Raw genomic sequence first — 144,179 nt, forward strand, 5'->3', positions numbered from 1 at the left:
ATGCTTTGAAAAGACAATCTAGATTACGGTCTGAGGTGACAGTTGAAGAGCTACTTATAAACGAGCAGTTAAAGTTAGGAAAAGGGCACTTCAGCAAGAGTCTTGGGACCATTTACAGTATGCTAGTAGCTTAATAAATGTAACCTTATTTGGGAAATTGTCAAATGCCCCCTTTTTTAATTGATTTAGAAAAGCATCCTGTGCACTCATATTCCTGCAGATAAATGGGTTAGACACCTTGCACGGATATGTGATCTTTATGGATGTGTGTTATCGAGCTATGTCCCTCTTAGTGCATCCATAGATTCCTGTTTGCAGGTTACGGTTGAGGAGGTAACAGAGGCAATTTATGGTGCCTCTAAAAATGAAACCCCTGGTCCAGGGGGTGTGCCAGTTGATATGTTTCAAACAGAAGTCTTGCTTTGGGCTGCATTCCTTACTAATAGCATTAACTCTGCAGAGATACATGTTCTCACTAATTGCTGGTCTCAATCTCTGATAGTACCTTTTTTTCAAAAGGGTGAACATGCTGATCCCTGTTCTTTTAGGCCAATCTCCCTGATTGATTCAACTGTTAAGATCCTGGGGTGCATAGTTTTGAATAGATTGATCATGTGGGTTTTGAAGAACCAGGTACTTTCGACATTCTATATGATTTTAGATCAGGCTTAGGGACAGTCAATCAGTGCTTAAATATGTATTTATTCATTAACAAGAAGGGATCCTTATCAGATTTTTACCCTCCTAAATCAATCAACTAGAAAGTATTATTGTGGAGGTTGGTCTCGATGTGCCCTATGTCGGACGCAGTCCGATTCCTGCAGTATTGTATGCAGATGATGCAGTCCTAATAGCCAGAATGGCATTGGGTCTTCAGCGATTATTACATTTATTTGTGATTTTTATATATTCTTTGGATTTAAGCACAAATTGTAAAAAAATCACATGCAATTGTGTATGATACTGGATGCACCAAATCTCATTTATTTTTTGAGAAACAATATTATTGATTTTAGCACAATATAAATGGTCATATTCAGTTACAGTAGTATGTTGCAGTCACTATCACCAGTACTTAATATAGCATAAATCTCAAGCTTTTAAGGCGAAAAATAATGTTGTTAGTAAGATTAACTTGAATCCATATCTCAGATTGTTATGTGATTCTGCTGGATCCTGGTCTTTTCTTTTATAATCTAGATCAATGATTTTTATGAGATTGATTTCTTATATTTTTTATTTTTTTCCAGATTTATCAATAGATTATTAGCAGCTATCTTAAAGATCTACGAGCCAAAATGTCTCTCTATTGCTACCTATGATAGTGATATCTGGGGATATTCTGATGTTTCTCCCCTTCAAACTGTGGAAAACCAATTTTTGAAGGAACTTTCAATTCTTCCAAACAGTTCTGCCTCTTTCGTAGTTCATGAAGAGTTGGGTGTTGGTTTCTTTATTGATCATGTGAAATGGTGGCCCTTATTACTGTGGACCTTGGTTTGTCTTAAGCCAGAAGATGAGTTAAAGTGCTTGATAATAAGGGACTGTCTTGCTCTGAATGGATCTAAAATAATTCATTGACTCTTTGATACTTTGGCAGGAGATCTTTTACTGCATTAGGGCGACCAGAAATTTTCAATAACCCAGATGAACTTGCTTTGGATGTAGAAAGGTTTTATGGATTTATCCAAGTCCATAAAGGAAAGTTCAGAGTTGGCTAAACCACATGTTGGATCTCACATCATGTTGATAACCTCACCAACTCTCAAACCTGATTTAAAACTAGGACTGTCTTCTCATCGTTGTTTTTTATTGACTAGGTTTAGACTTAACATGGTACATCACCAGTTGGCAGTCTCTCAAAGCTGGCACAAGGATTGTTAAATAAACTTAGTAATTGTGATCTGGTTTCAAAACAAGCCACTGTGCACCCACCTTGATGTGCTTACAAATGCTTTTAGATCAGCGTACTTCTTTCCATGTGGCATTATTTTAGCTAGCACTGTTAAATTGAGGAACTTGAAGGATCTGCTATGATTAACTGTAGATTTTATTTTTGTTATAATAGTGTTTGGAAAAGTATTAGTTTATTGGTAATTTTACAGATGTTGTATTTTATTGGTATGATTTTTTTTATCGTTTATGGTTTAATCAAAAAAACAAATAAAGAGAGCTGACGGTGGTTTGGTAGACTGAGGTTCATGGTGACAGGAGCTGGAGAGATTGATCAGAAATTTCACAATTGGAGAGATGCTAAAAACTCCCAAAATCACAATCTGTGAGCCGTGATATTTTAGAAACTCTGCATGGATCCCAAAGGTCAATTTTCAAAAACATGACAAAGGCCCAAGTATGTTCCTTCAAACCCAGCACAGTCTGCACAGATAAAACTTAAAACGCATCCAGGGCAGGCCTAATTTGGACAACCTTCACAGTGCAGGATCACCAGCCCCTTGTCAGTCTTTAGAAATAGTCTTGCTTTGATGGGGCATAACAACAAAACAACAAACAGGGGAGTATAGAGGTAGTGGATAGAATCCGCCTCCAGTACAAAGTTCATAAACACAAAGGGGGTCATTAGGATGGCGGGCGGACTTTGCCCACCCGCCATCCTCGTGGGAATAGGGACCGCCCGTCATAAGGGGGGGGTCCCTTGGGGGATATTAGGATGTGCCCGCCACAGTGGCGGGCACATCCTGTATTTTTAGCATTGTGGTGGGCGGTGCTCTCTGCCCCGCCCGCCACAATGCTAAAAATGCATTACATCATTTGCATTTGCAAAGCGGCATGCACCGCGCGGTGCCTGCCGCTTTGTAAATGCAAATGATGGGGGGGGGACCACAGGTACCCCCCGTGTGCACCCCCCCTACTTTCCTTCACTCTGGGAGCCCGCACAGGGCCCCCAGAGTGAAGTCCGCCTGCCTTTCCGTGCGGCAATGCCGCCACGGAAAGGCATTGCCAAAAGCCCATCATAATATGGCTGGCGGTGTCTGATAGACACCGCCACCATATTATTCCTTTTCCGCCCCGGCCGCAAGGCGACCGGGACGGAAAAGCGGCACACGGTCTTTCCGTCCGCCGAGGTCCCCCCGCCATACTAATATGGCGGGGGGGAAACGAGAGTGGATGGCGGGCGGATTGCCCCCGCCAGGCTGGCGGTGCCCACCGCCAGCCTGGCGGGGGCAATCCGCCCGCCATCATAATGGGCCCCAAAGATTCTATCCTTATAAATTTTAATATTTTTAATAATTATAATTGCTCATGTTATGTGCACAGAGGTGGGTGCTGTTAATCTGGGAGGAGTCCAGGAGGAGCACTAAGTGTTTTTAAAATACCCCTCACACACTATGAATCCCATAGTGTCATGCTTCATCATGGGTGTCTTCCCGTCCCGCTATGGGGCGGGGCGTGCTGCGACCGATGAATACGTGGGAGAACTATTTATTGTGATAGGCTATGTGTGGTGTGGATAGTGGGAGTGGTAGGGAGTGTGATGACTAGTGAAATAAACTTTACAAAATGTCTTGGCTAGTAGAAAAAATATATTTTATTCGCTTCTCCAGCTGGAAATGTTAAAAAGGGGTTAGGTAGGGTGTAATAATATGCCCTCCCTGGTCGACATGTTTCGTAAGCAGTCCCCCCTGCATTACTCATCAGGACCATATGCGATCCCTACTACACTCAGAAAAATCTAATTATATGTAATATGCCTATTGTCCTAAAAACAGATTGCAAAAATAGGCTAATCTGTTTTACAAGGGGTTGATAATTCGTCCCTACAAAAATTGGCAACTAGGCCATATAGTTCCTTATTTAAACTGACACACTGGCCTCTGTGCCGGAGCAGCACGGAGGCCAGTGTGTAGGAGAGGACAGATCTCAGGTCATTGTTTACCATTGGAGATACTCTCCCCTCCGAGCCGAGGCCAGCTCATGAGGCCAGTTTAAATAAGGAACTATGTGGCCTATATGGCCTAGTTGCCTATTTTTGTTGGGGCGAGTAACAGCACCCACCTTTGTGCACATAATGTGAGCAATTATAATTAATAAAAATATAAAAATATCTAAGGATAGAATCTTTGTGTTTGATGGGGCATGTGCAGCCCATAATACCGGGATATAACGTAGGGTCCTTCACCCTTGAAGTAACTGGTCCTCCATATACCCTGGGGGAAATATGAGGGATGTGTCAGAACCATTCCAGTCAAGACTAGTCACTCCCAGTTCTCCCACAATATTGCCCTAAGCCTTCATCTGAGAAAACCCTGTTATATGGTTCCCACTTAAAAGGTAGGACTGAGTATTAGGATGACAGAACTTTAGAATGTAGGGACTGAGAGAGTCCATCTACACCATCAGAGGATGTCAGCCCAATTCCTAGCCAGCTCACAGTGCCTCACCCACACACCTAACCATCCTGGGGTCCTCAAGAGAATCGTGGAAACAGCCAATTCCCCTTTCGTTGTTTACCTATGCATGCCAAGGGTAAACACAAGAAAGATATGAATAAAGTGTTCAATACATTTATTGAAACAATCATAGCCTTGCATAGGATAAAGGAGCTGTGATTATTAGGCAGATAAGCAAAGTAACCAGCCTTATGAGCATGGTCAAAAGAATGAACAGGTCATCCGTGGCTGTTTGGTTTCTATTTAGTTCTACCTATTACTGACCCTACTCTGAGAGCATAGTGGGTGTACCCTCTGTCTGATTTCTAAGGTTAGCCTGACCCCCGTACCTGGATAACTGAGCCAGAAAATAGGATTGTCAATCCTTCTCTGCAGGATGGAAGATCAGCATCATCAGAGCTGCATGTCGAACACCAGATTTGTTCCAAGACAGTCATGACTGAAGTGCTTCGCTGACACGTAGAAGGGCACTGCACCATTTCTGTAATAACCATACTGAGTTGGAGGTACAGCTCTAATGCAATGATATGCCTAGATGTTAGAAGCTGTCTCAAATGGGCATCATGATCACTAGAATATCTGTGTTCCTAGCCTTGAAAAGAGTGTACAGATTACATAGCAAGAAAGGTTTTCTGAAAGCAAGCAGCATGTACACCATCTTCTAAGAATAATATTGTGCAAGCATAAACCTATAAAATAACGTTGCCAAAGTGATGTCAGCCTAAAATGTGTAAAATGTAAAACTAAAATGAAGAAACAAAGTGGTCCATAGAAGGCCTCACGACAACCCCTTCCTTAGGTTTGGACCCCGCGTCTTCCATGCAGCATTTTGTGTATGCGTACCCCATATCATCCACCTTGTAGATCTGAGGGAGGGCATCCCAGGATTTAGTAAGTAGTGTATTGAGGCCCGATACAAGACCCTATTGTACCTATGTAAGTCACCAACCCAACTGTGGAAGCCATTATCCCTGAGAGCTGTTTCGCACATCGACTTGCTTATGCTCTAGGGAAATCCCTTTTGGTAATTGTTAGATTTGGCATCTTTTGGCTTGTTTCCCCAGTCTTTTTGTTTTCTGACCTCCCGGTTTCGACTCTGTTTTTTCTGGTTTAGTGTCTCTGCGCACTTTCTCACTGCTGTTCAATGTTAAATTGCAAGTGCTCCTGTTGTAAATTGTTATTATGGATTGGTGTTTCCAAGATTGGGTATTTGATTTACTAGTCAGTCCCTAGTATAGTGCACTGTGTGTGCCCAGGGCCTGGACATCAAATGCTACTAGTGAGCTTGCAGCACTGGTTGTGCCACCCACACAAGCAGCCCTTCAAAGGTAACTCAGACCTGCCACTGCAGTGTCTGTGTGCAGTCTAGTACTGCCATGTTGACTTTGCAAGTACACCCACTTGCCAGGCCCTAACCTTCCCTTTACTTACATGTGAGTCACCTCCAAGGTAGGTCTAAGGTACCCCTGTGGGCAGGGTGCAGTGTATGTGAAAGGTAAGGCATGCCCTGATGTGTGTGGCATGTCCTGATAGTGAAATACTGCCGATTTCATTTTTCACTATTGAAAGGCTATCTGGCCCATAGGAAAGCATGGGAGTTATTTTATAAAGAAAAAACAAAGATGGTGATGGACGGAGCGTTGACAATACAAACACTCACCCCCAGTCAACTGATCTGGGTTTAATCCATCACCGTTCTTTAGCTCACTCCGCCACACCAGTTCAGACATGGCCATATGCAAATCAGTCTGACCCTGTGCCTCATGGGAACAGTCCAGCCCGAACTGCCAAGCCATGTCTTCCCTGGACCGGAATCAAGCTTCCCAGGACCGGTTTCTGGCATTACAGCCGTCTTCAGCCGGGCTTGCTTGACTCCAGTGGCAAAGTGAGCAAGGGACTCACGTCTGAATATACCCTGCCAACTTAGGGCGAACAAAGAAAAATCAAAGGTGGTGATGGACGGAGCGTTGATAATACAAACACTCACCCCCAGTCAACTGTCTTATAAATATAACCTCACATTGGGACCAGATAGGAAAATAAAGATTAGTATGCCTGAACTCAGAATCTAAACATGCATCTTTAAGTAAAGGGGATTTTTACATTCTGTGTTTGTAGATACCACTTTTAGGAAGTAGGTATTTTCTTGCTTGGCCATCCTGTGCGCCTCTGCTAGGATGTGTATTGACTGTCTGGCTTTGGAGTGACAGGGGCTGGGGATGTGCAGTGGCCCCAGAGAGTCTGGATGAGTCAGGGCTGGGCTGACTAGACCTGGGCTGCATTTAGAGTAGTGAGAGGAGATTTCCTTGTACCTGAATGGGCCTGGTCTGCTATAGATAATGCTATCTCCTCCTCCTACCGGTAAGCTGGGCCAGAGAGGACCAAGCTGGTGTGGACACTCTCAAACGTCATTTGGAGTACAAATATTGGGGCCTAGACCACGAAGAAGAGCTGGAGAAGCTGTGAGGAGGACCTGTCACTTTGCTGAGTGCTTTGCAGTGTGGCCTGCAGTGGCTGCTTCTGTCTTGGGCAGAGAAAGAACTGGACTGAACTTTCTGCAACTTCTTTATTGAGTTTCTCCAAGGGATTGAGGTAGAGCTTGCCCCCTGTTCAAGAAGTCGCATGAACAGCAAAGACTTCAAGTTCTTCTTCCATCAGCTTTGGGAACTGTGTGTTTTGTGCTGCAACAGAAGAAAAAGCAACCCGATGCCATCTACGATGCCGCTGCTGCATCCGTGTCCTGAAGGCACCACAGAGGGTACCATTGCATGCAACTCCACAACCCTGGTCTTACCGAGGACGCGACCCGACACCGTCAATGAGCTGCTACTTGCACCGTGACCTGTGGGCACCTCACTTCGCACCGGCTCTCTTCACGCAGCCGCCTTGGTAGCCCTGATAACATTGTTCCACGCTGATATCGACGCCGCTGTTTGCACCGTGGTTCAATGGCACCGCTCGTAAGTTACACAATGCACCATCCTCATCCCACACCGCAGCCTTGGCCCACGACGGCGGCACCATTGACTCCAGTTCGTCAGCCGACAACAGCGCTTCAGCAACAACAACGCCACTGCTTGCGCCATGACCTGCCAACACCACGACGAGAACGGCATCACTTCGCACCACAGCCCTGGTCTCACCGACGCCGCTGGACAACCACCACTGTGTTACAGCAAACAAATGATGGACGCAGTGCTGACAATGCAAACATTCTCCCCCAGTCAAAAGATCTAGGTTAAATCCATGGGGCCGTATTTATGAAGGCCTTGCACTGCCGGTGCGTCACTTTTAAAATGGGAAAAAGTGACGCACCCGCGGCGCAAGGCCTTCATAAATACGGCCCATTGTTCTTTTGCCCACTCCGCCACCCCAGTTCGGACCCAGCCATACGCAAATCAGTCTTGACCCCGTGCCCCAGTCCAGACCAAACTGCCAGGCCAGGTCCTCCCTGGACCAGAAAAAAGCATCCTGGGACCGGTTTCAGGGTATGTCACCGATCTTCAGCCAGGCTAGCTTGAATCCAGTGGCACAGTGAGCAAGGGACCCACGTCTGGGGGTTACACATCCCACTTAGGGCGAAAAGTGTTACAGGAAACAAATGATGGACGGAATGCTGACAAAGCAAACATTCTCCCCAGTCAAAAGATCTGGGTTAAATCCATTGCTCTTTTGCCCACTATGTCACCCCAGTTTGGACCCAGCCATATGCAAATCAGTCTTGACCCTGTGCCCAATGGGAACAGTCCAGACTGAATTGCCAGCTTGAAAAACCTTTCAAAATACTAGAGAAAGAGCAAACACACATATCTTAAGGTACTTCAGATCTGTGCACTGAATTCAATATTTTCAATCCCTGTGAATGACATGGTTTATTTTTCAAATAATTTTCACTCAGAAATCTGAATTTAAATAGGAGGTTTAAAGGAAAACACTTGCCAATGCTTAAGTTACTTTTCATAGGACTCAAAACTAAAATGTAATACAGCCAAGTTATTCCCTGCAGTAGCCAGGTGGCAGATTTATGGGCACTGGCAGAATGTAACCCTTTGACAATTTCCCAAAAAGGGTTACATTTCGGTCTTCCTATATGCACCTCCAGCCTCAAATGACAGTTGAGTGAGTGTAGCAGCCAACCTCACCCACAGTACCATAAAAACCTCTGAGTACCAAGGTCTCAGCTTTTGTGCAATATATGAAATGAAAGAGATTAAAAGAAAACAATCTTAAAATCTGCTCTTTAGACAAAAATATCCCAGCTGCTGTACGTTTTACAGACAATTTGAGAGACGTGAGAAGCAACACAAAGCATGGAATAAGGCTTAGTACAAAGCATGTATAAGCTGTGGAAAAAATGCTTGCATGAGTGAAAATTGTATCAGATATGCTTGTCAGATAAAGGCTGAGATGAGATACCTTGTGGGTTGAAGAGAGGGAACAATTTTTCTTTACAGCAGACCGCCAAGGATGTGTGTTTGTAATCTATAGACTCATCTTTGTTCTACTTTGGTACTCTACTGGTGATACTCTTTGATGACCTGCCAATTTACAGTTTTTCAATAATCACCCAATCAACATCATTTTGACGTTATTGGTTATTTGTACCCTTCCTGCATTTATGTTACTCCATTGTTCACTTATAGTAGTCGGAACTAAGCTATTTGTCATGGGTAAGTGATCATATGTATATTACATAATCTGAAATGCAGTTGGTGTTTGCTTTCGGCTACCCTGGGGTCAGTGGTCAAAGTGGGGGGAAAAAAGTAGGGGAACTGTGGGCGGGGAAGTGGGCAGGAATAACCAGTGGATTGGGTAAGTAGGCGGAGTCAAAGGTGCGGCAGAATGAGTAAAATATCCCAATTTTTAGTATGTGTTTCTCATTTCACTAACCGGTTATAGCGTATTTAATTTAACCAATGGATACACATGTTTTCTACCCAAAGGAACACTTTTTTGCAACATTAGGATAATCAAAGACTGGGAAAAAAAACATAACGCTTTAATTTATACCTTGCTGTTTGCATGCACCTCTTACATGACAGTTGATAGCTGACTGTTCCATGTTAGGATTTTAACTTACTAACTGAAGTAACAATAGGGTCTCTCTGACAAAAGCAGTAACCCACTGATCTATTTACATTATGTGCACTTTGTGATCTACATGTGACATGTTACATGTTCTTAGCAGTAGGCACATTAATCCTCTGCGCTTCCTTTCCATGAGTAAAAACTTCCACTAGACAAAACACCATCTCTCTCTCTACTAAGAACATTAATCACTGGAGTTATCATGACATTGACATGATATTTTTTTTGTTGCCAAAAATTGTTGGAGGCCAGGAAGGAGGCAGCAAGTGCTTTTAAAATCATATTATACTTGCAAACACGACGCCCCCACCTGAAGTCAACACCCGGTGCAGTCGCACTGCCCTAGAGCCACCCTGCTCAAGGGTCCTGTGACCTCAGTGACAGAGTCACTGTCACTCTATGGTGTGCTGCTTCATAGGCCTGCCTGCAAGACTGGATGTGAATTTCAGAATAAATTGTGGGGGACAGGCCTTCAAGGTTAACCCACACGTGTCACTGCTATGGTCCACCTGCTGGAGCTAACACACCAGGGCTTTTAAGATCTTGCCGGGCCTTCTAAGGTCTAGTATGGGAATGTGCTCCCTCGGAGGGAGTGGTCTGGTGGATGGTCATGAAGGCTGAACCTAATTCCCCAGTTTCAAATTCAGCAGCTCTGACCATAGTGCCACATCCTCTACCCCACTGAATACCATAATGCCCTACTGAGAGAAACTTGCACTGCAATGACCCGCTATAAACACCTCAATGTGACTCAATTCAAATTGCACACCAGACAAGAGTAATATTCTGCCTAAAAGAAACAAATTAACATCCTAGAAAAAGCAAACACTCATAGGGAATGCAAGATTAAGTAAAGCATGTGAAATGTAAGCAGGAACACGGTTACCTTTTTCCTTTTACACTCATTATTCAGAAATTAGTGAGTGCTTTTGCCTGAAAAGTTGAAGCCATGACTACAGGGCCCGGGAGGGACGTGTTTCAATATCCATTGCTTATATCCTTACAAAACGTAATCAGTATGGTTTATAAAGACTACATTCGTGAACGCAGAGCGGTGTACATATTTTGTTTTCCAATTCACCCATCAAGCAGGTATTTCAGTACCTCCAGGAATGGTGCACTTTCCCACCCAGGGAAAACAATGTTGTTCAAAGAGAGACAAGAAAACAAAAGGAGCGCTTTGCTGGCAAACACTGTAAAATGGCGCTAATGTGTTTAGGTGTGAATGAATCAGTCTGGCCATCTTGCAACCACTCTGTCTTGCTTTAGTTAGTTAGTTAGTTATTTTTCATATTTTGAATGTTTTATTTCTCTCCACCCTGAGGCTGCACTTAGAAATTGAAAAATGTCAGAAAATGAGGATGTTTCCAGCAAAAGTGTTTTTCTTTTTTGGATCCATTTCACAGGGGAACAAATAAACGAAAGGAGGAAAGAGAGGGTAATACCCATTTCTTGAAGTCTCGGTTTTCACTAAATGAGGAGGAGTGAGACAGAAAGAGAGGGGAGAAGGGGAACAAAGAGAGGGGGGCAGCTGCCAGCCATAGGAGAACTGGACACTCTCCTTGTCTTCTCTGGGCACAAAGGAAAAGACATAGTCCTTTTCCTTCTCTGCCTTCAGCCCATCCCCAAAAGCTGCCCCTTAACTATAGGCCTTGGCAATGTTTGCTACCTGGAGTGCATCTTTAAAATAAGAAAGTAGTGGAACGGAATCTATGAAATTAAAGAAGTAGGGGCACGCTGTGCCCTGCCGATCCCACCCACTTCGACCACTGCATGGGGTATGCGAATCCCGCTCCAGACACTTTGTGGATTTGTGAAGAGGCATACACTGATCCACTACACTTACACTGTCTCGGCTCGCTGTTTAGATTGAATGGCGACTATCAAAGTCAGTTGTTAAATATAGTTCCTGCAGCCAAATCTATCAAAAATGATCCTGCAACGGTCAGCTGCACTGCAGGAGCAGTAGAACCCACCTTTACTTTTAATCCTTGCAATGCCTGTTCTGAGTCTAGTCACAGTATTAAAAGCTTGAAACTGGGTGCAAAGGCAATGGGACATTGTAAGAAAGTAGAGTATTATGTGGTGATGTTGGGTAGGCTTCACCATGTAATACTGTCACAAACCCCAAAGATGGTCCTTGGATTCATACTAATAAACCCTTAGCTCAGTCCTGGTAGCGTGACAAAGAGCAGTCATGCTTTACTAGAGAGAACATGTGTTAAGCATTTCAGTGTACCAACATGGGAGACACATAAATGGCATGACTCAAGAGAAATCCAACATCAATTTATAAAAATAAAGTGAATGTTTATCTTAATTCAGACACCAAAACTAACGGAATAGCATGAATATAGTTGGAGTTATAGGTTTTTGAAGCAATATAAAATCAAGATCAAAATAATGCAGAGAAACCTTATCATTGCAGTCAATGGGAAATGCGACTAGTGTCAATTGGTCACTTGAAGGTCAGGTTGTGTGGTACCCTTACAGGGTAGAGGTGATGCAGGTCCCATGACCATAGCACGAAAATCAGTTCAATTTTACCTGACCCATAGAGCCCAGGTGCAGAGTTGTCCTGGCTGCCCCTGGTGTTGAACAGGAGCCGAAAAATATTCAAAAACACAATGAGGTGGTTGCTGCCATCGGTCTAAGGTCAGGTTGAGTTCCCTCTAGGTGCTGCATAGAGTGAAGGTGTTGGTTGCCGGACTGGTGACCAACAAGCCTTGGTAGCAGTAAGTGGGGCAGATCTTTACTGAGATGTATGGTTGTACTGGGGAAAGTGGTAGCTGCCTATAACTTTGTGGAAGGCAGGACTACAGTTCCCATATTGCACTAGACTATCTGGGTTTGGACAATCCCTCTGAGGTACTTATGGCCGGCAATTCTTCGAATATGCAGCATTGTTTTACCTGTATTTTGCAGGGGAACAGTGCCTCTAGTCTGAAGGTGCTTCAGGCTCCCACAGTGGTCCACCTGTCTGGGGGAACTGTGAGATAGCCTAGGACAAGTCTTGATCTGGCAGTTCCAGGAGCATTGTTTAAAGACACAGGTCTCTTCTGTACTCTTTGATGCGGGTTGTTCAGAACTAAGGTTCTGGTGTCAGGGGTGTCCCTTAAATCCTAGATTTAGGGGTGTGGGAGCAAGTAGCCAATTGGCTGCTAGTCTCTACAGCTAGTCGGCCCCTGAGATGACTACATCTGGGAGTGTGAGTCATCTTTTCTACCCAGAACATTCCATTCTTTCACTTTTAAAAATGGAAGAATCCTCCTTCTTGTTTGCAGACTGGGTTGCTCAATCTGGATGTGTGGCTAGCTTTCCGGGGGTATACACCTCCTATACTATCTAATTTCCTCCGCCTGTGTGAAAATGTGCCCGGGCAGGGGAGACCTGTTTCCTCCTCTGGGAGTCAGCTATGATGCATATCAGAGTCAGGGCAGCCTTTGAAGCGCTCCACCTTGATCTGCCATATAACTAGCCTGTCTGGGAGGGAGGAGAAGCAACCTGCTTCCCACCCAGGCCTCTGTTCCTGGCTCCTTGGAGTAATCACACTGCCTGGCAGGAGGTCAGAATCCTATCTTCGTGGCAACAAGGGTGGGAAGTGCGGGTTTGCCAGCCACAGCACAGAGAAGCTGGGGCATACAGATGGGCAACAGTTAAGGAAGCCACCTGTGTGCATGCCACATCATCCTCAGCACAAGATTCGTGTCAGGGGTAAGGAGGTACGTTGTTTGATAATAAACATGACATATTTAGGCGGTACCATATTGGAGCTGCCAACCTCGGGTTTGCCCGGGTGCCAGCCATGTTATCCTATGGACTGTCTATTACTTATAGTGTCCTTGTTGCATGCTGGAATATTATGTGGTGTGGCTGGGAGGCCTTACCATGCAATATTCTCACAATATGCAGAGATGATCCTTGGATTCAACAACAATAATGCTTAGCTCAGTCCTGGGAATATGGCAAAGAGCAGCCAGGGATTATTGGAGGAACATGTGTAAAACATTTTACAGTACCATTATAGTGCATAGGTAGTTGAGACGACTCGAAAGAAATCTGACACCAATTTATAAAAATGGAGCTTATTTTTATATGAATATAGACACCAACACAAACTTTGTATCATACATACAACCGGAGATTTTTAAAGAAATAAAAGCAGTTAATTTGTGAAACTGGTCCCATTGAAGTCAAAGGGGGAAAACACAGGTCACAGTTAGAGCCAGATGTACAACCATTGGAAATTTCGACTCGCAAATTGTGCCAAATTGCGAGTCGCAATTTGCGAGTTTCAATTTCCAATGTACAACAGTGTCTGAGACACTGCGATTCCCAGTGGGGGTTGCAAAATGCATGCCTCATGCTTATTAATGAGGCTGTCGCAATTTGCGACCCCATTGGGAATGGCTGGTACTCCCAGGCATGGTGGCCAGTTGGGGTCAGCAGACCTCGTTGTCTGGGACTGCTTTTAAATAAAGCAGTTTTTTTTAAATGCACCATGTTTTTCTTAAAGAAAAACGAGATGCATTTAAAAAAAAAAAACTTTTTTGTTTCAGTTTTTTAAGGGCAGGTAGTGATTCCTGGGACTACTGCCTGCTCCGAAAAAATGTTTGCACACCCATTCACAAAGGGGAAGGGGTCCCCTTCCCGTTTGCGAATGGTTTACCACCCTCTTGTAGGGTGGTAAACTGCGAGTGTTTCGCAACTGTAATTGCGGTCGCAAAACATTCTTACATAGGTGTTGGACTCGCTATTAGGAAGGGACGCCCTTGGAATGCCCCTTCCTAATAATGAGTCTCTAACCCTATTTTGCGAGTTGCTATTTAATTAGCGACTAGCAAAATAGGGTTAGTACATGCGCCACAGGTTTTTTGCATGTGCAAACGGGTCTAAAACCCATTTGCGCATGCAAAAAAACATTGTACATCTGGCCCTTAGTCATTTGCAGGGTGAGTTGAAACAAACCCTCTTGTGGATAAGGTCCTTCAGGTCCTTTGACCAAGTCCCAACAGTTGTTACTTTATTACCTTGCCCAGGGGGTCTGGGTGCAGAGGTGACTTGGCTGTTCTTGGTACTGAACGAGATCCACAGGAGCTGTCAAACTTGCAGCACTTGACAAAACCACACTTGAAGATGGAGTTCCACTCTTCCCACAGAGAGTAGACGCCTTTGGGGTTCTTGGACCTGGTTTCAACAGCTGGATTTGTTCAACCTTGCTCTGCGGCTCCAGGCGCAGAGATAGCTCGCAGCTGTCAATCAGCAGGGCAGGAACACCAAAGATGCTTTACAACACACTCGACAACTCTACCTTCAGGATGCAGGGACACAGCAGCAGGATTGTTGCCAATATCGGTTGATGGTGCTGTGTGTTGCTGTGAGGTGCTCCCAGGCTGGCGATTATATTCAAGGGGTCGATCACCCGACTGGCGATCACCAAGTCTTGGTTGCGTCAAATGTAGTCCACTGTTACTTTGGCGACTGGAGGACAACAGGAGTGGAGTACGGGCTTGGTGAAAGCTTAGCTACCACTCCGTACTTTCAGAAAACCAATTCTATTCAAGCCAACGCTCGACAGAACCAGCGGGTCGCAATTCTTGTTAGGCAGCAAGTCGATTTTCCAGCAGCTTGCAGGGGACTGGTCCCACCAATCCAAGTTTCTGGCATCCACTAGAGACCCTCTTGCTGGGAGCAATGAGCTTTTGCCAAGGGCACATGTCGAACACAGGGTTCCAGTATATGTTCACTTCAGGGCACTTAACTGCGCAGACTCCAAAGTCCTGTTGTCAGTGACGGCATCTTCTTTGTGCCTCATCTTGGACTCAAAGTCAGAACTGAAGTTCTGGGACCAGGGGCTCCCCTTAAATCCTTTTTTAGGAGTCATTAAGGGCATGAGGGACAGTGGCCTAGGGGCTGTTGGTCTATGCGGCTAACCCGTCCCAGTAGTGCCAACATCCTGTGGGTGTACATAACTGTGCTACCCAGAATACTCTATTTTTGGGTCTTTAAAATTGGCAGAACACTTCCTTGGCTGTTTAGACCTCCTAGCCCACCCTGAAGGCTTGGCTAGCTTTTGGAGGGTTATGCTTCCCGACTACCTAATTTTGCCACCTGTGTGCATGGACAGGGCGGAGAGGACTTTGTCCTCAAATAGAGGACAATTAATTACGCATCAAGGGCAGTGAAAGCCTTTGAGGCTCACCGCCTTGGTGACTGTACACACTAGCCGTCCTGGGAGGGAGAAGGTGTAACCTCATTCCTGCCTTGGCCACTTACTCTGTCCAGTGGAAGTGCTAGCACATCCCACTAGGAGGGCAGACTCTTGTTTTGGTGGCAAATGGCTTTGGGTAGCCCACCAAGGCACTGGATCATTGTGTTTTTAGAGGGTAACCATGCAGGGTGGCACCCCTGTGCATGTTAGCTCACCCTCGATACAAGTATCGGCTTGTAAGTGAAAGAAACTACTAAGGATCATTCCTCTCTTTCAGCACTACCCTAAACTGTATGGCCATTGTCCTGGTGATGACCTGCAATCATTCAGGTTGAAACGCCGTTGACTACCAGCCTAGAACTCAGGCGCTGTTGTGGTCAATCTATTTACCTGAATACCTTGTAAAAAAAACACTGAATATAACGTGCAATTCTGACCACTTTAACTTTATTGTAATTTTTTGCCGTTCAGGCTGTACTTCACACCCCTGTGTCACTGCCCCGCCCCACTCTCTCACTTACACCCCCAGTGCTTACCCTGTGTGTTATGGTCATTATGTATTTATGTACTGTAGTGCTTCTTAACTACTTATGAAATTATAGTTTATTTTCACTTACCCTACCATTACATTGTGGTTTCACTCCCCAATTGTGATTGACATCACTGTTCTGAGTTGTCTTGGTTTTAAATATGGTCCAGTTGAGACATTGTGTTTTGCTATAAATTGCGCTTGGTCTCAACTGGGTTAACGGGCCTTACTCTTGTTATTGATTCGTTGTGCTCCAACGCAGGCACCTTTTCCCACGGTGCAAGGGTGCCTGCATTGCGGGGATGATTGATTTTGTGCAGGAAGGGACCCTTCCTGCACAAAATCAATCCATTCAGGCGCTTTCCTGAAAGCATGAGGAGAAATGTTTTCATTTCTCTTTGTTGCCCCTCCCTAACACCACCCCTGGAGTGGAGTTAGGTTCCGACTCATTCCCAGGTTTACAATGCCTCGTAAATCCGGTACATGTCAGGTTTTATGGGTGTTGCGTGGAACACCCACAGCAACACCCATGGAATGCCCATTTCATGCAGTTTTCTGCATGAAAGGGTCGCATATTTATAAGGCCATGGAAAGCCACATAAAGTGGCTTTAAGCTGCCCTATAAATATGCGGTCACTGTACCAGAGCAAACAGACACACACTGTTCTGCCCCATGTGAACATTGAAACAGGCTCCAGCCAATTGATTCTGCAAAAGAGGTAAGCGGGCACACGCTCTAACCGTTGTATGCTTGTTGCACTAAGCGCTTTAATTAACAACAGACCCACCCGGCACTCGTTTTTCGTATACAATTTTACCTGGTTTTAGACTCTGCATTGGAAGACTATTTCCTCTCCATAAGAGATACCCAGAGCCCACGGGCCTCATGTTTCCATCGTGATTGACGCAACAAAGAAGCTTGCTTCCACAAGGCGCTAAGACTCCATATTGGGTAAGCGCAAGAGATTAACTATAGAACCTCATTGTTATAGCAATCATGTGATAGATACCAACACACATGCTCCCCCTCTCCCCAGACTACATGCCTGGACAGCACATTGACCATGTCTTCCTCAAAAGCACGTGGAATTTTCCAGTTGTGCCCATTCAAAATTTGCCAGCTCCCCACATACCTTACATGGGGTAAGTTCTTGACCAGTGTGTGTTGTGTAATATAGTCATGCCTTCCAATCACCATACTATATGGCTGGTTGCTAATAACCCGTTCCATTATCCTTCGTCTTCTCATAGGTGTCCCTACAATCATAGGTCCTGAAGAGAACCTACACTGCACACAGGGTCGAAACGCCGTTGACAGATCTCAAAAACGAACCATTCTACACCAGCACTGATCATTGTATTAAGCGCTGTTCACAAAATATATATCTGCTAATGGTCGTTTTTATGAAGCATAGGAAACATTGAACATATGTCACATATATGTCACTCATTTTTTAGGTTCCATTTTTTCACTTGGACACCACCCACCAAGAATTAAATGGTTAATGTATTACCATGTATGAATTGTTTGTTTCAAGGATTATATAAATATTTGTGAGTTAAGGTTAAACTCGAGGTGTATTCGATTCCTTCTCTATCCAACATTACCATAACACACTGCATTGCCATTGTGCATTTATAAATGAGATTATTCCATTAAGTGTCCACTGGAGCCATTGTTTTTTGAGAATATATATAAATATGCGTTGGCACATTGCGCCACCGGAAGGTCAAAAAAGTGACGTTCCGGGGGCACAAAAGTGCCTATAGAGCCTCATAATGAGGCCCCCAGACTTTATGAGCTAACTTGCTATATTATTGGAACATGCATTTCCCTGAGGGAATTTTCCATTGTGATGCTATCTCAGGTGTTGCTGCTTGAACTTTGCAAACTATTAAAGTCTTTGGTGATTGAGGTTTTTTAAGGAGCACTGATTCGATCCAGCTGTGTCAATACTCTAAGGATTAGGAGAGCAGCAGCAACCTAGATGTGTACTCTAACATTTATGGGCTAATCACACTAATTCAGTGATCATTAATGTTCACGGCAGCCAAGATATTTAAGTTCAAACTAGAGTTACTCAGACGTTCTTAGACGATATCCAGTGTTTCAAGTTTTGTCCTATTACTGTCTAACCAATTATCTCATTTGAAATCCACAAACTCTATGACGAGATGCAGCATTAAAGAACTATCTTACTACTTGGATAAACCCACCCAGCATGAGGTAGTGTGATGGCAGAATGACCAGGCAGCCTGGTATAAAGAAGTTCAGAGGATCACCATAAGCTGTAGATTAAAATCTCTGAGGGATGCCACAAGAGGTCCAGTAGCTGTTGCTTGCTTCTTCCTGATCTTTGTTCCTGCCCATGATCTTACTAGTAGACTAGAGATGGGAGGACATTTAGTGTACAGGTATGATTAGGTGCCCATCCTGCTCCAATGCAAAGTGGTGCTGTATGTTGCAGTTCAACACACAAATCACAGAACTCAGTAAGGAATAACAGATTTCCTTTTATGGTATTTGTGGACATATATAGCACAGTCCGATGCTGGCAAGGAGCATCCCAATACCACATACCTGGCTGCTGTCTAACTATGCAAACCTCTGGATTGTTTCAGAATGTGCAGCAACACCAGTACCGATGAAGATGTCCACACTATGCCATATGCCATCCACAGGTGAAGATCATAATTCAATATGTGCAATATTGGTGATTGCCCGAACGATGGCATTGGCACCATGAAACCAATATTTACCATTCTTCCTTTTAACCTTCAGCACACATCGCTAGATTTTCGAACACATTATTTCATAATAAACATTAATAGTTTACACAATGAATGCATGTTGCCAGTTTCCACCATCGTTAAGTACGCACACGTTGTTCAATTTCAGAATGCCGACACATAAAAGATGATGGGAGGAATGCTTGGAATAAGTCTAACCACTATCAATCACTTTGAGTAGTATTCCAAACCATCGTTCTTTTGCACATCTTGCCACTTCAGTCTAAACCCAGCCATGTGCAAATCAGTCTTGATCCTGATCCAATAGGAACAGTCCATTCCGATCTGCACAGCCAGGTCCTCACTGAACCCAAGTCTAGTTTTGTCCTGAATGGGGCTTTTTATTCAAGTTCCAGTGGCACTGTGATCACGGGACCCACATCTGGGAGTGCCCATGGCCACGTAGGGCAGTACATCAAACACACAAAAGTTGGTGGGAGGAATGCTTGTAAAAAATCAAACCACTGGCAAAGGGCTAGACTAGCGTTGGAATGCTACTTCGAGCAATTGCACATTGAGTGATATCTCAGCAGCTGTACACGGTGTGACTAAGTTCACCCTTTTCCAATATACGCCAGTATGTTGAGCACTTCACTCAAATCTTAATTGAGTATCTTACTCATTGTCCAGGTTACACTATGTAAGGTTTAGAATTACAATCGCACAATGTTAGAAGTTATCTCACGATGAAAAGGAGAGACACAAACCTTATCCCTGATCATTGTCAGCAAGACGAACTGAGGGGCATATTTACAATAAAGTGGCGAAGCGTTTCGTTAAGCCAAGAAGGCTAACGACGCGCTTCGTCACTTTGGAAACACAAGGCTGCACCTTATTTACCAGAATATGGTGAAGTACTGTGTTTTACCCTGTGCTGGCGATTACTTTAGCTGACTAGCGCCAACGCAGGCACCCTTGTACCATAGTGCAAGGGTGCCTGTGTTGAGGGGAAGATTGTTTATGTGCAGGAAGGCCCCCCTTCCTGCACATAAACAATCTTGAAATGCTGTTTTGTAGCTTCTGTGTTTGATACTTAATGCAGCACACATAGAAGTTGCAAAATAGCCTTTTTTTAAATGATTGTTTATGTGCAGGAAGGGGGACCTTTCTGCACTTAAACAATCATAGGCAAATTGCTGTTTCTATGTGTGCTGCACAAGGCAGCGCACATGGAAACAGCAAAAACGAGGAGAAACAAAGCAACAAAGCATTTCGCCTCGTTTCGCCTATTTACACGGCCCTTGTAAATAGGGGGCAATGTCAAAATACAAACCGTAACACCCATTGCCCACCCCTTTCCCGCTAAGTATAGCGGGAAAGGGGGCCGTATTTACAAAACAGCGTTAAGCCCCGTTAAGTGGCTTACGCTGCATTGTAAATAAGGCGAGGCCCCTATCGCCATCACAAGGTCACTGAAAGTGATGTTGTAGTGGTGATAGGAGCTTGTAAATATGCCCCTGAGGGTCATTAGATAAGGCACCAGGCCAGTTTGCTGTGTCCCTGGCCTTTGACAGTAAGGTGCTCACCAACATGAATATTGATTACAATGTTCTACTTCATGTACTTTGAAGCTGATGTCGCCAGGTAATTGTTATAAACGGAATTGGCTTGAGCAACTCTTAGGAGGCTTACATGCAAGCCTCCGCAGGTGCGTCAATTTTTATCACATGAAAAGTAAAGCTCCGGCAGCGCAAGGGACTGGTAAATAAGCCCCTTACTAGGAGACTTCATCATGCTTTCCTTAATATGGCAGTAGTACAGTGCTGAACAACAAGGTTCCATCTCACCTGGGAACAATCCAGTGTTGCTGTATTGCCGTGGGTAGTAATTATCAGCACGTCTTACCCTTCCTCGGTTGAACATTTGGCATTTATTATTCTAAACAGCTTTTTTTTTGCAATTAAGAGGATAGAGTGGGATAAAGTGGAGGATATGGGGAATAAAACCACTGTATCCATTACGTTACTAATAAAAAGTGTTTTTTTTTTATCTCTCAATAACTAAGAAATGTTTTCTGTGATATAATGCTGCAATTGTCATAACACTGCATTGCCTTCAGTTCCTTATTCAAACATAAATGTAATTAACTGACCATATTTCTATAATATGCCTGTGCTGCAGCTTTGGTACATAATCACTGGCGCCTGTCACAGCTACTAAACCATGTGAAACAGCCGGCTTCACATCAAAGATAGCTAACTGGGGCATGTTCATCTGAACATATAAGAGGGCTGGCATCAATTGTTTCAACATTTAAGCTGCATCTGTCCAGTCTTTCAAGTTGCTGTAAGCACTTATGAATGAATGAGGTTTTGCAGCCTGTGTAAGTTATAATGCCTGCCATTCCATGTCTTTGAATTCTGTTTTTAACATGCTTTCTAATCTTTAGCAGTTGAAGTTGCCAAGAGATCTGAACATTCTGATTATGAAAACACACAACATATTTCTGCTAGAATATTATGATCTCATGTTTACTGTTAATACCAGACCCCACACAAAGCATTCTCATCCTACCCCTTTGCAGCCATTTCCATGCAAACCCAGGGCCTTCCTTTTGCCGTTTCGACAGTGAAACACTGTCTTGATCGCATATATATATATGGCGGCACAGCGCACTAACAAATAAAGAAAAAATTGCACAAAGGGAGTGGCGTCCGTTCCTAAGGTTCGTGAAGATACGTCCACAGCGGAAAAAGGTACAAAGTGAAAGTAAATTAATTTCCCATTAACTAATTTAGACATTTTCGCCAAAAGATGAAGCAAACAAACACTGCCAAATGGATTTACACCAAACTTGACACGAAAGTAGAACTTTAATCAGATGGTGTGATTTCTAGGTGTAAATCTGTCAAATAGTTTTGAGATGTTTAAAAAGGGTGCCAGGTTATTTAGAGGGGTATTACTTCCGTATAGCTTGCCTGTCAAAATCTCTCATTTGTTAATGTACTTATAACTTTGGCACCGTTAGGCGAATATGCCTGAAATTTGGCAGGCACTTAGTACATTCAGATGACAATTGGTATTCATTTATCCACGGGGCCATTTTTCCTGCTGGCACTTAGGCCCCTGGCACCATTGCTATGCCACTGCTTGTTATGCCACTGCTCAGGACTGGCCTGCTGACACACTGGCCTGTCTCAATTGTTTACATTTCCATATCCACCCTAAACTGACCCACACCCCAGCAGATTGTGAAATACTCCCTCCCTCCTTCCCTTCCTCCAATCCTTACAGACTCAACTTCAGATCTACATCCGAAACCTTGTACTACAACCTACAAGCCACCCCCAGGCCAGAATTTTCACGTTAAAAGTTTTCACCACTCTCTCTATCTCTGTAATATTTGCATTTCTTAAACCCTAATTTTCCAACTACTCCATCTGTGTACTTCTCTTTCTCATGCTCAGTCTCCTATCACATTAGTTTTCTTTACTTTAATCTTTTTCATTCTTCTCAAGCATCGTCCAGTTTCCTGATTTCCTCTTACTTTTATCATTCCCAATTATCTTTTCAGCTCACATAACCTGCCGATTCCTCCCTCGCGCCTCACACTTTTTAATTCTACATTTTACATTTGTGTTGTCTCTTCCTCATTCCATTGCTGCACTCATCCTGTTGCATTCATGAGATTACTTCTGAGCTCCTTATCCACTTTGTAAAGTATATAATGTGTATATATATATAGTGTGTGTGTATATATATATGTATCACTGAAAAAACCATAGGTTTGACACCAGTTATAGTTAGCTGGAAATTTTACTGATATAAAACCAATGAAATTCCACGTTATAGTTAGTTGGACTCACTATAACTTGCGTGTGTAATGCACTGCTGATGACGTCACATATTACATCACTCATGACATCACTGATGACACCATCCAGTGAATGTGTGTCTTTCTGAAAAATAAATATGTGTTATATATGTATATATTATTGAATATCTTAGTGAATACATATATTAGTGAGTAATGCTTAAATATTTAAATATATGTATTAGTGTTTCACTTTGTGCATAAGTGGCTGCATGGGTTGATGAAAAGGTACATGTGTATGTATATAGGATATTAGATGTTTTTCTTAGTATCAGTATGAGTGTTTGCATGCTTTGGTGGGGGTATTACTTAGTACATAGATGCAAGAATGACTGAGTCTCTGTTTGTATGTGTTTTGAAGACAGCATATGTGCAGGACTGTACGGGTGGATGAGTGTGTATATGTCTGTGTTAGTGAGTGAATGACTGTCTTATTAGTGTCTTTATCAGTAACTACATATGTTTTAATCTAGTATATGTGAATATTGATGTATATAAGTGAGTATATGTGAGAGTGAGGGATTGTAAGAGTTCCTGTTTAAATTAGTATGTGTTTCTATAAGTGATGTTTTAAGAGAGTAAGTATGTGTAAGTTTCCTTAGAAGTAAAGTGGTAGTGTGTGTATAGCTGTTTATGCAAATAAATGGATGTTCAATAGTTTATTTGCATGTGTGAGTATGTGTGTGAATAACTTTTGGATGACTGTCGGTGTGTAACAGGATGTGTAGGTGTATCACTACATATGATTAGTGAATATATGTATGAGTGACTATATAGAACTGTTGGTGAATTAGTGCATGTGTATATAGATGGTGGAATTATTGAATTGGTTGTTGTAACTGGTATGGGTATCTCCATTTTTTTGAAAATTTTTGTTTCTATTTTTGAATATGTGTTTCAAGGGTTAGATTACAGTGAAAGGAGGTCTGTCACTGTGTCACAAGGATGGTGTCATCAGTGATGTCATGAGTGATGTAATATGTGACGTCATCAGCAGTGCATTACACGCGCAAGTTATAGTGAGTCCAACTAACTATAACGTGGAATTTCATTGGTTTTATATCAGTATAATTTCCAGCTAACTATAACTGGTGTCAAACCTATGGTTTTTTTAGTGAATTTCATAGGTTTTGTAAATGCTACTTCCTAACTATAACGTGTGTAAAACCTATGGTTTTTTTCAGTGAATTTCATTGGTTTTTAAAATGCTAATTCAGAAATATCTCGTGTATGCAACCTATACTTTTGTCAATAAAGTTCTGGCAATTTTTTTTCGGAAACAAGCCGTTTTCTTCACTGTTCAAGTTGCATAGAGACTCCTTGTAAAGCGATACAGAATTAGAAAGTCTGTACCTTGCCTTTTTTTGAACGCATTAAAATTTGTCTGTAAATAAAAATAACCTTTCTAAACATTCGTGCGCGACCCGGTGTGCGGACTCTCGGCAACACTTCTCAATAAAATGGATAGCGCATTTCCAGGCTTTCGTGCGCGACCGACTGCGCGCACCCGCCTATATATTTCGTGAAAACTTTGCAATTTGAACTTATTGAATTTCTTCATAGACCCATCAAAGAACTTATAGTACGTCAAAGAGACTAAACCTAGGCTTCTTTTTTAATATTATGAAAATTTACATTGAATGGAGCCGAATGTCTTTTTAAACTTTCGTGCGTGACCGAATGTACACACCTTGGTATTTTAAAAAAAAATATAAAAGGTTTTATACTTTAACAATTGTATGCTTGAATCGAGCTCAAAAGATATATTAAATCCGGATATGTTTGGATTTACTCCTTTTCACGTTTTGAAACGTCGCTGAATTAGACCGCTACTTCCAAAGGACGTACGTGACCAGATACTGTCACCGCGTACACGTCCTGAGACGCGCATGTGAAGTCATGTGACTTGAAAACAACACTTCCAATTGGTTCTTAGTAGTTTCTATTCTGCAATTTACACAGAGCACTCCACCCACTTCCCTCACTATCTTTTGTACTCTCAAAAGAGAACAACGTTCAACATCTTTCGGAAGACTTTGCTGAAATGGCTGCCGTTCCGCATTCATCTTCCAATTCTGAAGGAAATGAGCGACTACCTTTAAAAAGAAAAAAGGAATCTTTTATTTGGCAATTTTTCACTTATCCTGAAGAAGAAAAGAAAGTGAATGCGCCAAAAGTTACCTGCACGATATGCAAATCGGTTCTCTCAAGAGGAAATCCAACAAAAAAATATTCCTTTTCCATACATACCATGGTGCGGCATGTCAAACAAGTGCACCCTGTGGAATTTGCAAAGGCATCGACAAGAGCCCTGGCCACGCTATTACCATCAGAGGTGGCCAGCACATCTTCTGGTGGACGACCTGTATCTTCATCGAGTGCTGTGATGGACTTGAGACCATATCTTGCAAAGGTGCACATGAAATGCAACGAGTGTGGAGAAATTCTTCTGTACGGAGAGCAGAGCCTCATTCTTACTAAACTAAAAATTGAGAGTCATAAATGCCCCAAGAAAAGATACATTTCTTCATTTCATTTTGATCCTGTGTCACACATGAAAATGTTGTTGCAAGTTTAAAAAATCAAAAACAACATACCACTTGTTTTAAAAAATAAATAAAAATAAAATAAAATAAAAAGTTCTTTTCAGAACTAACTCATTGTACCAAAAAGAGCTCCAGGAGCATATTATAAACGGGGTTTATCTCCGCTTTTTTGGCTTTCGTTCGTGCGCGACCGTGTGCGCGCACCCGCCTATATATTTCGTGAAAACATTGCACTTGCAACTTATTAAATTTCTTCATAGACCCATCAAAGAACTTATACTACGTCAAAGACACTAAACCTAGGCTTCTTTTTTATTATTATGAAAATTTACATTAAATGGAGCCGAATGTCTTTTTAAACTTTCGTGCGTGACCGAATGTACACACCTTGGTATTTTAAAAAAATATATAAAAGGTTTTATACTTTAACAATTGTATGCTTGAATCGAGCTCAGAAGATATATTAAATCCGGATATGTTTGGATTTACTCCTTTTCACGTTTTGAAACGTCGCTGAATTAGACCGCTACTTCCAAAGGACGTACGTGACCAGATACTGTCACCGCGTACACGTCCTGAGACGCGCATGTGAAGTCATGTGACTTGAAAACAACACTTCCAATTGGTTCTTAGTAGTTTCTATTCTGCAATTTACACAGAGCACTCCACCCACTTCCCTCACTATCTTTTGTACTCTCAAAAGAGAACAACGTTCAACATCTTTCGGAAGACTTTGCTGAAATGGCTGCCGTTCCGCATTCATCTTCCGATTCTGAAGGAAATGAGCGACTACCTTTAAAAAGAAAAAAGGAATCTTTTATTTGGCGATTTTTCACTTATCCTGAAGAAGAAAAGAAAGTGAATGCGCCAAAAGTTACCTGCACGATATGCAAATCGGTTCTCTCAAGAGGAAATCCAACAAAAAAATATTCCTTTTCCATACATACCATGGTGCGGCATGTCAAACAAGTGCACCCTGTGGAATTTGCAAAGGCATCGACAAGAGCCCTGGCCACGCTATTACCATCAGAGGTGGCCAGCACATCTTCTGGTGGACGACCTGTATCTCCATCGAGTGCTGTGATGGACTTGAGACCATATCTTGCAAAGGTGCACATGAAATGCAACGAGTGTGGAGAAATTCTTCTGTACGGAGAGCAGAGCCTCATTCTTACTAAACTAAAAATTGAGAGTCATAAATGCCCCAAGAAAAGATACATTTCTTCATTTCATTTTGATCCTGTGTCACACATGAAAATGTTGTTGCAAGTTTAAAAAATCAAAAACAACATACCACTTGTTTTAAAAAATAAATAAAAATAAAATAAAATAAAAAGTTCTTTTCAGAACTAACTCATTGTACCAAAAAGAGCTCCGGGAGCATATTATAAACGGGGTTTATCTCCACTTTTTTGGCTTTCGTTCGTGCGCGACCGTGTGCGCGCACCCGCCTATATATTTCGTGAAAACATTGCACTTGCAACTTATTAAATTTCTTCATAGACCCATCAAAGAACCTATACTACGTCAAAGACACTAAACCTAGGCTTCTTTTTTATTATTATGAAAATTTACATTAAATGGAGCCGAATGTCTTTTTAAACTTTTGTGCGTGACCGAATGTACACACCTTGGTATTTTTAAAAAAAATATAAAAGGTTTTATACTTTAACAATTGTATGCTTGAATCGAGCTCAGAAGATATATTAAATCCGGATATGTTTGGATTTACTCCTTTTCATGTTTTGAAACGTCGCTGAATTAGACCGCTACTTCCAAATGACGTACGTGACCAGATACTGTCACCGCGTACACGTCCTGAGACGCGCATGTGAAGTCATGTGACTTGAAAACAACACTTCCAATTGGTTCTTAGTAGTTTGTATTCTGCAATTTACACGGAGCACTCCACCCACTTCCCTCACTATCTTTTGTACTCTCAAAAGAGAACAACGTTCAACATCTTTCGGAAGACTTTGCTGAAATGGCTGCCGTTCCGCATTCATCTTCCGATTCTGAAGGAAATGAGCGACTACCTTTAAAAAGAAAAAAGGAATCTTTTATTTGGCAATTTTTCACTTATCCTGAAGAAGAAAAGAAAGTGGATGCGCCAAAAGTTACCTGCATGATATGCAAATCGGTTCTCTCAAGAGGAAATCCAACAAAAAAATATTCCTTTTCCATACATACCATGGTGCGGCATGTCAAACAAGTGCACCCTGTGGAATTTGCAAAGGCATCGACAAGAGCCCTGGCCACGCTATTACCATCAGAGGTGGCCAGCACATCTTCTGGTGGTTGCAAGTTTAAAAAATCAAAAACAACATACCACTTGTTTAAAAAAAAAAAAAAAAAAAAAAGTTCTTTTCAGAACTAACTCATTGTACCAAAAAGAGCTCCAGGAGCATATTATAAACGGGGTTTATCTCTGCTTTTTTGGCTTTCGTTCGTGCGCGACCGTGTGCGCGCACCCGCCTATATATTTCGTGAAAACTTTGCACTTGCAACTTATTAAATTTCTTCATAGACCCATTAAAGAACTTATACTACGTCAAAGACACTAAACCTAGGCTTCTTTTTTATTATTATGAAAATTTACATTAAATGGAGCCGAATGTCTTTTTAAACTTTCGTGCGTGACCGAATGTACACACCTTGGTATTTTTAAAAAAAATATAAAAGGTTTTATACTTTAACAATTGTATGCTTGAATCGAGCTCAGAAGATATATTAAATCCGGATATGTTTGGATTTACTCCTTTTCACGTTTTGAAACGTCGCTGAATTAGACCGCTACTTCCAAATGACGTACGTGACCAGATACTGTCACCGCGTACACGTCCTGAGACGCGCATGTGAAGTCATGTGACTTGAAAACAACACTTCCAATTGGTTCTTAGTAGTTTCTATTCTGCAATTTACACGGAGCACTCCACCCACTTCCCTCACTATCTTTTGTACTCAAAAGAGAACAACGTTCAACATCTTTCGGGAGACTTTCTTTTCACGCGATAATGTGAAATACTGAGATTGTTACAGGATTTTCTATCAGATATGTGTTCCCATTGCTGTTGAAGCACTAACACCGTGGAAAATTCCACCGATAGCAGTGATATTTTTAACGCCAGGCACCGGCGATTTTTATCACTTAGAAGCCTACCTATTATGAAGGTTTATCTCCTAAGTCTCTGATTCTCAAACTGTGCAACGCGGCTCCCCTGTGTGCCGTAATGAGGTGCTAGGGGCGACGCGCACACTCTAGTGTGACTAACCATCCATAAATTCCACGGACATCTATACCCTGTTATCTGCAATTGTGAACATCAAAAGGAGCTGTGCTACGCCCCTGTGAGAGGCCTCACTCCCACTGCTGCAACGGCTTGGCAGTCCTCCAGATGCACAGGAACAGCCCCTCCGATCCATTGAAGTTCTGTGTCGTGAGAGGCCTCACTCCCACTGCTGCAACGGCGTGGCAGTCCTCCAGATGCACAGGAACAGCCCCTCCGATCCATTGAAGTTCTGTGTCGGTCTCAATACCACTTACGAAATGAAAATAAGCACTGAAGAATATTCAAGCATGTAGTACTCCTCCTGCTACAGCATACAGAATGCATTCTATTACCTATAAAAAAGTGAAACACCCACGCTACAATCATATAGAATACTTCCTCTAAAGAAGCCTGTGAATAACTTTAAAACATCAGGTTAACCTTTTTTTACTCTCTCATCATTGTTAAAGATAAGTATTTACAATACTATATTAAACAATGCCATGGTTGTTGCTTTTTAATTTTAAAAATCTTGCAATCTTTCACAAACCCAATACTCATGGCTTCTTTTTCGTGATAAAAATCTTGCAATATTACATACCTACATAGAATAACAGAAAAAACATAACACTACAAAGGCCGAACACTCTACTAAACGCGGATTTGTAACCTATGGGGCAGATTTATGTTAACTACTTCATACCCAGATATGCACCAGTTAATGTGCACCACAGTATGCTAGTGCTCCGTTACCCATGGTGTGCCACATTTGAAATGTGGCGCACCATGGTACAAAAACACCATACATGCGTAACACATCTGTGCTGAAAAAGTAATACATTGCTAGAGTTGCATCGCAAGTGTGATGCAGCTCCAGCAAGGCTCACCAATGCACTATATTCACAATGCTGCGTCAATACCTACGCCTGCTTCAACCACATGCACAGTTTTGAAACAGCATGGGCCTGAAAGTCACTGAGTGAAATATCATGCATTACAGTCAGCCACTTTCAAGACGCATTCCTTCAGAGGAACACTTACCGTTTATTAGAGGTAGATCGTCCGACTCCACCGGAGGACACCCCTAATAAAAAAGACATATATATAAAATGCGGACTAGCCGCTATATCGTGCTAGCAAACTTTAACTTAAAAATCGTTAGAAAAAACAAAAGGAATCGAGCAAAATCAGTAGGCCACTGATAGGATCTCTTTTTGACCTCGCTAAAATAGAAACATTAGGAACAACCCCTCATGATAAATATGAAACTAGTGAGAGAAACCGAGCTCAACGCCATGATGGCTGCAAGACAGCTCGGCTCCGCCGCCCACCCCACCCAAAATAACGACAAACCCTATGCAAATATTATAAATAAATACAACACACCAGCAAAGTAACAGGGTAAAACGTTTTATTAAATAACTATTTACATGGCAGCCAGCTGCAACATGAAAACAACACTTCCAATTGGTTCTTACTAGTTTCTATTCTGGAATTTACACGCAGCACTCCACCCACTTCCCTCACTATCTTTTGTACTCTCAAGAGAGAACAACGTCCTACATTTTTCGGAAGACTTTGGTGAAATGGCTACCGTATCTCATTCATCTTCCGAATCTGAACAAAATGATCGACTACCTTTAAGAAGAAAAAAAAAATCTTTCATCTGGCAATTTTTCACTTATCCTGAAGATCAAAAGAAAGTAAATGCACCAAAAGTAACCTGCACGATATGTGACTCGTTTCTCTCAAGAGGAAATCCAACAAAAAAATATTCCTTTTCCATACATACCATGGTGCGGCATGTCAAACAAGTGCACCCTGTGCACTTTGCAGAGGCATCGACAAAAGCCCTGGCCACGCTATTACCATTAGAGGTGGCCAGCACATCTTCTGATCGACGACCTGTATCTCCATCGAGTGCAGAGATGGACTTGAGATATTTAACTATATATGGTCTATAACCTATGGTTTTTTCAGTGAATTTTCAAGGTTTTGTAAATGCTAATTCCTAACTACATATGGTCTATATCCTATGGTTTTTTCAGTGAATTTCAATGGTTTTTTAATAGAAAATATCAAAAGCTTTTTTGTGGAAAATGACTAAAATTAAGTATACATAAGCGGCGTTCATTTATGTTCACCACAGCCACTGTTGAAAGTAAAGTGAAAGTCGCGAAACAGTGGCCACGCCATCTAGTCCCTTTTAGGCCCCATCATGCACGTAAGTAACAGCCATTTTGTGTGTCATGCCCTCTCTGCCCACTGCCAATAGCCTATGATTGTTCGAAATTGGTTCTCTTTGGGTGATTCCCTATTCACAAATAAGCACAGAGTCGCAATACTCTGTTTAGTTTTTGCAGATAGTGAAGGATAGGTAGTGCAGACTTTTGTCCCCTTTGTAACCCGTCATGCCTATCTCTGCCCCGTTTGTTGGTAGTTGGTTCAACCCGGACCGTTTATTAGAGGTAGATCGTCCGACTCCACCGGAGGACACCCCTAATAAAAAGGACATATATATAAAATGCGGACTAGCCGCTGTATCGTGCTAGCAAACTATAACATAAAAATCGTTAGAAAAAACAAAAGGAATCGAGCAAAATTAGTAGGCCACTGATGGGATCTCTTTTTGACCTCGCTAAAATAGAAACATTAGCAACAACCCCTCATGAGAAATATGAAACTAGTGAGAGGAACCGAGCTCTACGCCATGATGGCTGCAAGACAGCTCAACTCCGCCGCCCACCCCGCCCAAAATAACGACAAACCCTATGCAAATATTATAAATATATACAACACACCAACAAAGTAACAGGGTAAAACGTTTCATTAAATAACTATTTACATGGCAGCCTGCTGCAACATCGATCCAAATGCATGACGCTGTTCCTGTCGAGGTAGCATAGCTGGCGGCCTAGGGGTGGAGGACCGTTGTGCAAATACCCCGGGGAGGACTCTGGATATGCTTGGTCCCTGAGATGCTTCGATGTCACTGCCTTGCACAAATGGCATAAGTCCTGAATGTTGGGTGCCATAGTTGAGTGTTTGACCTAAAGACACGTCCTGCGGTGCCCTGGTCCAACCATCACATATACCTGCGCCAGGAGACGGCGTGGGGTGCACTGGAAGGGAGAGGCGGCGCGTACGAGCCTCCCCCACCTCCCCAGGTGGAGGTTTCTCAGCTACACCCCTAAAGACACGTCCTGCAGTGCCCTGGTCCAACCATCACATATACCTGTGCCAGGAGACGGCGTGGGGTGCACTGGAAGGGAGAGGCGGCGCGAACGAGCCTCCCCCACCTCCCCATGGTGGAGGTTTCTCAGCTACACCCCAGCGCTTCACTGATCTCCTTGTCCTCAGTCAAGCATCAATAGTAAGATTTTCATAGGTGAGTGTATGTTCATAGTTTTCCATCCACAGACTAAAAGCCTGGAGTGGGAGTGAAAAAACCATAACTAGGTAAGAAGGAACGCAGAGGCTGTAGGAAGGACTCTGGATATGCTTGGTCCCTGAGATGCTTCGATGTCACTGCCTTGCACAAATGGCATAAGTCCTGAATGTTGGGTGCCATAGTTGAGGGTTTGACCTAAAGACACGTCCTGCGGTGCCCTGGTCCAACCATCCCATATACCTGCGCCAGGAGACGGCGTGGGGTGCACTGGAAGGGAGAGGCGGCGCGAACGAGCCTCCCCCACCTCCCCAGGTGGAGGTTTCTCAGCTGCACCCCAGCGCTTCACTCGACATAGGCGGCCGGCTCCCGGGGTCCGGCGGAACTTTTAGCCTTTCGGTGACTCTTCCATTCTGGACCTTGTCCCACAATCCGTTTGACCTGAAGACACGTCCTGTGGTGCCCTGGTCCAACCATCACATATACCTGCGCCAGGAGACGGCGTGGGGTGCACTGGAAGGGAGAGGCGGCGCGAACGAGCCTCCCCCACCTTCCCAGGTGGAGGTTTCTCAGCTACACCCCAGCGCTTCACTCGACAAGCTGAGTTGCGCCCGCTCCTGCGGCACATTGCCTCGCTCGGCCAGCTGAATACGCCTGCTCTTGCTATTACAGCGTCTCACCCGCCATCCGGCTGAATTGCACCCACTCTTGCGGTACAGCGACAGGCGGCTGCCACGGAGCTCAGGAAATGGCAGTCGGCTCCACAGACTTGGGCCTGGCCTGCAAGGATGGCTCTGGACAACCCTGGAACTCGGACGCTTGACTGCTACGGCATGGGCCCCATTCCCAAAAGTGTCCCATCAGCCTTGAAGATTCTACAAGAGTCACCGGGGCCCCCGACTCCCGCAGACTTCCGGTGGGGAGCGACTGCCATGATTCCTCGCGGAATGGCCACGACGTAGCCACGGGGTGCTCTCATGCTGACGCCAGCTTCAGTCTGAAACTTCCAGAAACACTGTAGACTACCAATTCGATCAGTTCCGGTGGAGCCCCAACGACGTATCGCATTGTTGCATAATGCGTCATATGACACGCCGCGTTAGCGCACCCGGAAGTGCTCCGGTGCGCGAGGCGCGAAGCGCAGCTTCCCGGAAGCAATCCGGGGCGCGGCGCGGAGCGCGTAACGTAAGTATAACAGGTCATGTGACTTGTTAATAAAACTTTTCATTGGTTTAGAACTATTTTTTGTCCCAAATGATGAAAACCCCTCCTTGTTTCCTCTTGGCTCCTGCCCCCTCCCCAACTCTTGCTCGGCCAGCTGAGTTTCGCCCACTCTTGCGGCCTACGACATGGATACGCCGGGGCGTTATGGATCAGTATGGGCAAATATACACTTGGGGATTCACAAGCAACAACAAGCCTTTGTATTTGGGGCTCTAAATCAACAACAGTGACAGAGAACAGAACCGAACTAAGCACTCAGGGGCTACGTTTAAACGTAACATCATCTCCCCAGAGGTACATCACCTTACACAGACATGCACTCTGATCTCCTTGGCCTCAGTCAAGCATCAATAGTATGATTTTCATAGGTGAGTCTAGGTTCATGGTTTTCCATCCACAGACCAAAAGCCTGGAGTGGGAGTGAAAAAACCATAACTAAGTAAGAAGGAAGGCAGAAACAGAATCTTCCTCTGCAACATCCGGCTCTGCATCGCTACTTACTTATAAATGCAGAAAAAACTCAATTAACACAAGGGCTCTTTTCAGAGCCACCTTATATCAAAGCACTCAAACTTCTGATTTATCTCCATTTTCACACTCTTGTAAATAGGTGTGCGCGCCCGAGTGCGTGCACCCCGTTTCAAAAAATATATATATATATTTTCACCTTTAAGGGCCTTACTGCACACCCTGAGAAAACCTACGCAGCAAAACAATCTCTACCTTCTCCCCTTTCCATGTTCCAACGCTTTGAAATGAACAATATATTTACTCGCAGTGACAAAATGGCGTTCAACACTTCCCGATTTCCTTCGAATCGAACGTTAACAGACGTCACGCAGCAAAAAAAAATTCCGCTCGCGCGCAGCCGCTTGAGTGCGCACACCCGTGCGCGCGTATAGATATATAATTGACTTTAACTTTAATTTTCTCAGCAACTACTGAACGGATTTACACCATTCCAAAAAAAGCGTAATCTGCGAGCCGGACTCTACAGTTTTGCCAAATTTCTTATAAATCCATTCAGCCGTTCGACCTGTAGCCGTGTCTAAACGTCCTATGGAAAATAACATGGAGAAAACACGTTTTGGGACCCCCCTTTTATCTCAGCCCCCACTTCACCAATCCCCCCCAAACTTTCAGGGAAGGAGCGCCGCGGACCGAGCCATCTTCTTTGAGAAATTCGCAAAGATTCATCCACCAGGGCCAAAGTTAATCCAAATAGAATGTTGAGGATTTCCTATGGAAACTAGGTCCTAACTATAACTACCTACTGGCGACCGCCAGTAGGTAATATATATATATAGATATATATATATATATATGTGTGTACACATTATATACTTTACAAAGTGGATAAGGAGCTCAGAAGTTATATCATGGATGCAACAGGATGAGGGCATATATATATCGTGATTCTCGTTCCGTGTTCTTGCTGAAAATAAGCTGGCAACAGATCCAAAGTTGCTGGCGCAATTGTGTTTATTCGCTAGACACCGTAGCCTTGCTCACATTTACCTACCTATGAAATTGCCATTTTTTCTGAGAATCCTATATGAAGAGATCTAAAAAGTAGTGGTTTATGTACAATCATGAACCAGTCAATAATACCTATTTAAAAAACTTTTCACTGTACATATGATTGAACATATTATTTGGTATGATAGTGATTTATTATGGAGCCAAAGACATTCACAATTCATTGGGATGGTTATGTAACAGAGAACATCTGTTGTCATTTTGTTATGTATATTATTCCAATGTTTAGGCAAAGCATAAACATTGACTCAGACTGCTAAATCTTCCTATGAGACCCTAATTTTCACCTAGACAACCTCACTGACTCCAACTCCAGCGACCTCCTTGAGCGACTACTCAACATCGCCCTCAAAGGGATCATCATATACCCCACACAAGGAGCAAGACACACTCTCGACCCTATCTTCACAACTAGCAATAAAATCAAGTATAGCCACACATCCAAACTCACCCGTACAGACCATGCCATCGTACACTTTAACCTCATTGGTCCACCACGCCTCTCTCCCAGTTACAACAAAACACCCTATCGTAAGTGGACTAGCGTAAACCAGTAACAGTGACGAACGGCCTCAACTCGACCAAACCAGTCACCTCCCCCAACATGGATCAACCAGTACAGAATTACAACAACTGGATCAGCAACGCAGCCAAGCAAGTTGCTCCCACCAAACCCCCAAGGCTTTGAGTGGCTTCAGAAATCTGGAGTAATGCAACACAGCTCCAAACGCGGCATTGCGTTAGCCTGCCATGGAAAGGATTTTCCACACAACCACAGGTTTTGATGCCAAAGGCAAGCCTGTCTGTGCCCGACCGCGCCCAGCAACAGGACCTCTGACCCCTTTGGAATGCTGAAGCTACTCCTCTGCCAAACTCCACACCTGGATTCCTACGCGCAGCAACAACGACTGCCTCGCATCACCACTCACTCAGCGCATTGGAGCCTGCGCCAACTGAGCCAATGAAATCCTCACTATTGTTAAAGAATTCTCCTTCCCTCAGGCCACAGAGAACACGGTCCCTCCTTCTAAACAGCTCTGCAACAAACTCCCCAACCACTTCCACAACAAGATTGCAGCTATCTACAAAAAATTTGACTTCAAGCCAGCCACCTCTCACAACCCTCCACCCAACAGAGACGACAACCAACAACTCTCCATATGGGACTAACTCATCATGCCCTCCACTACAGCTCTGGTGAAATCCATCCACTCATGAGCACCTGACGACCCCTGCCCGCACCGAATCTTGAACCTTAAAAACAGCTAAATCAGCCTCAAACACACCACCATACCAACCACCTCAATCAACATCAGCACCTTCCCGGAAGCTCAAGAAGCCGTCAGAAGACTCCACAGATCTCTAAAACTACTGTCCGATCTCCCTCCATCCCTTCCTAGCCAAAGTCCTAAAGAAAGCCAACAACACTCAACTGATCAGCCGCCTGAAAAGACACTACCTACTCAACACCTCCCAGTCAGGCTACAGCACAAAGAGAGCCTTGATCACAGTCACAAATTACATATGAGCACTATTCGACAGAGGCAAGACAACCATCCTCATCGTCCTAGATCTCTCCACAGTGTTCAATGCCGTCTCCCACCACATCCTCATCCATAGACTCCACCAGATCAGAATCACCAGAAATGCACTCAAGGGAATAGAGTAATTCCTCATAGGGCGCACCCAGAAAGTTTGCCTCTCTTGTTCACTTAGCCCCCCAAATAGATAATCTGCAGAGTACCTCAAGGCTCTTCACTGAGGCCCACACTCTTCAACATCTACATGACCCCGCTTGTGGACATCATCAGCACACACCACATGAACATCGTCTACTATGCTGACGACACCCAGCTCATCCTCACACTATCAGCAAACCCCACTCAGACAAAAGACAACTTCCACTAATTTATTTATTTTATTTATTTTGTATATTTGTAAAGCGCGTTACTGTCACCCCAAGGGCATCCTGGCGCTTGCGATCACTGCCAGCAACAAAACAACATCTTACACTGCCCTAGGGAACAGGTGGGTCTTCAACGCTTTTTTAAATGGTAAAAGGTCCCTTTGACCTCGTAAAGAAAGTGGCAGAGAATTCCAGAGTTTAGCCGCTGCGACACTAAACGAGCGTCCGCCCATCCTCACTCTCTGGAATCTCGGTACCACCACCAGCCACGCAGAAGAAGAGCGCAGACAGCGCGTGGACAAGTACCAGGAAAACATATTCTGCAGAGGGACCGGGCCCTGTCCATGCAAGGCCTTGAACACCAAGCAGACAGCTTTATACTGAACACGTAGATGGACCGGCAACCAATGTAAATCCCGCAGAGCAGCGGTGGAGGAGCTGAAATTAGGGCGGGAGAGGGCCAGCTTAGCCGCCATATTCTGCACCCGTTGTAGTTTACCTAGCAGCGTTTTAGGGGCTTCCAGGAGTAGAGCGTTACAATAGTCTAGACGACTTAGGATGGTCCCACGCACTACTTCTGGTCTAGACTGTTCAGGTAGAAGGGGCAAAACTTTGCGAAGCATACGCAGCAGCATCATGCACGTAGCCGTGGTCTTATTTACATGCATGTCCAGCTGCAAGTTAGGCCCAAAAATAACCCCTAAGTTGCGTGCAGACTCAGCGGCAGATACTGTCTCAGGAAAAGTCGAGGGCCAGAAATTGTCGGGGAGTGAACGCGGTATCTTATCCGAAGAGCAGTAAAGCACCTCTGTTTTTTTGCTGTTAAACTGAAGGGAGTTGGATTGAAGCCAGTCAGCCGTGGCTGACATACAGCGGTGGAACGTTTCCAACGGGACCGAGTTGTTTCCTTCCAGGGAAAAGACCAATTGGGTATCATCAGCATAATTAAATGCTGAGATACCGAAAGATTTGATCAGCTGGACCAGGGGGCGAAGGTAAAGGTTGAAGAGTATGGGGCTGATGGCCGTGCCCTGTGGTACCCCCTGTCCCACATTCCTCACCTCCGATCTAAATGGGGGCAGCGCCACCACCTGCCGTCGGTTGTTCAGATAAGAGACCAACCAGTCCCTTGCCAATCCGGTGACCCCGCACTCCTCCAGTCGCCTGATGAGGGTGGAGTGGCAGACCGTATCGAACGCGGCCGACATGTCGAGCAGCACTAAAAAGGCTGCCCGACCCATGTCGACCCGCGAACGAAGGTTGTCCAGCACGGCCACCAGCACAGATTCAGTCCCATGCGCTGGACGAAAGCCAAACTGTGCCTCATCGAGCCAGGTGTTTTCTTCCAGGAAACCGGTCAGGGCGCGGGATACTAACTTCTCCATGATTTTAATAGGGAACGGCAGCAAGGAGATAGGTCTGTAATTGGACAGGCAGGCAGGGTCCAGTGTGGGTTTCTTTAGAAGAAGTGACACCACTGCGAGCTTCCAGCACTCAGGAACAATTGCAGTGTCAAAGGACTGGAGGCAGATGGAATGCAAAGGCTGGAAGAGTTCATCTTGGAACACCTTCCAGAATTTCGGCGGCAGTGGGTCCAACGGGGAACCCGATGACACAGTTAGTGCCAATTTGCAGAACTCCTCATAGGACGGACTGGGGAAGCAACAGAGCTGGGGTCGACTGGAGTGATCCACCCCGGTTTCCATACTGGGGGAGCAGCAGCTCGACTGGAGTCGACTAAGCGCAGGGTCCGGAGCTCCCGGACTAAGAGAGGGACTACCCAGCTGGGGTCGACTGGGCGCAGCGTCTGGAGCTCCCAGACTGAGAGAGGAGCTACCCAGCTGGGGTCGACTGGACGCAGCATCCGGAGCTCCCAAGCCGAGAGAGGGGCCACCCGGCTGGGGTAGACTGGACGCAGCGTCCGGAGCTCCCTGACTGATAGAGGGATCTCCCGGCTGGGGTCGACTGGACACAGCGTCCGGAGCTCCCAGACTGAGAGAAGGGCTGTCCAACTGTGATCGACTGGGCGAAGCATCCGGAGCACCCAAACAAAGAATTGTGTGACTCTGCTGGGGTCGCCCAGGTGAAGCGTCCGGAGCTCCCAAACCAGAGAAGGACGGTGCTGGGCGCTTTAGTCCCTCCAAGATCATGGAAATCTTCTCTTCAAAGGCGCTTGCCAAAGACTCACATAAAGCCTGTGATGTGGGGACATTATTTGCCGCGCAGGTAGGGTGCGACAAGTCGTTGACGATTTTAAACAGCACCTGAGATTTATTAGGGGCCTGGTGCAAGGTGGATTCCAAGTAGGCCGCTTTTGCACATTTAATCTGTGCTTTATATTCCTGGAGAGACTGTCTGAAGGAGGCCTTTGCTATATCCGAATAGTCCTTCCTCCAGGCTCTCTCAGCTCGTCTACAGCACAGCTTCAGCTGCCTCAGATCATTCGTATACCAAAGGCACGCCCGATTCAATCTTTCCCTGGACCTCCAAAGGGGGGCCACCTTATCCAAAGAGTGCGAGATATGCCGGCACATCAAAGTGTAACTCTCCTCCATATTATCCCCCAGGATAAACTTCCCTGGTAATAAAGTAGGCAGAACTGAAGATTTAAACAGTCGTGACCAAGGTCTGCCCATTTTAGCACGTATGGAACCGGAGGCCGCCGAAGAATTAGTGCCCAGACACAAGGAGAGGCAACTAGAGCGTGATCCGTTCAATACTGGCAAAGGATATCGTTCACCGTCACATGTTGTGCATCGGCAAACACTAAATCCAGGACATGGCCCTGTCGGTGCGTAGCCGAAAGGACGAGTTGCTGCAACTGAATATCGTTACATGCTTGGCACAAGGTGTTAAAGGCACTGTCCTGCGGTCCGCCTGGCCACAAATTAAAGTCCCCAAGGACCAGCAGCCGAGCATGAGTATTAGAAAGATCATGCAGCAGATCGATAAGATCAGGGAGGGTAGGGGCGTTGCCCGGCGGTCGATAGCACAAGACACCAGAGCATAGAGTCCCCTCATGTCCTTTAAAAGAGAACCTCATCAGCTCGAAGCCCGGTACCTCTGTTATGTTATGTTATTTAATCTTTTGTATAGCGCAGGCCGACTCAAAAAGAGTGTCCCGGCGCTTTTAGTAAGGAGGGCTGCATCCTAATAACATAACAGGGTTAAAATGAAAAAAAAAAAAAAAAAAGACAGAGGCCAAGCGAGCACACAAAAAGCGGGCTACTGAGTAAACAGCCAGGTTTTAATGCCTTTTCTAAAGGCAAGTAGGCTGGTAGCTCCCCGCAAAGTGAGCGGCAGAGAGTTCCACAACTGTGGCGCTAGTAGTCCAAAGGAGCGGCCTCCCAAGCGAGCTCTCCTCACTCGCGGGACAACCGCCAGGAACAGGGATTCCGACCTCAAAGAACGAGTCGGATGATAAAAGGCCAGTCTCCTATGGAGATACTTTGCTCCCACTGCATGGAGGGCCTTATAGGCCAGAGTCAAAGCCTTAAAGGCAATCCGTTTCCGGATTGGAAGCCAGTGCAAGTTCTTCAACAGACCCGCTGCACTGGCCCGTCTATTTAAACCAAAAATAGCTCTCGCGGCAGCGTTCTGCACCACTTGGAGCCGCTGCAGCAAATACTCTGGCAGGCCCAGGTAAAGAATGTTCGAGTAATCTAACCTGGACCCGATTAGAGCCTGCACCGTCAGCTTCCTGTGCTCCTCAGACAACAGGGGAAGGAACCTCCGCAGCATCCTCAGGAGGCCAAAGCAGGTACCCGACACCCCGAGGATCTGGGATTTCAGAGTTAGCCCATTATCCATCTTGACCCCCAAGTTCTTAGCAATTTTGGAAGAACAAGACGGAGGAAACATATTAATGGGCCACCAAGCCTGCCAGTCTGGCTCTACCTCACACCCAAAGAAGAGTACCTCGGACTTATCGGAATTGCACTTGAGGCTGTTCAGTTGGAACCATTGGAAAACAGCCCCAAGGCAATCCCGGATACTCTCCCCGTCAAAATCTCCTCCTCTCTTACACGAGAAGAGGAGCTGGGTGTCGTCAGCGTAGGATACGATCTGGGCCCCATACGACTCCGCCAACGCCGCCAAAGGAGTCATGAAGATGTTAAATAGGGTCGGGCTCAAAATAGAGCCCTGTGGGACCCCGACTCCCAAAGGCGGCATCACGGCGGAATCTGGCGAGGCCCAGACCGTTTGCCGGCGGCCAGCTAGAAAGGAGGAAAACCAGCCGAGCACCGTCCCCCGCAGACCAATCTCATAAAGTCTAACGAGAAGGCCGTCATGGGGGACGGTGTCGAAAGCCGCCGACAAGTCCAACATCACCAGCATGGCTTTGCCCCCCGAGTCCAGAACACCTTTAATGGTTTCTGAAACCTCAAGGAGCGCAGTCTCTGTACTGAGATGGGGACGAAAACCCGACTGGGTGGCGTGCAGGATCTCATTGGTCTCAAGAAAATTGGAGAGCACCACCTGAACGTGTTTTTCCACAACTTTCGTGAGAGCCGGCAGCAAAGAAATAGGCCTATAGTTGACAGGGGCCTTCGGGTCTAGGCCTGGCTTCTTGAGCAGCGGAATCACCATCGCCTGCTTCCAGGCCTACGGGACCACTCCCTGGCTCAACGAAAGATTCATTAGCGGGTTCGCCAGCGGATTGATCACCTCTGCGACTTTCGCCAGAAATTTAGCGGGGCATGGGTCCAGGGGCGAGCCCGATTTAAGATTGCCCATGAGAGCTAAAGAGGCAAGGGCAGAGATCGGAGGAAACACGCCCAGCGGGGCGAAACCAACGGAGACAGGATGGCCTCAGAATTAATCAGGCCCGTGGGTACAGCCGATGGAAAAGAATCCTGTATAAGTTGGATCTTGCTCGTAAAAAAAACAGCAAGATCCGAAGCCCAGGAATCAGAAGGCCTTTCATCCGAGGTATTGGACCGTGGGGAAATAAATTCTCTCACAATGGAGAAAATCTCCTTACAGGAGTTGGAAGCGGCATCTATTCTCCCTGCCAGGTAGGCTTTTTTTCCCAGGCGAATGTCCCGGTGATAGGCCTTAACCACCGTCTTATAGGTCAGCTTGGCTGCAGTATCGTATTGTGCCCGCCAAGCTCTTTCGGCCACCTTGCACTGCTGCCGCGTAGCCGACAGTGCTGCGGTGAACCAAGGTGCAGAGACCCGTTTCGGTGTCAGGCGAGGTGTCACTTCCGGGGCAAGATCATTTAGCCTGTCTAAAAGCCAAGCCTGCAGGGCCTCCAGATCCCTCTCCAGATCGCCTGAGAGGGAGCAGGGGTGATCCACGGCAGCCTGGGCCAGCATTGCTGGGGTCACTCGGTGGTATGCCCTATGGACTCGACCCTGCTGCTGCGACAAAGCAGCAACCGGCTTAACTGTGCCTGTGATCGAAAATTTGGCAAGCAAATGGTCTGACCATAGTACCGGGATAATCTCAATCACCTCAAGAGGGGATGACGAGAATACCTGGTCGAGAGTATGCCCCTTGTCATGCGTAGGCCCCTGCAGATGAGGGATCAGTCCCAGGGGGCCATAACCTCAGAAAGTTTAATAGCGGCAGGGTCCGATGGATCATCCATCCGAAAGTTGAAATCCCCCGCCACGATGCAGTGTTCCGCTTTCAGGGCCAGCCCCAACAACACGGAGTCAAGATCTTCAAAGAACGTTCCGGGTGGACCAGGCGGTCTATATACCAGTAATCCCTTAACTGATTGATGCGGAGACAAAGTGATGGAAAAGGCAAGGGTCTCCGAGCCGCGGATATCCTCCACTGACAGGATGGCACAGGGCGTGCCCTTCTTCACCACCAGCGCCACTCCACCACCCCTTCCCTTAGCTCTATCCTTCCTGAAGATGTTATAATCAGGCGGGATTGCCGTGGCGACATCAGGGTTGGAAAATTCACCCCACCACGTCTCAGTAAGCATAAGACAAAGTGGCTTCGCCGTATCTAGAAGCTCAAATATGTCTTGTGCATGTCTACACGCCGATCTGGTGTTTAATAGCATGCAAAGATATCCAACACTGACGATGTAATTGTTGGAAAGCGATACCTGAGCGAGGTTGGGGCGCCAGCCACAGCCAGGGCAGATGGACTTACCTCGGTGACGTCCGGGGAAAACAGTTCAACAGCCAATGGCTGGGTTGTCGAGAGAGCGAAGCTCCCCAGGAGTATATTGCAGCACTGGTGACCCAGAAGGACACATACCTGATGTCAGAGCCCCACCCGCCGCCCCGATCGCCTCCGGGACGCTGACGGGCGCAGACGGGCAGGACTCTGGCTTGACTCAGGCGCGAGTCAGGCGCCACCGCTGCGCGTCTCCGCTGCGCGGAGGGAAGCGAGCTTTAAATGCAGCCTCACCTGCTCTCCAAACGGAGCACTAGAGCGCTGGATCCGGTGGAGCGCTGGAACAACAGCAGCCCCAATATGGCGGCCAGGCGCCACGAGTAAACGACCAAAAACCTATTAACTCCGCTCTAAAAGCGGTGGGGGGCCCAATTATGATGCAAGTGTGTGGGCGCGGCGGCGACAATAAAAACAGGGGGTAAATAAAATAAAATAACAGAAATAGAAAAACGGTGATTTTAAAATACAAAGCGCAGCGCGCCTGCAGCAATATTATGCACAGAGTGCAGCACGATGAAAAATGCCAAGTCTCCTTACTAAAGGTCGAGCTGCACTCTGATCTTGAGCTGAGATAGGGCTAGCGTTTCCCTGTATATGAATCCAATTCCACCGCCCCTGTTCAATAGACGAGGAATATGGTTGATTTTAAATCCCGGAGGACAGGCCAAACCTAATTCAACCTCACAGTCCGCCTGAGTCCAGGTTTCCGTTAGGAACAGCACGTCAAGCCTCATTGACTCAATAAGAAAGGCGATCTCCGTGTGGTGCCTACAGAGCGACCGAACGTTAAGCAAACCGCAAGAGAGCTTTCTGAGTGTAGGCGGACAGCTGGCCTGCTGACTAGGGGGCAACTGAGGCGCTCTCAAAGCTAGTAAGTCAGTTCGAGAATAGACTCTACGGGAAGAGCATGGAGTGCCAGAGGAAGCGGCCCTGAGCGCGCCCATTGCGCGAACGGGCACAAACAGGCTTACCTCTGGCGCACCTCCAGCGCGCCTACGTCGCGCCCGCTGCGCGCGACCGCTGCGCGCCTGCTCGTCCATCTTTATATGGTATTACACTGAGCGGAAGTCCGCCTCCTGCGCCCCTTGCCCTAAGCAAGATGGCGCCCGAAGTGCCCTTGGCCTCACAACCCACCCAAGATGGCGGTCGGACCCGCTAATGCTGGCTATATCCCGCCAAATGCGGGTGAGAGACAATTATAGTGCCAGTAAGCCTAGCTGAACCCCGGCCTAAGGAAGAGCGTCAGTAAGGTAGGCAAGAATTAATAACAACAGTAAGCGAGCAAATTATGCAGCGCAGTACAGCAGCGCGAATTTCAAAGGAATCACGAATTAAAATTAGAGCAGCAGCAGTAGCGCGCTGACAGTAAATCTGAGCCAAACCTGACCCTGTGGCTTAAATAAGCTCACCAAGTGCGGAAGTCCGCCTCCTGCGCCCCTTGCCCTAAGCAAGATGGCGCCCGAAGTGCCCCATGCCTCACAACCCACCCAAGATGGCGGTCGGACCCGCTAATGCTGGCTATATCCCGCCAAATGCGGGTGAGAGACAATTATAGTGCCAGTAAGCCTAGCTGAACCCCGGCCTAAGGAAGAGCGTCAATAAGGTAGGCAAGAATTAATAACAACAGTAAGCGAGCAAATTATGCAGCGCAGTACAGCAGCGCGAAGCTAAAAGGAATCACGAATTAAAATTAGAACAGCAGCAGTACCGCGCTGACAGCAAATCTGAGCCAAACCTGACCCTGTGGCTTAAATAAGCTCACCAAGTGCGGAAGTCCGCCTCCTGCGCCCCTTGCCCTAAGCAAGATGGCACCCGAAGTGCCCCTGGCCTCACAACCCACCCAAGATGGCGGTCGGACCCGCTAATGCTGGCTATATCCCGCCAAATGCGGGTGAGAGACAATTATAGTGCCAGTAAGCCTAGCTGAACCCCGGCCTAAGGAAGAGCGTCAGTAAGGTAGGCAAGAATTAATAACAACAGTAAGCGAGCAAATTATGCAGCGCAGTACAGCAGCGCGAAGTTAAAAGGAATCACGAATTAAAATTAGAGCAGCAGCAGTAGCGCGCTGACAGCAAATCTGAGCCAAACCTGACCTTGTGGCTTAAATAAGCTCACCAAGTGCGGAAGTCCGCCTCCTGCGCCCCTTGCCCTAAGCAAGATGGCGCCCGAAGTGCCCCTGGCCTCACAACCCACCCAAGATGGCGGTCGGACCCGCTAATGCTGGCTATATCCCGCCAAATGCAGGTGAGAGACAATTATAGTGCCAGTAAGCCTAGCTGAACCCCGGCCTAAGGAAGAGCATCAGTAAGGTAGGCAAGAATTAATAACAACAGTAAGCGAGCAAATTATGCAGCGCAGTACAGCAGCGCGAAGTTAAAAGGAATCACGAATTAAAATTAGAGCAGCAGCAGTAGCGCGCTGACAGCAAATCTGAGCCAAACCTGACCCTGTGGCTTAAATAAGCTCACCAAGTGCGGAAGTCCGCCTCCTGCGCCCCTTGCCCTAAGCAAGATGGCGCCCGAAGTGCCCCTGGCCTCACAACCCACCCAAGATGGCGGTCGGACCCGCTAATGCTGGCTATATCCCGCCAAATGCGGGTGAGAGACAATTATAGTGCCAGTAATCCTAGCTGAACCCCGGCCTAAGGAAGAGCGTCAGTAAGGTAGGAAAGAATTAATAACAACAGTAAGCGAGCAAATTATGCAGCGCAGTACAGCAGCGCGAAGTTAAAAGGAATCACGAATTAAAATTAGAACAGCAGCAGTAGCGCGCTGACAGCAAATCTGAGCCAAACCTGACCCTGTGGCTTAAATAAGCTCACCAAGTGCGGAAGTCCGCCTCCTGCGCCCCTTGCCCTAAGCAAGATGGCGCCCGAAGTGCCCCTGGCCTCACAACCCACCCAAGATGGCGGTCGGACCCGCTAATGCTGGCTATATCCCGCCAAATGCGGGTGAGAGACAATTATAGTGTCAGTAAGCCTAGCTGAACCCCGGCCTAAGGAAGAGCGTCAGTAAGGTAGGCAAGAATTAATAACAACAGTAAGCGAGCAAATTATGCAGCGCAGTACAGCAGCGCGAAGTTAAAAGGAATCACAAATTAAAATTAGAGCAGCAGCAGTAGCGCGCTGACAGCAAATCTGAGCCAAACCTGACCCTGTGGCTTAAATAAGCTCACCAAGTGCGGAAGTCCGCCTCCTGCGCCCCTTGCCCTAAGCAAGATGGCTCCCGAAGTGCCCCTGGCCTCACAACCCACCCAAGATGGCGGTCGGACCCGCTAATGCTGGCTATATCCCGCCAAATGCGGGTGAGAGACAATTATAGTGCCAGTAAGCCTGGCTGAACCCCGGCCTAAGGAAGAGCGTCAGTAAGGTAGGCAAGAATTAATAACAACAGTAAGCGATCAAATTATGCAGCGCAGTACAGCAGCGCGAAGTTAAAAGGAATCACAAATTAAAATTAGAGCAGCAGCAGTAGCGCGCTGACAGCAAATCTGAGCCAAACCTGACCCTGTGGCTTAAATAAGCTCACCAAGTGCGGAAGTCCGCCTCCTGCGCCCCTTGCCCTAAGCAAGATGGCGCCCGAAGTGCCCCTGGCCTCACAACCCACCCAAGATGGCGGTCGGACCCGCTAATGCTGGCTATATCCCGCCAAATGCGGGTGAGAGACAATTATAGTGCCAGTAAGCCTAGCTGAACCCCGGCCTAAGGAAGAGCGTCAGTAAGGTAGGCAAGAATTAATAACAACAGTAAGCAAGCAAATTATGCAGCGCAGTACAGCAGCGCGAAGTTAAAAGGAATCACGAATTAAAATTAGAGCAGCAGCAGTAGCGCGCTGACAGCAAAAAAACTAATGCATGCAGAACGTCGCAACATAGATGAGAGACAGCTGCCTCAAATTAAACACTGACAAGATTGAAGTGTTGGTCTTTGGCAGGGACAACACCCTCTGGATTGACTCCTGGTGGCCTGCAGAGTTTAGACCCACCTCCATACCCAAAGACCACACACGCAACTTTGGTATCATACTTGACAACAAACTCACAATGAAACACCAGGTAAACAGTTGTCTCAGCCTCCTTCCACACAATCCACCTACACCGTAAGATTTTCAGATAGTTCCCCACAAGGAAAATAGATTCACAAGCCATCATAACCAGCCAACTCAACTACGGCAACACACTCTATGCAGGCACCTCTACAAAACTACTGCAAAGACTCCTAACCATCCGGAGCACATTGGCCAGACTCATCCTTGACCTTCCCAAAAGGTCACACATCATCACCCATTTGAAGGACCTCTAAAGCTTCCTGTGCAGAAGAGATGCCAGTTCAAACTCCGCACCCATGCTTACGAGGCACTCCACAACATCAGAACCCATTACATGAACCACTGTCTGGCCTTCCACCAACCCACGAGAAACCTTGCCCTTGCAAGCACACCATGAATCTGCCACTCTCACACCAGAGGCCGCTCCTTCTTCTATCTCACTGCCAGATCCTGGAACTCCCTCCATCTCTGCAGTCACACCACCCTGTCGCTGACCACCTTCAGGAAGCGCCTGGATATGTTTTTTCCTGTGACTCCGTTCAAGCGATTTTCGAGATGCCTGCCAACATTACCTGGTTTGAAGTGTTGGCAGCCAATCAGATCTCAGGCACCAGATCGGGAGGGTTTGCAGATCCACCGCAGCCACAGTCGTATATCTGAGAAATCTTTTAATTTCTTAAGAACTACTGAACAGATTTACACCATTTAACAAAAAGAGTGCTTTCTGAACCAAGAGCTACTTATCTGTCAAATTTGGTGTAATTCCATTCAGCAGTTCTGGCTGTATCCACGTCAAAAGTTTCTTATGGAAATTAACATGGAGATAAAGCATTTTGGGAACCCCCCCACCCCCCTTGCCGGCCTTGACAGATTAATTCGAAACATTCAAGAGAGAAACTGACGGGACTGCTCCATTAGTTTTGAAAAGGTAGCTAAGATTCATCAACTGGCGCTACAGTTATTGGCAAATCAAAAAACTCCTGTCGTATGGAAACTAAACTAGGTCTTAAATATAACTATCTACTGGCGAACCCCAGTAGGTAATAAACCAAGGGTACAGGGACGTTATAGTTATGCTCAGATTTCACTGGTACAAACCATAGAAATTCAGCAGTTATAGTTACCTGAGCTAACTACAACTTTTGCCTTGCAATGCACTGGAGATGACATCCATGATGACATCATCTGATGACATCCAGTGAGTAGGATTGATTTTTAACCATTTGAGTGGTAAGCATATATACCAAGGTACTACAAATGTTTAAATAGTATACTTTCTGTAATACTGATGAGTGATACTATTTCTATCATATATTATGTGAGTGAGTGGTTTGTGAGTGAGCATATGAGTGAGTCAGTGTATATATAAATGGCTCTGTGGATGAGTGAGTGGTTCTGTGAGTACTTGTATAGCTCTGTGAATGGGTATATCACTGGTTGTGTGTGTGAGTGGGTGTATGTGATGTTGCATGGTGTGAGTGGGTGTGTGAGTGGTTCTGTGGATGATGTAATCAGTGATATCATTTGAGATGTCATCAGTGATGTCACTAACCATGTCATGAGTGATGTAAAATGTCAGATCATAAGCAGTGCATTGCGGGGGATAAGTTATAGTTAACTTAGGTCATTTTAACCGCTGAATTTCACTGGTTTTATAAGAGTGAAATCTGAGCCTAACTATAACATTGTTTTAACCTTTATTTTTTCAGTGAATTTCTATTTTAAAAAAAATATCTATTTCCTAACTATAACGTCCCCATAACCTTTGCTTTTTAAGTGAACTTCTAAGGATTTATAATTTTCTTTCCTAACTGTAGCCTTAACTACATTTGAGAGTGAGTGAGTGCATGAGTGTTTCAGTGGGGATGTGAGTGAGTGCACGAGTGCCTCCATGAGTGTGTGAGTATCTCAGTTGGCCAAGGAGTGGCTGTATAAGTGTCTCGCATGATAAGTATAATGTAATCAGCTGGGTTGCATCAAAAATCTGACATCTGCAATAAGTAAGCAGCAGCACAGTAGCAGAGTTGTAACACTTATGGAGAGTACTCCATACTTCTCACCTGTAAATAGTCAGATTTTCGACGCAGCCCAGCTGATTACATTATACTTATCATGTTTGTCACATTGTGTTATAGAGTACAGCCCGGCTGAAGTCAAGGTATCACACTCCTATTGACGAAACACACGTTGAAGACGAATGTACAACTTCTTATTGTTGGGAATGTTGGATGTATGAATACCGACAATCTGATGCAATCCTCTTTCTGGAATGTATTGGATTATTCATTCAGTAAATTGATTTAAGTGGATTTGCATGTATCTACTTTGAATGGACATTGGCAAATTCTTTATACTAATGATTGCTGAGAGTGTATTGTAAATATTAACTGTTAAGTTAAGTGTGGTTGTTTGGTAACCGACCCTTTTCCTAGAGCCCAGTGTAAAATACATTTACACATTTATTGCAAAGCGCCTATTGGTTCAGACCTGGTTACAACATATTAATATGTGAAATTTGGCAGACTGTTACTACGTTAAGCCCAGTGCCAGAATCTCATTTTACATGCAGATTCAACAAGCGGAGGCAAAGTTAGTGTGGGGGTAAAAACATTATAGTTTTTCAAATAACTAAGGCAGTATTTCAAGTGTTTGTACAAAACTAGGCAGACACTCTAATGCTTTTCTTAGTCTTGACATATTGAGTTTCATGCAAATACCTTAAGAGGGGTACAATATTAGAAGGTCAACAGGTGTTTATGGTGGACTGTGGTTGAGCCACCAAGATGATGGAAACACCACCCAGAGCGTATGGGTCAGCTGATGAGAGAGGACAGTGCAAGGGCACCACAGGACGGGTTAAAACAGATTGTGATTGATAACAGGGTTCATACTGCAGACCACGGGGCAGATTTACAAGAAGTGACGCATCGCTGCCACAACACAGAGATGCGTCAAAAAAATGTACCGCACTGCGTCAACGTTGAATATCCAGGGTTGAGCCATATCTACAACTTCACGGACTGTGTCGCAATGCTGCATCCTGCGTCAAAAGAACTGACGTAAGTGCCACAAAAAGCGCCACAAGTCAACCTGACTCAACTGCTGAAAAAGTGACGTTAGGCAGAATTGTGTTATGTAACGCCAGGATTATGAGCCTGCTTCAGTTCTCATTGTGAACCAGTAAAAAATCACCCCAAAAAAGATGCATCTCCCTAAAACAACCTTTTTGGGGACCACAGAGGAGTCTGTATTGGAGCAGGGAGCACACTGCAGTCATCAGGACTCTCAACCAACCAACCCCAACAACTGTCCTGATGCACACACAGAGACCCAGTCAAAGAGGAAGTCCAACTTTAGTCAAGAGGAAAATTAGATACTGGTCACTGAAGTGACCAATTATGAGGACCAGCTATTTGTGAGTTCCAAGTTGCCACTTTCTAAAAAGGAGGCGATATGGCAGACAATAGTGCAGAAAGTCAACAGCTTTGGACAAGCGAAGAGTACTGTCACTGATATAAAAAAGCGCTGACATGACTGCAAGCACAGAACCGAGGAAAAATTAGTGGCGGACCATAAGGCAGCATTGCAGACAGGAGGAGGAAGCCCAGCAGACCAGGAAGTGTTGGATGCCCTGGAGGAGCGGGTGGCAGCTGTAATCCCGGAGCAGTTGTGACTAGAATTTCTGGACAGGACAGTGCAGCATATGAAAAACAACAACAGTCACTGGGTAAGTCACAAGAAGTGCAAATATGTGAATAATGTGTCATGGTGATGATCACAGCTAGATATGTGCCTGTACCACAGTCTGCTGTGTTCATCTTGATGTATTGGGACCTGTCCCCAGTTCCAGCAATCCAAAATGTAAGTAAATTACATAGGCAAATCACACATTGCACTTGCCAAAACAGCACCGCCATGTCCCTAACTGCCATGCACACACCACTCCATGTCACATTTGTCTAACTGCCTCCTAACCATATCCACTTCAAACTGTTAGGGGCAGATTCTCAAGAATCCAATGCAGCACGGTTCCACAAGTCATTTTCCAGCGCCAAGCTGTGTTAGTGTAGAAGCACAGGGGTGTAACATATTTACAACAATATGTCGCATCTCTGTGCTTCCCCCTGCACTGGTCACAAACTGCTGCCATGTTCCGGTGCAGGCAGCATGACTGATTGATGTTGTGAAAGCACATGACCCTTCCTGCACAAATCAACTCACAAGAGCTGTCTCCCTCACTCTATGGGGTATTTGTACAAGCCCCTATCGCCACAGGAAAGTCACTTTTTAGGACGTTCCTGTGGCAATAGGGGCTTTGCCTTATTTACAAGGCAGCGTTAAGCCTTGTAAATGAGTCCCCCTTTCACACAATGCTTAGCATGAAAGGGGAGGGCAATGGGTGTTGCTGTGGGCATTCCACTACAACACCCATTGATTCTGATGCTGCCTCCTATTTACAAGCGAGGCGTAAATAGGTGGCAGCGCCAGAATTATGACCAGGGAAAACCTGGTCTCAAACAGGCACAACAAGGTGAAATGTTTTGTGTCTCCTTGTTTTTGCTATTTTCATGTATGCTGCATTGTGCAGCACACATGAAAACAGCAACACGCCAATAATTGTTTATGTACTGGAAGGTCCCCCAGCCTGCACATAAACAATCATTCTTAAAAAAATGCAGTTTGCAACTTATGTATGAGCTGCATTAGGCAGCACAAATAGAAGTTACAAAGCGGCATTTAAAGATTGTTCATGTGCAGGAAGGGGGACCTTCCTGTACATAAACAATCTTTCCCTGAGCACAGACACCTTTGCACTATGGTGCATTGGCGCTAAGCTGCTAAACTCAGTGCATGGGAAAATGCAGGGCTGCACCATATTTTAGTGAATATGGTGCAGCCCTGCATCTTAGAAGTGGCGGAGCGTGTCGTTAAGCCAACGAGGCTAATGACACACTCCACCACGTCTTTGTACATATGCCCCTATGTGTGTTTCAGAAAAGATGCATGCATTGAAATTTGAAGTCACAGTAGCAAATCCATAGAAAAGACTATTTTTTGCATCCAAATGCCTAACCTGGGTATCCTTAGGCCAATGTCGCTTTCCCAGCTTCATGCATTTTTTTAAAATTGTCAAGTCAAATGAGATCTCTGCTGTTGCATGTGAAAAAGCAAAGCAAGACCCATGGCAAGGACCATACACACAAAGGGGCTTCCTTACAAGCCAAATCCCACCTCGTCACTTCTAAGGAAAACTTTTTGGCTATACGGTCTTTGGCTCGTCCACAAGGCAGTGTGTGGTGATGTTATACTGCAGGGGCCTATGAGTGTTCTGTGATGTCACCTAGAGTGTTGGCAGACATCCTGCCCTGAATGTTCTGTCAGTGGCAGTTGCTACTTGTGCCTTGTACCAGCTGGGATGGCTCTCTGTACCTCCAATAAATATTACTCCTGTTTCTACAACTGTGTCCTCTTCATTTCCTATCAGTGGCGACAGAAGACTGAACATCTCTTTTTACTACTTCTTTTCCCAAGGCACTCCTGCGTGAATTAGTACAAAGATCCGTACCCATCTTTATATGTTTTCTAAGCACTTCATCTGAGCTGTATTTCTACTTGCTGCGAGGGACTTTCTCTATGTTCCTTTTAAACGCTTAAAGTGTTTTCCTGCTAAGTCGTGAAGCTGCTGCTGTGTTCTGCCTATGCTCCCCAACATTAAAAATTGGGACTTTTGAGACTTTCTACATATTTTACTATAAAAGAGCTGCAGCGCTTTACTGGCTCTGTTCACCCACAACTCCACGAGCTATACTTGAACTATCACCTCGCTCCAGCGCAACGAGCTGACTTCATGAGCTGTCTTCTTGCCTTCAAGTCTTATTGTGGTGGTTGCCCGGCAACTAAATCTATTCACTGCCCTGTGTGAGTCTCCAGCGCGCACCCTGAGTGTTCCATTGCTAAAGCAACTGACTGTAATCATAGAGCTATGTACTCTCTGTAGACTTTGTCCACACGCGTTGACACGCACAGCATTTACCTTTGTGTGTCAAGTCTCCTCATCTTTCCTTATCCACTTGGTCGAGCGGCAGAAAAAGAAAAAGCAAATTGTTGACTCTGTGATTTCTCTAAGCATTTCAGACAAATGTCCCGCCTTATACTTCCGGTCAACTTCTGACTGGCTGAGCAGAAAGTTTTGACATCTGGCATTACGTTTTAACTTTAAAGGGAACGTTTTCTTCTCTCTTTCTGCGCTTACACGTGCTCCAGTACTCAATTGGCACGTGCTTGGGAACACAAGTACAGTAAAATTGTGAGGACCGTCTAGGCAAAATCACAAACTTCCAACACTTCATTAGAATAAAAGAAAATGCGGTGCCCATCAAGCATAAACTATGCAATGTACCTTTGAGCATTAGAGGTGATCTCTCCAAGCATTTACAAACATTATGTGACCAAGGCATAATCGAAAAAGTTGGAGTCCACTCTCTGGCTTTGACCCATCGTTTTGGCCAAGAAGAGGTCTGGGGACCTGAGGATGTGTGTCAACTTGAGGAGTCTTAACAAAGCCATCTGGGTTGACGGTTTTCTCCTCCAACACAACGAAGATCTCATTGCCAAAGTAGGTACCTCCTCATGGTACATGAAACTCGATCTTAAGGCTGCCTACCATCAAGTCGAACTTCATCCTTAGTCCCAACACCTCACAGCTCCGGATTGTGTATTTCAATGTTGCCGTCTCCCCTTTGGTCTCGCCTCAGCTGCTGCCTTATTCCAAAGATTGATGACTGATATGTTCCATCACAATCCCCATGCTGTTGTTTTCCAAATGACATTCTCATATTCACCAAAACAGAAGCCGAGCGTGATTCTGTCATTGATCAAGTATTTAATGTTCTAGAAAACAGGGGGGTCACCTTCCAAAAAAGCAAATGTACCTTCAAAGTGAAGGAGATCGAGTACTTAGGCCACGTCATCTCCGAACACGGCATCAAACCTAGACCAGATCTATTTAAGAGCATACTTAATGCACCTTCTCCTGAAAACAAAGAACAACTCATGTATTTTCTTGGCCACTGTGAATTCTATTCTAAGTTTATGAAATACTTTACCAAGACCACAGAGTGTTTCAGGGCGCGACTAAAGAAAGGAGCAACCTATGTATAGTCCGAGGAGTGTCAAAAAGGTTTCCAGTCCATTAAAGACCACATTGTTTAAGCCCCTGCTCTGCAAGCATTTGTAGAAGGAAAGCAAACCATTGTCACTGTTGATGCATCTGAATGTGGTCTGGAAACTGTTCCTTTGAAATATGCTGATGGGAAAGAGCACACAGTGGAACTTGCATCCAGGACTCTTCGTCCTGTTCACCGGAAATATTCCGTTATTGAAAAAGAACTCTTAGCCTGTGTCTGGAGTATTGAAAAATTCAAACCATATGTATGGGGCAGATAATTCATCCTCAAGACTGACCATCGTTCTCTGGTTGATTTTCTCTCTGGTAAAAACGTAAAACGCACCACCGCTCATTTAGCACGATTATCCACGAAACTCCTAGAATACACTTTCACTGTAGAATATATTCCTGGAGGAAAAAACTGTAGAGTGGACTGCCTATCAAGACTCCCTATTTCTGACACAGATGAACAAGACTGGGAAACTGAAGTCGAAGAGTGTTTTGTGGCACTTATTGGTCAAGATAGCTTGTCCTTTGCAGAAGAAGACCGGATTGGGCAGATTGACAAGGATCCCATTCTCAAAGAAGATGCATCCTTAATTAAGAAAGGTTGGCCCACAGAGAGGTGTCTCTCACCCGATCTACAGATGTTCTGGAAAGTTGGTGATGAGCTTTCAATGGAAGGTGGAAAAGTAGTCAGAGGTGACAAACTCATTCCTCCTTCTTGCTATCGAGAAAAGATCATTCTAGCCGCACATTCAGGTCATCTTGGAGCAACCATTACAAAGAGGAAAGTCAGGACCAACTTCTGGTGGCCTCGAATGGACACCCAAATTGATGATTTGGTGAGGAAATGCTCACACTGCAATGCTAGTGACAAAGTCCTAGTACTCGAAGGTACAGTTGAATCTCCCGTTCCCCCTCCTGGCAGAGCTTGGCAAAGACTTGGTATGGATTTTCTTGGACCATTTCATGTTCTTCCTTTCAACTCTAAATACTTTATAGTTCTCATTGACCATCTGTCCAGGTGGGTGGAGGTTGAACCCATTACTACACTCAATTCCAAGAGCGTTAACTGTGTGAATACCATCTCCCTCAGACAGGGTTATCCTGAGGAAATTTTGACCCATAACGGTGTTCAATTCGTTTCACAAGAAATTAATTCATTCTTGCACTCTTGTGGCATCAAACACAGCAGGACTCCACTTTACCATCCACAAAGTAATGGCAACGCTGAGAGGTTAAGCAGGGTTGTAGTGGAGTCTGTGCAGGCAGCATTTAGATCCAAGTCCTATGTTTTTCAAGCTGTGAAGGATCTTGTCTGGTCATATCACACCTCACCTCATGTTGCTACCAATTTTTCTCCTTTTGAACTGATGAGGGGCAGAAAATCTTCCTCTCAAGTATATCCCTTCTGGGTGGTTAAATCCTTCCATCAAGGTTGCAACATGAGGTGTATGTGGAAATCTGCCAAGAAAACTTCCACTGAAGCTTGTTCCAAACCTCATCAATTCTCCACCATGAAAGAAACTCACAGACTCCGTGTTGGAGACTGGGTTAGGGTTAAAAATCCTATCTCAGTAATAAAAGATTTTTCTAAATTTCTAGAATCACAACAAATTATAGGAATCTGTAAGAACGCTGTTAAGGTGTCTAATGGAAGCTGGTGGAGCACTTCTCCTGTTGCCAAAGATCCTTGTATTCATTCTGAAACTGTCAAGGTCAACCAAAATGTTTCAGGGGGGATGGTGTTAGGAAGAGCACCAGAATCCATGTTAGACCACGAAAATGACAAGACTTTGTATAAGTTTACAAGACCATGTATAAGTTTAATTATTTTGCTACTCACTTCGTTTTCTGTTTTCTCTAGCCCCTTTTTCCCTTCAGGTATACTTTTCCCTTTTTACTATTTTATAGTTATTTTATCAAAATGGGGGAGGTGTGGTGATGTGATACTTGGCAGGGGCATATGAGTGTCCTGTGATGTCACCTAGAGTGTTGGCAGACATCCTGCCCTGAATGTTCTGTCAGTAGCAGTTACTGCTTGTGCTTCTGCCTTGTACCAGCTGGGACGGCTCTCTGTACCTCCAATAAATATTACTCTTGTTTCTACAACTGCGTCCTTTTCACTTCTCATCACAGCATTGAGTCACTTCACGAGGTTTCATGTTGATTAGTAGATATACCACCCATACACGCCCCATGCACGCCATACTCATTGTGAAAAGTGCAGGCAATGGGTGTTCATGTGGGTGACCAATTGCAACACCTAGTGAGTGTTTACTCTGCCACTTAATCAGAAGGGTTGTGGAAATATGTTGCTGAGCAAAAAAGGAGACCAGGTAGAACCTGGTCTGACATTGGCCAAATGTTGAGAAATGTGCAAATGTGCAATTTCATTTTTATGCTATTACCATGTGTGTTGCGTTGTGCAGCTCACAAAGCAATATCAAAATGCCATTGATTGTGTATGTGCAAGAAGGTGTCCCTTCATGCACATAAACAATCTTCCCCTCAATGCAGACACTCTTGCATTATGGTGCAAGGGTGTCTGCATTGGCTCGGTGCAGCCAAATGTAGTGCCTGTGCAGGGTGAAACTCATGTATGTACCATAATGTTGTAACTATGTTGACCCCTGCATCTCAGAAGTGGTGTAGTGCAGTGTTCAGCCAAGGAGGTGAACATCATGCAATGCCACTTACTAGTAGATGTGCCTTCATAGTGTTGCTTGTAAAGGGTACATGCCATCAAAAAAACTCAAAGCAAGGCAGTGTGGCTTCACATGTCCTTGAACATATGGGCAACCACACTGCCCCCCTGATGTATTACAAAAAGTGGCGCAATGCTGATGCTAGGGGGCATAAGTCAGCACACAATAATGATATCTTGCTTGGCCCACAGCAATCACATTTTGAAAAACACATGTGAAGCTGTAGTGAAACCTTTTCCCGGAATCAACATGCAAGCAGTAGTAACACATTTCTATGTCTTGGCAGAGGATTCACCTACAACATCTGAACAAGTTGATGAAACACCTGATTGCCAAGACATGGATGAGAACCTACCCACCATTGATCATGATACACATGATCAAATCCTTTCCACCATACCGTCACCTTCTCCGCCTGCTGAGAGTGACATCAATGTTGTCGCAGCTCAAGATGAACCCCAAACAAGTTCAACCACTGTAACTGTCAGCACACACCCCTCCTGACTCTGAGGAAATACAGCTTCATTTCCAACAAAATGCTGTTGAACTACAGCGCGAGCTTCTGAAAGAGGTGCATGTGGCTGTGGATAGTGTGGTAGGTACACCACAGGCTATCCTCAGATGCCTCAACTCAGATCCTGACAACCCTGAGGATGCACAACACAGCTCCAATCAAACCCCTGGTCTTGTTCAATCTCTAGCCAACATCTCAGATGTAATGAGGTGAGGCATGAACAAATGCCCACACAAAGTGGCACCAGTGAGGTAGGGAGACATCTGGAGGAAATAGTAGACATTCTGTGGGAAATGAAGCAGAAGCAGGATACCTACCTTGCCACAATGGCTGCCTACCAAAGGGATTTAGTAGCTGTCCTGAGCAACCAGCAAAAAAAAATACTTCATGCATTGATGTCCAACCTGTTGTCACAGGGAAATGCAGATATAGCCATGGCTCAAACATCCTCAGGCCCTGCTGTTGGTGTCACTCGTCCCACACAATCAGCAACTACAGAGCCAACAGAGCACCAAACAGACCCATCTGAGGAAGATGAGTCTTTTGAGACACAATTCAAGCGTAACACAGGACACTAACATTTCACTGTATCACATGTGTAGTGACAAAATAGTAATTTGACGACAATTTTGCAGGATTGGAACCAGGAGTCAATGTCTTTTCACTTTGTACCATCTACCTCTCCAACATTGCTGTCCGGAGTGCAATTAAATCCCATAGAGACACTCAGATTGACGTCCTCACTACCCACTACTTGACCACATGATTTGTCAGTCATCACACCTTGGGAAACATGGCTGCAGCATACAAAGTTGTGCTCAAAGATCAATGTCTCATCCTTCTGTGATTAGCCAATAACCCTTTGTTCTTTTTCGGAGACGTATGAATACTTTTGAGTATCTGTGACAGTGTGTGTAATGACTCGAAATGTGTCTAGAAAGGACCATAATATGCATGCTGCAAGACCATGTACAACTACTGCCATTTGAAGCAGAGACAATTCTGTATTCACTTATCAACATTGCCACAGCAAGTGTAAGAAGTCATATCAGTAACCATGATATCTGCCAAATAGTTCCTTTTAACTGCATACACTATTACTGCCACTCAACATGTCCTGTTTGCAGCCATTGTGATAAGCATGACCTAATTTAACACTTGTTATACACTATCATGTAGGGCATTTTCATGAACTGGGTTAAACAACACCTAACCTGCCAATGTGGAGTGTGTATGTGCAGTCCAGCTGTGTAAGAACTTACACCTAATTTCAGAAATAGAATAACACTCAACATTGATGTGATTGAACATTGTTACATAGACATGCACATGTTCTCAGCATTGCAATTGAAAAATTACAGCATCATGTATGACAACTCCCAACAGTGTCTGTCCCAAACTGTTGAATCTCAAGTGTTGAAATCACACGTCCAATGTCAGACAAGTGATGATTCACCATACTAGATGTGCCATGCCCACTCACACGAACACTTAATCCAAATTACATTGCATTTGCCTAATCAGTAAAAACCAGAAATATGGGAACCGTAATGCGCCTATCAATGAACAAGAGTATATATGGCTAAGTTCTCATTTTAATAATAAAAACTGTAGCAAAAACTACTTAAAAATCTACCAAACTTCCTTATCCTAAATATTTCTAAAACCCACAGCTCTATCTAAACAACTAACCTCACGATGACTTACCTTCAAAGCTTAACTTAACTCATCCTATGCTACACATGTATCACGTTGGACCACTAAAACAGCAGCCCCCACCCCCTTAACACATCAATTCACAATGGACATACACATACTTAAGCTATACATATACTAAGCTAACCAGTCATCAAACACATAAATAGATTTTTTTGTATTTCTTTGTTTTTTATGTCAAGTAAGAAAAATAAAAAAAAAATCAACTCGCCCACCCACCCCAAAGTATAGAATAATGTGAATGAGAAAAGTAAAGATAACCTATTAACATGTTCAAAATACTAACTAAACTACCCAATCTAACCAACACTACACCTACACTATAACTAATCTTAAGTATAAAAACCAGGTAAACAAAATGGCCACTACAATTGGGCCAGTAGGGTGTCCACAGACTGCTGCAGTTTGTCCATTGTACGCAACATTGTGGCAATTTACAGTTCCAAACCCAGAATTTTTATCGTAAAAAAATCTAAATCTTTAGTGGCTATCCCCTGTCCAACAGCTTGCCCAGCACTTGACTGCCCAGCCTCTCCGGAGGCTTGTGTTGGTGCTGATGATGGTCAAGCCTGCACATGTCCACCTCCATTGCGCATGTCCCTGGAGGACGTCTTGTATAGCACATTAGGTTTCCTCTTGGAAGGAATGGTGGACACCCAGGTCTTTGCAGCCTGTTGCTTCTCATAGAGATGAGCCATTACACAGAACCCCTTAGCTATCTCACAGATGTATGTATAACACGCCTTTCTGATTCGGAAAGCATGTTCCTCCTCAGCATTCATGTTGTTTGTTGGACAAGAATGACCCATGTGCCAGTTATTGTGTTCATAGCTGACACTGAAAGCTAGTCAATGCATGATTGCAGATGCTGACTATGGAACGTGTGCCAAGCATCTGATTACCGTGTGATAAACAACAGCACACATCAAGTTTGTTCATCACATCTGATGCCATCAGCTGACTAGCATAAACATAAGATTGTGATAAGATGTCTTGGAAGTCAATTGATGATCACAAAGAGCCATGATAAACTATTGACCATACATTATGTTTCCTAAACATTTTTCGCAAACATGTACGTACTATCCCCACCATGATATAATCAGCTACTCAGGGGATCTGTGACAGGAAATTTATGCTGTACTCAGAAAGTGCCACAGCGTGGCGCAGACAAAGTGCTCTGTAGTTACACAATGATGCCACATCTATTGAATGTGACACTCAAAATACATGCAGCATGCCAGGAAGTATTAGCAGGTGAAACTAACTATGTATTGATGACGTAGGGACACATCCCTACCTGGGTCACAGCATCCTTGTGTATTGTGTACATTGTTCACTATTCAATACATCACATTTGTACAACAATCATGACTAGTGCATCATGTCCATACACTAACCCTCTGTGAAAATACTGTTTTTGGAAAAGCACAATAGGCGTCATGCTGATGCCCCATCTAATCACTTGTGATAAACATATCCATTCACACATAGGGAGGATGCATGAGGTTCTGTGGTTCTCGACTTCGCCTCATATTTAGCCGCCATTTTGTGACGTCGCCATTTTGTGTTGCCTTTACTCAGGCAGCACGGCGAGCGGAGTGTTTTTGCTTTTCCAGCTGCTATGCGTCTCTTCTGTTAAAAAGTAACCCCTTGTCCTTGTTTACGAAACCGATGTCAGGGTCTGGCCGAGTTTGTTAATCCATGTCTAGACTGATTGATCCTTGTTTTAGTTGACTGTTTGGGTCCCACCATTCTTCCTTTACTTTATCTTATTTGACTGCCCTTCGCTATTCTCTCCTTGTATTCTCCTATTACACAACTATCCTTTGAAGCACGCAAATACGTCCTGCCACCTGCAAATTGGATTACATGCACTAGCATTGATTAACTTGAGGGGAGGAGAGAACACGGGGTCTGAAAAAAGGGCGTATTCAAGATACTTGATAGCTTGTTTTCAAACTTTTCCTATTTGTCAGTTGTGTATGTTTTGGGAGTAGACATTGTAAATATGTGTGCTATAAAAGATTGTGCGCCACGGAATTAAGTGGCAGTCTCCTAAGAATATACTATTGTACTTCTTGGACAACTGTGCTTAGCTGCAGCTAATAAACTCGATTTTCTACGCCTAACAGAGTGTCTCGTGTCTCTGTCTGACAAGGCAGGTGAACCCGGAGATATTAGACGTGCCCTGCGCCGCTCGGCCCATAAGGCCAAGTACTCCAACTGGCGCCCAACGTGTGGGCGGCTTCAGTGGAAGTGGTTCAGCCCAAGGGTCGTGAGGAGCCTCGCAAGAAAATTCTGGAGGATTCGCGAACCACGTCAAGCGACCCCTGTATGTCGAAGTGGACCAAAAGTCTTTTGCAGCGCGGCTACTCCTTTCCGACGGCTGCTGACCACTGCTGCCCTGACTGCCGCCCTGACTTCCGCCCTGCCTTGGCCCTCTGGTGATGATTGGTATCGCGAGACGTTAGACGGACATCTGTTGGCGTGAGAAAACACTTGGGGCCGGATGTAGGTAGCCGAATACCGGTCGGAAACGGCCGAAATCGGCCGTTACCGACCGGTATCTGGAGATCGGCATGTAGGTGACAGAAAATAGGCCGAATCGGTAAATTTCCCGATTCGGTAAAGTTACCGATCGGTAAAGTTACCGATCGGTAAAGTTACCGATCGGTAACGGTACCGATCGGTACATTTACCGATCGGTAAGGTTACCGATCGGTAAAGTTACCGATCGGTAACGTTACCGATCGGTAAAATACCGATTCGGTAATTAAGAATAGGTAAAATTGAAGTTTGACATGTAGGGAGGCTCTGAAATACCGATTTTGGGCCAAAATCGGTATTTAAGAGTCTGTATTTACCATGGATTCAAATCAGGTGTTAACCAGGTACAGCCTATAAAAAAGGACCCAAAATGCAATTCTGTTTGCAAAATGGCTGCATTCTATGTAATTGCAAGACGGCTACGGCTACAGGAGGAAGGAGAGAGGGAATGGCTGAGACAGGAGCAGGTCTACAGGCAGAGGGTGACCCTGTTCATGCTCACAGAGGAAGAGATTGTGCAAAGGTACAGGTTGGCTCCAGACACCATCATGGAGCTCATCAGGGACCTCAAACCCCTGTTGGAGCACCCCACCCCAAGGGCACATGCAATACCAGCACATGTACAGGTGCTGTGCAGCATCCACCTGCTGGCGTCAGGGAGCTACCAGAGCGTGGTTGCTGTGGCGGGAGGGGTGACCCAGAGCAGCCTCTCAAGGTTTTTTCACAGATTCCTTGACGCCATGTTGCACAGGATGGACCATTACATTTCTTTCCCATCCACCCATGCACAACTGGTTCAAACCAAATCGGACTTCTACCAGATGGCAGGATTTCCCCATATCATCGGATGCATTGATGGCACTCACATCCCCATTTGTCCCCCTGCTGCCACAGAATACATTTACCGCAATAGGAAATCAACCCACACCATCAACGTGCAGGTGATTTGCAATGCTAAGCACTACATCACAGACCTCGTAGCTAAATTCCCGGGAAGTACCCATGATTCATATATATTTCAGAACAGTGGCATCTATGAACGGCTGACTGCAGGGGAATTTGGTGAAGGCTACCTCCTAGGTAAGACACAGTGTGCAACACCTATTAGACCTATTGCAATTAGCAGTACATGTATGCATGTGAGTAAATTATTCCCTTTTCTTTCCAGGAGACAGTGCATATGCCCTTCGCTCATTCATACTAACCCCCTACCTCAACCCCTCAACACCCAGCCAAAGGAGGTACAACCGGGCCCACAAGCGCACACGCAATGTTGTTGAGAGAACATTTGGAATATGGAAGAGCAGGTTTAGATGCCTGCACAAGAGTGGAGGTGCAAGGCAGTATACCCCCATCACATGCTGTAAGATCATTGCTGCCTGTGCCATGTTGCACAATCTGGCTGTTAAGAAGGGAACTGAGGTGGAGTTAAGTGACTATGAGGATCACGACGACGACAATGCTGTGCCTGAAAGACAACCTGCAGGAGTGTCAACACCAAGTGATGGCAGATTAAGACGTGAGGAGATTACACGCAACTATTTCTAAGTAAGTGAAGACACTGAGCTATAGTCAAAGCACAAGCTTCTGTTTATTTAGGTTTCATAAACAGATGGTAAAGTAAAAAAGAGCACCAGTAAGCATTTGACATCAATGCTCACAGTGAGCAAACACACTCAGACAGGTCTTGAACCCACCCACCATAGTTGCATATTGTCACTAGGCTTGTTTAAATGGCACAAATGTGCAAATTTAACTTTAACAACTAAAGAAACAAATGTCCACAGGCAGTAGGCCATAGTAACAAATATTCATTTTCGGCCACGCTTTGCACTGCCAGGTGTTTGTGGCTCAGCCTGTACACTGGGCGTTTGGCCTGTAGCCTCACCCTGTCGCCTGCTGCTCCTCCTTGGCTCAACACCATGTGGGCTAGCTGTGCTGCTCCTACTGGTGCTAGGTTCACTGTCCGGCACGTCAAGAGCAGAACTTCGTGCACTTTGTGCATTGAGTAGGGCCTCCAGCGCACCAGTCATTCCAGCTATGCCCCTTGTTAACTGGTTGGTATTATTAGTCAGGACTTCCTGGCTATTGATGCTACGCCTGCATAGCAGGGATGTGGCTGTTGCCAGGCGGTGTAAGGATTTCTCTGCTCTCTGTGCTCGCTGCTTGTCCCTGTGCCTTGCAGCAATTTCAGAGTCAAGTTTAGTGCACAGTTGCTGTATGCCTGTTGCCATGCACTTGTTCACCTCCACAAGCTCTTGTATGCCCTTGCCAATGTCCTGAATGTTATTGTTCATGTTTCGCATTTGTCTCTGACAGGCCATGATGCCCTTGCCCTGCATCCTCTGGATCCTGACCATCGATCCCTCCAAGCCTTGGAAGACACTGGACCCCTCCCCACGTGCACCTGCACCCCTTCCTTGGACTGTGCGCCTTCTAGTGGCAGGTGGTACAGGCTCTGTGCCGGGCTGCAGTGTGGCAGTGATGTCAGCCTCAGACAAGTCATGTGACTCTACACCCACCATTTCCTCAGCACCTATCTCCATTTGCAGCAGTGGGGAAACAACATGCCTCCTGCTAGGGTGTGCAACAGGTGTTACCAATTCCATGGATGCAGGCAGTTCTGGTGATGACACCAATAGTGGTGACTGTGAGGGAATTGGGGATCCATGCATTTCCTCACTGATGTCTGTTGCCTGGGAGGGTGGCTGGCCACTCGGAACCCCTGTGTCCTGGGATGCACTGGGCCCTGGATCCTGACTGTCATCCCTCTGGGGTGCCGTGCCTTCTGCCTCCTCGGACTGCCTTCTAGATGTGTGACCTGTGGACATATGGGCACATATCAGCTAGGTGCTAATGTGTCACAGCCACTACAATTAAACATATCAATTTGCACTTTGAACATGCTGCCTGCCCTTCATTTTGTCTGCAAACATTTAAATTACTTGTTGGTAACAGTGCTATGTCACATGTTCTTTCTAATACTGACTACATGTACCATGATGCTTTGCTACAGTTTTGCACACACACCATGGGACTGGGGTAACTGAGCTGCAAGGGGTGAGGGATGGATGGGGGTGGGAGGGGGATTGCTGTGCATGCATCTTACCTTTTGTTTTTGCAGATTTAGCCGAGCTGTCCACTTCTCCCAGTCCATGGACACTTTCAGTCTCCAGGGTTGTGGCTACCAGCTCCTCAAGCTCGGTGAGTGGGGGTGCTGTGTTCTTCCCTCCACCTGTTTTCTGTGACTGTTTGTGGCGATCAGCCAATTTTTTCTTTGTGAGGCTCCTTAGGTCATAGAACCTCTTCTTTAAGTCTTCTGTCACTCTGGTGGTCACTCCCACAGCATTCACTTTCTCTAGGATGTCCAGCCATGTTTTCCTTTTTGTGGATTCTGGCACAGTGAGGGACAGTTTTCCAAAAAGTCTGTGGTGTACCTTCACCACCTCCTCAACAAGCACCTGTAATTCAGTACTACTGAACTTAAGTTTCCTTTTCCTTTCTGCTTGCTCACTTTCCCTGCTGCTTTCCATTTTAAAGTGTTCTCAATTCACGAGCTCTGCCTGCTGCTGCTGCTGCTCCCAGTCTCTCTGCTCCAACTGCCTTTCCAGAACATTCTAATTAGTTGCAGCTGCCTGTGTGCACACTTCCTGCCAGGAAGGGGGAGGGTGGTTGCACCTGATTGGCTGTTTGTGTTGAGTTTCACTTTTGGTTGCTGGCCGTCGCGGGAAATACCGATCGGTATTTACCGATCGGTATTTACCGATCTGTAATTACCGATCGGTATTTCCAATGCTTTCCTATGGGACTTTTGCCCCATAGGAATGCATTGTCCATACCGATCGGTAATTACCGATCGGTAATTACAGATTATATATTTACCGATTCTTATTTACCGATTATTACCGATTCGGTAATTGGAACATCTGGATGTTCCTACATACCCCCCCTTCTTATTTACCGATTCTTATTTACCGATTCGGTAAAAATCGGTAATTAAGGATCGGTAAATATTTTTTACCTACATCCGGCCCTTGGTTAAGTATTCGTGGGTAGCGCCCACTCTTTTGTCTTGTTTTAGTTATTCGACTTTTGCACTACTCGAAGCCAAGGGGTAAGTACGTTTGTGCTGTGATCATTGTTTTAACCCCCTTGAAGTTTGTGAACAGTCCAGTTCGTTACGAAATGCCTGGGCTTAGTAAGTTTAGGAAGTTTTGCTGTCTTGACTGTAATAGGGATTCCCAGCTAGAGGACTCTTGTCCAATTCCTCCGGTTGGAACTCCCACTTATGAGCTCTATTCGAAACATGGTCTTGGCCCTATTATTTTTAATGAAACATGGATCCGGTATACAGAAATATGGGGTTCTGCAATGGCCACAAAATGGTAGCTTTGAGCCTGACATATTAGATAGTTTGGAAGCAATTTTGTTTAAGAGAAAAGCCCGGCCGGCAATGTTTGACTCTTTCCGCCTATGGCGTAAAGAAGCCAAACAGAAAGAAATTAAACAGGCAAAAAGAGATAGGAAAGCGCAAGATATGACGATTTTACAGGCTGCTCAACAGCTTAAGAATAATGAGACTGATCAGATGATTGAAGTATCAGAAAGACAGCATCGTATGGCAGTAGATAGATGTTATCCTGTATTGCCTACTCCCCCACAGAATAAAGATCTTGACGAAGATCCCTTAATGTCCCATTTGTTGCGATTGCCTCCGCCCTATGTACAAGGTGCTAAAGCACCCCCACTGTTGCCGCTTGTTCAGCCACCTGTCGGTCTGCCACAGGTCCCGGCTCTTCCTCAATTGCCTCTTCTAGTAATTCCACCTCCACCCCCTTTGCCTCCGACTTCTGTACCTCAGTCTCCTTTACCGTCAGTTCCTCTTACAACCGTTGGTTCTTCTCCTGCTGTGCTTAATACATTGTCTCCCGTTCTACTGTCAGATTCCCCTACAGCTCGAAGACGATTGGTCGATACTATCTCTGGCCTTTTCTCCCCTCTCTTTGGATCTTTTAACCTAACTCCTGCTTTGTCTCGAAGACAATCTCGTAGTCAACTTCCAGGTACTGACGAACGAACTGTGTTGGATAATCTTGCCAGTAAATGGATCATGAGTGGTCCACAGTATAGTGTGCCCGATATCATGAGCACCTTTTCCCGGTGGGATGAGCCCAGACAGAGATATGCTTTTAATGTCATGTGTGACACTCTTGTTAAAGGTTGGGAAGATATGGAATTGGGTCTCGCTCCCCAGGGTCTGTTAGATGTACAGGCTACGTTTGATAAGGGACTCATTGTGGGTTCTGAGGTTGAAAACGCCGTAAGGACACTTGTCACCTTTCGGTCTTTATTTTCTTCTCAGGCTTCTCTTGAACCTGATCCTGCAGTAAGACAAAAAGTGAAACATTACCCTATGAGAGCAGTACCTCCAATATGGAGAGATGCAGTTCCACAAGCAGGTGCTAATCCGCCTGTCCCTGCTCATTTCCAGCGTATATGGGTACATGTCCCCTGGAAACAGTCTTGGCGCTTAAACAGTCTTTACCGGACCCTCGTAAGAATCCTGCTGGGTATTATAAAGAGCTGTCCCAGACTGTTGATGCGTGTGTCATGAATTTGGCCGATATTGATTTGCTGATGGGAAATGTAGTCCCACAAGCATTATGGGCTCGGATTCGTAAGGAGGACCATGATCAAGCTTTAGGTGGTACGTGGGCTGCTATAACTGCCGCAGATGCAGCACAAGTAGGTGGTGCTAAACCCGATGCTTTGATTACAGAATTGCCCAGTAGGATCATTGCCTTAATGAAAACGATGGTGCCTGCCTTACGTGTTAACTGGGATAAGTTAGCTGCGTGTAAACTCGTTTTTAGGAGACGTTTATTGACCATAGTGGTCAAGATATGAGTACTGAGGGTGGACAGCGATTATTTGTGGATACATTCGTATTTAATTTACTTCCAGAATTATCGCATAAATTAAAAGACTCCGAGAGTTCGTGGGCTGTTTCATCGTCTGCCCAGATATTAGCTACTGCTCAGTATTATGAGAATAGGGATAAGGAAGACAAGGATAAAATGGAGAAAAAGACTAAAGAGTTGAAGACGAAGGTTCTTTTGCAACAAGCTTATCCCCCTCGTTCTGCTCAGCGTCCATTGCAACAGCCTCCACAGTTTCAAAGATTGTTGCAGAAACCTGCACCTTTTGTTCCGCGACCTTTGTTGGGTCCTAATCAATGTGCCTATGGTAAGGAGGAAGGTCATTTTAAGAGTAGTTGTCCGGTTTTATTGCAGCGTAATGGTGGACTGCCAGGGCCACGAGGCCGTGGTGGTTTTCAGTCAGCACCTAGGGGTAGAGGGCGAGGTGCGTTGTCTAAGGGACAGCGTTCTTTTTCTCCTCAGAATTCTATGAATTATTTTGATCAGCAGAATTCTCAGTCTGCACAATATTACAATGATGATTATTGTACTGAGAGTGAAAATCAGGATTGTTATACGAGCTAGGACAGCCATGGACAAAGCAAGGGAGTGGTATCAATTCCAGTGGATCAGAATGGGCCTTATGTTTACGTTGTTGCATTGGGTGTTTCAGAGCCATTTCTTTTGGATACTGGTGCAATGAGAAGTTCTATCATTCACTCCAAACTCCCTGGGGCACCTTTGTCTGGCTTAACGAATGTTTCTGTAGGATTCTCTGGAACCCAGTTCGCAACCCGGTTTCTTGTCCTTTGCCCATCTCCATTGGTCCTTATGATTTGGAAGCCCTGCTCATTTTAACGACTGGTTGCGGTGAGAATTTGTTGGGTTTGGATTTATTGAAACGTCTACATGCAACGTTGTATTGTTCCCCCTCTGGTGTACATCTTACTTTGGGTGATAAATTTGTTTCTCCTATGTATTTGTCTAAGGATCAACTGCCACTTGAATTGCGTTCACTTCCTGCTACGCTTTGGGCCACGAGTCCGAATGATGTTGGTGTGCTCAAAATTCCACCTTACGTGGTTACTGTCAAGCCTGATGTTAAGCTACCACGCATTCCTCAGTATAAAATTTCCAGCGATGGTGAAAGAGCTCTGTTGGCCATCATTTATGATTTGGTTCAGAAGGGTGTGGTTGAAGAAACGAGAGGAAATGTTTGCAATAGTCCTGTTCTGCCTATTCTTAAACGTACTGATCCTTCTAAGCCTCCTGTGTATCGTTTTGTGATTGATCTTCGAGAGGTCAACAAAATTGTTGTCCCTCAGTTTCCTGTTGTATCGGATATTACTGCTTTGCTCACAATGATACCTGCTTCGGCATGTTGGTTCTCAGTTATTGATCTTAAAAATGCTTTCTTTAGCATTCCTATTGCTGAGGAGAGTAGAGATCTCTTTGGTTTCTCTCTCGGATGCCGAAGTTTTCGATTTAAACGTGCACCTCAAGGATATTGTGAAAGTCCCTCCATTTATATTCAGGCTTTGAAATCCCAGCTTGACGCTTTTTCTTTGCCTCCAGGTGCTACTCTTATTCAGTATGTGGATGATTTGCTAGTGGCTGCCGATTCAGAGCATGTTTGTAAAAATGCGACTGTTTCGCTTTTGCGTCATTTGTCCAATTCACATCATAAGGTGTCACTTCTAAATTACAATATTGCCGCCAAGAGGTTACCTATTTAGGTCATCTCTTGTCAAAGGAGGGAAGGCGATTGACCCCAGAACGTATTCATGCAATTGCACGAATGTCTGTACCATCTACACAAAGGGAGGTGCGTGCCTTTCTGGGCATTACCTCTTATTGTAGACAGTGGATTCCGAATTTTTCCCTGTTGGCTAAACCTTTGTTGGCACTTACTTTGAAAGATACACCCCAACCTCTTCCTTGGACTGATGAATGTCAGAAGAGTTTTTCTGATTTACGTACTGCTTTGTGTTCTGCTCCTGTGTTGGGTACTCCAGATTATAGTAAGCCTTTCACACTTTATGTGCATGAAAGAGAAGGTTGTGCATTGTCAGTTTTAACGCAACAATTTGGAGACAAACAAAGGCCATGTGCCTATTTTTCAGCTACATTGGATCCAGTAGCCAAGGCATTGCCTAGTTGTCTCAGAGCAACAGCAGCAGCAGCCATCTCCATTCGTCAATCTGCTGGATTGGTACTGGATCACACTCTTATTGTTATGGTACCACATGCAGTGGACACTCTCTTGAATAGAACGAAAACGCAACATCTCACGAGTGCTCGCTTGTCTGGGTATGAGTTGACGCTTTTGGCTAGTCACATATATATCAAGCGATGTAATGTTTTAAATCCAGCAACATTGTTACCTATTCCAGATGAGAAATATACACAAGAACAGCATGATTGTTTTCTTCGTACAGAAGAGGAAACTAAAGGCAGGATAGATTTAAAAGACACACCACTCGTGGACCCAGATGGGATGCTATGGGTGGATGGGTCTTGTTTCAAGCTTCCTAATGGCGAAACGACTGCAGCCTATGCTGTTATCACTTTGCATACAGTAGTAGAGACTGCACGCATTATACAGAATTCAGCACAAGCAGCTGAATTGATTGTACTGACGAGAGCATGTGTGTTGGCAAAAGGAAAGAGAGTGACTGTTTACACTGATAGCCAATACGCCTTTGGCGTGGCTCATAGCTTCGGTCGTTTGGGGAAGGAAAGAGGATTCTTTACTTCCCATGGGACTAAAATACAGCATGGTCAGTTGGTAACTGACCTTCTTTAATCACTTGCCTTGCCTACCCAGATAGCGATTGTGAAGTGTAGTGCACACAAAAGGATTATCAATGATGTAGGTCGTGGGAATGCTTTTGCAGATGAGGTAGCGAAAGAAACAGCGAGAGTTCCTACAAGTCGCATGTATGTTGCAGGCCCTGCAAGATGGGTCGGAGAAGCAGGTATGTGTGAAGACACAGTAGAAAGTGTGAAAATGATCCAAGGAGAAGCAACTGAGAAGGAATTGAGTAAGTGGAAAGAAAGTACGGGAATGTTGGATGCGACAGGGTGTTGGACGGAATTGTCAGAACACCAACGTTGGTTGTTACCAGATGCCTATGTATTACCAGTGGTTACTATGGCGCATGGTCCAGCTCTTATCAGTGCGAAAGGAATATGTAAGCTTTTGGCTCCAGTATGGCAGAATGAAGGTATTCCCAAATGTGCAGAAAACGTGGTAAAGCATTGTATTGTTTGCTTGATGCATAATCCAGGAAAGGGAACCCCAACTCTGGCAGGTCATTTTGCTCCCCCTACCTATCCTTTTGAGGTCTTATAAATTGATTGCATTTATATGGAACGTTCCAATAACCTCAAGTATGTTCTGGTGGTGGTCTGTGCCTTTTCCAGATGGATAGAGGCCTACCCCCTAAAGGATAATACTGCTTTGTCCACTGCCAAAGTCCTCTTAAAGGAATTCTTCCAGAGGTTTGGTTTGCCGCACTATGGGGCACATTATGATGGCGGACGGACCTGAGTCCGTCCGCCACCATAGAGTAGGAGGGAACCTCTGCATGGGCTGCGGAGTTCCCTCCTGTGCAATTAGGATGTGACCGCCACCCTGGCGGTCACATCCTCTATTTTTAACATTGCGGCGGGTGCGGCTTCAAGCTGCACCCGCAGCAATGTTAAAAATGCACGCATTGCATTTGTATGTAGAAAGTGGCAGGCACCGCACGGTGCCTGCCGCTTTCTGCATACAAATGCAGGGGGGTACCATAGGTACCCCCCATGTGCACCCCCCCCTTCACCTAGGGGGCCCGCAACGGGCCCCCGCAGTGAAGTTACACATGCTTTTCCACGGCGGAAAAGCCGCCGCGGAAAAGCATGTTGCAGAGCCCATCCTAATCTGGCTGACGGTGTCTGAGAGACACCGTCACCATATTAGTGCTTTTCCGCCGCGGTTGTAAGCCAACCGCGCCGGAAAAGCTGCGGACGGAAACTAGGACCCACCAGCCATCCTAATGTGGTGGTGGGTCTTTGGTGGGTCCGCAGAGGATTTTCCGCATCCTCCGGGCCGGCGGTGGCTTCCGCCGGCCCGGAGGATGCGGAAGATCCTCCTTCGTAATAGGCCCCATTGTCTGGAGTGATAATAGAAGTGAATTCGTAGGTCAAATTATGCAGAAGGTGTGTGCGGGTCTTGGTATTAGGCAGAAATTCCACGCGGCAAACCACCCTCAGTCAGCGGGTTTGGTAGAGTGCTATAATGACACTCTAAAGCTCAAGTTAGCAAAGATTCAGGCCAGCACGGGTCTTGCTTGGCCCGATGCTTTACCTTTGGCACTTCTCTCTACGAGAACAACTGCACATTTTCGTTTAGGACTTAGTCGTTATGAGGTCGTTTTTGGGCGCCAGGCTAATGTCTGGGGAGTCCCTCGACCTAAAAAGTATTCCGATATTCCATACCCATTGTTGGTTGATTACCTGCATGATCTCACCACTAAATTACGTGTTATTCATCAACAGGTTCAAAACGCTTTGCCGGAGGCTTCCTCAGATCCAGGACATTCCATTCAACCTGGAGATTTCGTTTGTCTGAAGAATTTCCAGAGGAAAAAGAACCTGGAACCTCGTTGGGGACCCTTGCGACAAGTGCTTCTCGTGCTTCTCGTCACACGTACAGCAATGAAGGTCGTCGGGAAGAAAAATTGGGTCCACGGCGTGCACTGTAAGAGGGTACCCTTGCCTTTACCTTATGACCAGTGGGTCCAAGAAGGCATAGGTGACAGAGAAAGTGAAAAAGTACCCCGATTTGTACCTTTCAGTAGTGCACGCCTGGACTGGACAAGCTCTGAGAAAGAAGATAACGATGTGTTGCAAGAAGCTGTACCAACAAAGTTGCGATTGAATACAACGAACCCAGAGACTTTGTTTCGAGACCAAACAATACTTGGCAAGACACGGTACAATCTAAGACCTAGGTTGACAAAAGACAATTGCATTTTTTTTTTCTTCTGATTACTTTTTTGAAAGACATTTCCTTTTTACTATCCATCAAGTTGCAGGGTCACGGTATGAGTCTTAGGCTGTGACCTGAGTAGTGACATAGGTCTGCAGGACTTGCAGTGTCATAGGATGGCTAATAACCACAACTAAGTGATCCAGGAAGATTACCGTGAGCAACGATTTAGAGAATGGATAATAAAGTGGAAGGGAATGATAAGAAAGTTGCAATGAAAATGAAGTATAAGAAATTATTGTTTAGTCGATGTGGCGTAGCATTGTGTATTTTAGTAAGTTTATGTATTTTATTAGCTTGTGTGGGTTGAATTGTCCACACTATGCAGCCAGCACCTGCTCCAACTTCTGTTTCTTTGCCTTTTCCTGCTACTACCTCCCCGCATAAGTTCTATACACTCCCAGATCATGAGCAAATTAGGAGAACAGAATACTTCAACAATTCATTCATCCAGTAGTTACATCAGCATTAACTGGTAGTCAACACTTCTGATTGTTGGGTTTGTGGGCTTATGCCCTATAACGCTGAGAAAGGGATGCCATATTTAGTCCTTCCGTTTTCTTATGAAGGTTCCGCTTGGGCTTATTTGGCTATGTTTTCTAATGCATACCAGAATCAACTTCGACATCCTCTTGATGGTCCATATAATGGTGGAGCAGATTTTAGTCATAGTTCTTTGATAAAAGGGATAGTGACTATGGCCAAAATTGCCGAAATTGGTAAGATTCCCATTGATGAGAAACGAGCATATGATGGTTGGAACGTGACTCATTATGTTACTAGCCTTACTGATAAGGCTAGACAAAGAAGATCTTTGCCAATTTGGACCATACCTCATAAAGGTAACTTATGTCTGCAGATAAATGATCAGAATAAAAAGAATAAACAGGAAAAAGTGTTTGTTCCCATACATATATCTATTCACCCTTGATGTCTTCACTGTTAGTACCATCTCAAGGTACATATTTTGTTTGTCATGATAGAGCCTATACATGGCTTTCCACCTATTTTTCAGGAGCATGTTATGTGGCGTTGCTTCTTCCCCCTACATACACATCTAGACTGATTGATCCTTGTTTTAGTTGACTGTTTGGGCCTCACCAATCTTCCTTTACTTTATCTTATTTGACTGGCCTTCGCTATTCTCTCCTTGTATTCTCCTATTACACAACTATCCTTTGAAGCACACAAATACGTCCTGCCACCTGCAAATTGGATTACATGCACTAGCATTGATTAACTTGAGGGGAGGAGAGAACACGGGGTCTGAAAAAAGCACGTATTCAAGATACTTGATAGCTTGTTTTCAAACTTTTCCTATTTGTCAGTTGTGTATGTTTTGGGAGTAGACATTGTAAATATGTGTGCTATAAAAGACTGTGTTTTTTGCAATTTCACCCCGAGTGGGCTGGGGATGCTCAGACGTGAGTCCCAGGCTCTCCACACCACTGGAGTCAAGCTATCCAGGCTGATGAAGGCTGATAGCCAGAAACCGGTCCTTGGATGCTTGATTCCGGTCTGGGAAAGACATGGCTTGGTAGTTCGGACTGGACTGTTCCCATGAGGCACAGGGTCAGAGCTGATTTGCATATAGCCAGTGTCTAACCCAGGGTGGTGTGGAGTGCAAAAAAACGATGGATTTAGGCCCAGATCCTTGTACTGGGGTGAATGTATGACATTGTTCTACATTCTGTCCATCAACTGTGTTTTTTGCAATTTCACCCCGAGTGGGCTGGGGATGCTCAGACGTGAGTCCCAGGCTCTCCACACCACTGGAGTCAAGCTATCCAGGCTGATGAAGGCTGATAGCCAGAAACCGGTCCTTGGATGCTTGATTCCGGTCTGGGAAAGACATGGCTTGGTAGTTCGGACTGGACTGTTCCCATGAGGCACAGGGTCAGAGCTGATTTGCATATAGCCAGTGTCTAACCCAGGGTGGTGTGGAGTGCAAAAAAACGATGGATTTAGGCCCAGATCCTTGTACTGGGGTGAATGTATAACATTGTTCTACATTCTGTCCATCAACTGTGTTTTTTGCAATTTCACCCCGAGTGGGCTGGGGATGCTCAGACGTGAGTCCCAGGCTCTCCACACCACTGGAGTCAAGCTATCCAGGCTGATGAAGGCTGATAGCCAGAAACCGGTCCTTGGATGCTTGATTCCGGTCTGGGAAAGACATGGCTTGGTAGTTCGGACTAGACTGTTCCCATGAGGCACAGGGTCAGAGCTGATTTGCATATAGCCAGTGTCTAACCCAGGGTGGTGTGGAGTGCAAAAAAACGATGGATTTAGGCCCAGATTCCTTGTACTGGGGTGAATGTATGACATTGTTCTACATTCTGTCCATCAACTGTGTTTTTTGCAATTTCACCCCGAGTGGGCTGGGGATGCTCAGACGTGAGTCCCAGGCTCTCCACACCACTGGAGTCAAGCTATCCAGGCTGATGAAGGCTGATAGCCAGAAACCGGTCCTTGGATGCTTGATTCCGGTCTGGGAAAGACATGGCTTGGTAGTTCGGACTGGACTGTTCCCATGAGGCACAGGGTCAGAGCTGATTTGCATATAGCCAGTGTCTAACCCAGGGTGGTGTGGAGTGCAAAAAAACGATGGATTTAGGCCCAGATCCTTGTACTGGGGTGAATGTATGACATTGTTCTACATTCTGTCCATCAACTGTGTTTTTTGCAATTTCACCCCGAGTGGGCTGGGGATGCTCAGACGTGAGTCCCAGGCTCTCCACACCACTGGAGTCAAGCTATCCAGGCTGATGAAGGCTGATAGCCAGAAACCAGTCCTTGGATGCTTGATTCCGGTCTGGGAAAGACATGGCTTGGTAGTTCGGACTGGACTGTCCCCATGAGGCACAGGGTCAGAGCTGATTTGCATATAGCCAGTGTCTAACCCAGGGTGGTGTGGAGTGCAAAAAAACGATGGATTTAGGCCCAGATCCTTGTACTGGGGTGAATGTATGACATTGTTCTACATTCTGTCCATCAACTGTGTTTTTTGCAATTTCACCCCGAGTGGGCTGGGGATGCTCAGACGTGAGTCCCAGGCTCTCCACACCACTGGAGTCAAGCTATCCAGGCTGATAAAGGCTGATAGCCAGAAACCGGTCCTTGGATGCTTGATTCCGGTCTGGGAAAGACATGGCTTGGTAGTTCGGACTGGACTGTTCCCATGAGGCACAGGGTCAGAGCTGATTTGCATATAGCCAGTGTCTAACCCAGGGTGGTGTGGAGTGCAAAAAAACGATGGATTTAGGCCCAGATCCTTGTACTGGGGTGAATGTATGACATTGTTCTACATTCTGTCCATCAACTGTGATTTTTGCAATTTCACCCCAAGTGGGCTGGGGATGCTGAGACGTGAGTCCCAGGCTCTCCACACCACTGGAGTCAAGCTATCCAGGCTGATGAAGGCTGATAGCCAGAAACCGGTCCTTGGATGCTTGATTCCGGTCTGGGAAAGACATGGCTTGGTAGTTCGGACTGGACTGTTCCCATGAGGCACAGGGTCAGAGCTGATTTGCATATAGCCAGTGTCTAACCCAGGGTGGTGTGGAGTGCAAAAAAACGATGGATTTAGGCCCAGATCCTTGTACTGGGGTGAATGTATGACATTGTTCTACATTCTGTCCATCAACTGTGTTTTTTGCAATTTCACCCCGAGTGGGCTGGGGATGCTCAGACGTGAGTCCCAGGCTCTCCACACCACTGGAGTCAAGCTATCCAGGCTGATGAAGGCTGATAGCCAGAAACCGGTCCTTGGATGCTTGATTCCGGTCTGGGAAAGACATGGCTTGGTAGTTCGGACTGGACTGTTCCCATGAGGCACAGGGTCAGAGCTGATTTGCATATAGCCAGTGTCTAACCCAGGGTGGTGTGGAGTGCAAAAAAACGATGGATTTAGGCCCAGATCCTTGTACTGGGGTGAATGTATGACATTGTTCTACATTCTGTCCATCAACTGTGTTTTTTGCAATAAAAGATTGTGCAGCACGGAATTAAGTGGCAGTCTCCTAAGAATATACTACTGTACTTCTTGGATAACTGTGCTTAGCTGCAGCTAATAAACTCGATTTTCTACACCTAACAGAGTGTCTCGTGTCTCTGTCTGACAAGGCAGGTGAACCCGGAGATATTAAGCGTGCCCTGCGCCGCTCGGCCCATAAGGCCAAGTTCTCCACTCAGAAGACAGTTCCGGAGTCCCAGATCTACATCAACCTTTGTACTTTAAAATGCACAATTGTCACATCATGATATGCCACAAGGCTGACTGGCATTCTCAGACATCTAGTTTATTCTATTTGTACTAGTCTTATTTTTGTCATTGCAAGAGAATTATTGGTACAATGTTACATCACCCAAGTATTAGAGATTTGATGGATGTACCAGATCTTATTATTCAATATGTGAACTTTGTCACAAGTGATGTTGCTAAATCATGTAACATCGATGTCCTGTATGCGCACTAAGTCTGGGTGGAGCTTGTGTCGGGTGGGCGGAATTTGTGTAGTCGTGCTCCTCAAAGCTCTGCAAAAGAGTAAAAAATCTCTGCGAGCATGCAAAAGTTCTGTGAACACGCGGAATTGCTTGTACCGCCCGTTCATGATGCTTTTTTCCTGTTCGCGAATGCTGTTTGCGTGCTCTGGAAGAAATATCTTGCGAACATGCATTTTGAAAGTGCGAACAAGCAAAAAATTCCACGAAGCAGCGAATTGCGGAATTTTTGGCAATTCCACCTTCTCTGCGGAACGCAAAATTACACAAATTCCGCAAATTGCGCGAGATGAACAGAATTTACGCCCGGCCTAGTCGTTGTACTCTGCCAAATTACATGGAGTTACTGTAAAACGTCCTGAAATTCTGCAGAGTTCCGTGGCCTGCCAGAGTCACAAATTGCACCCCCATTTCCCCCTCTGCACCCCCCTCCCATTAAACCCCTGAACTCCCCCACGTAATCGGTGTCCTTCTCCTGCTGCTGGTTCCACTCGGCTTTCGCTGCACCAGTAAAACTAACATAAGGCACTGAATTGCACATGGCATACTGCGTAAAGGCATGCCTGACCCTAAATGGGATTTCATGGGGTCAGGCATGCCTTCACGCAGTACACCATGTGCAATGCTGTGCCCCGTGTTAATTGAACTGGAGCAGTTGAAGCCGAGTTGTTAGAATAAAAAGAATCCTACTTATGCATTGTTACATGTATGTTAGCAATCGCTGCACCATTATATATGTAGGTGCCATTTTGGGTTAGAATCGAAACTTCGATACTCTGCCATTTCCGAGAAAAGGCCTCTGTTAGGTTCTGTTTCTCCAAGGTTAGGTTTTGCTTAACTAATAAATACACTGTTCTTATTAGTACATACCTTTCCCCTTAGATAGAAACCTTCTCCCACTTGTCTAGTGGCGGGCACAGGCAGAATGACCTTGTCTGGTAGATTGTGTGTGCCCGGCTGCAGAATCAAAACTTGTTTTTTGTATTCCACTGTTCTGCTTCATCTGCTTCAAAAATGTCATTGTGGGCGTGCTTTCATTGGTTCTGAAATGTACATAATGTATCTCTATGCTTGCTGATGCCAGTCCCTCTGCAGCACTCCTAAGTGACTGGACAGATTGGGCTCCACTCTGAGTGTACCTGAATAAACAGATATTTGTTTGTATTCTCTACTGTCTGACGGACTTTCATTTGGTATGGAAGGCTGAGAGGTGGTCGTGAGTGACCCAGGTGACCCTAATCAGGTCACTTCCTTCAGAGTGAAGCCAGCAGCAGGAGCAGGACAGCAATTTGGGAGTAAGGTAAGTCTACCAGCAGCACCGGTCAACTCTGCTGCAATTCTCAACTTCTTGAAACATTCACACTCCAAACGTAGTGCGGAGTTCTAAAACTCTACAAAGTTTGCTGGCGGAGCTGAGTTAAAGTAACATCCTTAATGCCCACATACAGTGCACTGGCCGATTATGACAATAGAAGAACATGAAGATTGTTAGTGACATCGTGATCCCAGAGCTAATGCTCAAAAGCAAAATCCTGATACATTTTCTGTTGTACATACCAACTGAGCAGATATGTCCATGATGATCATTACACACACAGGTAGCAAGATGCGCAATTATCAGCTCGGCACCCAGCTACAAGTGACCACATAGAGGCATGTGCAAATGGAATTTAGGTTTGGGTTTGGCACACACACAGCTTTCTGACTTTGCCCACAATACATACATATTCTCACACACTGATCAGTCAAAGTCCCATCCACGAAAACATTCTCTGAACTGGAACTGTCATACATGGTGATTCTCTCACAAGGCCACATGAGTCCACCAAATCTGAGATGTGCTCACGTTCCAGTATAACAAGATATTGGCATGTGTCAATGCTGAAAAGCATGCACTATGTTGGACAGATGTCTGCATTGTATCAAACTTGGTGTCAGTGTTGGTAGGTTCACCCTCCAGCTCCTGTTCAAACTGTGGTGTCAATGTAAATTTGTCATGTGTGCTTCACAATGCAGCACTTGTTGCATTAGCATTTTGGGAGGATAAGCGTGGCTAGCTTCCAGTAAAGACTGTTGAAATGCATGTTACACTGGGCAGACTTTTGGAACATGTGTGACACATTTAAGGGTGGTTCTGCATGAGACCTGCACCATGTGTCAAATGTGATTTTATGCTGCAACAGTCATCACGCGGACAAACTACACCAAATGGTACATGACTAGTGGCAGAACTGACAATGAGACCCATTGCCGCCTAGGTTGCATTTTCTGCAAACTACCTGTGACATAGTCAATGCCAGAGCAACATTTGTTAAAGCGATGTAATGTGTTATGGACTCAATGTGCGTGTTTGAGTTAATTGTGGTTTGGAGTTCAGAACTGTGTATTGAAACATTTGACCCTGATGTATACTTTCCTGTAATACCTAGGAATATATCAATTAAGGGCACATATATGTTGTGATTTAAAACGAACATACTGCTGTCTGTTGTGGCATGTGTGATTGTTTACAGACAAAGACAATTTTCTGATATGGCCATCATGATAATAATCATTGAGAATCAGTACTCACTCGTAGCATTGGGGTCCTCGAACGAGTCCATCTCCCCTTGTGTGTATGGCAGGGGTTCACCTGGGCGCCATAAACAGAGGTACAATGACTTGCTAATGCTGGAATTGTGGATAGTGTATGCATTGATCACAAGACATTGACATTACACAAGCAGGTAATTTCCAGACCATGAGACTCATTTAGAAGAAAGTGCTGGAACTTGGTACCCCAAGCCCTTTGACTGTGCCACGCTGTGCCACTTCCACAACACAACTTGTGACATTTAAAAAATGATGTGTTGCATCCCAGTGATTTTTCCGGCGCTGGTGCAGAATTATCTGCCATGCCCTGACGCCGGCACACTTGCACCCTGGTGCAAGGATGTCTGTGTCACGGAGATGATTGTGTATGTACAGGAATGGACATCTTCTTGCACATGATAAATCACCTTAGTTGATTTCCTTGCACTATGTTTGGTGCAGGATGCAGCAGGCTTTGTAGGATGTGAAAACATTTGAGTAATGAGTATATTTCTCTTCGTTGTGCCTCCCTATGCCTCCCTTGGGGAGTCCTGTCAGTGAGATGCAATTCAATGTGTTCTTTCATTTCTCTAACATCCAGAAGCGGGTGCACCCATAGCAACACCCATGGGATAACCCTTTGATTCCAAGTGCCACACGTAAAGGATGCCATGTTTACAAGGACAGTGAATGCCATGCATGGTGCCTTTTCATATCCCTGTTGAAATGGTGCTGCAAAATGCAGGTATGTCACCCAAGCACTGGGTGCTTGGAAATTAGCAACAATGCCTTTTGTAATTGAAACCATGTTTTGTGTCATACGTATGGTACAATGAACTTCCAACATACAAACGTTAAATATAAAAACATGTGGGGGCAGATTTACAAGACCACTACACCACCAGTGCGTCACGTTGCTTTACGCACCGGCAGCGCAACCTTCTGAATAATATTTAGAAGCACATGTAATACCACCCTGCATGTCTTTACCTTTGCTTGTATCACCCCTTTTCAAGCAGCACTTTGCGTGTTGGGGCGTGACGTGGGCGTTACTGTGGGTGTTCCAATGCAACACCCATGTCCACTGATGCATTTCAAGATTTACGAGGAATTGTAAATCTGGAAATGAAATTTCAATGGAATGAAAAGAACATTTGTAAAGCGCAGTAGCTACCCAGAGGCGTCCTAGCGCTGCGGACAAACGCATGTGGAAGAGCGGAGCCTAGTCTGAGTTGTTAAACAGCTAGGTTTTAAGCTTTTTTCGGAAGGACAGAAGATTGGGTTCTGAGCGCAGGTGGAGAGGGAGGGAGTTCCAGAGTTTGGCCGTGTTGTGAGAGAAAGAGCGTCCCCCACTTCTGACTCTCTTGATTCTGGGAACTGTGAGAAGGTGTGAGGAGGTCGATCTAAGCTGTCTGTTGGGTTGGTAGGGGGTGACCAGAGAATGATTGATGGTGGAAATGCGTCAGAATGCTACGCCACTCTAGGTGTGGCACTGCAAGGTGCAACAAGGAGAAATGTTTTTATTTCTCCTTGTTATGTTCCTCTTTCAAGGCGTGTGGCATTCTACGGCACACACTGGAAGAGGGAATCACCCCAAATGATTCTTTTTGTGCAGGACGGTGTCCCCTCCTGCACAAAAACAATTTCACCACAACGCATGCATCCTTGTACCATGGTGCAAGAATGCCTATGCAGGTGCATGTCAGCAGTTTGTGCGCCAGCGCAGGGGGAAGCAGAGAGATGTGACATATTGTTGTAAATATATTGCAACCCAGCGCTTCGCAACTAGCACGGCACTGCAAAATAACTTGCAGCACTGCACTACATTAATTTCTTGTAAATCTTCACTGTAGTCTTTTCTCTGAGCCCTTTGCATAACCAGTGCTTCACATTTGATAATGAAGGAAGCAATGTATGGTTTAGCTGGAGACCTGTAAATAAGCCACGTATGTGTGTTTGTAGGTATTGACTTGTCAATAGGTCCACCGACTTCCAGTCCGAGATGGTCCAGCAAGTCTGCGTCTCTGCTGACAACATCCTGCCAGCAGTGTTTGAACTGGTGGGCTGTCCGATCAACATCGTAAATGCGTGACATGTGGTGCTGGACCTTCTCCCACCTCTGCCGGCGTTCCTTTGATGGGTACCATTTGCTGACCCGTGCACCTGTACTGAACATTCTGAGCAGGAAGTTAAATATGAGCGAAAGGAGGCCCCTAAACTGTTTGTGTGACAGTTGTTTTGACCTGCCTGACATGTTTGGTGTGAATTAATGTAAAAAAAAAAGAACAATCCAAACAGAAACTTAAACCCACCCTTAAAACTAACCTACTCCTATCTACCCCAAAAACTGCACAAATACCCCAAAGACAACAATGTAAACAAGACAAATAGTTTAAGAGGACAATTAACTGACAAAAAATGTAGTTAGTTTGCTAAACACACACAAAACACAGGACAAGGTCAACAAAATCCCTCCACAAGGCACAACAGGCTCCTCCACCAAGCACACTCCTAGGACTAGTAAGTGAAAGAGAAAGTAACTGTGTATTTCCTGATTTGAGTCATTGCATCATTTCCTTTATGGATGCAACATGGTTTTACATTTTGCATCATATTTATGCTGAGGCGTCGTGATTAAGACGCAATTGCTATTTAACATTCACATCTGCATGCGTGACGTTTCTATGGGTTGCGTGGTTTAGTCAGTTGTTGCGTTAGACTTAATGAGGCAACGTGCATTTGTACATAAGATTCAAAATTTGATTTTGACCATATTCAGCAAGATGCAACCCGTCTTGTTTGTCAAAGTTACTCAATCCACATTTATATTGAATTAAGACGTGATGCATGGTGTTGTGCAAGTGATGCATCACGTAATGATCATATGAGGTTTCCTTACAACATTGTGTATGTATTTGACTGTGGGCTGGTAATTTTTGGTTCAGACCTTCACATACGTCCTAGGATATGGACCTAATCTTTGTTTGTCATGGAAATTGTGGGATGTTTGTTGTTCATTTACAGGCACCTTGTGCAACAGGTGCATCACTTTGCATCACACACAAGCAGCACAAGCTGCAGGACAATTCTTACAATGCCACATACAGGCACCCTGCATGGCTTTACGTCTGCTTGCGTATATTGCCACTTCTTATGCAACACTTTGCATGTGGAGATGTGACATGGGAGTTGAAGTGGCTTTTCCATTCTACACACATGTCCACTATTGCATTTCCAGAATTACCTCAATCATACATGCGGAAATGCATGAGACTGCTATGCCAAACCAGCGTTCGTGTCACAAGCCACAAAAAGGTGACAAATCTTCTTTTCTTGTCCATTTTGCCTCTTTCAATGCATGCTGCATTTGACAGCACACATTTAAAGAGGTGATATTTGAAAATGTGTTTTTTGTGCATGATGGTGCCCCTTTCTGTAACAAAGCATGTCATCAACACCAGCCAGCCTTCCTTGCACCCTGGTGCAAGTGTGCCTCTGCCGACACATGACAGCAGTTTGTGTGCATGCGCAGGGTAAACCACAGAGAACAACCTGTGTTGGCAAATACGTTGCATCTCTATGCCTAGTAAATGAGCCTGCTTGACTCTGCAAATGGACTTGCAGCAACATGCCGTGTTACTTTCTCATTCACAGGGACAGTTGTTCTCAGTTTTGACACTTTTCATGGGAGATGTATTTATTAGTGATGTAACACATAACATTACAGCATACTATGCACTGTTGCTTATGTAATGACATTGCCTATTGGCATACTGTCATTACATGTATAATTTACATGTAAATGCCTCTTCTCAACAATTTTGACAGTCACTGCTTGAGGCAGGTGCCCATGATATGAAAGACTGATGTATGTACTCATTTAATGGTGCCGTGCACACATGCCAATCTGTGTGCCACATCTGTAGATGTTGATAGCGTTATGATGAGTGTACATGGCCCATCTGTATCAATGGTGTGCACACACAAGCGGATGCAGCAAATTCATTACATTTTTGTTTTATCTGGGAGGCAAACGCATATGTCGACACATGTTACACACACAGGTCAGTTGGAGTATTCAGACCATGATATTTTGAAAAAACCTACACGTAATTCACATTTGAAACTGTTGTATCTAATAATCTGTGTACAAAAAGGACACACCTGCAAGTCTTTCATGTGTATTTGTGAGTTTACTTGAGACACTGGTGCAAATTTGTACAAATGTAGAAACTGAACATCATGTGAAGAATTGTGTGACAATGTGAGTGTGATGTCTTATCCCTGCAGCAGTGTTGACGATGGCGCTTCGTTCTGCTTCTGATTCATCATCAGCATCATCCATTGGTTCGGGGGTCTGTTCTTCCTCATCCCAAGGCACATTCGTTTTGACACCTATGTTGTGTAGTATTGCACATACAATGATCATCTTGGAGACCATTTCTGGTGAAGACAGTAGCCTTCCACCTGATAAATCCAGGCAACAAAACCTGGACTTGAGCAGGCCAAAGCTTCTCTCTATGATGTTTCATGTTTGGCAATGTGCATGATTGTAGGCCTTTTGCAGATCAGTCTTGGGATTTCCAATTGGTGTCATCAACCAGGTCTGTAGGTCATATACTTGATCAGCTGCAAGTGGAAAGTAAGAGAACTGTAGTAACTTTTAAACATACTTTCTTTTTTTTAACTTTATTTTCCATTTTTCGATGAGAACAAAACATCAACGTTACAGCATGCAGTGTATTATCTACCTTTTCGGCTTGAGTTACAGTGTTGGGAGCGAAACAAAATCAATTGGGGTCCACAATATTATACGGTACAGTATTGAACGAAGCATAGATTAGGTCATATATTCACAGGACATACCTTTACAGCATTTATTCTCCCTGTCTTCTACTCTATTGATTGTCTTCCAGGTCTGTTTTGCCTTCCCCAATTTCTGAGGCACTATGATCGGGCCCATTCCCCACCTCTGAGAACCCAGTATTACACAATTCCGGCCATTCCATTAAATCTTTTTGTAATTTTTTTCCCTGCGTGTGAGCTTCATATGTGCCTCTTCAGCTAATGCCCATTCTCTATTATCCTTGATCCACACCAACAGCTCTGGGCCTCTCTTCCCCATCCATTTTATGACCACCCTACATCTGGCTAAAACTAACATTAATTGCAGCAATTTATAAGGTAGCTTCTGTTTTTTGGGCTTCCGTACGTGGGCTAGTAAGCATTGCAATGGTTTCTCCCTTAACGGAAGGCCTTTGACCTCTCGTTCCTTGTGAGCCACCCTGTCCAGAACTGTCTCACCACCGAACTTTCCCATGCCAGATGAATAGTCTGCATCTTCCGCAGCGCACCTGGGACATTTACTTTCTTTATCGTGTGAAATGCGTTTTAACTTTACCAGTGTCAGGTAAGTGTGGTGTAAAAAGTTGTAATGGGTTAGTTTAAATCTAGCATTGCAGGAGAAAGTGTGGGTGAGAGCTCCTATGGATGCCCAATTTCTCTCCTATCTGTTTACTGAGGGCTCTCTCCCAAGCTGCCCTTGATGGCGGAGTCGGGGGTGTAGAGTCTTGCTTCATGGCTTTATATAGGAGGGAAATCATTCTACGACCAGCGCCACATGTGAGTAGGATATCCAGTGTATGTGTTGGTTGGGGTATGTCTGGGTACTCTGTCCAGGTGATTTTGACTACCTCCTGGATTCCTGTGTAATGCAAGTAATGCCCCTGCCCTAGAATAAAACACTTGCTGGTCTGATCGTAGGAAATAAAGGTCTCATTTGGGAAAAGTTCTGCGAGGTTCTCACAGCCGCCATCTCTCCAGGCCTCAAAAGACATGTGTGTTCCGATCCCTCTGAAGGGGGCCAGGACCCAGATTGGCAACTCTCTATGGAATGGTGCTTTCCCTAAAATCTTTTCAACATACCACTGCCAGATGTTTGCTGGGTGTCTCACTACATATGGGAGGGTTCCCTCCGCTCCCATGCCCTTCATCAGTGCAATCTGGGGTGTCCTCAGGTCTGCCCTACCTGCTAATAAGCATGTTTCCCAATTGTCTTCCTCTGCCATCCATTGCGCCGTGTGTAGCAGTTGATCTACATAGTAATATAGGTCGAATCGTGGAGCGTCCAGACCTCCCTCCTCATAACTACGTATCATAGTGTTTAGGGCTACTCTGCTCCCCCTTCCTGCCCAGAGCAGTGAGGTATGAATCATGTTCAGTTGTTTGAAAATATGTGTCAGAAGCGGGCAAAGTGAGTTCTGGAGTGCATAAAGGGACCTTGGAAGCATTACCATATTTGAGATGGTCAGGCTGCCCATCAATGACAGTGGAAGGGTGTTCCAGAATGACATTTGTTCTCTTGAACAATTTTAACATATGGATGTGTAATCTTTGTTTTTAACAAATCTGTTTTTTAATGTATTGATTTTTTTAAATGTCTATATGTAATTGTTGTTGCACAATAATTTAATTGTATGAAACAGAATAAACATATATGTTTTAATTTTGTAACCACACTCTTGCCACAGACATTTTTTATTCGTACACTTACTGTTTTGTTAGAATTGTGTTTAGGTATTGTGTTTACAGATTGCTAATACCATTGATTTAAATACCTTATTGTAGTCCCTTTTGATATGAGTAAGTTCATACTTTTGTGGTTGTGAGTTTGACCCAAAAAACAGGCAAGTCCTATGGTGGATGCATAGTATCTTTTGGACCAACGTAGTAATCCATTAGATACATGCTCTAGGGACATCATAGATCTTTTTGAGTGTTCCAGAATGTCACCAAATGCTGTAGAGCGGTGAGTGTCCGATATAGGTTCATGGCCACTGCCTGTGCATCTGACAACGCAACCTGGATCCCTAAGTACTGGAAATCCACCTGTTTCCATCTGAGTCCCAGGTCCAGGAAATCCCCTGGGGGCACCATAGCCAGGCCCGCAAATGGGAAAATCAGCGACTTATTGCGGTTAAGTCTTAACCCAGAGACCTCCCCAAACCTATACAGCTGGTGCAGCAGTTCCGATACCGCCACCCGAGGGCAGGCCAAATAAATAAGCGTATCATCGGCGTAGAGGGAGATAATATCGTTTGTGTCTCCCACCCTGAGTCCCCACTGGTCTAATTCAACTCTTTCCCATACCTCCAATGGCTCTATAGCTAAGGCGAACAACAAGGGTAAAGTGGGCAACCCTGTCCAGTGCCTCGTCCCAGTTGCCATTCTTCTGAGTGCGCACCCTCTAGTTTGACCCTCGCTCAAGGTTCAGTATACAGTATTTGGACCCAGCTACGGAATTTGGGGCCTAGCCCCGCGACCCTGAGTACCTCCAAGAGGTATCCCCAATCCACCATGTCGAACGCCTTGGCTAGGTCTATAGAAACAACTACCATCTCCTCCTCCCAATCGCTCACTTCCTGCATAATGTAGTTTAGTCGGCGTAAATTCATTGCTGTATTTCGACCAGGTATAAAGCCACATTGATCCTAATGTGCACAGTGTGCAGCAAATATGGTCCTAGGCAGGATGCCAGCAATTTACACAAAATATTTGCATCAGTGTTTATCATATGATTGGGAGGTATGATGAAGGCTCATGGGCATCTCCTCCCAACTTTTGAACTTACTTGAGTAAACATAGCATGTGGTGTATGTCATGTTTGCCAACTTTTTCAGTGAGATTACTGTTTGAGACATTAGTTTTAGTGTTTAACATAGAGTTTTTCATTGTTTGTGACACATGTCACTTAATTTGCTGTGTATGATTTATTGTGCATGACAGGGGATGGTAGATTGCAGCGCATGATTCTGTGATTGAAATGTTTGAGGTCTTGAAATGTGATCCCTGGGTAATTAATAAGTGTGATACACACTTTCCCTGATTGTGCATGGCACACCTAGACCCAGTTCGCTATAAAAGTGATACAAATCATTTAGCTGCCCAGAAATGAGTCACTTTCAGAACACAGTGATGCAACATATTTATAAGGATTGTTTTATTCAATGTGCTTGCCCCTGTGTTGTCACACAATTGGATGACATGTGTCTGCACTGGCACCCTTGTACCATAGTGCACAAATGCCTGCGTCATGTGTAGATTGTTTTTTATCATGAAGGGACACCTTAATGCACACACACAATCCATGATGATATTCTCTTTCCATACATGCTTTACAATGCTGTACCCGCTGAAAGAGGTTAATTGAGGTAGGTGAGATGTAAGCATATATAAACAGTGTGACTCACTATGCAAAACGTGGTTTGGCAGAGCATTCAATTGCATTTCCAGCTTGTATGTTTTTGCACTTCATGATTTGCCCTAAGATACATGGTTGCTACGTTGAAAGACCCACAGCAACAACCATGTCACACACCTTACATGCATTGTCATGCATGGAAGGGACAGTATTAGATGGCACATAGAAAAGCACACATGGTGAATTCATGTGTCCTTGTAATTGTGGACCAGCAGGATACGCCCCTGGTGCATCAATACACATACTCGCAACAACCCGCAGTAAAGCTTTAGGCCAGAAACTACAGAGTTTTCAGGAAAGGCATTTCAAAATGTGATATATAAACAGTCCTTACTAGAAGGTGGCCCTCAATGTCCTGAGCATAAACATATCAAACTCGAAGTTCCTATCGAGTTCCTAGGGCTGGATAGGGTGATAGAAAGTAATCTTAACTAACAGGTTACAAAGATGTAGGCTTTAGGGTTATCCTTATTCACACAGTCATTTATATACAGGGAGCAAACAGTCATTTATATACAGGGAGCATTCGCGCTGTGGCACTGATTAGCAATGGCACGGTGCTCAGAACATCTTCATCCAGCCAGCATACAAGGCAGGAAGAGTAGAGGGGAAGGGAAGGGAGACCCACACCAATGATGCCAGGTCTAACATCCCCCAAATACATTATTGAGTCTGCTTAAACAATAGGAATGAGCCTTTGTGGTATCCAAAATATCACAAACAAGTAGATTAAACTTTTCATGAAGTTTATTCTTGAATCTCAAGTACAGCACAAGATCCGTCAGAGAGTTCTTCCATCAAGCTTCAGCCTTCAATTGAAGATCAGAAGCTCAACATTCTACCATTACCTAGCAACCTAAGCACTTGGATTAAGACAGTCTAAAGGTGAACAGATTAAATACACAATAATCATGAAAACAAAAGATAAGAAAACATAGGATATAACACACCTCCCTTCCCATAAACAGAAACAAAAACCAAAACATTTCTTTTTGAAGCAAATGCTCTTCAGAGCAAAACTTAGAACATTTAAGTAGCATACTCTTCTAAATATTTAGGTTTAGACCTAATTCTAGAACTAGATTTGGAACAAGAAACAGAAACATCAGATAGTGACACATCATTTTTGTTAACCTCCAAATTGTCCACAGGAGGTTCAGGATAACATTGAATTCTACCATCCCCTTGTGAACCCTGCATGTCACTCATATATGGAGACAAAACATCCAATGCTCCCTCAACATCAACAAGATCTAAATTTGGGTTTTTCACCTTGGCAAGCCTTCTTTTACTCCACCATTTTCCGCCAAGTACCTTAACAGAATGTTTGCTGACTTGAACAATATTTGTTTCAGGAAAATATTTTGAACCCTTCACTTTACACGGTCTTCTAATTTTTACTTTGTCTCCAACCACAAAACAATTTTCTTTTACATGTTTCTCTTGATCATATCTGATTTTAGACTTCATTTGAGCAGACTCAACATTCCTTTTAACTTGATCCAAATCAGACACACCCCTTCCGAGAAAGGTCTTTCTAACTACCCATCCAGGAAATAATTCATTAAAAGATTGCCTTCCCCTTAACAAATAGAACGGAGTCACACCAGTAGTCGAATGTGGTGTGTTATTGTATGACCATATTCTGTCACTCACCACTTCCTGAACACTAACACCAGAAGAAATAGCTAACTGGACAGCATCCTTCAAGACACCGTTCACCCTTTCCACTAAGCCATTCCCTTGTGGACTGTATAAAGCAGTGGTGAGATGCTTAATGGCCAAATTATTCAAACAAAATTTCATGTCATGCGACACAAACTGCACGCCATTATCTGACACCAGATAAGCTGGTATTCCCTCAAACTGGAAAAGTTGTTTAAGAAATGTTATCACATTCTCTGTGTTGGGTTCCTTTAAAAATTTGAAAACAACCCATTTAGAGTGATAATCAACAATGGTAAGGATAAATCTAAAACCTTGATTTAAACCCCCAATCGGTCCCAAAAAATCCATGCCCAATTTCTCCCATGGACTGTCAGGAAAGACAACAGGACACAAAGGTTTATTCACTGTACGTAACGATTTCTCGGCATGAGAACATTCAACACAATCATTCAAAAAGGTGTCTACACAAACATCTATCCCTGGCCACCAATAATAAAGTCTCAATCTTTTCTTAGTACTTGTAATCCCCCCATGACCTTTGTGAGCAATGTCAAAATCTTATTTCTAATAGACACAGGAGGAATAAGAGAAGGACCTCTTAAAAGAAAATCCCCCTCCATGCTTAACTCTTCTCTAAGTTTGGAGAACGGAAGAAGATCCTTGTCCGCCTGATTTTCTCTTGGCCAACCCTCAGTAATATATTTTCTTAACAAACAAAGAGAATTGTCTGACAAAGACGCATTAATCCACTCTGATTCAGAAACTGCATCCCCAGACACCTTCAAACCATCCAATAAATTAACTACCACTTCTTTGTCATCAAGAATAGGATCAAAGTCAGGACAGCTTGAGGGACATCTAGACAAAAAATCAGCAGTGAAATTCTTTCCTCCTGGAATATGTCTCATCACAAAGTTAAAGTCATAAAGTTTAGAAAATAGTCGAACTAATCTTGGACTAGCATTCCTCAAACCTTTGTCATTCCAGATGTAAATCAAAGGCTTATGGTCTGAAACCAACACACAATCACGGCCCCAAACATAAGTAGAAAAATGCTTAACACCCCACACACAAGCTACAGCTTCCTTTTCAATTGTACTGTAATTTCTTTCTGACACGGAAAGTTGTTGGGAGGCAAAAGCTATTACATTCTCATCACCATCAATCACTTGACTCAGCACTGCACCTAACCCAGCATTACTGGCATTCACAGTAATATAGGAAATAGGCTTCTCATCAAAAGGTTTAAGAGCAGGAGCTCTGATAATTACATCTTTTAAAGATTCAAATGACAACTTCTGTTCTTCACCCCACAAAAATGTAACTTTGTTCCTGGTGAGCATCCTCAATGGTTCACTTATATGTGCAAAATTCTGGACAAACCTTGAGTAAAACTCACTTAACCCCAAAAATGACCTCAACTGATCTTTGTTACTGGGTTGAACACAATCTTGAATTCCCTGCAACAAATCACGTTTAGGAGTAATGCCCTTCTGAGGAATAGTATGACCAAGATACTCAACCTCATCTAACAGAAACTTACACTTTTGTTTTTTTACAGTCATACCATGATCATTTAGGATGCCCAACACCTGATCTAATTTAATAAGATGTTCCTCGACAGTATTAGTAGATATTAGAATATCATCTTAATATGCTAGAACATCACGAACCTCACCAAACAATTGAAACATTAACTTCTGAAAAACAGAGGCCGCCGAAGCCGGACCAAAAGGTAACCTCAAATATCTGTAAGTGCCAAAAGGAGTATTAAAAGCTGTTAAGTCCTTAGACTCCTCACATAACTCAATCTGATGGTATGCTGCCCTCAAATCTATGGTGGAGAAGACTTGTGTACCTCTTAATTGAGCTAGCATGTCTTGGATACGTGGTAGAGGAAAACAATCAACTTGTATATTCCTATTCAAAGCTCTCAGGTCTATGCATAACCTAAGCTCATCACAGTTTTTTTAAAGTGCTACCACAATTGGCGAACCCCACAATGAAGAATTAATTTGTTCAATAACACCATCCTTGCATAGCTGATGAAGATGATTTTTTAGTTTCTCCCTAATGCTTAGGGGAACATGCCTGACTTTGTGAATTACTGGCACAGCGTCAGGTTTCAAAATGATTTTATGTTCGAAACCCTTGACTGACCCAAGACCATCAGAAAAGACAGCTTGGTACTTTCCCATAATTTTCTCCAAGGACAACTCTTCAGTAACCAGAGTACTAATTATGTTGGAACGATCCAAAGAAATAGGATTGTTGGTACCAGGTCTCAAAACTAAAAGAAATTTTCCTTGATCCTTCCACCCAAGGATATTATAGCCTTTTTTAGCTACATAAATTTTGGCTTGCACAGTGTGATCTTCAAAAGTAAGATTGTCAACAAAATAGCCAATTAAATCTATTACCTTTCCATTAAATGCTACTGTGCGTGTGTCAGGAGGCATAAGTTGAACTCCTTTCCATTGTTCCAAGAAAAGAAAATCAGAAACAATAGTGACAGGAGACCCTGAATCTACTGTAACTTTCACTATGACCTCACCCATTTTTAAGTCACACACAGGAACAGAAGAACAAGAATCCTCTTGTCCATCTATCATATCAACTGACAATAGAATCTTCCTAACAATTTGTTCTTCACCTACATTAGACACCTCTTCAGAATTTATAGTTTCAAGATACATTGTTTTCGTTTTGAATTTACACACTGCAGCAAAGTGTCCAATTTGTTTACAATTAGAGCATTGCTTTTTTAATGCAGGACAAGAAGTCGAATTAGCCAGATGTAACTTTGACCCACACCTAAAGCATGCAGGAGGTTTGTCAGTTTTCTTCCATTCAATTTTAGAAGATTTGTCACGTTGATTCACACTTTGAGATGTTAGTTGTGAAATCTTGTTTACAGATTCAACATGTGAAGATTTACTGTTACCCAATTCTTTAGACACAAAAACAGATCTTTCAATCCCTCTTGCCAATTCTAAAGTTTCTAAAAGTGAAGGATTCCGACAACATAAAATTATTTCCTGAACCTTGTTACTAAAGCAATTTGCCACAATTTGATCCCTAAGATACTGTTCAATGGGACCCTCAAATTCTCAGGTTGCAGCTAACACCCTCAATTCAGATAAAAATGTATCAACTTTTTCATACTCTCTTTGCTTACGAGTATAAAACTTGTGTCTCTCTACAATTATACTCGGCTCATCCTTAAAATACTTTTCCAAACGTACAATAGCTTCAGTATACTCATTCCAATCATCTGAAGGTGGTCTTACTAGTGCAGGTTGATGGTCAAAAATTCTTTGACCCTCAGCACCCAAAGCACTATATAACATTGCATTTTTTCTGACAGGAGAAAATTTCACAGCATCAATAGCAACAACATAACTATTAAAAGCCTTAAACCATTGAGTCCACTTAATTTTTGGAGTACCTGGTTCAGGGAGAAATGGTGATGGAAGGACTGAAGTTTGTTGAGCCATTATGACACTTTAAAATTCTTAAGAAGAAAATAAAATAAATTAAAAGAAAAGTAAGAATGTAAAACACGTAAATGAAAGTTAAAAGAAAAAATGTGTGCTATATATCAGAAAAGTGGTCAATATAATGTCAAGAGTAAGATAAAGCTGTGTGCATCAGCGTAGATGAAGCACAAAATTAAACAATTATTTTCCAGCTGTGTGTATCAGCGATGTGCATTAGCGTAGATGAAGCACAAAATTCAAATGTATTTCCAGCTGTGTGTATCAGCGTTAATGATACACGTAGCTTAAATAATGTCTCAAAGTTGTGTGTTTTTTTTTTTTCAAAACCTTTATTCGGGTATCATCAATCATACACAGCCATCCGCCTACAACCCAGAGGGCCGGCAGCAAATCAAGGCATTAATATCACACTTCCTGTGTCGAGCAACCACAGCCAATAAGCCGACAACCCGGGGGTCCGGCGGCGTGTAGTAGGGAACCGACAGTCGACTTCAGTTCACATAACGTGCCTGCGCCCACCTCCCTGGCCTAGTCCCCAACGAAAAGTCAAACATACTGCACATGGTGTAGTCATGACCGCTATTCCTCTTGTGAGCCAGTATTGAATTTACCCATTAAACTCTGTCTCAAACCGTCCCCGAACAACCCCTCCCCTCCCCCACCCAACCTGCCCGACTGCCTGTTGGTCGTCACAATATTAAGTAGCTCTTACCCAACTCCACCACAATCTGTACTGATGCCGTCCACACCCCTGCCCCCCCCTCTCTACCTCCCGCACAGGGAGGTCCTACTAGCAGCCCCTCAGATCAGTGTATAGCTGTAGAGAAACGTGTGTAGTAAGCCCACCGCCCTTGTGGCGCCCCACCCGACCTTCACGTGATGCCGTTGGGTTTCCCCCCTCCCCTCCAGTTAAGACCAATGTATTGAATGAGTGTCTAATCTCCGGGGTCAACTACCTCCTCTAATGTCCCCCGCTCGTAATCTGTCTCCTCCTGCGCTGCCTCTGCACTGTCCCAAGCAGCTTAATAAGTGTGATAGAGGGCCCAAAAGTTCTTCTGCCTGCTCCCAGGTGGAAGGAGCTCACTGTATGTTTGCGATTGGGTACTACAGTATAGCATGTCCCTGGCTCATCTGCGTTTCGTCAGTAAGGGGCCTCGCATCCAGCAATGTGCGATAACTCGGCGGGCGAGCAGCAGGCCCATATCAGCCAGGCGACGTATTGCCACCGGAATTATTTTGGAGTGTCCCAACAATGCCAATGCGGGGTCGACAGGGAGCTCTGTATCCAATATCTGACCCAATTCCAAGAAAATGTCTCCCCAAAACTTGTTAATACCAGGGCAACTCCACACCATATGCAGGAAATTTGCCACTGGGGCATGGCAACGTTCACACTCGGGGGTTGGACGGAGTCCGTACCTATGTAAGCGTTCTGGAGTGTAATATGCGCGTTGCAGGTATTTAAAATGAATTAATCTGTGTCGGGCATTAAGCGACAATTTCCTAGTGTTTTGACAACAGTATTTCCACATTGAATCATCGATCTGTATTTCCAAATCACGTTGCCAGTCCAGCCTAGCCTTAGAGAATTGTTGGTCCCTGTGTTGAAATCCTATTTTAAGCAAGTGCGTGACCAGTCAGGGGCGGTGGGTGACATTTTAAAGTGGTGGGGCGCAAAGTGATTTGCATACAGCACCGTAGCGAGCGAGCGCAGCGAGCGAGCCCGAACCCCAAAAGGGGGGTTTGGGAGGATCACCCCCCCCCTAGGAAAACTTTGAAAGAAAAGAAGAAAAATGGTGCATTTTCAAGCAAATTTGAGAAAGCAGGAAGGTTAATAAAGCAATTGTGAAAGTGCAGTTATTACATTAATAGATGGCATAACATAGGTAGCTGCTTATTCAGTATAACCACAGAGCTTCATACATTTCGTCCTATTACGCTCAGGTGCTGAATTCAGACTATAAGACTTTCATGAAAATCTCAGCTCTAAGAGTAGAAGAAGTTGCACAGCAGTTGGGAAACAGCCTTAACAAAGCATTGGGAAAATGAGAGGCAATTACTTGAAAGCAAACTGAAAGCAATGCATCAAGTAGTAACTTAAAGCAATGCATCTAGCAAAACAGTGCATGCAGTCAACCATACAAAAGTAAACTAAAGCAAGTGTGAACCTGTGAACCTTCACTTTGAAAGCAGGGTGCTAGTCAACAGGCCAGTCACATACATTTAAACTGAAGAAGAGTACACCTCAGCATGCAGGCACCAACATAAAAGCACCAAGCAAGTCAAACAGTTTAATGAAAGAAAAATGAAAGCAATACATCCAGCAAACTAGACAGTGACTCAAAAAGTAAACTGAAGCAAGTGCACACTGAAAGGAATGTGCAGTCATAAGTCAGACATTCACAAAAAGCAACTTACCAAGACACCCAATCAATTACATGGGAAAAAACTTGAGCCAATGCACCCAGAAAACCAGACCAGCACATCAAAGCATCCCACCCCTGATAGGATGGCAGCTGTGCTCTTAGGGCCACCTCTCAGTTTTTTGGCAGGGTTGAGCACCCCCAGTTTTATGCCCTGTGCTCCTGATGGGGAGACAGGCAAAAGGGGTCATAATGGGACATCTGGCACAGCCACTTTGTAATCGAGGTCACCCACCCAGCTCAAGACTGAGTTACAGGCTGATCTTAAATCTTTAAACAACCACAAGGGTCTCCAGCTAGTTGGTTCTTGAGCCAAAAGAGTCCTCAGCTCACTGGGAGTCTTCACATCGCACCTGAGATGACATGACAATGTCCCTTAATCCGGAGCAACTGTGGGGACTGGTCTGGGTCTGACTTGGTACATCAGAACTGCCCCATACCTTACTGCATTAAAAACATTCAACAGTTTCTTGAGTGAGCCACTTGTACAAATGGACATAAGTACACCGAAACTCTGGAACTGTCACAAGTAAGCAATCTGAAGTCTTGGCAGCTGTAAATAAACACTTTGACTGTCAGATCACCAATTAGCAATTAAAAGGCTTAAAAGCTCACAAAAAGCAACTTAATTACTCCAAATGTGAATGTCACTTCAGAGCAGCTTTCGCCTTTCCCTTTATTTTCACTCTACACACTCCAGCAGGCTGCAATCACCAGGGAGGAACACATCCAGCTCACAATTTGACTTCCCAACAATAAAACCAGCAATTTACAGAGTATTGGGTTGTGACAATCAAGGGTTCACCGATGTGGACAAATGCCAAACACCTTCACAAGCTTTCATACAATGAAATCTCCTAGCTTTCCCAGACTGCAGCCTTCAATATTTATGCTGTTTGCACGCCATATGCAGAGCTCTTTTATCATGCGCAGAAGATGGTACAGTCCTGTCACATACACACAGTCCAGGCACTGAAGAAACATTGTTCGAGCTTCGAGAGATTACTATTGAATTCCAGTGACGTCTACATTCCTTCCAAATTGTTATGAAAAATGTGAAATAAAGATGCTGCCAGCTCAAACACATTTTGTCAGTAAGCCTTTAAATTATCTTAATCAACAGAGAGTGAGGCTAAGACTCGAACAACACTTAATGCTTTTTCTTGAGTCTCCGTTTCACATTGTGTCGTGTGCTACATGTGTACATATTTATGTACAGACTATAGCTCCATACAGGGAAAATATGTATACATGTAGCACACGTGGCTAACTGGAGGTCCGTGAAAAAAGTCAAAAAAGCACTAAGTGCTGTTCGAGTCTCAGCGCCGGCTCTAATAGATCCTGTGATACGGGGCAAATCGCTTCGCCTTGTGGTGCTTACAAACCTCTGAGCTAGTGTAATGTAGCCAGGGTGGGTGCAGAGGTAATACCCACCAAAACCTTTGGGTCGAGTTTGCAAAACAACAAACTCTCCTGAGTGAACACCACGAGGCTGTTAGACTGCACAGCTTAAATAGAAAATGACTGGGCTACCAACTGTACTCTGTTGGACCTCACCTGTGACGCAACAAACAAGGGCTCAGCTTCAGCTACAGAACGATATCCGTACCTCCTACCGGTGATTCGACGCTGAAGTTACACATTCTTAAGACTAATAGCTTCATATAAAACATTTTTTCGCATATGTACTATATTCTAAGCATTTAAGTACATTTTTCCCTACATTATTACATTATTAATAACTATTGCGTGTCCTGATTATACATTAGAAAGATGTATATTGCATTATAATGCGGGTACATTTTTCTGCGTGCCATTTCTAAGTAAAAAGATTTCTGCAGCAACTTTTAAACGCATTCCAAGTGGGCAGTTCGAACGTGGTTATTAAATCGAAGACAATTGTTGACTAATTTCTTCCACCAATGACAGGCTTGCATGATATTTAACTTTACGTACAACCAAGTGCAGCAAGATGGGTAGAAAGCAGCACACAGAAACGTTACAACACACAAAACTAACCCGAACACAAACTGCAGAGTAAGGTGCAGTGCTTGAAAGATTAGTGGGTCTGCCATGTCCCACCAACAGAAATCCTGCATCCTAGCCGTAATTTTTCTAGACCTGCTCACGTGTGCATTTTTGTGCTCTACACAATAATACAATAGTCATACCTGTTCTCTGTGTGTAATAAACTCTAACTACTCTAGCATTGTATGTGCTGTGCCTGTTGTGTGTGTGTGTGAATGAAGACTTCACTGCTGCGTATATTCAACGAGTTCTGAACGATTGGCTTTGTCGTTTCTTGTTGAATTTGCTTTAGGCAGGTCTAGGCGCCTCTCGGTTATCATTTTGTCTTATCCACGCCATTTTTTGCTTTTCGGTTTTGGGTGTCCTCTTTAATGTTCCCCTTGCCGTTGCTCTGTGGTCTTCATCTCGTCCCTCATTGGACTTGTCAGTCTGTGACCTCAGTCCCAGACCTCCCCACCTATGTTTATTTGCTTTGCTCCGTGTTACCGAGGGCCCTCGGTTTACAGTCATGGGCTTTAATTTAGCAGGCAAGTGGATTCGGTGAGCAGTGGCATTGCTCGTCATTGGTTCAATAAATAGGAATGGCTTTGAAAGGCAGGACCAGGACTGGAGACGCGGTGCCCTGTGACCGGGGAGCGGCTGGCAACCTCCCTGCTCACTGTCTTCACCCTTCCCAACCCTACTACCCCCCCTCTTCTCTATTGCTGCCCCAGTCTCCCTTCTACCTCCAAATACTCCCTCGCCATTTATGTCCCTTCTTCTACACCGCCATCTCTCCTTTCTCCCTGCCAGCAGCACTATGCCTAGCACTTGTGCACCCTCTTCACTCATCCCCTACTGCCCTCCACACTACCACACCCTCCTCATTCTCCACTGTACCACTCTCTCCTTCTCCTCTCTTAGGCCATTCCCACCTCCTGGTTCCTCTTCCCGCTCGTCATTCCTCCTCACACCAACCCCCGCTTTCAATGCAATTCCCCCTCCATACCCCACTTTATTTCGCATTAATATCTCTGCCCCGCAGCTCGTGCTGTCTCTCTCTTAATCTGCAGCTACTGAGCTGTATCCTGCATGGGGGAGGGGTAGCTTTGGTGTCCGAGGCGAGCTCCGTGTCACCCGATGCGACCTGTGATTTACGATTCTACTGCTCTGCGCCTGCATATTCAGAGATCTGGATAACTTGGGGCCTGGTTGTGCTGTCAAACCTTTTCAGACGACACGGGGTACCTCGCAGACCGCTCTGCTCTTGGGACCCTTAAGACTGGTGTAACCCGAAGGCCAGCTCTGCCGCACGAGTTTGTAAGATTTTTAGTACCTAGGCTACTACAGATTGGCACTGCTCTGTTTACACCCCCTATCCCCCCGCCAGCCGTGAGGGGGGCAGCAGGACTTCCAGAACGTTCGCTGGGCCCGGATTCCCGCCCTCACTGCGGTCAGAGCCTCGCACACTATGTCCACCCCCCCCCCCCCCAACACCCCTTATAATTTCAATAAAGAAAAGAAGGGAAAACTTACCTGACCGCCGATCAGCGCCGCCTGCATCTTCTAAGTTCTGGGACCTTGGCGCCTTCACTGGAGCGGAAACCCCGCCTTCTGTCCGTCCTCAGCCAATCCTGGTGCTGGAGCAGCGCCAGGATTGGCTAGGAAGGCACATTTGCTGCTCGCCCCGTCGCCCTTTGGAAACCCGGGCTGTGGCAGCAAACAAGCACCCCTGGGTCCCGCTGTGGAACTTACAGTGTGCATGCTTGAGAAAGTTACCAACTTTCCCAAGCATGCGCACTGTAAGTTCCCCAGCGGGACGGTCTGCTGCAGCCTGAGTGTTGACTGTCACTCAAGCTGCAGCAGGCCACCCCCCCTGACTGTGCAATTCGCCGGCGGCTGATCATCTGTTGCAATGCAAAATGTATTTTATTTTTACTGAGAAGATTGGCCGGCGGCCGCGATGCGGGTCCATGGTGGCTGGTGGGGCTATGCCCCTACGCCCCAATGGACGCACCGCTGCTGTGACCAGTTTGCGCAACGAAGGTGTGTTAATCACATACGTTAGTTCCGGGATGTCCGGAGGCTCGACCATATCAGGACCCAAAAACTCCAGGAATGCAGTCCGCACTCTATGAAAGTGAAAGCGGTGCAGTAGTGTAACCGCTACGCCAGTTGGTGCAATCTGGTCCCAGGACTTGACCACTCCATCCTCGAACAAATCTCCCATCGTGGAGACACCCAACTGGTGTAGAGCGCGCGTGACCCCTCTTTCACGCAGCGGCGCCAGCCATCCGGCCCACTCTATGGGAACCAGGGGAGAATACAGCAATACACAATCGTGATCTTTCACCAATGTGTGCCAGGCGTGGTTCGTCGTTGTTATGGAGTCCAGTAAACCCACACGGCGTACAGCCGGTTGGAAAACTGTGGCCAGAGGGGGAAGGGGTTCCGTAAACAAGCGTTCCAATATCACATGGGGAATATTACTATCCCCATGTATCCATGTGTGCAAGTGTGCTGCCTGTGCAACACGGTAGTATCTCTCCATATCTGGAGCGCCCAGACCTCCCTGGTCATACGGAAGCGTTAGAACTTTCCATTGAACTAGAGGTTGTTTACCACCCCAGGCAAGCCGCACAAGCGCCTGTGTTAAAGTTTAAAAAAAGGCTTTAGACAAATTCACTGGGATGTTATTAAAAAGGAACAAAAATCTGGGCAACACTATCATCTTCATTAGAGCAATACGTCCCAGCAGGGACAACGGTAGTCTGCACCACCTCTCCACATCGTCGACCAGCTTCGTGTACGCCACACCATAGTTGTCCCGTACCAAAATGTCCGGGTCTGGATGTAGTTGGATCCCCAGGTACCTGACCGGTTCCGTGGACCACAGTAGAGGATATTCCATGTCAAATTGCTGAGTCATCGGGGTCAGCGGGAATACCACCAACTTGCTCCAATTCACTTTTAGCCCTGAAAGTGCCCCGAACCGGACCACTTCTCTCAACACCGAGGAGAGATTTGTCTCAAGGTCCCGTATATACAACAGAGTGTCGTCCGCATACGTGGAGATGCAAATCTTATACATGGGGAAACTGATGCCCTCATTCCGGTGGTATTCCCGGAGCGCACACGCCAGTGGTTCCGCCACTAGGGCGTATAGCATAGGGAAAAGAGGACAGCCCTGTCTAGTGCCCCTCCCTATTTCAAGCGTGTCCGTCACCCTGTCACCGATGGGCAACCTGACCTTAGGCTTGTAGTACAACGCACCTATCATCTGTAGGAAGGGTTCGCCCAGCCCAAACTTTCTCAGCACTCTGGACAAGAAGGGCCACTCCACAGAGTCGAAGGCCTTCTCCATATCAAGGAAAACCGCCAAGGCCTTGTTCTCCTGTTTCACATGTTGCATCGTCCCTAAAACCGTGCGGATATTGTAAGTGAGGTTCCTATTGGGGACAAAGCCAGCTTGCTCCGGTGCGACCAGCTCCGGCGCTAGCAGAGCCAGGCGTGTGGCCAGCACTTTAGCGTACAGTTTTGCATCTACATTCAACAAGGAGAGCGGCCTATAGGAACCGCACTCATTGGGGTCTTCCCAGGTTTCAGAAGTGTAACTAGTAGCGCCTCCCTCATGGAATCGGGCATACGTCCCTCGACACAAATATCGTCAAAGAGGAAAAAGGAATCAACTGCTCTTTGAATGCTTTGTAAAAGCCCACTGTTAGGCCGTCTGCCCCAGGGGCACTACCGGACCTCATCCCTTCAAGCGCTTCAGCTATCTCCTCCTTCTGAATGGGCATCATAAGGAACTCCCTCTGGGAGTTGGACAACAGAGGCATAGATTTATAGCTCAGATAATCATCTATTTCCTCCTCCACGTCAGATGATTTGGACTTGTAGAGGTCAGAGTAGTAATTTTTGAATTCCTCCTCGATCTCGGATTCTTCTGTGAGCACCTCCCCTGTGTGAGAGAGCAGCTCCCCAACCAGAAGCGGGCGTCTTTCGTTACGTATAATGTTGGCCAGGAGGGAGCCCGGCCGTTCCCCCTCACCATAGGAGCGGGCAACGGCGTATTTACCCATATGTTGCACCTCCCTGTCTGCCTCCTCATTATATTCATTGACCAGTTGTTTAATTTGCTCTGTGACACCCTCCTCAGGGTCAACCCGCTATCTCGTTTCCAATACCGATAGCCGGGTTTCCAAGAGCTGCAGCCTCTGCCGTATGGATTTAAGGACACTAGAGTGTTTAGACATAGCTATTCCGCGAATGAAGACTTTGAACGCCTCCCATACAGTTTGGAAGCTATCTATGGTGCCCACATTAAGTTAAAAAAAGGTATCAATTTCTCAGCCAATTCTCTCCTAAAGACCTCATCCAACAGCGAGTACGGGGGGAAGCGCCACGTGAACGGAGGGATTCTTTTAGTAGGCGTTTCCAGTAGCAAGGGGAATGATCGGAGAGAGTGCGCGGCAATATCTGGCATCCCCTGACGCTCTGGGTGAGTTGCTGTGAAGCCAGCCAATAGTCAATCCTAGTATGGATATTGTGATAGGCCGAATAGTGCGTATGCCCACCTCTGGAGTGGTGTCTGCTCCTCCACACATCTAATAGGTCCAGTTTAACTAGTTCGGACTGCATGAGTAGTGCGGCAGCAAAGGGATTTCGAGGAGGCCCCGCTGACCTATCCAAGTCTGGATTGAACACCAAGTTAAAATCGTCCCCCCCAGAGCATCTTGGAATGATGGTAAGCCCTACATCTCTGAGCTAGCATTGTATAAAATTCCGGGGAGTCATAATTAGGGCCGTAGACATTCACCACCAATAAATCGTGCCCCTTACCCTGACATCTACAAATTAAGTAACGACCCTCCGGGTCCGTCTCAAGGGACTTCAGTTGTAATTTAGATTGTGGATTGACCCAAGTGAGCACCCCCCTGGAGTGTGTAGTAAAACCCGCTGCTATACTATTACCAGCTACCCCTTTAGCCGTGAGCATTGTGCTAGTGAGTGGAAGGTGGGTCTCCTGTAGAAGTGCCAGATCGATGTGGTGTCTGCAGAGATAGCTTAAGACTTTTCTGAGCTTCCGGTGATCATTAAGACCCCTCACATTCCACGTCAGGGCCTTCAAGGTGACAGTGGCTTGGTCCATCGCTCGTGTAGTAGCCTCAGCCATTCTCTAAAGAAGATGCCATATATCTCCAACTAATGTGCAAGCGCCTCACAAGCCGAGGGTGAACGTGCATAGTGTGCGGCTCATGTGCGCCAGTTCCGCGTGCAGTGATACAGAGCATAATAGCAAGACCAATTACGGTAGCAGTCAAACAGGACAACAGTGCAACAACATCATTCCAAAACATCCCGCCCCCCTCCCACAGCAGACCCACCCCAATTTGGCCTTGCCGATCCCCTACCCACCCATCCCACCCCAGCAACAGTTTCAACATCCACAAAAGCAATGCGCACGAGGGCAGAGGTTACAAGTCAGCGCCTTCTCTATACCAAACTTCGCACGCATGACCCCTCCCCCGCCACGCACCACCTTTACAACAATCAAAGCAAAGCCCTATATCATATCGTTATGCTCCACAGCAAATCAAAGCCGGACTCTCCACCCCTAAGAATAGAGCAGGCCCCAACTTTGTAGCAGTGATAGTGGGGGGAGCAAGGTTCCATACATCTATCCGTCTAGAACTGTTAACACTGCAGAACTGCTAAGTCTGCCCCCCCTCAGACTCCAACCATCACTTATCTGCATATCTTATCCAATGCGTGCCGTGATCTGTCCGCACGTGTCCAAGCCCCAGCATGAGGATAAGTCCCAGCCACAACCAGGATCCACTGTGGAGCCACTATCCCGGAAGGCATTCACCTCTGAGTCCTGACTCCTGACTCCTGCTCATCCAGTTGGCTTCCACCGTTATCCATCTGTCGATCCGCCTCGCCATTCTTCTTTTCCTTAGACCAAGTTTTCAAGGCCTTTTGGAGCACTGCAGGGTCCGTGAAGATGTGCGAATGGCCCTGTCTGTTGACTCGCAGCTTGGCCGGATACAGCATCGCATAGTCCAATCCCAATTCCCTGAGGCGCTTCTGTGAGGGGCAAAGTGTTTGCGAGGTTCTTGCACTCTGGCCGTGAAGTCTGGGAATATGGAGATAGCCGAGCCTTCAAAATGCAGGTCCCCTTTGGCTCGGGCGAGCCTGAGTGCGATGTCCCTGTCTCTATAGTTGAGCAGTTTGGCTATAATCGGCCGAGGAGGCAACCCCGGCTTCGGTTGTGGGCCCAGAGATCTATGCGCACGCTCTACTACGAACATTGTCGAGAACACCCCCTCTCCCAGGAGCGTGGTGAGCAGTCGTTCTATGAAGAGTTCCATCTTACCGGTCTGAGTGGACTCCGGCAGGCCTGTGATGCGGAGATTACAGCGACATGACCTCGCCTCCAAATCCTCCGTCTTATCCTGTAGGGATCTCATGAGGGTCTCCACACGCCGGTGAGCAGTATCCAGCTCAGTCTGTGCCTCCTCCACCTCCATGAGTCCCCTTTCTGCCATGTCATGCTTCTCCGCGTGCTTGTCCAGTCTTTCCGCCATGCGGTCCACCCTGTAAGACATGGCATCCATCTTGGATCCCAGCACGGTTATACTTGATTGGATACTCTGCTCCATGGAGCGGAGCATCGATCTGAGGTCCGAGTCCCCCACCTGAGCCTCGTCCGATCGTTCATCCTCGGTGCGCTGGGCTGGAGGGCTCTGTGTCGGCACCCGCCGCTGCGAGAAGGGGAGACTGCTCTGCGTTTTATCGCCTTTCCCCATAGCGCACTCTTGTCAGCGTCCAAGTGTCCCAGCAGGAGCAATATTCTTCCCAGTTGGAGGAGGGAGGTAGGGGGGAGGCCCGTGAGACGCCGCCGTGCGCCCAGGTGCGAGCCCTCAGTCCAGCGTAATGTCCAACGCTGACCTCTCGCCCCCGCGTATATGATGATGCGACCCGAGCTTGCACCAGCCCCACCTAACAGGCTCTGCAAATCTATGAGGAGGCTGACCCACCAACCGGGTCTGACTCTGGGTATGTCGTTATTCACCAGAGCCCAGGTCCCCAAGCCACTATGGGCTTTGTTCGTCTGTGTCCTTGAAGCGGCCTCCGCTCAGTGTGAGGCTTGCCGATTGGAGATGTCCTTAATTGGGGCATTCGCCCCCACGGTCGCGGCCTTGGGTCAGAATCAGGTGGGGGAGGTGCCCCGCCCAGATCGCTGCCATGAGCGGTGTCGCTGGAGGGAGGGGAGCCGCTCTTCTAATGTAGACCTTCGGCCCTGCTGGACCGCAGTCGGCCGCTCCTGCGACGAAGCTATGCCCCTGCTCCACTCGGCACACCTATGCTGCCGTTCCGGTCCGGAGGTCGCAAAATGGCGCCTTCACGTGTCGGTCCGTATTAGTCGTCCCCCTGTGGCCTCAGCGTCTCGTCGCAAGCACACCCACCTCACTCAGGGGGTTCCGCAGTGTGTGGCCCAGGCAGGGTTCAGATATCCGGAGCTCCGGTCCAGGCACTCGGCACCCGCTGGCGTGCTCCCCACCACTAGCCGCACGCACAGCGACTTCGCTCGGAGCAGGATTCACTGTGGGCCGCGGTCTGCGGCCCTCCACCTTCCGTTTTTTTCTCTAGCACTCCGACACCGTGTGGGCCCGTATTTCTCCCGCTCCGCCGGTTCGGAAGCTTCCCAGACACTTCCGGCATGTAGGGATGCGAAAGTGGAGCAAATTAGACTGCTATTGCCAAGGATAATGAAGGATTGTCGGTGGCGCTGGCGGAGCTAGGGAATCAGGCGGCCATCTCCGCTGCCTGCAAGCTCCGCCCTCCCAGTCTCAAAGTTGTGTTTATCAGCGAAAAAAAGACGCGTTACACTTTCTTGATTAAAATTAAATACCTCGTAGCTGTGTGTATCAGTGTTGGTTTCTCAAAACTTAACCGGATAACGATACAGAAAGAGGCTTCCACGTTGCCTGGTTACTCCAAAATGGCCACTACGTTGTTTAACGTCACGTGATAGTTTGGACGTCGACGTCTTAACGTGATGACGATTTCTGCCGCTTCAAAGATCCAGGAAGAAGATCGCGGGAATTCGAAGAGGCGTCAGTGAAGCGCAATGAATGGCGATCTTTGAAAAAGCACAATTCGAAGTAGGTTAGTAACTGTCAATTTATAAATTTGAATACCGCAATCACAGAAATGCTTTAAATTAGAGCATTTGAAGTCGAAAGTGTGAAAAAATATCAGAGTTTCAAAAATTAAAGGCACTCAATATGACATCGCAAATGAAGTGGAAGACAGCAGACACAGCCATGTAGAATGGAGGTAATTCGAAATTTTATAATTTCAAGTCAAAGTCAATCAGAGACAAGTAAAAATAAATCTATGAGCCTGCATTGAAGTATAGGAAATAAATAACAATACATGCAGCGAATGCTCCCAATAGAATTTCAAAAATATATATATAAAATATTCAAAATATTAAAACTTATCTTAAAAATAGTAGAAGTAGATGGTATTCAGGATGTTCAAGGTAACTCAGTAGTATTCAATGAGATGAAATATTCAAATCCATCAATGATAATCAGAAAGGTAGTTCAGGAACACTGGAATGTGACAAGATCTTCCTCAGAAAATACATTTTCTTTCTTTGCGTGAGTTCAAAGAAGAGCTGACTTGAGGACCTCGTCGCCAAATGATGTTGTATCCGAAATATCACAGACAAGTAGATTAAACTTTTCATGAAGTTTATTCTTGAATCTCAAGTACAGCACAAGATCTGTCAGAGAGTTCTTCCATCAAGCTTCAGCCTTCAACTGAAGATCAGAAGCTCAACATTCTACCATTACCTAGCAACCTAAGCACTTGGATAAAGACAGTCTAAAGGTGAACAGATTAAATACACAATAATCATGAAAACAAAAGATAAGAAAACATAGGATATAACAACCTTCCTTTTTGTTTTGCTTGTAATTAGAAATCTTAGTCCAATCTGTTTTCCCAGGACATATCCCTGCCACTGCAATAATGCATCTATAGCAGCACTCAGGCCTCCCTCATTCCCCAGGTCTTCTCTTGGCCATGACATTTTTTTCACCAACCTCTCTCACATGTCACTTATCACCAGTCGTAACAACGAATTTACATCCGCCCAGTTAGGTCTGTACACTTTTAGCATGTTTTGCAACTCCTCTCAAAACTGTGGTAGATTTTGTTGAACATTAGGGAAGTGTTTCTTTATACTCATTAGCGGGGTTCCAAGGTACATGGACCATTACTTTACCCCTGGCTAGTTGGTAGTCCCTCAAGGGAAGGAAATAGCTATCACAGCATGCCTTAAAATCCATTTTAAAAGATCTGTTGGATGTTGCCTAAAAACACCAAGAAAACAGTTGTCAATGCCCTAATAACATCTAGGCTAGATTATGGCAACGTCTTGTACCTGGGGGCGAACAAAGTCACTGTCCGCAGGTTACAATCAGTACAAAATGCAGCAGCCAGACTACTCTGCAAAATTCCCATCTTTACTCCAACCACCAAATATATCAGAAAGCTACACTGGCTAAAAATTGCAAACCAAGTTAAATTTAAATCCCTATGTTTTATGCACAGGATTTCCACTAACACCGCTCCAAAATATCTGCAAAATCTGGTGCGCCCCTACCGTCCTTCCAGATCTCTTCGGTCTTCCACGGCAAATCATTTTGAAATTCCAAGGTTCAAGCTGTCACGTATGGGTGGCAAGTCCTTTTCACTCCTAGGACCTTCTCTTTGGAATTCTATGCCACACACACTGCGGTCTGAGCCGAATTACATCAAATTCAGAAAAGCCTTAAAAACATGGCTCTTTAACATCTAGTTTTCTGTGACTGCATGGCTATTGGGATCTGCTGCGCCGGGAAACCCTTTGTTGGGTAGCTGTGCGCCATACAAATGCTAACAAATAAAAAAATAATTGTCTGCAATACCCAGCTATTCTTGAAAAGGTGGGCATTAGGGACACAGTCACAGAACAGGGCAATTTACAGATGTCTTTGACCCTTTCTAGAGACAAATGATATTCTCCTGCTGATGTTTCATGGCCAAGTTATTTGACTCGGCAAAGGCAAAACTGGAATTTTTCTTTAGATGCTCTAAGCCCTTTCGTAGCCAATTCAGTATGGAGGTAGACAGAGTCTGCTTTGCACTTGTCCAGTATAAAATATACTAACAACAGGTCATCGAAATAATGAATTAGAGTGAACCCCTAGGGAAAGACCAACATGTTTAAATCCTTCTTTAGGGCCTGAGAGAATATCGAATCAGACTCTGCAAATCCTTGTGGGAAATGAGTAGTCCCTCTAGAGAAGGATGACTGACGGGGATTACTGAAGGTCCGACGATTGAAAGGGGTTTTTTGGGTACAAGTGCGTGACACCTTCCTTTATAAGATCAGTTAGAAGAAATAACTGAACAGAACCGTTATATTCTCACAATCTTGGTTCCTTTCCCAGCATCTCTCCACGGGATTAGCTGCAGGCACAAGGCTTGCAGACTCTTTTCCTTTATTCACAAGTGTGAAAGGAAGTAGGGAATCACAATGGGGACAAAGTGATCCAAGTGTGGCCAACCCCCAACAAAAGGGACTACTGCCCACTGCCTGTCAGCAGAATGGTACGCATACCTGCAGGTTATTAAAGGAGTGGTTAGCATTTACTGATGTATATCTCACACACTTTCATCCTTCAAGGGTCTCTTCTTTGGGTCTTGGGACTCCTGTCAATCTTCTCCTTTGCTGAACTTTTCTAGAGCTCTATTGCTGTCAACCATGGGATCACACTTACACTCTCTTTCCCTTCAGACTCCTACCGTTCCTACCTGCCCAGCCGCTTTAATTTCTTCCCGTCATTTCCTAGCCTGACAACTGCTCTTTTTCTCTTTAGTTTCAACAATACATTAGTCGCAAACAATACAAGCAAGCTGTGAACAAACGATAGGCTCTGTTAGACGTTTTCCTAAATTTAGTTGAACCTGCATTTCTGCTAATTACCAGGTTCAGCGCCAAGCCTCTCTCCACCCCAGTTCTTCCAGAATACAACTTCTCTAAGTGTGAAGGGAGTTCTTTAAATTCATTATACTTTGACAAATTCCCAAATCAATACATTTTAGTCTGAAGGACCAACGACTCCAAAGGAAAGTTTAATCATTTATTACAAAGCCAAAAATAACTGAACATACAAGCACCTCAGCAAGAGGTTCAAGAAATAAACTGGCACTAATACAAACATAATCTTACGCAGGAGTCTCAGACGACTCAAAATGAAAATCAGAGTTAATTCTAGAAGCATTAGACAGCCAATCACCGTGCCTACTGGAAAACTGGACTGCATCTGATCCGGTGGAGAGAAAAGATTAGTCTGTCCCTACACTAATTCTAAAGTGATATCCCTACTTAACATACCTCCCAGGCAACAGAAAAGGTGTCAGCTTTGAAGGCTCCCTAAGAAGCGCATTCACTTTCTAGGTAAGTAGCCTAATCTACCCAGCTTGTTCTAAGATGCTCCTTGAATTATCCTGCCTAGTCCAAACTAAGACCCATGTCTAACTGCACAGCCAATTGGTCTGTCATAGACAGGACCTCACGAAACCCAACTGACCCTGACCCTATCTTCACTAAGACCGAACTAACTCTCCACCCTCGGGGCACTTTCCCTAATACAAAATCCCCAAACCAATGGATAAGCCCATGACACTAATCCTTCGGCAGGTACAGCCTCTCATACTTTTCCAGTATCGAACCTTCTTCTTCCAAAAACTGTTGCTGTGTCCTTGGATCCCAGGCACCTTCTCTGCCTAATGTTGCAAACGCACCTGCCAGCACATTCTTTTCGTCTTCACTCCTACTAATCGAACTTCTTAACAATGACTTATTCTACCTAATGAGCTCCTCGGCATTGCACCTGCAAAAGAAATGCATGAGAACGATCCCTCTGCACACCCCAAGTTACTATTCAAAATTCAACTGCAACCATAAGTTTCTTTCCCAAAGCATTTTTCCAGCTCGACATTTCTAGTCACGCTAAGAAAATCACAGTTAGCTAACGTTTCTTCTCTCAGGCCTTTACTCTTTTAAATGTATTTCTAATACGACAACATAAACCTTTCATTAATAAATCCTAACATTACACTCTATATTAACGAACATTATTCGCATGTTAAAACGTTACAATCCTCACTAAGCAAACTACACGTGCAACTTTAATATGGCACGTTTAATCTCGTACACATTACATATACAAAGCAATTAATCCTAAATTACTTAAAGCATTATTCTCTCGATTAAGCACCACATTAATCAATGAATTATATGAGCATAATTCTATATGTTGCAACACTCTGGATTAGTCCTACATTTCTAAACCAAACATTAGTAATGTCCTCTAAATATGCGGGTGCTGACTACAGGCGGTTATGATGCCCCCCTACAATTTTTCAGACCCCATGGGGTTCAAGGTTTCTCATTTCAATTATGTACCTTGATTTAAGTTGTCCCAGTGTCCCCCACTCTGTCTCCTCCTCTTTGCGTTTGTGGTACAGGGTAGAACTCATCTTTATTAGTTATTGCCTGGGTAGGCTCCAATGCCCTTTTCTTCGCTGGGTGATTGTAATTGTAATTGTATTCTTATGGCCCATGCTCCCTACATATTTTTATCGCACAGGCATATGAGGCAATAGACCACAAAGCTCGAATTACAATTTAAGAGTTGGTGATCTATTTAACCTTTGTGGCACCTGGGACCGTATACTTCTTTATCTTCTTACTGCTAGTACAAGCCTTACATCTGGGGCATGGATATAAACCAACTACCTTCGATTTCTCTATTCTCTTTTCAGTGAAATGGCCTTGGACCAACAGTTCTTTTAAAAAGGTGCTTTTCCTATCTGTGAATATGCACTGGGGGCAATGTGGGCCTGCAAAATACCCCAGTGTTTTTCACTACTTGGCAAATCTCTTTGGATTCTGCCGAGAAATTGAGGATTTCTTTTTAATTCAATTGTAATACCACCATGCTATGTTCCTGAAATTTCAGGGTTATCCAATTTAGGAAATATAGAAAGATACTCAGGAATAGACTTGTGATGTCCAGTGTTATAAGCAAACGGTTCACTGCCCATACAATGTCCTGGATTATTCTAATAAAGTAAGTGGTATCCTTAATGAATGAGCTCATATCTCAAATGGGAATAGAGAAGAGTCAACTAAAATTGAGGTGTGTTCAAGAAGACTCCCTTTTGAAGAAACAATGGGATGTCCTGGGGGCCTCTCCCTGTTTTTTTGGATCTAAGGAATATGATAAAAGGTGAGAACCACTGGATATTCCATCTTTAAGAACTGATATTCCTCCTGATCTAGGATGCCTCTGTCTTTCCAACTGGTATTCAGGTCATAAAACGCCTGTATACTCTTGTTGTATTCTTGCTTTGTTATAGTTTGATAGCATTGTTTATCCCTCAACAGTCTGAATCCTGCTTCAAGGTAATTTGACTTGCTTTTCAAGACATTTTCTCTTTAATCTAAAGGCTTTATGACCAAGGATGTATCTTTTTTGAGAGATAACACGCTTGCTATTGCTCCTTGATTAAGTTGTGTTCTCCCTTGGTAACCCCTGGCCTGGTGGTGGTTCTCAATTTATCCAACTCTCTAATTACCGTTTCGTAAAAACAATCAATAGAATCGAACTGAGTTTGAGGTATATACTTTGATTTGGCATTGAATTGGCTTTTTCCACTCCTCTGTGCAATTCCTGCATGATCTAATAGTTGCAGTACTTTCATTGTCTTCTTCTGCTGCAATGGAAGCCATGCCTTGTAATTCATACAATGCTTGCAGTGATTCCAAATCACAGCCTGTTAGGATGTCAGTGAGTTTCATTGAATTGGTTGACTCAACTGCCCTACGTTTGGGATTCAGCCAGCGCTGATTCCGAGGAAGATGCACAGCGCCTAACAAGCCCAACTAAATGTGTCCTGGTGGAGAGAGGCAGTGCACAGAGACCACCAGGCGGTCAGATGGGCCCTGCGACAAGACGTAGGGCCCCCTGTCGTCACCATGCAATAAGGGCCGGAGCCCTTCCATCCCCTCGTTAAGGTGCACCACTCTCAGGACAGGGAAAAGTGCCCCCAGATATTTCCAAGCCCTGGACACTCAAGCCTCATGGATAACCCACGCAACCGGCCCTATGCAACTGCATTTAAGTTACATGGCTCCACCCCACTATGAGGGGGAACCCCTAGGGTCCTCTCCTGGAAGGATCAAATGGCTCCTCAACAAGGTGAAGCGGACAGCGGTATTAAAGTATTCACAGAGATCCAACCCGGATGTTCTCTTGATGCAGGAGACGCACCTCATGGAAAACCATTGCCCCTTCCTGTCGTGGCAATGGTTTGACAAAGTTTGGCAATTGGGGTTCGCACGAGGTTCCTGGGGTGTGGCGATTCTCCTGCGAGGCTCACTTCCCTTCACTGCTGCCTGTGAAATCAGGGATCCTCAAGACTGATTCATGACCCTCATTGGGACCCTGGGGGGCACCACCATTAACCTGGTGTTACTAGATGTGCCTCCAGCAACCCTCAAGCCCACTATTTGTGCTTCTGTAGATGTAATATCCTCCCTTCCCCACGGTCTGACAGTGATTGGGGGGATTTCAATGCAGTCTTAGAGACTACCAGAGATGCCACTTGGGCGCACTCCTCCCACAGGAAACTCTATGCCAAGCGTCTTAAAGACTGGGCATCCAGTCTAAGCCTATGAGTTGTGTGGCGCACATGGAATCCCAGAACACTTCAATTAACCCACACCTCTGCCGCGCACCACACTCACTCCCGCATTGGCCTATTATTCATGCCTGCCGGCAAAAGGGCCATGCGGTAACTAATATCGAAATCCTACCTAGTGGCATATCCGATCACTCTCCCCTCCTTCTCCATGTCGGAGGCCCTTCAGGGGCCACATGTCCCTTTTGGAGAATTAACACCTGGTTCCTCCAGGACAACGACTACAAACGGGCTCTTGGAGAGGAAATCTAAAAATACTTCCAATTAAACAAGGGCACAGTCCACTCTCAGGGTATACTATAGGTAGCAGGCAAAGCCACGATCAGAGGCTATGCCAAGGGGTATCTCAAACGTAAACATTTGACACCAGAGAATCGTATTTTCCAGTTAGAGGCCCAGGTCCTTCGCCTAAAGCAAAACAATGCGGCGGTGAACGGGGAGGCTGAGCGTTGACAACTCAAACTGATGTGGGAAGAAATATGCCATATATCGATCGAATCGGCCAAACTGATATTACGGTTCTCTGTTTCTCGTATCTACGACTGAGGTGATACAAATGGTAAATTGCTCCATTGGCTGGCTGCAAGGCCCCTTACAAGCCGGATAGTTCCAGAGATCCTAGCTAACCACTGATGTACACGCCATACCCTTGCTGCAGTTGTGCAGGCCTTTGCTGATTACTATACATCGTTCTACTCCGCAGATCGGTCTTGGGCACCAGAATCCAGCTCCCACTTTATAGATGGTATATCCCTCCCTAGACTGTCAGAACCAGAGATAAACCACCTGGACCAACTCATCACGAGATAGGAGATAGAGGAGGCAATCTCTTTGGTCGTGTCTGGGAAAACACCCGGTCTTGACGGATTCCTGGCAGATTGTTATGCAGATTCAGGGAAACCCTGGTAACACGCCTCCATGCTCTATAGAAGGAGATGGCAGAGAAAATTGCCTTCCCCCCAGAAATTAATAGAGCAACTGTTGTGGTCATGTCCAAAACACAACCCCCATCGGCCTCCTGTTCAGACTACCGTCTGATCTCTCTCATTAATATCGAAGTCTAATCTATGCGACTATCCTTACCAGGCACCTTAAACTGGTCCTCAATAGCTCCGTACATCCTGTTTAATGCAGCTTTATGCCACATCACAGTACAAGATACTGCCTGCAACGCCTGCATCTAGCACTAGCACACCCTCACCTCCTCACATTATATCTAGCTCTATTACTGATCAATTTCGAAAAAGCATTCAACATGGTCGATTGTCTGTACTTGGAAGATGTGCTAATGACCGCAGGAATTGGTCCAAATTTCCGTAAATTGGTGTGAATGCCATACTCCAATCCAACTGCTAGGGTCCTCATAAATGGGGTACTCTCAAACATTTTCCCTATCAGAAGAGGAATGAGACAGCGTTGCCCTCTATCCCCCCTACTCTTCGCTGTAGCAACAGAGTGGCTTGCCCAACTTATTTGTACTAACACGCAAGTACAAGGGTGACAATTGCAGGGATCCCATGAAGATCATGTTGCCCTGTACGCCCATGACAATCTACTCTTCCTTGCAGACCCGGCACGCTTGGGCCCACAATGCCTCCATATCCTTTGATTATTTGGAGCGGCGTCAGGCCTGCACCTGAATCCAACCAAATCAACTCTGGTGCCTCTTCATGTGTCTCGGGAATATGTGGAATGGCAAACAAGCATCCCCATTCAATGCCTCACCTTTAAATATCTCAGCATCTGGGTTACGCTTCTCCCGGAACTTACCTGGTCACTCAATATTAATCCCCGACTACAGAACAAAAGAGGACCTCCACAGATGGCAATCCCTTCCCCTTAACCCCCTGGGCAAGACAGCCTTGTTCAAGATGATGGTGCTTTCCTGGTACTTATACATAATTCAGAACCTTCCACTCCTTCTCCCCCGTAGATGGTTCAGTGAGTTAGATAGCACGATCACATTTCTCTGGTAAAACTCGAGGCCACACATGGCCCTCGCACTCTGTCAGCGGGCTCAGTATGATGGAGGCATGGGGATGACTAACCTTTTCCCGTACTATCTGGCCACTCACTTCCTGGTGTTCACTGGGTGATGGTCCGACCCGCCCTACCAGTAGGAGCTGGAGAACCTTGGGTTCTCCCGGATCCAGGCGATGCTCTACAGGGCCCTGATCCCCCACACACCTCCTGCAGTGACTTGGGCGGCCCTACTCGCCTGGTGCACCGCAATGGGATATACTCAATGGGGGGCTAAACTCACACTACAGACACCCCTGTGGCATGGCACCTGGCTCTGAGAGGTGGGGGTATGGGGGGAATTCAAAAGTTCAACTTGATTGGTATCACGCACCTGGGAGATGTGTCGACAGGGGGACACCTAGGCTCCTTCCAAGACCTGCAGAACACTTATTGAAGCGCTCTATACGAACATACCTCAATCAGCCACAGTAGAAACGGTTAGAGAGCTTCTTAAAGATGATCACGGCGATTTGTCAGAGCACTCAGATTTTATCACTGAACTAACAGAAATAATACTTAAAAACAACATCTTTATATTTGAAGAGGACCTGTATTGCCAAATCAAGGGTACCAGCATGGGGGCTACCTGTGCTCCAAGTCTGGCCTGCCTCTATGTTGGTACCTTTGAAGATAAGCATATATATAATGAAGCCGCCCCATTCTATGAAAACGTGACCAATTGGCCACGTTTCATAGATGATATATTTTTTATCTGGAATGGAGAGGAGAAGGAATTCATTGAATTCATTGAGTGGCTAAACTATGGGGACCCTAATTTGAGGTTCACCTCAACTATGAGTCAAGGACACTGTGACTTTCTGGATATTAAAATAATAAACAGAGGATATGAACTGATGGTTGATCTATATGTGAAACCAACAGATCGAAACACGAGACTACATTATGATAGTGACCACCCGAAATGCCAAAAGGATAACATTCCTTTTGGCCAATTTTTGCAGCTACGCAGAAATTGCACTGATAGAAAAGACTTTGAAAACCATGCAGAAAATCTAAAAGTGAAATTTAAGAACAGGGGTTACCCTAATCAAATAATAAAACAAGCATATAAAAGAGCGAAATTTTACAACCATGATGCACTATTTGAAGAAAATCAGCGTAACAAACAAGACATGGATAAAATAGTGTTTGTTTCAAATTACTCTTTAGTGAGTAATAAAATAAAAAACATCATAAACAGGAACTTGAGTTACTTACAGGATACAAATATGGCAAAAGTAGAGAAACCATTATTCTCCTACAGGAGAAATAAAACCATTAGAAATAGATCAGTCAAAACATATAGAGAAAAAGGATTAGCCCATCAAATGAGCATTGATACCAATAGTAGAATAGTAGGTACATACCCATGCAGTGCCTGTGTGAACTGTAAGTCAATAATACCAGGCCAGAAAATAGAATTAAACGATGGAACCCATGTGTTCAAAGACATGTACAACTGTAAAACAAAGAACGTTATATAATTAATATGTGCCCCTGTGGAAGAGGATACGTAGGAGAGACTATGAGGGAAATCTGAGTTCACTTGAACGAACATAGGTCCGCCATACGGACAAATAAATGTAATGCCCCCTTCACTGAACACTGGTCTCAATGTAAACACAAAGTGGAAGACCTACGCTGGTGTGTTTTAGAAAAAACATTATTACCTAAAAGAGGAGGCAACATAGAGAAAAAAAGAAAAACACGAGAACAATTCTTCATGTGTAAATTTAGAACATATACACATGGCCTTAACAGCCGTGAAGAATGGGAGAGACTGTATAGATAATCTGGATTTAATACATAGAATCACTGGTGAGATAATATAATTACTGAAAGAGATGAGAAAGTAACAACTAAAAGACAATAATGTTATACTCCAAGTGTAAAAATAGAAACCTATTAAGAAATACTATACTCCATGGTGAAGAGCACATATGAATACTTTTATCATGGCCGCTTATATTAGGGAGGGATACAATTAACTATAATGGTAGAACGTATACCCCGATCCGGAAAGCATCCAGCCCCCGCAGTAACTGCGACCGAACTGCCAAGCCACGTCTTCTCTGGACTGGAATCAAGCATCCTAGGACCGGTTTCTGGCTATCAGCCGTCTTCAGCCAGGATAGCTTGACTCCAATGGCGTAGTGAGCAAGGGACCCACGTCAGGGCATACCCTTCCCACATAGGGTGAACAGCAAAACACACAAGATAATGGACGGAATGTTGCACAATGGCAAAACATTCACCCCCAGTCGCAGATCTGGGTTTAATCCATCGTTATTTTGGTCACCAAGCCACTCCAGTTCAGACATGGCCATATGCAAATCAGGCTTACCCTGTGCCTCATGGGAACAGTCCAGACCAAACTGCCAAGACCTGGACTTGAATCAGGCATCCTAGGACCGGTTTCTGGCTATCAGCCATCTCAGTCAGGATAGATTGACTCCAGTGGCGTAGTGAGCAAAGGACCCACATCTGGGCATACCCTTCCCACATAGGGTGAACAGCAAAACACACAAGATGATGGACGGAATGATGCACAATGGCAAAACATTCACTCCCAGTAACAGATCTGGGTTTAATCCATCGTTATTTTGCTCACCAAGCCACTCCAGTTCAAACATGGCCATATGCAAATCAGTCTTGACCCTGTGCCTCATGGGAGCAGTCTAGACCAAACTGCCAAGCCACGTCTTCCCTGGACCGGAATCAAGCATCCTAGGACCGGTTTCTGGCTATCAGCCGTCTTCAGCCAGGATAGCTTGACTCCAGTGGCATAGTGAGCAAGAGACCCACGTCTGGGCATACCCTTCCCACATAGGGTGAACAGCAAAACACACAAGATGATGGACTGCTTGTTTCCAGTCCAGGGAGGACCTGGCTTGGCAGTTCGTGCTGGACTGTTCTAATGAGGCACAGGGTCAAGACTGATTTGCATATGGCTGGGTTTAAACTGGAATGGGATGGTGAGCAAAAAAAACGATGGATTAGGCCCAAATCTCTATACTGGAGTTAATGTATGACATTGTTCTGCATTCTGTCCATCAACTGTTGTTTTTGCATTTGTCACCCCGAGTGGGGCGGGTATGCCCAGACGTGGGTCCAGTGCTCTCCATGCCACTGGAATCAAGCTATCCTATCTGAAGAGGGGTGAAACCCCGAAACCGGTCCTAGGGTGCTTGTTTCCAGTCCAGGGAGGACCAGGCTTGGCAGTTCGGGCTGGACTGTTCCCATGAGGCACAGGGTAAAGACTGATTTGCATATGGCTGGGTTTAAACTAGAATGGCATGGTGAGCAAAAAAACGATGGATTTAGGCCCAGATCTCTGTACTGGGTGAATGTATGACAGTGTTCTGCATTCTGTCCATCAACTGTTGTTTTTTTAAATATTACTTACAAATGATACATAAAATTCAAGGTTTATACAGAAAACTGGTTCTTGAAAGGTATTAAGGAATCAGTCAACTATAGATGTACATACATCTCTTCATCATTATTCATTCCAATCGGAAAGTCACTACCAGCTTGTAGGATAAACCTGGATTCTGATCTGCGCAAGGCTTGGATCCAATTCCCCCCGGATTCTTGGGGATAGTATTGAGTGCGAAGTATTTAGCAGTAGTCCAAACACTGTTGTGTACCTGGCTAAAGTGTCTAGCAGTGCTATGACTGAGATCTTTGTTTGTGATAGCTCGCCAGTGCTCCGAAATCCTTTTCTTCACAGGAAAGGTAGTGGATCCAATGTACCGCTTACCCAGGGGCAAGTGAACATGTAAATAACTAAGGGCCAGATGTAGGTAGAATAGATTTACCGATTCTTAATTACCGAAAATTACAGAATTTTACCGATTCGGTAATTAAGAATCGGTAAATCTGAGGGGTGGATATGTAGGTATTCCAGATGTGCTGGAATAACGAATCGGAAAAATTCGGTATTTACCGATTCGGTAAATACCGAATCGGTAATGCCCATTCATTCCTATGGGCTTTGAAGCCCATAGGAATGAATGGGCATTACCGATTCGGTATTTAGCGAATCGGTAAATACCGATTTTCACAAGGGTGCAGGGGGTGTCACTTTGACACCCTCTGGCCCCCCCAAAACAGGCTTGGGTTCCATGTGGCAGGCATACATGCCCTAAGGGCAGGTCTGCCTGTCACATGACATAGGTGTGCATGCACACATGTGCATACACACCAGAATCGGTATTTTACCATCAAATTGGATTTGATAGTAAAATACCGATTCGGTAAGGCCTCTGGGACTCAGAAGAGTCCCACCTACATCTGGGTGCCTCAGATTCGGTAAATTTACCGTTTTTTTTTTTTTACCGAATCGGTAATTTTACCGATTCGGTAAAAAAATGCCCCCTACATACCTGTCACCCATTTACCGATCGGTAACGGCCAAAATCGGCCGTTACCGGTCGGTAAATGGCCTGAAACGGCCACCTACATCTGGCCCAAAATCGGTTCTACAACTTATGTTCTGTTTTTATAACCCACTGCCTGTTGGTTCTCTAGAGTTTAACTTCCCATTTTCACTATTACTACAGGCCTTGCACTTTCCACATTTGTGGAATCCCCCAGTTCTCTCTAACCAAGTGGGTTTACGATGTTTCATGTGGCTCGTGACTATATAATTTTGGATCTTAAAGCTCCTGTGAGTGCTGGAACTTTGTGTGCTTGGTAGCAGTATATATATATATATATATATATATATACATATATTCACTGAAAAAAAACACAGGTTTCAGGGACGTTATGGTTAGATGGACATTTCACTCATACAAAACCAGGGAAATTCGGCCATTATAGTTAGTTCAGCTAACTATAACTCACACCCCCACAATGCACTGCTGATAACGTCACATATTACATCATTCATGACATGGTCAGTGACATAACTGATGACATCTCAAATGACATCACAGATGACATCATGCACATGATAATCTGATGCACCTCCTCACACATTAATAGTAACCTTTGATACACCCACTCTAAAACGCAGACTACCATTTTCAAAACCATAGACACACCAATACCAGTTACTACATACGCATTTACTGATTCCTAGCTGTACACACACACATCCACTCATTCACCCATACAGTAACTCATAGATGCAGTCACTCATAAATACAGCACTATTATATGTACTCATACACCGATACATACACTCACACACCGCCGCTCATCCATAGAGTTACTCACACATCTAGTCAGCCATACAAAGAATCAATCACACTTCCATTTACTGACCTATACAGTTATACACACACCATCACTTATTCAAACAGAAACAAATGCATACTTACTCTCTTATACACTCACTGATACAAGCACACACTCATCCATACAGCCACTCCCACAATCACTCACTCTCACATATAGTGATTTTTATACCCCAACACTCACATATACAACCTTTCACATATGCAGTTACTCGCACATATAACACTGTAACATCCATTCACACACCAACACACCCATACACACACTCACCTACCCATACAGCCCTTCACTGGTGCACTCTTGAACCCATACACCCAGTAAATCACCGACTCACACATCTATGCAGTCACACCCCCCACACAGACACTCAGGCACCTATAGATACTCAGACAACCAATCGATAACCCATAAAGACACCAACCCATGCTGCCGCTTACACACCAACTGACAGACTAATACAGATATTCACACAGTTTACTCACTAACTCATGCATTAAGTAAGACACATTTAATCACTCACTTATATAGTCATTAACACACCTACTAAATCATCTATTCAGACACTCATACACCCACTCATACTTCAATACACCATTAGAAAATATATATATATATATATATAAAACATATTTAAACTTTACAGAAACACTCAGTGACTGGATGATGTCATCAGTGATGTCATCAGTGATGTCATTTGAGATGTCATCAGTGATGTCACTGACCATGTCATGAATGATGCAATATCTGACATCATCAGCAGTGCATTGCGGGGGCGTGAGTTATAGTTAGCTGAACTAACTACAACGTCCAAATTTCTCTGGTTTTGTACGAGTGAAATGTCCAACTAACTAGAACGTCCCTGAAACCTGTGGTTTTTTCACTGAATTTCTAAGGTTTTTTAATTCTAATTTCTAACTATACATCCCTGACACCTATGTTTTTTTTCAGTGAATATACACACACACATGGTTGCCAGTAGGTAGTTATAGTTAGGACCTATTATGCATAGGAAATCCATAACATTCGATTCCCAATAGCGTTGGTGCCGATTGATGAATCTTTGCAAAATTTTCCAAACTATTGGCCAGCTCTGGTCCGCTCCTATCCTGAAAGTTTCGGGGTGATTGGTCAATTGGTCGATAAAAAAGTGGGTCCCAAAACGTGTTATCCCCATTCAATTTCCCATTGGACTTTCAGCCACAGCTACAGCTTGAACGGCTGAACGGAATTACGCCAAATTTGGCAAAGAGATAGTCCTCAGTTCCGACATGTGCCTTTTGCTGATATAGTGTCAATCTATTCAGTAGTTCCTGGGAAAATGACAGTTAAAATCATTTATATATCTATGGGTGCGGTGGATCCGCGAAGTGTGCGAGGATTGTCATCGTACCATAAGCGCACCCTCCCTATCACACACTGAATGCTGATTGGCTGTCAAGTGGTTGTAAACATTCAAAACAAGGAACTGTTGGCAGCCATTTTGTGCCTCGGTAGAAGTGAGGCTGAGGAAGTCAATGGAATATGTGTGCAAAATAGAGAAAGGGGGCATGGTAGAAATAATTTTACCCTCTAGACCTGCTTAGGGGGTCCCAGAAGGACCCCAAAGGCCCACAATTTATTTTAGTTTAGTTTCTAAACCCGGCAGGTGCGTGTAAGGCGCGTGGACTGCGCCGTAAAATAAGTAAATTAAATAAAACAGAGTTTTTTTAAAAATTAGTCCTCGGGGGGGTTAAATACCGGGGGCAAAATTATTACATTTTATTTGGGGCCCAGAGGGGCCCCCCAGCCTCGGGGATCATCACCCTCGGGGCTAAAAAAAAATGGTGGGGGGAGGAGTCAAAGATCCTCAAAGCCGCGGGGATTTATGTATTGTGGGAGGGGGACTGCGTGGCCCCCCTCCTGGAGCACTTGAGGGCCCCGTTACCCACCGGGGCTACGAAAAAACATGGCTGGGGGGGCTGTAAGGTCTCCAAAGCCCTGCAGTGTCCCGGGGTGTCCATCCCTCCCTCCCATAGCAAGGAAATCTGTTCTCTCTTTCAAAATCTAAATCAGATTGCTTTCCCACATAGGAGCTGCATGTTAGTTGCTCCTGATGTGGAAAAGTAATGCTGGTTCCCAAACACGTAGAAGTTGTGCAGCAAAGTCGCTGGAGTTGCGCACCCTACAGATTATGAGTGGTGAATCCAGCGCGTGCACATCAGGGGGCCGCACTGAGCACTGCGCTGGGTGCGCGACTTACTTTTTCCGTAAAAAAATTGCCCCTTTCAGTACTTTCTAATATTCCCGGGTATCTTATCCCCTTGGTCTTATAAAAAATGTTGGGGACTGTGGGGGGAGCCAAAATACCCCCACGGTCCGGCCGGCTTCCCGCGTTCTTCGGGAGGCGGCATTGTTTTTCCGCATGGAGAGATGCTAACTTGCATGTGGAAATGCAATCTGGTTTAGATTTTGAAATTGAGAACAGATTTCACTGCTCTGTCTTTCAAAATGCAAACTAAGTTTGCTATGGGAGGGGGGAAAGCGCAAGACTCTCGCCTTCTCACAGCAAACAGCGGTGTCCTGGGGGTAGGCACCCCGGGACACTGTAAGAACCGGCCCAGGGCGTGGCGGTCCCCAGTGGTGCGGTGTGGCTCACTGGTTAGAGGCGGCAGACTCGGGAGCCGAGGACGGCCTGGGACCAGGGTTCAATTCCCGACACGGCAGGGTCTTGGACCAGGGTCAACGGACTCGATAATTCTCGCCTCGGTGCCTACTCTAACTAGGGATCACACTCGGCAACTCTGGGCATTAGCTTGCCTCATCTCCACAACGGCCCCCCACATATGCCGGGGATGCCTGGTTTCACCTTGGAGATACCCAGGGACCATCTAACAGGGAAAGCCAGGACGGGTTCCCCAGCGGTCTACAGCGCAGAGATACTCCTTCGGGAGTCGATTCTAGCGCTTTAGAAACCCACAATCAATCAATCAATCAGGGCCCTCGAGGGCTCCAAGCAGAGGGCCTCGCAGCCCGCCTCCCACATTACACAAATCCCCGGGGGTGGTGGTTCCCGAGGCTTGAGGGGCATAGTTGAGGCCCACACACTTCTAATTTTGTAGGGGGGGCTTGGACGCAAAAGTGGTGCAAGGGGGTTAGGGGGTTGTAAATCTGGTACACAATCTCTGGTATTCACCAATATCCCGGAAGCCAGAGCTGATCCTCCCAAACCCATGGGCTGGACTGACCACTTCCTCGTCACATTTGTGATACCAGCCGATACCCAACCCAACAGGGTTTCGCCTTCCTCCTGTCTTAAACGGCCCTGGCACAAACTCCAAAAGAAGGATTTTCCCGCTATCTTAGGAGAACCTAACTTCGCAACCACTAACGACATCAATACGTCGTATGCCGCTTTTCAGGATTGGATCACTAAAGGACTCGACACACTTATACCGGCCAAATGGACCAGAGGACGTAGCACCCCCTCTAATCCATGGTACGACGAGAACTTGAAACTTCTTAGAAAGGAATGCAAAAGAGCAGAACGTTACTGGAGAAAAGACTATAGGGACAAGGACAAAACCTTTTACCTGACCAAACTCAAATCGTATCATAAAGCTATGCGCTCTGCTCGCGCATCCTTCTATGCCAAGGAAATCAACTCCAGCCCCAATCCTACGAAAACGATTTTTAAACTGGTCCAAAAGCTACAAAACTGCGGCAATCCTGCCTCGTGTATCTCTTCCACTCAGCAGTGTGAAGACCTCGCCATCTTCTTTATTGAAAAGGTGAGGAAGATTTAGAACACCTTCTCACAGATTCCTCCTGACTGCACTAGATCTCCCAACCTTTCCTCTAAAGCTTCCAGACTCACCTGTCTGCCTGCTATTTCTCACGAGGATCTTTCTAAATTCTGTAAAAGGGTGCAATCCGGCGCCCCTTCAGATCCCATGAGACCGGCTCACTTTCTAGAGGCTCTAGACTTCTTTCTTCCTTCTCTGGCCACGCTCCTTAACCTCTCCTTCTCATCGGCTACGGTACCTACATGTTGGAAACAGGCATGGGTCACTCCCATTATCAAAAAGCCCACCCTGGACCCCACAAAGCCGGAGAACTACAGGCCCATCTCACTGCTCCCTTGGGTGTCCAAACTAGCTGAAGCCCATGCGAACACCGTACTATCAGACCACATGGCCCAAAATAACATCTTGGACCCCTCCCAACACGGGTTCAGGCCTGGGCATAGTACGGAGTCCGCCCTTCTATCCACCACCGAACACCTCCGGAAGATACTGGATACCGGTCAAAGTGCTGCGCTGATACTACTTGATCTCAGCGCAGCCTTTGACACGGTCTCCCATAATATCTTACTGAGTCGCCTGGAAAACATTGGGATCAGTGATCTGGCCCTTGAATGGTTCCGCTCGTTCTTGACGAACAGATCCTTCCGTGTCTCAGCACCCCCGTTCACCTCCCAATCTCACTCTATCGGCCAAGGAGTTCCGCAGGGCTCTGTCCTCAGTCCATCCCTTTTTAACCTGTATATGCAGCCCCTTGCGGCAGTGGCTAAAGAATGGGACCTCACGCTGGTGTCGTACGCCGACGACACACAGCTGGTAATCACCCTCACTGAGGCGCCCTCAACCTCTGCCACAAGATTTAGGGATGGACTGGCTGCAGTTGCCCATTGGATGACGGCTAACTGCTTACAACTGAACGCAGGGAAAACCGAGGTGCTGCTCCTGGGCAAGAACCCCAGTTATTGGAATGACCAGTGGTGGCCCCCCCTGCTGGGACCCATCCCTCCTTCTAAATCTCTGGTTAAAAACCTAGGAGTATGGCTGGACTCCTCGCTGAACTACCAAACTCACACCAAAAGAGTAGCAGCTACGTGCATCGGGCTGCTGAGAAGCCTCAATTCCATTCTAGAGTTCTTTGACCCCAAAACACGGCAGCTCATAGTCCAATCCACCATCCTTTCCCGGTTGGACTATGCCAGCGTCCTACTGCTAGGCGCTAACAAAGCCGAGACAACCAGGCTTCAGCAAATTCAGAATTCAGCGGCTAGGGCAATAGTCGGCCTTCCCAGAAGATGCTCTGCTAGAGCCACCATACATAGACTCCACTGGCTTCCTGTGGAAGCCCGCATTCAATTTAAGGCCCTCACCACTGCTTTCAAAATCCTCAAAACTGATGGCCCCGAACTCCTCCGTCCGCTTCTAACACCCTACACCCCCCAACGCAATCTTCGCTCCATGGGCCAACATTTAGTAGTGGTCCCCCGCACGAAACTCTGCCGTATCGGGGGTCGCTCCTTCAGACTATTAGGAGCAAAACTCTGGAATTCCCTTCCCCTGAACATCCGCCGCCTTGACAACTTGTCCGCTTTTCGCAAAGCAATAAAAACTCACCTGTACCCACTACTGTAAGCTTCTGCCCTCCCTACCCCCTCCCAGTAGGTTATGCTATGGTTCTTAGCGCCAGGACGCCCCGTCGCTGGGGCAGCTGTCGCGCTCAACAAACCCGTAACATAACATAACATAACATAACAGTGTTTTGTTTTACTTTGCTTTCCTTTCTGTCATGTAGAGGATCCAGGGTAAATATAACGGTTTCTGTACAGCCAGTATCTTTCAACCCTACCACCAAACGTCTTTCTGTCTGTTACCATAGTAACAGTTCATGGAACACTTACGTGAGCACAGAGGTTAGAAGTTCACCACAGTATGTTGCTAATGGAAAGAGTTACTGTGCTGGAGTTTTTTAAACTTTTCCATAGGAACCTTAGTCGTAGCTATAGACTCTGGGAAAGATCTGGTAAAGAGTTAGCCTCAGAATTATACTTCAAATTATCAATATCATTTCTATTGGGGACCGCCACCCCCCAAAAAAAGAAGACATATATACTTTTTTTAAATTAACTTTTATTGAAACAACAATAAATAACTGGAAAGGTAACTTAAAAATAACAACTTAATAAATAACTAGAAACATAACTTTAAAAAACCAATGTAATAAACAAAATGTGATATGTACTCCAATAGAAGTACGGTAGGTAATCTGCAAAACAAAAAAGAAAATTAGTGTTTAAAATTAGATCGATTTGACTAAAGGAGGTCAAACATTACAAGTCAAGGTAACACTTGGCGATATTTCCTTGTTTTTATGTCTGCAGTGTGCCTGATACATTTCACTTGTCTCATAGGCCTGCGTCCAAGCGGTGTCTGTATGGAAACGCTTACTGCGTCAGATTTACAGTATAGATCAACAGGTCTTTAAAATGATTTAGAGATGAGACAGAATTAGGTAAGAGATCAAGTCATTATGGATGACAATATTCTTTAAGGCTTATTTATAAGACTCGTGCGCCACTTTTGTGTTACTTTTCTCATGTTGAAAGTGACGCGCAAGTGGCTTGTAAATAAGCTCTTTTAATTCTAATGCATTTAATCGGAGAGATTGTATAGGCCGTTCTGCTTACCTTGTGTAAACACTCTGACCAACAGAGTTCACAACTTGAACTCAGCTTTGGTTCTACATGTCAGAGTGGACAGCAACGTCCATAACTTTAAAAGAGAAAGAGAAACAATGTGAGAGAGAGTGAGCGAGAGAAAGAGAGAAAAAACGACATTAAAAGTGTGAGAGAGAGAAAGTTATAGATGGAGCAGTTAATACTGGAGAAAATACTCGTAGCTCACCTTTTGCCTCCATTGTGTGTCCAAGCACGAGCTAGTTCATAGTGCACCCTCCAGTTTAGTGATCTGAAAGATAGTATATAGAGTTAGTAATAGCATAGTACATACAAATGCACACGTATATTTTTGGTTTATTTATTTGTACACTCAGGATACTATATTACAACAAGTTCCACTGTAAGGAGGTGTCTGTGCGCTGTTTTTTTCCTTAAGTAGTATATCCCATGCATCCCCACTGCATAGTGGTGAGTTCTCAATATTAGGTATCTAGACTGTTGCACCCCATTGACTCGCAGAGTCCGGAGGTGAATGTTTTTCTTGGGAAGTCAGAGGCAGATTTAGAAGCTCCTTGCGCCACTTTTCCCATGTTAAAAGTGACACAAAAGTGGATCAAAGGGCTCGTACATCTACCTGTCAAACTATTGTAACCTATCTATTCTCAGTGCCCGGAGGTAATTGTACATTCCTACGGAGTGAAGCTGCTGCATACTACCCACTCTCTCCTTTCACTGATGACTTGTCGTTGTTTTTCGAAACAAGCTTCTTTGCTCACCTTGTGCCATTGGCCTGATTCAAAGAGGGTGCACTACGTGTCGAAGCAGCTTTCTCAGAAGTTGTTACAATGGCCACGCATCATCGCAGAATCCTCAAACATTGAGTTTTATAGGTGTTGGGGGGTTGCCAATTTGTGAAACATAACCTGTAAGATAAAAAGGAAGTTAACATTGTGTGTCTTTTTTTATCAGAGGAGAGAGGAAGTAAGAGAGTGACTGCAAAGAATATTCGCAGCTCACCTTTCTGTCACCAGTGTGTTTTTCAACACGTGCTGGGACATGATGCATCCTGAAGCTCTACATCTAAAAGATAGTAAAAGAAAGATGTTATGATTGGTATTTGTTACTATCTTAATGTGGAGTTGAATAACATCGCCCTTTCACACACGTTCCCTCTCACATTTAAAAACAACTATTTGTATAGTTTCTATTCCGGACGTTTGACCGACTATAAAAATTTTCCTGCTGTTGGCAAAAAAATATATGCATGGAATAAGATACAGTATATAGGACTGCGTACGCCTAACTCGCTGCGTTGCTTTTATGTATCCAGTCTGCTGCAGCCCTTCGAGTCCCTCCGATGCGCACCTAGGCCTCACTGCTTACTTTTCCGTGGACAGGACACCTTCTACATCATGCAGTCCCGATCTGCCACTCATGTATGGTGCGGAGTCTTGATATCTCTATGGCTAACAACATACTCGTGCTCCCATCATCATCATCGCAGGTTCTTCACCCGCTCAGTCCTTCCGGTACCACTAACTCAGTAACCAAAGAGGCCACGCACATTTTGGTGGGCCCCTGTTCGGTGGTTCGGGCCTACATGAGGCGTCCGAACCACCAGGACGGGCCATCCCAGCGCTTGCGATGGGAGCAAATCTAAAATGGCGTACAGCACGTGCGCCCCATCTTTTTTATAGGTACGGTCATGTGTGTAGTGACGGATGCGTTGGAGAACAACAACAACGCCAACTCCACCTGCCTGATCGACAACCTCGCCAACCTCAGCCTCGGACAACTCGTCACAGCTCCCACCCAAGCCGCCTGCCACACGCTTGACCCCATCTTCTCCACCAACACCCACGTCTCCTTCGACCACACCATTGAACTCCACTGGACCGACCATCGCTGCCTCCATTTCACCTTCAACAAGGTCACTACGCACCACCGCACCCAATAGCTGCCCCGCCGCTGCTGGAGCAAAGAGGACCAGCTGACCACCACCCTCGCCCAGAACCCACCCACCGACCACACCGACCCAGACCTCGCCACATACAATCTCAGGCAGTGGATCACTGACTGCGCCAACACCCTCGCCCTGCTCAAGAAACCTCCCAGCAAGAAAGCCACCTAGTTCACCAAAAAGCTCCAGTCTTCCAAACGAGCATGCCGAAAACTGGAGAAGAAATGGCTCCACAAGCAAACACCAGTCAGCCACGCAGCCCACAAGGACACCACCCGCAGACATCACCACCTCATCAGACTCGCCAAGAGATCTTCCTTCAAAACTCAGCTAGACAACAACGCACACAACAGCAAAGAGCTCTTCAGCATCATGAAGTAACTCTCCAACCCCAGCGCCAACGCAAATGACATCCCGCCCTGAACAAGAACTGTGCAACGCACTGGCCACCTTCTTCCACCGCAAGATCTTGGACATCCACGACAGCTTTAACACCCTGACCTCCCCAACAATGACAGGCCACACCCACCCAAAAAACACCACCCGCATCAACGGCCTGACCTCCTGGACCAATGTTACCGACAACGAGACACGCAAGGTCATGAACTCCATCCACTCAGGATCTCCATCAGACCCCTGCCCCTACCACGTATTCAACAAAGCAGATGCAGCCATAGGACCTCAACTACAGAAAGTCATCAATATCTCCTTCGAGACATCTACATGGCCAGAAAGCTGGAAGCACGCCGAGATCAACGCCCTCCTCAAGAAGCCGAAGGCGGACCCCAAGGACCTCAAGAACTTCCGGCCCATCTCCCTGCTCCCGTTCCCGGCGAAGGTCATCGCAAAGATCGTCAACATACAACTGACCCGCATCTCGAGGACAACAACATCTTAGACCCGTCCCAGTCCGAATTCAGAAGAAACCACAGCACCGAGACAGCCCTCATCGCCGCCACAGACAACATCAGGCGCCAACTAGACAAAGGCGAAACATCAGCCCTCATCCTCCTGGACCTGTCAGCCGCCTTCAACACCGTTTGCCACCACACACTAAAGACACGCCTCCAAGAAGACAGAATCCAAGAGCAGGCCCTCAACTGGACCACGTCCTTCCTCACCGGCAGAACCCAGAGCGTCTGCCTCCCTTTCCGTTCTGAAGCCACCGACATCATCTGCGGCGTATCCCAGGGGCTCTTCCCTCAGCCTGACACTGTTCAACGTTTACATGGCCCCCCTCGCACAAGTGGCCCGCCAGCGCGACCTCAACATCATCTCCTAGGCCGACGACACCCAGCTCATCCTCTCCCTCACCAAAGACCCACACACCGCCAAACCCAACCTCCACAAGGGTATGAAGGACGTCGCAGAATGGATGACGAGCAGCCTACTGAAGCTCAACTCAGACAAGACGGAGATCCTCATCCTCGGACCAGCCCCATCAGCCTGGGACAACTCCTGGTGGCCAACCACACTAGGAGCAGCACCAACACCCACTGACCACGTACGCAACCTAGGAATCATCCTCGACTCCTCCCTCTCCATGTCAAAGCAGGGAAGCGCCGTCTCCTCCTCTTGCTACAACACCCTCCGCATGCTCCGCAGGATCTACAAGTGGATCCCCACCGAAACAAGAAGAACAATGACACAGGCCCTCGTCAGTAGCAGACTAGACGATGGCAACGCACTCTACGCAGGAATCTCAGCCAAACTCCTACGACAACGACAACGCATTCAAAACGCCTCCACCGGTCTGGTCCTCAACATCCCTCGCCGCAGCCACATCATCCCCCCCCTGAGAGACCTACACTGGCCCCCGTCGACAAAAGGATCACCCTTAGAATCCTCATCCACGCACACAAAGCACTATACAACACCGGACCAGCCTACCTTAACAGCAGACTCAGCTTCTACACCCCTGCCTGCCAACTTCGCTCTGCCAGCCTCGCCTTCGCCGCTGTTCCTCGCACCCAATGAGAGACCTCCGGCGGCAGATCCTTCTCCTTCCTCGCCACCAAGACCTGGAATACCCTGCTCACCCTCCTGCGGCAGACCCAAGACCTACTCACCTTCAGAAGACCTGGCCCTTCGAGAAGTAGTAGCACCCCTCACAGCGCCTTGAGACCCTCGCGGATGAGTAGCACACTCTACAAGTAGACTGATTGATTGATTGATTGATTGATGGGGGTGGTATGGGTGTATACCAGCCATGAAGGAGTGTGTGTGCCGTTCTGACAAGTAGATCAGGAACTAAGAAATCACTACAATGGAAATCTGGGCAATGTTTTGAACCATGATTCCGGAGCTATGGGCGTGGTTCCGTCGTGAGCTATGTAAGAAATTAAGAGATTCGGGTGTCCGTTTTGTAGTGCTGACGTCTCCCGGGTCTTAAAAGCAAATGTGTCTTTATAGCTGTAAAGTTACACAACTTGGCCAACATGGAAGGTACTGGGTATCACTGACTCTATATTCGTTCATAGTTGCATACATAGAAGATGGTGGACATGAAGCATTTCTGCGATTATGAATGAGTATTGTATGTTTAGTGGAGTGTCGTAGCTGTAGTAATACAGGGCTGTGAAAGGTTTCAGTTGTAGTTTTTGGCACATGGAGGGCAGCTAATATATATATACGTATGTGGTCATTCAGGTACACTGTAGAACTTGATGCTGGAAATCAGTGTTTAAGTCTAAGAGTTGCGTGCACATCCTGTTATTGTAGAGTAATGACGTAATGTACGAATGCCTGAAAATGTATTGTAAATACGGTGCACATGTAAATAGGTGATATAGTTTTGGGTTGATTTTGCGCTATATAAATATGCTTATGAAAAATAAAGAGGAATAGCCCACACTGACTATCACAGGTAAGTTGGTTGCATACGCTATTTATAGCACAATATAATGTGGGAGGGCGGAGAAGCAGCATTTTACAAACACAATAAATACACAGATAGATAGTTGAAGTGGGTACGGGCACGTGTGCTCGACTCCATTTTATTACGTTGTTGTTGGTAACAAGTAGAATAGTAATCATGATATCATATACAGATTTTTAATCATAACGTTTTTTTACTTCTGTTGTACAAAGGTAGGAACATTGTATGTGAAATAATACATAGAATATTCTATCATAAAGGGTTCATGAGTTGTGGTGCACTGAGGTAGGGGAGGTTTGTGTGGAGCCTGCGATGATGTGTGGTTCAGGCAGAACGCACTGGTAAAAATGTGTTTTAACTATTGAATTTTGCCTTAACAAGGTCACGTGGCGATTATTTACGGTGTACTGAGTTAATGGTACGTGTGGTGTTTATCGTGTGCTCACCGGGCTGTACTGAAATCATTCACTGTTACATACTGGACTATATGAACTTTGAGGGGGGGAATACTAGCATCAATGGTGATCAATTGTTCTGTAAACTAGGTCTACCGATTGCCCCCATAAACAAATTAAACGTTTGCATTTAATGTAGTGCATTCTAACTTTCTCAAAATGGGGACGTATGTCTGGTGGCGATATTGAAGGTGATGCCCCAGAGGTACTTGGTTTTGCTGGTGGTGGAGGTACATTTTGGCGCAATTTTCTACATTCTTTGTTATCATTGTTCACAAAATGCAACAATTGAAATTGCTTGCGCATACTAGCAGTGCAACAACACTATTTTTTTCTCTGCTTTAAATTAATCAAGGCTGAATTTGATGCTGTCTGTAGTGTAGATGAAAAGGTAAAATCAAGTTGTGAACCCTACTGTGCACAGTGTACATGGAAGCTAGTAGTCAGTGCAGTTATAGAACAATGCTTTTTTTCCACTTATTTTAACAAAATATGAATACATACAGTATAATTCTCTCTGCATTAAATTAATCAAGGTTGAATTTCCTACTGTCTATAGTGTAGCTGCAAAGGTGAATTCAAGTAGTAAACCCTGCTGTGCGCAGTGTTCATCTTAGGGTGGAGTGCATCATCTGCAATTATGATTGAAGTGGAAGATAGAACATTTATGCAGCTTGCATTTTATTATTCAACTAAATGTATAAGTGATATCAAATAAGTTTTTCAAGGAGGTATAATAAAGGGATTTTGTGTAGGGTTTGATAGGTGTTATACTTAGTTTGGATTGTTAGTGGTATCTAAAACAAGAAGGTTCTGTGGAGCCTGCGATGATGCGTGGTCCGAGCAGGCTGTACTGATAGTAAAGTTTTTTGTGTTATGAATGGTGCCTTAGTAAGGGCACGTGGTAATCATTTTTGGTGCACTGAGTTACTAGTACCTTTAGTGCTTAGCGTGTACATATTCTGTGATGATAAGTGGTCTGGGGAGGGGAAGGGGGGGACAGTAATTTGAGTAAAGTCTTTTGTCGATTGGATTCTGCATAAAATCCACTTAAAAGTGATAGTATGCCTCATTGATGACATAACACTGTTCACTCTTCTTTCCGATGATTTGTGGTGCACTGAGTTAGTAGTATATTTGGCGCTGACCTTGTAAGTACCCTGCGATAATTCGTAATGCAGGAGGGTTGTACTGGGAGCAATGTTTTTTGCCTAGTGAATTCTGCTCTAATAAGGCTACGGGGAAATGACTTGTGGTGCAGTGATTTAGTGGTACCGAAAGAACTCAGTGTGAGTTTACCCTGTGATGATTTGTGGTTCGGGGGGTCGCAGTGGTATAATGTCTCTTGTCTACTGAAATGCTTCATGTACAATCGCATTCTATCTGAAACAAATCTGAACAAATACAATACAATTGTCTCTGCAATAAATTAATCAAGGTTGAATTCCTTATTGTCCGTAGTATACATGCAAAGGTGACTCCAAGTTGTGAACCCTGCTGCCCGCAGAGTACATCGAAGGCTGTAGTTGATACAGACATCGAGGAATGCTTTTTTTTGTTACATACTTTAACAAAATCGGACGACACAGTAGTATTTTTCTGCCTTAAATAAATTGGGACTGAATTTTATGTTGTCTGTAGTGCTTATGCGCCACTGGTATCAAGCCGTAAACTCTTTTGATCGCAGTGTACATTTAAAAACAGAACTCACTACAGTCATTGAGGAATGTTTTTTGTGGCATCCTTTAACAAAATAATATTTGCCTTACATAAATCAACGATTTCTTGAATGCTGTCCATAGTGTAGATGGAAAGCTGAATTCAAGTTGTAAACCCTGTTGTACGCAGTGTAGATTTAAGGCAGTAGTCGACACAAAGATTGATGAATGCTATTTTGTCATAGTTAACAGAATCTGAGGACACAGACCAATTGTCTCTGCCTTAAATAAAGCAAGGCTAGATTCAATGCTGTCTGTAGTGTTGATGCAAAGCTGAATTCAAGTTGTGAACCCTGTTGTACGCGTGTAGATTGAAGGCAGTAGTCGACACAAAGATCGATGAATGCTATTTTGTCACAGTTAACAGAATCTGAGGACACAGTACAATTGTCTCTGCCTTAAATAAAGCAAGGATGGATTTAATGCTGTCCGTAGTGTTGATGCAATGCTGAATTCAAGTTGTGAACCCTGCTGTCCACAGTGTAGATTGAAGGCTGTAGTCAGCACAGTTATAGATGAATGCTTTTTGTCACATCCTTTTACAAAATCGGAAGATATAGATTCCAATTGTCTCTACCTTAAATAAAGCAAGGCTGGATTCAGCCCTGTCCGTAGTGCAGATGCAAAGCTGAATTCAAGTTGTGAACGCTGCTGTCTGCAATGGAGATCGAAGGCAGAAGTCGATACAGACATAAGTCTGTGGTGCTGTGGCGATGAGTTCAGAATGGGCCTGTATCGAGGAGGCACGTGCTCATGGTGGCAGTCACGTGGCAGGGGGAGGACCTTCGCTGCGGCGGAGTCTTTTGTCTTTGCAGAAGTGAACCACGCCCAAGGCGTAGCCTAATTATTTATAATCGTACGTTGACGTTGTTTACGTTGGACTAGCCCACTCCGCTTCTGTTTCAAAGGGGGGGGTGAACACAGCTACATGACCAAAATATTCTCCAGTGTCTGAGATAATATGGTTGCGTCCACTATTCAGTACACTACACGTATCAATGGTATATGTACACACTGAAATGTTTTTGATTTCTATAGTGAATTGTGTATAGTATTTCACCTGTAGTCTTAGCGTTGTGTACATTCTTGTTGATGATCGAGTTCTTTCCCTTATACATACTTGGTCGCCACTTCTCTATAGATTAGGCTAGTGTACTGTTGAGGGATATATTATTTTGGAAAGGTTTGTTGTCTTGTTTTGCGCTGCCTTTAAGGTAGTAGGGGAGAGGGGTCCGTGGGGGTGGTTGTAGTGGTAGTGGCGCTGAGTATTGTGATTTTGTTGGGTGTTGTTAGTGTATAATTACAATCTCTAACACATATTGTTCTTTAAACATGGGTGTGAGTTGGATGTAATTCACGTAGTACATGTTCGACGTTCTTACAGTCGTTAAATGTTGATGTTAATTTGTGAGTGGTAAGTGGAACTATTGCCTGATTTTTTTAGGTAGCATGTAGATTTTGTTTCTTGTTGAAAATATGGGAAATTGTCTTTTAAAAGACCTTTGAAATTCTCTGTAAAAACCATAGGTTTCAGGCAGGTTATAGTTAGGAATTAGCATTTAAAAAACCTTAGAAATTCACTGAAAAAAACGTAGGTTTTAGGGATGTTATAGTTAGCTGGACATTTCACTCATACAAAACCATTGAAATTCCTCTGTTATAGTTAGTTGTACTAACTGCAACTCTCGCGCCCGCAATCCACTGCTGATGATTACATAATTCATGACATTGTCAGTGACATCACTGATGACATCACTGATGACATCTCAAATGACATCACTGATGACATCACTGATGTCATTATCCACGTGACAATCAGATACACCTCATCATACACTACTATAATCTTTCATCACTCACTGAAAAAGACAGAGTACCATATTTGAATCCATTTACACACCAATACAAGTATCTAAAAACCCACTCAGTCATTCCTAGATCTACACAAACATGTAATGAATCACCTATAGATTCACTCATACATGCTGTTAATGATCAATAGAAAACAATCAAATATACGTATACACCTATATTGACATTACACACCAGCACACATCCTATTTACTTATGCAGTCATCCTACTCACTTATGCAAACAATGGATCATGCTTATATTTACTCAGCTACACACTTATACAAACACCACTTCTTTTATTCATATAGATAGTAACTCATTCTTAGTGTGTTATAAAATCACTATTACAAGTATATAGATATCCATACAGTCACTCATGCAATCACTGAGTCTTATGCATACTTATTTATATAGAACAAATGTCACATACACTGCCATTTATTATTCTAGTTTGTTGGACATGTACCATTGAGAGATATATTTGCTCATCCGCACATCCATATACATATTCATTCACCCAAACAATTATTATAACATGTAGTCTGAACGTCATATAACTACTGAAACAACTATTGACACATCTTTGGGCAGTCACACATCCATCACCAAACCATACACATATTCACTCTCCCATACAAATAATCAGTTAACTAATCAATAACTAATATACATTTTCACATAGCTAGTAACTAAATGGTGCAGCAGTTTATACAACAACTGAGAAAATCCTACAGATATTCACACAGTTTAGTCACTATCCAATATATTTAGTGAGACGCTATAAATTTGTCAAGTAAACAGCCAATCACACTGCTACTAAATTCTCCATCCAGGCACTTATACATCCACTCATTTTTCAATGCAGATTGCTATAGATATAATACAAATTGACATATGGAACCAAACAACATTCACTGGATGATGTCATCAGTGATGTCATCAGTGATGTCATCAGTGATGTCACTGACCATGTCATGAATTATGTAATATATGACATCATCACCAGTGGATTGCGGACGCGAGAGTTACAGTTAGTACAACTAACTATAACGGAGGAATTTCAATGGTTTTGTATGAGTGAAATGTCCAGCTAACTATAACATCCCTAAAACCTATGTTTTTTCAGTGAATATATATATATATATGTATATATATATATTACCTACTGGCGGTCGCCAGTAGGTATATATAGTTAGGATTTTTTCTCTATGGGATTTTTGAAAATTCTATGTCTAATAACTTTGGCGTTTGTGGACGGAATTGGCTGAAATTTTCAGGAAAATGGCACATTTTGTTTCTGAGCAGCCCTTGAAAATTTGGGGGGGGTTAGTCAAGGGGGGACCGAGAAAAAAGGGGGGGTCCCAAAACGTGTTTTTAACATTGAGTTTTCCATAGGGCGGTTGGCCTCACTTTTAGCCCGAACGGCTGAATGGATTTGCACGAAACTTGGCAAAATTGTAGGGACTGGTAGCCCGATGTGCCTTTTGTAGGTTTCAATATATGTGCTCCAGTGGATTTTGAGAAATTAACGTTTAAAAAAAGATATATATCTGTAACAGCGGACCGGGCAGCGGCCCAGGACGCGTACTTTTCGCGCAACGGAGCTTTGTGAAGCGAAGCTGATTGGTTCTCTGGCGTCTGTCAACATTCCAAACAGTCCGTAGCGGCCGCCATCTTGTCTCTCGGTAGGATCGAGAGACAAGAGGAGGCCAAAGCGAAGGGGCAAATGACCATAAGGGGGCATAGTAGATCCTCGCTGACCCCCTAGGTTTGATGTGGAGGTTTTAAAAGGGCCCCGCGGGGCAAAAAAAAAAAATTATAATAATAATCGAACGGCTGAATGGATTTGCACGAAACTTGGTAAAATATTAGGGACTGGTAGCCCGATGTGCCTTTGCTAGGTCTCAATATATGTGCTCCAGTGGATTTTGAGAAATTAACGTTCAAAAAAAGATATATATCTGTAACAGCGCTCCGCTTCGCGTACTTTTCGCGTTACGGAGCTTTGCGAAGCTGATTGGTTCTCCGGCGTATGTCAACATTCCAAACAGTCCGTAGCGGCCGCCATCTTGTCTCTCGGTAGGATTGAGAGACAAGAGGAGGTCAAAGCGAAGGGGGAAATGACCATAAGGGGGCATAGTAGATCCTTCCTGACCTCTTAGGTTTGATGTACCATTTTGCCAAGTTTGGTGTAATTCCGTTCAGCCATTCAGGCTGTAGACGTATGTAAATGTCCTATGGAAAATTGCATGGGGAAAACACATTTGAAAGTGTTGAAATTTAGAACCAATTAAAATGTTACTTTGGTTTGTATTTGTGTGTGATGAAAGTTAATTGGTTATGTATATATGTCAAATGAGAGGAAACCACAGCCATTTTGTGATACTACTGTCTGAGGTACATTTGTGAGGAATTTTTGGTGGTGAATTTCTGGTGTTTGATTTACACAGTACTAACACTTTTCCTACTTTTAAAAAGGTGAGTTGTTAATTTGTAAGGGGAACTATGTTGTACACTTGAAGATAATTTGAAAAATGTTTTCTGTTATTTATTTGCAGTCCTTCTGTTATACTAAATACTTGATAACGTTAGTTTTATATTATGTATTACTAAAAACGATAAATGAAAGTGATTATTTTTTTCTGCAATTTACAGCAAGCAATTTCAAAATAAAATGGCTCACAATGAAGAGACCGTGGCAATTTCTTTTGAATTGTCCACTACATTGATTGAAATTGAGAGCACCAATAATGAAATATTGTCACAAGGAGGACATGACTTGTATGATTCCATTAGATTGATTGAAATGGACAGCACCAAGAATGAAATATTGTCACAAGGAGATGACTTGAATGATTCCACTACGTTGATTGAAATTGAGAGCAGCAATAATGAAATATTGTCACAAGGAGGAGATGACTTGTATGATTCCATTAGATTGATTGAAATGGACAGCACCAATAATGAAATATTGTCACAAGGAGGAGATGACTTGAATGATTCCACTACATTGATTGAAATTGAGAGCACCAATAATGAAATATTGTCACGAGGAGATGACTTGAATGATTCCACTACATTGATTGAAATTGACAGCACCAATAATGAAATATTGTCAGAAGGAGGAGATGACTTGAATGATTTTTTTGATCAATCTCTTGATGGCGAATTTATCGAGTGTTTGGAGACCATAGAGTTACAAGAATCATTATTGGAGACTTTTCATGAGGACATTGCTGATGAGGACATGTTACTAGTTCTTTCAAATTTAGAAAATTCTGAAGAATAAATGTATATTTAGAAATCAAAAATTGTTTGAGACATTATTCATTTTTATTTTTAATTTATGAGGTTGTAGCGAAGTGATTGTAGTATAAAATGAGACTTATAGTATAGAGTGCAACATTTTTATGTTACATGGTAAGTTTACTCATATTTACTTCCCTTCTGCCACTATATTATCTCCAATGTGTATTTGACATCTCTTCTTCATCTCCGGCCTCCTTTCTCTCACTGTGTGTCTCCGATGCATCTTATCGCTGCTATTTTGTGTAATTACAGAAGAGAGTAAAATAAAATAGTTCGGAACGTGAAAAGGGGGCAAAGTAGAGTACTCCTCACCCCCTAGGCCTTTTTAGGCGGTCCCAAAAGGATCAGTTTCTGCTTTCCTGAGAGATTATGGTATGAGTTCCATATACCACAATAACTTGCATTACAACATGCAAGATATCTATCTCCTATTACCAACTTTTGGAGATATTCGCGCTAAGCGCGAATATCTCCAAAAAGTAACACCTGCCCTGAGCAGTTCTTAGCCATGTTATCCAATGGGAGGTGGATAACATGGCTAAGAGCATTAGCTCGGTAATGTATGAATATCGCTGAGTTTTTAGCGATATTCATGCATTGCGGCCGTTTATTATCGCATTTGTGATAAACCTTGATAATAGCAAGGTTTATCTTCGATAATTTCTGATGATGCTTAGCGGTAAAAAATTCGTTGGTAAGCATCGTTAGCGATAAATATCGCTTAACTTTGGTAATATGCCCCAACGTCTGTTAACGTTCGATTCGAAGGAAATGAGGAAGTGTTGAAAAACATTGTCTGCGCCATCTTGCCTTTTTTGAAATGCCACACTTTTGTCGTGCACGGCAGCCATTTTAGATGTCTTGACCAGACCCACTCTCTGCACGCTGTCGATTCGTAGCATGGCTCCTCACCCTCGCAAGCATCTTCCCCAGGCACTGGTCACCCCCGCTCTCTGTCTTATGCATGGGCAATAAACCTCCCCCCATCTGCGCTGCTCTTCCCTGAGAATCACACTGTGCCCGCCCGACACCTCCCTTTCGCCCTATTCACTACCGCACCCTCTGACACTCCTTTTCCTCTGTGTCCGATTGTCCAGGCTATCAGCTAGCCCTGCAGATGTAGTTTATGGCCCCAGCTGTAAAGAATCACCCCTCTTCAAAGGAGTTATAGTAGATCAAGGCCCACACCCGATGAGATCCGTCACACCACACGTGTTCCTACTATCTGAAAACTATCCTGTATTGTGATTGGGGAGGGGACGGTGCCTGAAGCGGAAGATTCCAGGAATGACTCTTTGTACATCAAAGTTTTTACAATTATGTGTCACATTAAAAATATATAGCACTCCAACAAAGTAGTAGGAATATAAAACTTTAATAACATATAAATATATACAACAAAACAAAAACAGTAAAAACATTTAAACAACGAAGAGACCGTGGCAATTTCTTTTGAATTATCCAATAGATTTATTGAAATTGACAGCACCAATAATGAAATATTGTTGTCAGTAGCGGTCTGTTGTGCGAATAGTTCCAAGGCAGCAGAACGCGCTGAAATCTAGATGGCACGAAAGTGATGTCTAGCAAGTTGCCGCCCAGCAAATAACGGCGTGGGGCGCCGCGGGGGTGAGTGAGTCCAGTAGGCACCACAGCTATTCTTAGCGGCATTGCAGAATTACTGCTGGGGACAATGCCTGTGCTGTAGCAGGGTCACAGCAGAAACAAAAAGGATTCTGTTGAAGATGTTGTTGGTTTTCAATTTGAAAACAGTTCTGGTGTCAACTGCTATGCTATTGTAGTGGTTAATGTTTTGTTTTCTCTAGAAAATGTAAAAGAGGGGGAGGCAGTCCAAAGTTCCGTTAAAAGGGCAAAGGAAAGGATCGGTGGTTTGAACTATCAGTCAAAAAGGGGAGGGGGTGCAACAATTTTTCCTACCGGGTCACACTGTGCTTTCACCGGAAGTGAGGTCTGCAGGATTCTAGTAATTCAAAGTGAGGCTGGCGCCGACGTCCCGCGGATACAGTTTCGTCACTCCACGGGTGATCATGGCAGTCATTCCCCATCGGGGGTCGGAGACTCCCGCGGCTCCTCTAGAATCTTCAAGGTCGTGGAGGACTACGGTGGTGGAGTCAACCAGTGACCGGGCCATTTCTTTATGCTGGGCCCGCTCTTGCCAGGTCGACCGCCATTTTGAGAGTTCGGTAGCTACTGGCGATCGCGGGGTCAAATGAGCGGACGGGCTCCACCCTGCCGGGCGAGACGTTGCAGCATAGCCACAGTGGAAGAACCCTTTTCCGGACGCCTGGAGCGCTGAGGGTGCAGCTGGGAAGCCTCCACCTGGGGAGGCGGGAGAGGCCTGTTCGCACCGTCTCTCCCTCCCAGTGCACCCCACGGCGTCTCGCTTGAGATTTGTTATGGCCGGACCAGGCGATGAGGACGAGGGGGGGGGGGGTCGGAGGCATGTGCAAGACATCCCCCCCCCAGTGTTGTCGCAGCCATTTTTCAAGAAAGAAGAAGTGTCCCGTCCGTCTTCGGGCCGGGCTTCCGGTAGATGTCGGCCGGACGCCCCTGGCTCTGGCCCCATTAACGGGTTTCTTGGTTTATTGGCTGCAGCCGGATCCCGTCGGCCTCGGCCCCCCGACCGTTGGTGGCCGGACCGGAAGAGCATGTGGCGGGACTACCTGCAACTCTCAAGGGCCACCGCGGCCGGACTGGGAGAGAGAGGGGAGGGTCGAGGAGACATTCCCCCCCCCCTGCAACTGTTCAGCGTTGTAAAGGCAATCCCCTGGCCGGGTCCCGCTGGTCTCGGCCTCTCCTCCGGCTACACCCTACGTTAGGATCTCCTGGCCGAGGCGTGGCAGCAGGACCTGCTTTATATGGGCTGCTCCCGGCTGGGCGTAGCCGGAACCCTGCCCCACCTTGGAAGTTTCCAGAGTGGGGGCGGATGTTCTACTGACTTGCATTTTCCCTAGTCTATCGATTTTTTGGGCGTGGCAGGCGGTGGGACAGCGAGGGGTGATTTGGTTTCTCTTACTGTTTTTCTGGTCTCTCACCACTGGCATATTTCTAACGTTTTCTTGTTTCTAGGACATTAATAGGTTTTATCATTACGTTATGTTATCGTTTCTTTGTTCGTTGTTTAATAAAAGTTCATGTTCATCAGTGGCCTACTGATTTTCGATTTCCTATTCTTTTCTTTCCAGGTTGTTTCATGCTAAAGTTTCTGTTAACAGGATACAGTGATCACTTCGTTATTATTGCATATGTCTTTTTCACTAGGGGTGCTCTCTGGTCGGGCCAGATGACGTATGTCTAGTAAATGGTCCGGGTGAAACAGGTGCATCAATCAGTGGGGAGTAGATAGGCATGACAGATTACAACGGGGGAGAAAGGTCCGCATTACGTACCCTTTCACTACTTGCAAAGATTTTCCTACGTTTATTTGCAAACAGGGAATACCTCCAAAAAGAACTAATTCCCAAACAGTCAATGTTCGGACAATCAATCAATCAATGAGGAATGAAATAGGTACGACGTGTTAAAGGCTTGCGTTACCTACCCTTCACTATCTGCAAAGGGAGAGAGAATATTCCTATTCTTCCTCGTTTGCAGGCAGAGAAGATCCTTAAGAGAACCAACTTCGAACAATTCAATGCTCGATTCAAACAATCAACAAGGGGTACTGTGAACACAAATGAACGCCGCTTATGTACATACGCATTGCTATTTTCAACAGGTTGTTCCTAATGTTTCTATTTTAGCGAGGTCAAAAAGAGATCCCATTAGTGGCCTACTGATTTTGCTCGATTCCTTTTGTTTTTTTACACGGTTTTTCGCTATCTGCAAAGACTAAACAGAGTATTTTGACTCTGTGCTTGTTTGTAAATAGAGAATGAACCAAAGAGAACAATCAATCAAATGGAGAGAGAAGCAGGCACGACGGATTACAAAGGGGGCAAAGGGCTGCGTTAACTACCCTTCACTATCTGCAAAGAGAGAGTACTCCTAATAGAAATGAGGGGTGGGGGGTAGCATTCAAAGCAGATCAGTGTGCATAAACACGAAAATGTTTTTACTTACCACGTACTTGACATTCGACAGCTTATGATATTTGCTATTAAAAAACCATTGAAATTCACTGAAAAAACCATAGGTTATAGACCATATATAGTTAGGAATTAGCATTTACAAAACCTTGAAAATTCACTGAAAAAACCATAGGTTATAGACCATATATAGTTAGGAATTAGCATTTAAAAAACCTTATTTTACTCACACAAAACCATTGAAATTCCATATATAGTTAGTTGCACTAACTATATATCGCGCACCCGCAATCCACTGCTGATGATGTCACATATTACATCATTCATGACACATGGTCAGTGACATCACTGATGACATCACTGATGACATCTCAAATGACATCACTGATGATATCTCATTTGACATCAATGGTCACATCAATGATGATATCATTAATGTGACAATACAATGCATCTCCTCACACTTTAATATAACCTCTGTTACACCCAGTGTTAAATACAGAGTATAATTTTTGAAACCATTGACACACCAATACTAGTTACTACATACGCACTCACTGATTCCTACGTCTACACACACATTCACTCATTCACCCATACAATCATTCATACATACAATCACTCATCTTTACAACACTATCATATGCACTCATACACCTATACAGACACTCACACTCTGCCACTCATCCATGGAGTTACTCACACACCTAGTCAGTCCTGTAAAGAATCAATCACAGTTCCATTTTCTAATCTACACAGTTAAACATAGAGTACCTTACATTTTAAAACATATACTAACACATACTTACTCTCTTATAGAATCACTGATACAAGTACACATTGATCTGCACAGAGTCACACACCTCCCAGCCAGCCATACACACACTCAGTCTCCCATACAAATACTTGTGCAACCAATCAATAACCCATATAGCTACTTATATAGCTACTGATCAACACATGCAGCAGCTTGCACAACAACAGACATGCTGATGCACACTTTCAGACAGTTTAGTCACTAACCCGTGCATTTAGTAAGACGCATTTAATCACTCACTCATACAGTCAATCACGCACCTACTAAAACCTTCATTCAGACACTTATACATCCACTCATTCTTCAATATGTAAAACATATTTAAACTTTACAGAAACACATAATCACTGGATGTTGTCATCAGTGATGTCATTTGAGATGTCATCAGTGATGTCATCAGTGATGTCATTTGAGATGTCATCAGTGATGTCATCAGTGATGTCACTGACCATGTCATGAATGATGTAATATGTGACATCATCAGCAGTGGATTGCGGGTGCGCGATATATAGTTAGTGCAACTAACTATATATGGAATTTCAATGGTTTTGTGTGAGTAAAATAAGGTTTTTTAAATGCTAATTCCTAACTATATATGGTCTATAACCTATGGTTTTTTCAGTGAATATATATATATATATATATATATATATATATATATATATATATATATATATATATATATATATATACATATATATATATATTCATCGTACACATACAGAAAGGCTTCTTGCTATGCTAGAAATAAGTTCTGAATCCTACACTGTTTTTTTAGGAGGGCGTGGGGCTTATTTCCTCATGTTGTGATGGCTGGCTCTATATGCAGGTCAAAGACAAGTGGAGTCCCTATCAGTCAGTCTGCAATTACTCAAGGCTTGGTAACAGTGAGGAATTACTGAAAATCATAAAAAACACACATTCAAATGGAGAGAAAAAGATTTGGGGCGACCAAGAATGAATAACGTATTGTGTTGCACACGATATCAGTGTCTGTCCGGGACTATGTGGGGAACACAGTCAGGGACTTGGGCAAGGACTGGGAACTGGGTAGAAAATGTACACAGAAAGAGGACTACAACGCTGCCCAGGATCATACAGGATTCAGAGGAGAAAAAGGGATCCAAAGGGAAAGCC

Source organism: Lissotriton helveticus, chromosome 2_1 (assembly GCF_964261635.1).
Source record: "Lissotriton helveticus chromosome 2_1, aLisHel1.1, whole genome shotgun sequence".
NCBI lineage: Eukaryota > Metazoa > Chordata > Amphibia > Caudata > Salamandridae > Lissotriton > Lissotriton helveticus.